Here is a 144,179-nt window from a genome sequence, read left to right on the forward strand (position 1 = left end):
TGCAAGTAAACTGTATTTCCACCATTATCCAAGATGAGACAGTGGGCAAACCAGTCTGAATTATAGAGCAGAACTTCTCCCAAGTAAGTATGTAGGAAATTATGACTTTCCCATCTCTAATCTCACTTAATCCTCTAGGTAAGTAGGCAGCAAACCCTCATATAAACCGCTCTGGCTCAGAGAAGTTTAGTAACATAATCAGCATCACTCAGGCACAGAAAGCTGTGCCTCAGTTCTCTGTGAGCTTTAAAACCAAGACCCCTACTAACTATAAGTGGATTATCTTCTCTAGTGATTGCGGGATTGGGAAATATGCCCAAATTAGTTACGGTTTGGGAAGTCTACTTCTTTATGACTAAGGCGTGTCTCAGCCCATAAAGCCAGTGGGTGCTGACTACTCACAGACTAGCACCCATCAGCTACCACAGGAGGCTGTGCTCCCCTCTGGGGAGTATGGAGCACAGTATGGAGAGCCATCAGACACCTATCTCAAGTGTTCAAGCTGAGATGTTAGGCCAGTTCTAAATTGGGAAGTTGGTAGCTCCCTAGCCTAGAACAAAGCTTCCTGCCCATTCCCCCACTGTCATGTGCCAAACAAGGAGAACTGCAATTTTCTCAAGTTTTTTCTGATCATACGACTATTGTTCACTATAGTAAACTTAGAAGCTAAAGAAAAGCATTTTATAAAGGTCCTCTGCTACTTAGAAATAATAATCTTATTTTTGTGCCTTAATTTTAAATTGGAATATTATGTATACAGTTGACCCTTAAGTAACACAGGTTTGGACTACACAGGTCTACTCATACACAGATTTTTTAAGATAAATCTGATACAGTACTATAAATGTATTTTCTCTTCCTAAGGATTGTGTCACATTTTTTTCTCCAGCGTACATCATTGTAAGAATACGGTGTATAACACATATAATGTACAAAATGTTTACTATGTTGTTGGTAAGACTTCCAGTCAACAGGCTGTAGTACTGAAGTATTTGGAGAGTCACAAATTCTATGGGGGATTTTTGACTCTGCAGGGGGTTGGCTAGAGTCCTAGCCCCCTCATTGTTGAAAGGTCAGCCGCAGTTTGTGACCTATTTTTTTCTCCATTTAATGTTTTGTTTTTTTTTTTCCCTGAAAACATTTACAACAGCTGTAGAATACTTTCATATGAACCACAGATTAACCATTCCCTCCAATTTTCCTCTATTAAATACTAGAAAGGACTATGTGAACCAGTATGTTTTCATCATTATGGAAAAGGGATATGGCAGCCCTTTTAAGGCTGTTTATACTTATTTACAAGTTGCCTTTTAGAAAGAAAAATTGTACAAATTCTAACCAGTACTATTTCCTCGTGGCACTCTTGCCAGAATTAAATTTATGAATTTGATAAAAGAACATTTTATAACATTGTTTAACTGTGAAGTTGAACACTTTTTCATGTTTATTAACCACTTTTAAGCCATTGAAAGATTATGAGTGGAGTAATCTTTCAAAATGCGTATCTGCCCATATCAAACACCTCCTGCTTGAAAGATTTCAAGTTTTTCTTTACAAAATGTATTGCCCTAAGAAGTCTCCACCAGTCTTCACTCTAGCCAATTTAGGCTTGGGGTTGCCACGCTTTGAGGCCACACACCATTTGCACCTCTTTCCTCTGCCAGCTCTTTTCTCCTTGCTTAGTTCTTATCTTTAGCTCTTAAGTGCCATTTCTCCCAGGGATTCTCACTGATCACTGTTAAGTCCAATTACCCTATCACAGATCCTTGGATCACCTTACAGTCCTGTCATTCCTTACCAGTTATATAAATAGATAGATGTTATTTCCACATTATGTAGCTCTGTGAGTAGAAACAGTATTGTCTTGCTTACTCTTCCCTAGTGTGTAACACACAAGGTGGGCACTCTGTTGAATGATGCTGTGTTATCAGAAGATTGGTCTTTAGTGTCTACAATGAACTGGCGCATATAGAATCTAAGTCATAGTTGGGACTATTAAAAGAGGTCAAATGGCAACACTCTGGGAACTAAAGGAGTTGGATTTCACTGCAAAGGAATTCCAGTTTGATATAGAGAAAACAGCAATTGTTTTGAGAGAATGGAGATGGGATGCGAATGGAAAATGCATGAAAGATGGCTTCAATATTAAAACCTTAATATCTCCAGGACAGGAAATATGAAGTACTGTTAAAAAGGCAATGAAGAGGTGCGCCTGGGCGGCTCAGTCAGTTAAGGGTCCAACATTGGCTCAGGTCATGACCTTGCAGTTCGTGGTTTCGAGACCTGTGTCGGGTCTGAACTGTTAGCTCAGAGCCTGGAGCCTTTTTTGGCTTCTGTGTCTCCCTCTCTCTCTGCACCTTCCTTGCTCTCTTTCTCAAAAATAAATTTAAAAACTTAAATTTTTTTTAAGTAACGGTACGTACAATATGTAATAGAATACTATATAGCCGTTAAACATCATGCTGTAGAATTTTTATTAAAATGTAAACTTCTAAATACATCATTAAGTGAAAAGGGTAAGTTACAACATAGTTCTGGGCAGTTTGATTGGCATTGTTACCTTTAAGTGGCAGGATTACAGGTGATTTTTCTCATTTTTCCGTTTCTTCTACAAGTTTTTTTAAATAAAGCTTTTCTAATTTCCTACGATTTTGTAATTAGGAAAAAATGCTATTAAAATATATGCTGATAGCTAACTCTAAGCTTGCTTTACAACTTGGACATTAATTTATGATGCTAGTTATGTGTACAAATCTGAGAAATACTTCAACATGTCTTTGGAAACAGTTATAATGAGGCAAAAGTCAGCATTTCCCAGGAATCATAACAATAAAATGTTAAAGACACTTCTTTGTTTATCAAAAGAATTTATTAGAAAATATCACATACTACATTTCTGTTTTAAGAGTATTGTTTCAGTAGACAGAACTCCATCCTTGTACTACAAACAAGGTCTCATGGACCATGGGGCAACCACTGTGCTTCTGAAGCTGTATCTTTTGGATGGAACATTCAAACAGTACACACTGTGGCCATTTAATGGAAGATAATGGAGAAAATGTGGTAACCAGGAAAAAAAGAAATCACAAAACTTTTGGAATGTTAAAATAGTAAGTAACTACTTTTAGTCAAAATTCTAGGCATCACTATAGCCTAAAACATTGGTCAATGTGACTAGTAAGTTAATGGGACCAAGGTTTTAAAGGTCAAGTTAATACTGAATCTTAATAAATAACGAGAAATTTATAATTCCACAAAATGTTTTTGATTCAGTTTGTGCACATGCAAAATTAATGTAGATTTCTGAGAAAAGCAAGAATGGGGAATGTTAAAGCGTTTTTTTTTTTTTTTTTAACATAAAGCATGCACTTTCTAATACATTCTTAAGTATTTCTAAGTTTTAAAAGTTTGAATTCTAATCCAGTAACATTCTTCATTAGCATTTTAAATGCAGTCTAACCAAGTACCCCAAGCAGATATGGAATACACACTTGTTATTTTCAAGACAGGTGGAAATAATTCATGGCACTGCAACCAAAGATGTGAGACTTGACCATCATACCACCTAGTTTTTCTTCAAAACTTTTAAATGGTATAAAGCAAATTTTAAAATATAACTGTATTCCCAAACATCACTGAAAGAAAATGTAGTTAAAGTATGCACTGTGTGATTAATCATCTTAGGCAATTTGCTACAAAATTTTCAGTGTGAACCCAGCTTTAACTGAAAACAGATTGAAAATTCACACAATTGTTTCTAGAGTTCAAAACAAACAAATGAGGAGGTGTGTGTTGATATTTAAAACAGTCTTAATATTTTATTAGAAGAAATATACTTCTAAACTTCTTTCCCCTTCATATCTAAACACAAACTTTAATTAAAAATATATATATAAATCAGTAGAATACCATATTACAAATGCCCAGAAATGCAGAATAAAGATCAAGACTGCTTGGAAATATTTCTAACACTTTTTGGAATTACACTCTTAATCTAGTAAAGATTATGAACTAGCACAATCATTATTGGGGCCAACAGTTCAAAATATTTGCCTTATCAAAGCTAGCACCAAGAAAGTATTATGCACATAAACTTGAGAAACAGATCATCTTTACTTCAGAAAAGCACAGTCCTACAGAGTACTGCTCTCTCTAGTTTAGCTAATACAAGGGTCATTCTGTCTCACTGATGCATATATCTTTCTGAGCCATTAACATCTTATCTGAATAGCTTTTGTTATTTGGTATCTATTGAAAATTATTACTGGAATGAAAGACAGTTTATCATGGATAACCCATTTTTTTCTTCTAAGATGCCAATTAAAATAGTGGCTCTATAACCTTCTGAACTTACCTTTTGTAAAAATTAACATATTCTAGTATTTAAAAAAAGACAATCAAATCCCTAGTCCCTGAAAGCCTAACCAAGACTCCATTAAGTCCTCTCCCTTTCCAAAACCCAGGTTTTAATGTCTAGAATTTTGCAACATGGTTAATGGCCACCATATGGTCACCTAATTAACACTTTACTCACTGTAAAGCATTTGGATACTTCTCAAGTGTAAAAAGAAATTCATTAGTGATTAGATAGATGAGCCAATGAAAGCCACTGAAGTGCGTCTCATAATTCTACCTTCATCCCAAGGAAGGCAGGGTCACCACTCAACTGCAATTCTCCAGTTGGCACAGATAATTTATCATTTCTCTGACAGGTAGAAGATATCATGGAAGTACATAATTTTTATAAAGTCAACACTTTTTCCAAACTGTTCTTCTAAATTCCACAAAGAGTTTTAGACTTCCAAAATTGTAAATCTAGCAAATCAAACTGCTTCATTTCAATTGGTGGGGAAAAAAGGCACAAAAGAAAAACAAGCAGCATAACCTTTATTTGGTGATACAGTAACAGTGTTCCAAAGTTTTGAACACTGAATTTTACTCAGGTGATAATCTGTTTTCTATCTAAGCAATTTATTCAGACGTGTGTTTTAAAAATACACATTAGGAACCCTGCAACTGGTATATTCTGTTATTAGAAATATTCTTCATGGTAATACATTATTTAACTTTCTATAAAGGGAAAAATCATAAAGATCATTCATAGTTTATTTTTAGCCTGACAGAATAAATGTATTATATATATCTTTTCCAAAACCAGTGCACTTAGAAGACTCTAATTTATGCACTCCATTGTTCAAATCAAAAAGCTGTACATCTTCCAGTATCCACACTATAAGAGTCCTAGTAAAAATGCACACTCCTTTAACCCCTTTACTTTCCCTTGAATTGCTTTCATTTTCGGGAGGAGGAAAGGATAAAGAAGTTGCAGTGCAGAACTATATTTATTTAGAACAAAACTTTATATTCTACATTAAAAAAAATAATTTTATCAAAACCAAATTTCAATCACAGTTATGTATGATTTTCAGTTAAAGGTACAAGTTGAAATTGCACTTTGCAGATATCTTGATAGTGTCCTTTACAGTGCTCCCCATTTCAACCTATGTTTTTTTCGGTGGACACAGGTTCTTCCAGGGTTTTCTTTTGGCTTCCCTTCCGTGAATATTTGTATTTGTCTACATAGGCTTTAACCAGATTTGCCACCTTAGTAGAATTTACTTCTCCACTTTTACTATGACAAACCTACGAAAAAAGGAAGGGGAATATTTTTCTCATACTTTATAAGGATTAAAGCAAAATGGAAAGATTTGTGAAAACCAACCCCAAAGAGATAATCAGACATTTTTATATGTTCCATATTTCATATGATCTTACTCAAAAGGCAGAAAAGCAGACCAGAATTAGAAGCTAGTGGTTATTATTTTAATTAGACATAAGCATTCCTTTATTAAAATAGAGATGACTCAAAACAATTACATATATAATTCTGCTAAAGCTAGAACTTACTTTATCTACTGCTTTCCGTACAATCTCTTTATATTCTTCCTTGGTGATATCTTTATTTTGGTAAAATGGCTTAATGGCCAATTTTACCTCCTGTGCTGCTTTTTCTTGGATTTGTAATTTCTGGTAAGAGGAAAAAGTATAATTATTATTTGCCCACATACTTTAAAAAATTTTCTTTTAAAATATGAAATTAAAAACACCTCACTTTTATATTATTTCAAGGAAATCTTCACATAATAATGTCATGAATACAAAAGTTATTAACACACAGACCAAACATTTCTAAAAATAATTATGAAATATTACCAGTAACTCACTGGACATCAACATATCTAGACAGGACTCTTCAAATAGCATTGGAATTCAAGACTATCAACAGTAAATTCCCTTTACCAATTATACAATATATAATTTATTTTTTCATCTTTAGCATATACAGAATTATGTAGGTTGCTCTCAACCTTGAACTTGCCTTGTCTGTCTTCGAGCTATCTGCGCTGGCTTCCACTGTAACACTTACTTTGCTTTCTGTCAATTTTACAGCAGCATTAGAGGCTTTGCTGTGACTTGATGATGAAGTATTACCAGAACTTGGTCCCTGAACTGTTCCCAAATTTCCTGGGGCTGCGGTCGGAGCAGGCAAGACTGGTGTACTCATGTTATTACTTACATGAGAAGCACTAGGAACGCCCTGTTTTAAAGAGTTATCATTAGTTAATGAATTACTGTATTCTTTTAGCCATATATTAGAAATAACAAAAAAAATTCAAAGTGAGTCAAAATTCGTATTTCAGGTCATGTATATCTAAAGGACTCTGAAGAAAAATAAGTAACATCTCAAACAGAGACCTATGTAAATATGTCAAGTGACTTTTAAATTACACATGTGACTTGTGATGTTCTGACAGCAACACTAAAAGCAACAAGAAGGAAAAGAATAGCACTTAAAAAATAGTTATCTTTTCCAAAAGGCTCTTTCTGAAAATTAACTAAAGTGTGTGCCCCCACTTTAAAGACGGAAGAAAAGGAGACAGTGAAGTCAAATAGATTGCAGAGAGCTGACAACAGAAAAATGTATAAGGTCCCAAATTCTAGAACCCTATCCCCCTTATCTTCCAATTATACACTATCAGGATTCTAGAATTTGTGAAATGCAGGCACAGAACTATAAGGAACACAGTGTTTACAAAGTATTATTCAAATTTCTATATGCCTCAGAGGCACTTCTTTTTTTTGAACACGGTAAACTCATGAACATGAAATACTTAGACAGTAATGGATAATGAACAGCTTTCTCTGGCGTTTGTCCCAAGAAGACAATAAAAGCATCACCACAAGTTCCCACCCCCTAAAAAGTCCAATAAATTAAGAATTATTTTAAAACACCCATCATTTGATTCTCAAAATTTTGTCTTAACCTGAAAAAACAAACCTGTTTGGACATAAACAACAGCATATATGTAGCTTTGGTTCAATAATATGCATCCAATTCATTTTATTTGAAGAGTGGGAGGTTTGAGGAAGGACAGTGAAGAGGGGCTATGAAAGTTTACTGTAAACCTAATCAAATAATTGTTTGGGGATGCCAGGAAACCCTCTTTTGAACATCTGTTGCTAACAGTTAAATTCTTATAGCGACTATGTTGATTACACTTTAGATGCTAAAAACATACCTGCAATTGCTTTCCATCTGGCTGTGAAGCAATGTAGCTGACTTGCTGGGACGGTGGGGGAGGGGGTGGTGGCGGTGGCAGTCCCTGAGATACACTTGTAGGAGCAGCTACCTGCATGAGAGGCACACCTGTGTGCAGATGCAAGGGTAGCGGAGGATGAATGTTAAATGGATTGCGCTGGATGTTCATCAAAGGAGCGTGAACACCCACTGGATATGGGAAGATATTCATAGGCGGCTGCTGTGCAGTCATTTGTTGCTGCATTACATTCATTTGTGGTTGCATCATATTTATAGGTAGCTGGGAACCATCTCCATGTTGGTTTGTTTGGTCTTTTAGGTTAGAATCTATCAAAAGAAAAAAGGCTTATAATAAAAAATCATGTTAAAATTTCTTTAGAGAAGCAAAGAACCACTGGTTACAGTAAGAGTCAACAGCAATTAACAGACTCAGAACACCAATCTCCAATCATTTAGTCTAATCCTATCTTTCTAAATAACGTGGACTGGTTAAAAAAAGCATTCAACTAAAATTATTATTAAGAGCAGGTTCATGTTGGTTCAACATTACCAAAGAATCACTACCTCAAGAAACTTACTAAAGAAGTAATCATATAAAATCTAATCAGGTGGGGCACCTGGGTGGCTCAGTTGGTTGAGTGTCTAACTTCGCCCCAGGTCATGATTTCACAGCTCGTCAGTTGGAGCCCTGCGTCAGGCTCTGTGCTGACAGCTCAGAGCCTGGAGCCTGCTTCAGATTCTGTGTCTCCCTCTCTCTCTAACCCACTCACATTCTGTCTCGGTCTCTCTCAAAAATAAACATTTAAAAAATTTTTTTAATCTAATCAGGTTGCTAAATTACAAGAGTAACTTTTTATCTTTTTTTTTTTTTAATCTTTAACAAAGCTTTTTTCTTGCAATGTTCTTAATAAGAAAAGCCAAGGAAAGATAAATTATTAGAAGACTAACTTATTTATATGAGAACAATGATCAAAAAAATGCAAGTGTGCACATCTGAGATAAAAGAAATAAAAGTTGGGACACCTGGGGGGCCCAGTCAGTTAAGCATCTGACTGTTGGTTTCAACTCAAGTCGTGATCTCATGGTTCATGGGACTGAGCCCTGTGTTGGGCTCTGCACTCACAACACAGAGCCCGCTTGGGACTGTCTCTCTCCCTCTATCTCTGTTCGCTTGGGATTGTCGCTCTCTCTCTCTCTCTCTCTCTGCCCCTCTCCCCACTTGCTCACCCTCTCTCTCAAAATAAACAAACATTAAAAAAAATTTTTTTTAAGATATCAAAGTTAAATCTTACACAAGATCCTCCCAAATTCTTCTAAGGGAAATAATAAAGATTAGAGCAAAAATAAATGATATAGAAATCAAAAAACATCAGGGGCGCCTGGGTGGCGCAGTCGGTTAAGCGTCCGACTTCAGCCAGGTCACGATCTCGCGGTCTGTGAGTTCGAGCCCCAAGTCAGGCTCTGGGCTGATGGCTCAGAGCCTGGAGCCTGTTTCCGATTCTGTGTCTCCCTCACTCTCTGCCCCTCCCCCCGTTCATGCTTTGTCTCTCTCTGTCCCAAAAATAAATAAACGTTGAAATCAAAAAACATCAGAACAGATCAATGAAACTAGGAGTTGGTTCCTTGAAAGAATTAACAACATTGATAACCTCTACCCAGATTTATCAAAAAGAAAAGAGAAAGGACTGAAATAAATAAAATCACGAATGAAAGAGAAGAGATCACAACCAACACTCCAGAAATACAAACAATTATAAGAGAATATTATGAGCAATTATAAGCCAACAAACTGGGCAATCTGGAAGAAATGGATAAATTCCTAGAAACTAAACTACCAAAATTGAAACAAGAAGAAACAGAAGATTTGAACAGACCAATAACCAGCAAAGAAATGGAAACAGTAATCAAAAATCTAATAAGAGTATGAGGCCAGATGGCTTCCCAGGGGAATTCTACCAAACATTTAAAGAAGAGTTAATACTTATTTTTCTGAAACTGTTCCAAAAAAAAGAAATTGAAAGAAACTTCCAAATTCATTCTATGAGGCTAGCATTACTTTGATTTCAAATCCAAAGACCTCACTAAAAAGGAGAATTACAGTCCAATATCCCTGATGAACATGGATGCAAAATATCAACAAGATACTAGCAAACTGAATCCAAACAGCATATTTAAAGAATTATTCACCACGATCAAGTGGGATTTATTACTGGGCTGCAGGGCTTGGTTCAAAATCAATCAAATGATATACCACATTAATAAAGGGTAAGAACCATATGATCTTCTCAATAGATGCAGAAAAACCATTTGACAAAATACAGCATCCATTCTTGATAAAACCCTCAAAGTAGTAGGGATAGAAGGAACATACCTAAGAACATAAAAGCCATATATGAAAGAACCACAGCTAATATCATCCTAAATGGGGAAAAATAGAGCTTTTCCCCTAAGGTCAGGAACATGACAGAGATGTCCATTCTCACCACTACTGTTCAACATAGTACCGGAGGTCCTAGCCACAGCAATCAGACAACAAAAAGAAATAAACGGCATCTATACTGGCAAGGAAGAAGTCAAACTTTCACTATTTGCAGGAGACATGATACTCTATGTAGGACACCCAAGAGACTCCACCAAATAATTACCAGAACCAATACACGAATTCAGCAAAGTCATAGGATATCAAATCAATGTACAGAAATCTGCTGCATTTCTACACACCAATAATGAAGCAGCAGAAAGAGAAATCAAGGAATTGATCCCATTTACAATTGCACCAAAAACCGTAAGATATATATGAATAAACTTAACCTAAGACGTAAAACATCTGTACTCTGAAAACTATATAACACTTATGAAAGAAACTGGAAAAGAGACAAAATGGAAAAACATTCCATGCTCATGGATTGGAAGAATAAATATTGTTAAAATATCGATGCTACCAAAAAAAACACTACACATTCAATACAATCCCTATCAAAACAAAGCATTTCTCACAGAGCTAGAACAAACAATTCTAAAATTTGTATGGAACCAGAAAAAGACCCCAGTAGCCAAAGCAATCTTGAAAAAAAGCAAAGCAAAGCAGGAGGCATCACAATTCCAGACTTTAAGCTGTATTACAAAGCTGCAATCATCACTGGCACAAAAACAGACACAAAGATCAATGAAACAGAACAGAAAACCTAGAAATGGATTCGTAACTATATGGTCAACAAATCTTAGACAAAACAGGAAAGAACATCTAATGGAAAAAAGATGGTCTCTTCAACAAACGGTGTTAGGTAAACTAGACAGCAACATACAAAAGAATGAAACTGGACCATATTCTTACACTATATATAAAAATAAATTCAAAATAGATGAAAGACCTAAATGTGAGACGGGAAACCATCAAAATCCTACAGGAGAACACAGGTAGCAACCTCTTTGACCACAGCTGGAGCAACTTCTTGCTAGACATGTCGTCAGAGGCTAGGGAAACAAAAACAAAACTGAACTCCTGGGACTTCATCAAGATAAAAGTCTCCTGCACCATGAAGGAAACAATAAAAAAAACTAATGGGAGAAGATATTTGCAAATGACATATCGGATAAAGGGCTAGTATCCAAAATCTATAACGAACTCATCAAACTCAACACCCAAAAAATAAATAATCCAGTGAAGAAATGGGCAGAGGACATGAACAGACTTTACTCCAAAGAAGACATCCAGATGGTCAACAGACACATGAAAAGATAGATGCTCAATATCATTCATCATCAGGGAAATACAAATCAAAACCACAACGAGATATAACCTCACTCACATCTGTCAGAATGGCTAACATGAACAACTCAGGCAACAACAGATGTTGGCGAGGATGCGGAGAAAAGGGGAATCCTTTTGAACTGTTGGTGGGAATGCAAACTGGTACAGCCACTCTGGAAAACAGTATGAAGGTTCCTCAAAAAGTTAAAAATACAACTATCCTATGACCACAACTGCACTACTAGGTATTTAGGAAACAAATGCTCATTTGAAGGGGCACATGTACCCCAATATTTATAACAGTGCTATCAACAATAGCCAAATCATGGAAAGAGCCCAAAGTCCATCTACTGATGAATGGATAAAGAAGGAATAGAATTTAATGATTCATCACTTATATACAATATCTAGTGCTCATCATAAGTGCCCTCATTAATTTAACCCAGCACCCATTTAGCCCATCCCTCCACCCAACACCCCTCCAGCAACCCTCAGTTTGATCACTGAATAATATTCATGGAAAACTCAATGAAATATTACTCAGTGATCAAAAAGAATGAAATCTTGCCATTTTGCAACAACATGGATGGAACTGGAGAGTATTATGTGAAGCGAAATCAGAAAAAGATATATATCATATGATTTCACTTATACGTGGAATTTAAGAAAGAAAACATGAACACAGGGAAAGGAAAGGTAAAATAAGATAAAAACAGAAAGGGAGGCTTTGGGGCACCTGAGTGGCTCAGTCGGTTAAGCGTCCAACCGGCTCAGGTCATGATCTCATGGTTCGCGAGTTCAAGCCCCGTGTCTGGCTCTGGGCTGACAGCTCAGAGCCTGGAGCCCGCTTCAGATTCTATGTCTCCCTCTGTCTGCCCCTCTGCTGCTTGCACTCTGCCTCTTGCATTGTCTCAAAAATAAATAAACATTAAAAAAAAAAAAAAAAAAAAACAGAAAGGGAGGCAAACCACAAGAGACTCATTATTTTTTTTAATGTTCATTTCTAAGAAAGAGAGAGGCAGAGCATGAGCGGGGCAGGCAGGGGTGGGGGGGCACAGAGAGAGAAGGAGACACAGAATCCAGAGTAGGCTCCAGGCTCTGAATTGTCAGCACAGAGCCTGATGTGGGGCTCGAATTCATGAGCTGTGAGATCACGACCTGAGCCAACATCAGACGTTTAACCAACTGAGCCACCCAGATGCCCCCATAAGAGACTCTTAAATAAAGAGAACAAACTGAGGGTTGCTAGAGGGGTGTTGGGTGGGGGTATAGGCTAAATGGGTGATGGGTATTAAAGAGGGCACTTGTGATGAGCACTGGATATTGTATGTAAGTGATGAATCACTAAGTTCTATTCCTGAAAACCAATACTATATGTTAACTAACTTGAACTTAAATTTTAAAAAATCCCAAGTTCTTCTATTGTAGCCAACTGTACTTAAACTAGTTAAGCCTTTGACAAGATTGGAGGGAGGGGCAGTAAAAAAGGCAATAAATACTGACATATATGTATATATTTATATAATGCAAAGTGACTTGTTAAATGGGATTTAACATTATAAAACTGTAAGTACAGATCATTACAATTCATATATATGAAGTTTTAAATTTATAATCCCTTTCCTCAAATAAAAGTGTTACTAAATAAACACAGTATGTTACCTTGTTCAGTTGCTTCTTCTTCTTGTCTCATCCATCCAGACTGTGGACCTGAAGAATTCCTCCCTCGTCTTGAGTAATAGTTTTGTACATCTGCTGGTAGAGTCTTTCTCACAGCCCAACTAGATGCAGATGTCCACCCAGATCTATCTGCCGGTGTATCAAATGAGAACTCTTGCTCATTTTTCCGTTTATAGGGTTGCTGTTCCACAAACTTGAAAGACTCATTCCCTGAACTATTTGAATTCCCTGAGAGGGGTTTTCGGTTTTGCCACCGATTTTCATTCTGATCTGTATAGGCAAAACCACCTCTGTAAGTGCCTCTGCCACGGTTACCTCTACCACGGTTAGACATCCAACCTGAACCAAAGTTTTTATTCCAAGAATTCCCTGAATTTTCATTTCTGTTTTCTTCCCAGTGAGAATCTTTTAACTTTTCTGGATTTCTGGTCCTTGGATCAGGCCCAGAATTTATTTTTTCTGTTACCCAACTGGGACAGTCATTTCTATGTTTGTCAGCAGAATTTGGATCCTCAGCATCTGGACTGATGTCATTTTTTTCTTTTCTTGTATTTTCATTCTGTTTCTCTGGATCATTCTTTCTGTACCGATCATTTCCTCGTGGACATCTCCAACCATCATTTGCCCATCTTTCCTTCCACCGAGGAGAGTAAGTGTCTCTGTCATTTCTACTGAATGATGAACTCTTAATTTTTGTTCTAGATCTTGATGGTGACCTCGAACGAGATCTGGACCTAGACCATCTCCTGGTTCTTCTTTCTCGATCTCGATCTCTCCGTGACCCATCTCTATCACTTTCTCTTTCTCTGCTCCGAGACCTGGATTTTTCTCTTGGGGAGGAATCTTTCACTCTTGACTGAGATCTTCTGTTTTCTCTCGAAGTGTCTCTTTTGGGGGAGAGTGATGCAGATCTTTTGCCTTCCTTTGTGCTATCTCTTTTTGGAGATCGAGACTGAGATCGTCGCCTTTCTTTTGCGATATCCTGCTTTGGGGACTGAGAACGAGATTTTCTACGTCCTCTTGCAGATTCTTTCTTGGGAGATGGTGATCGAGACTTCCTGCTTTCTTTTCCAGTTTCTCTTTTGGGAGATGGAGACTGAGACCGCTTCTTTTCTCGTGCAGTGTCTCTGTTGGGAGACCAAGTTGTAGATGGGGAGTGAAATCTAGATCTTCGGGTACGAGGTTTTTTGGCTTTCTCCATCACATCTACTGGGCTTTCAGATGGCTGAGATACAGTTTCAACCTTTCCATTTGCAGGATCAGAAGATGGCATATTATTTTGAGAACTGTGCTCCACAGAATTTTCATTCAATTGTGTGGTATCAGCATTTACAGGAGGTTCAATTTCAGATTCATTCTGGTCACTGCAAAATGAATCACATTCCATAGGTATCATTTCATTGTTGTCCTCATTAAAATGCTTCTGAATTTGTTCAATGTGTGTGTTAGGCAATTCTGTAGATCTGGAATGTTCAACAGGAGATTCAGTCTTTTCTTCTAAAGATTTATCTAGTTTGGTGTTATTTTTTAATAAATTATTTTCAGAGTCTTGAATACTATTCAAACTTTCTTTCTCTGAAGTATCACATGTTGCAATTATTTCTACATCTTCAGTTTCAACATGCTCAAGCAACTGAGCCTCTGAGCCCTCTATGGATTTTTTGCTCACTGTTTGCATAATTCTTCCCTCAGAAGATTCTAATTTGGGGCCATCTACAAGCTGTTCTGTTTTTACTGTTAAATCTTTATGATCAACAATTTCTACTATAGGACTTTCCATAACTTTTTCTTCATTAACCACTGACTCTGAATTCTCTGGTAACTCATCTAAGCTTGGTACAGGTTGGAATACTTCAACTTCAGATCCTGAACATGTAGGAAGATAATTTGAAGGATGATCTGTACATCTGTCTGCTTTTACCTCTGATTCTGAAGGTCCAGATGTTTGGTCTTGATTTTCCAATGGATCACCTCCTTTTCCAGAAATATTTTTAGGAGTCTCACTTTCTAAACATAAAACATTAGCCTCTACACTTGTATTTTCGACTTTTTGAATATCCTCTTCCTCTCCAACTAGTACAGAAGGATCTTCGGTATGAGACTCAGAATATGAAGATTCCACTGCTTCCTCTGTATCATGGTTCTCAGTATGTTCCTCACTTTCTTCTACCTGTTCATTGCAACTTCTCAAGCCATTAGCAGACTCATTTTCGACACTTGCTGGCACAGTACAACTGTTACTACTTTCTGCATCTGATTGGTGCTCTTTCTCTAACACAGGTGGTGTGTCAGATTCTGCTGTTTCTTCATCTACTGAATCACTGGAAGATGATTTTTCAGGGGGAGGTATAGAGCTCCGAAGTTTCTTTTTCAATAAAGGTTGTTTTCTTCCTCTTCTTACAGACTTCCGTTTTGGAGCCTGTCTTGTTTGCTTTTCTGACATGGCTGAAGAGGACACACTTACAGATGGATTGTTGTTATCTGGGGCATCACACCCAGAATTATTTGATACTGGGGATTTCTGGGACTGACTGACTGTTTCAGCTCTTGTATTACGTGTAGATCTCCTTGTAGGAGTTGTTGCTGCAGGTTTTCGTCTTGATCCTCTGGTGTTTGATGTACCAGAAGTTTGCTTCTTCTCTTCTCCTTCTTGAGTATGTGCTAATGCATATCCCTTGCAAGAGGTACCTAATGATATATATTTTTTTAAAGTAAAAAGTTTGTTTCAATAAATGATAATAGTCTGGCTTTAGCTTATGTTAGCATAAAATACATGTCTATAATAGAGTGAAACAAAATATACTTATGAATCAAATTATGAATAAGCACATAGCTACTAACATCTAAGTAACAGCAGGTATTTATCTGGTTCTTTTAATGCTATGGAAATGAGTTATCACAAGATTTGAATTCATGTGGGCAATTTAAAGGGGTAAAAAAAAAAAAGAAAATATGTTTGGTCTGACAACTACCATCTTGGTATTACGTAGGCAAACGTAAGAGGAAACAAGAGTCATCCACAAATATATAAAGACTGAAACTATTTGTTCATAATTAATAGGAGATGTAACTTCTAAAGATCTACATTTTGGACACTGAAGCCCTGAACAGAAAGGAGACTTCTAACCAGTTCCTCAAAGTATTGAAGATGTAATTTCTTAAAGAAAAAAAAAAAAAATTTCTAACTGGAACAATTTAAAAGTCAATGCCTGTCCAAATATTTACAGAAATCCATAGAACTTACTATCTACATTTTATTTTTATAGGTTTTCTAAGTCATTAACACTTTTTAGGATATCGAAAAAAGCTAATAATTTTTTAATAACTAGAGAAACATTTCACAAACTTTACCAAAATTTTCTAAAGATATGGTACTTGTTGGAAAAATAGTTCTTGGCAACACAGAAGAGATGAGAGGAAGCACTTGTGTTTCAATATTCCAGGGTCTAAAACCAATTCTGAAAATTCAAAACAAAACAAAGACATTTTTGTTTAAATGTTTTAAAAAAATTATACCAACTATTTAAAATTATTCATTTTTCCAAATGAGGTTAGCAACTTTAAAATACAGTGTACTTAAATGATTTTTTGCCAAAATAAGTAAAAATATAAATTCAAGGTTACTCATTGTTCAAAGATGGCTGCCAACTGGCTACAAAGAAAAACCTTTTAAAAGCATGTTTTTCTGATAAATTAATGGCAAGAGGGTTGAACGGTAACTTCATATATAATACATGTTTTTCTTTTAAGTAATTGAATGTAATATTTTGTCAAAAAATGTTTTAGCTTTTATTCTTCTCCATTCTAAAAAAAATCAACTTGGATAATAAAATGTATAAATAAATAAAATGCACAGATTTTAAGTAACAGTTTGATGACCTGTGACTAATATATATATGTGTATATATATATATATATATATATATATATATATATAATGTATCTGTGTAAGCACCACCACCACCCCAAACCAAGAAACGGAACATTTCCACCAACCAGAAAGTACCTTCATGCCCCTTGCACCGCCCCCCTTCCCTTTCTGGACAACCAAAGAGATAATTTAGCCAAGTTAATCAAATCAAGGTTTTAAAGAAATTAGCAAGGTTAAAGAGAAATCAGTCCATGAATAAATAACAAAACTTAGAAACAGAACGGTATCACTTGAATTTGAAGCATATCATACAGACATGGTTATCATATTTTTGTTAGATTTGTTTTATAGCATGTATCAAAAAGTAAAAACATCAAAATAAATAATTTTTTTTAGAAAAGAACTGATTTCTATTGCTTTATTATATTGTAAAGTTTCTCAACCTAAGCTCCTAGTGTTCTTATGGACCTAAGTTTCTGCATCAAAATCCAATCCACTCTCAGCTTTTTTCTGATTCTTATTTGTTCAGTTCAGGTCTCCTAACAAAAAACTACTTTATCCAGTATAAGGTGAGATTATGGACTAGGTGGAGAAAAGCTTCAAAAACACTGTGCAACTTGTACACACACAAAAATATATAACTCTGAGATTTTATATTATATATATCTGGACTTCCTATTTTTACTTCTATTGATGCTCCACCATCATCTAGATGGTGAAGGTCCTATGCAGAACTATACTGCAGTTTATATAAGGTAAAGTTATAACGTTACAGGAATAAATATAAAAACTCAGGCAAGGACCTTAATCTTTACATGGGAACTTGAAGTATATATATAATACACCTAGCAATGTGACAGTAGCTTCAGGACTTAAACTAAGAAAGGTCTGCATTATAGAAAGTCATGAATGCCAGGCCAAAGTATAAAGAGTTGATCAAATAGTTATTGAGAAGACTCTTATAGAGATGTAAAGGTCATGACAAAAGCAGTGCATCAGCTAACAGCACAAAGGTAAGATTGGAATGGGGGAAACAGAAGGATGACAGATCTGAATACTATTATTAATAATGAATCTTATCATTTTGGTGCTCTCTCTTTTAAATGATTCAAATATCTTAATACTTATTAAACAGATAAATAGGGGTACTTTTTAAGGATTTCTTTAAATAGCAATCTTCTTTAGGTATTTGAAACACCACGTTTAATTTGCACAAAACTTTCTTAGAAACACAACTATTGATTAAGATACCTCTGTGCTTAAGTATTTTAATGGTATCCTGTGCTCATGTTAACATGCGAACACTTTGGTAAACAATTTTTTTTTTACCTTCCAATCCCAGGTGATGTATCAGGAAACCATGACAATTCCAATTCCTGTCTCTTCTGCCTAATCAATGTATTCATTTCATTGACCTCTATAAATTCTGTACTGAAAGATAAATTTTAGACCTTCATCAGAACTCCAAAAATTTAAGTTCGGCATAACAAGTGGGTTATATCATGAACAGGAAAAATTTTTGTACCTAACATTATAAACCACATTTAAAAGAAGTACCTTTTTCTAAACACCTTCAAAATGAATTCATTCCTGTAAATGTTTTACATTACAAATCAAAATTATATTGATTTGATTCATAAAAATAATGCTTGAATTTATATCTTAGGTGACAGGATATTTTTAAAAAGTCAATTTAGAATAATATCCATGTTACTGAGAGAAAAAAGCAACACTATTTTCTATGAACCATGAACCAACCATGAACCAAAGCTGTAGCAAGCAATCCCAGTAGAAACTGTATCTGCAACAATTTCCCAACAGAAACTAAGTGTAAGACAAAAGGAAAAAATAGAGGAAGGTATAGTTACTATAATCAAAATGGATATAGTTCAGCTTTTTAAAAGGCTACTCAGATGTTACTGTTTTCTTTGGTACCTTGAGCCAAGCTCTAAAATTAAATCATACAATCTTAAACCTGTCTTCTTCATTTAACCAAAGCTAAGTGATTTTAAAACCCCAACTTAATCTTCAGATTCCACAAACATCTACTTAGTATCCATATGCCAGTCACTACAGATTCAAAGACGACTGGATCTACTCTAAAAGGGTTCTTCTTGATTAAATTTAGCAAGTAGCTTTACTTATCTATCAAATAAAAAGCCTGTGTAGAACAACTCATTATTAATGAAAACAAAACCCACTAGATCATAGGCAGTCATCACATAATACAGAAGGTCACGAAATAATAGGTGATCTCCTTCCTTGAACTAATTTATTTTCCAGGAGAAACAAAAACAAAATACAAGGTGAGCCTTTATGTTTATTGAGCCAAAACTTAAATTTTTACTGAAAGTTAATTATAATAATTAAACATCAAGTATAAAAGCATCCATTAAAAGTAATAAATACTAACCAGTAAGTTCTACAGGTAAAAGAAGATTCTCCAATGTGATTACTAGAAGAAAACATATTGGAGAAAAAATTTCTGAAGCACTGACTTGTACATTGATTTGATCTTCGGGGCTAGAAAAGTAAAAAGAAGTTAGTGAAACAGCAAACAAAAAACCTCCATAATTGGTAATAGTTATAATTTAAACATTTTGATATACCTGAGTTACAGAGTTAAGGATTAAACAACCATAAGGTGTTATTATATAAGAAAAAGATTTTTCTTTGTTTGAACAAGCCTTATTAATTTTGTTTAATGTTTATTTTATTTTTGAGAGAGAGAGAGAGAGAGAGAGAGAGAGAGAGAGAGAGAGGCAGAGAATCCCAAGCAGGCTCTGTGCTGACGTAGGGCTGGAACCCATGAACCATGAGATCATGACCTGAGCTGAAGTCAGACGCTTAAATAGACTGAGCCACCAGGTGCCCCTACTTTTACAAACCTTATTTATCTTTATTGTTGCATTTTTCTTTCCTTCCATTTCACTGTGTGTAGGGTTTCCTGTACAAAGACATAAAAAGACTCCGTTACCTTGTCTTAATTTTTATTTCAAAAGGTTGTAAACCAGTACTGATACTGGCATATACTGGCATACTGACAAGAGAAAATTAAAATATGTAGAAAAGTTAAATTTAAAATAATAGTATTTGCATTTATATAATTTTTCCAAATGCTAATTTTATCTTGTTAAGCTGCAGGTACAAAGAAAAAGCCACAACACAAAACAACTGGTGTGAAGCATGCTCAGAGCATCAGTATGAAAATTCTAGTCAACATTTTCTGGCAGCCTATGCAAACTTAAACCATCTTGTTACAAAAAAAAAAAAAAAATGCACATACACACACAAGATGTGAAATTATTTAATATCAGTAACACACTTAATATGTTCTTTCCAGCTATAACCTAAAAATCAGGCAGTTAACTGACCTCAAGTAGGAGCTGACCAGAGAACTGGGATCATCAGCCCTTGTCAACCATAAATTATGATTTAGCTCCTGGCACCAACATCAAGTACTCTCCTTCTTCCTCAAACTTTATAATTAAAATTAAGAAGTGCAGAAGTGTTGATAAAATAGCCCTCTGTTATAGCAATGTTTATGGCTACACTGCTTATGATTTGGGTATTTCTGGTTTTACCTGTCACATCTGCAAATTTATTTCAATGGATACAAATTTCCACACTAAGAAAAATAAAGGACAATTTCTGCTAACCACAAAAATTGTGTTAACATCTTTATAGATTACGGCTCCTAGTTGTTCTTCATGAAGCCTATATTAGTAGTCATCTTTACCTATCAATACACTTGTTGTCTGCAATAAACCGCTACTGATACTATGGTCATTGCTCTCACCTCAGAACTCTAGAAAAAGTGTACAGTGAAACGACAATAGGTCTTTTCAATCTTCTGCCTTGCTTGCCTCACAAAGGGCCTAGTGACTTTGTTAAAAATAAATCATTCTAGTGAGGAGGCCTGTTTCCTGCTCATGTAAAGACCATATGTATTTGGGGCGTCTTCTGTCAGTCCAGTTGGTAATAGGCTACTTTCTACTTAATAGCATACTAATTTCCATTTAAGTTACTACACAACAGCTGTTTGGTTTCCTGCTATTTTTGCATCCTTCACACATTTCCCACCCAGAAGTGTTCTAACAAATGTAATTTCAACAATGGGGAAAGAGGGGTGCTGGCTGAGTTCCAGGAGCTTATTTTCTTATTCTTCAATGCATATTTAAAGGATGATAATGGTTTTTTTTAATTGCATAAAGAAGCCAGGAATAAAAAAGTGTGATAGGTACCCAGCCACATTCTTAGAAGTAACTATTTCCTTCAGCCAGACATAGTTTTGCTGTGTTGTAGCTATACAGCGTCTTTTACACCCTAATGGGTAGGTAAGGTTTTGTTTTCATTCAGGTTTCATTCATTTACTACTTACTGAGTATATTGCATTTACATAGCATTCCTTCACTTGCAAACCTATCTCAGGAAGCCATTAGGAATTCTACAGGAAGAACTGTTTGTTTTCTGCCAATGTTAAATATGAGTATCTAGTCCAAATGGTATTTCACCTATTTCTGGGTAATTTTCAGGTAATTACTGAGCAACTCCAATAATAATCTCAAAAACATTCAATACTGGTGGATTTATCTAAATTGTGGTCTCCTAGAGACCATTTCACAAATCCACCCTACTAATCTACCTTTGGACAGCAATGATAGGTCTTTTCATTTATTTATTTATTTTTGAGAGAGAGAGAGAGGGAGAGAGAGAGAGAGCGCGCGCGCGCACACACAAGCAGGGGAGAGGCAGAGAGAGAGAGACAGAATTCGAAGCAAGCTCCAGGCTCTGAGCTGTCAGCATAGAGCCCGACGCGGGGCTTGAACCCATGGGCCACAAGATCATGACCTGAGCCGAAGGTGGACGCTCAACCGAGTCACCCAGACACCCCTTTTCATTTCACCCTCCAAGCACCCCTTTTCATTTTTTATCAATCAAGTAATACATGTATATAAGAAGTCAAACAGCACTTCTAGGCTTAAAGAGAAATTCCCATCCCCTAAAAGCACTCATCAAATCCCTTCAGTGTTTTTTCTAATATTTGCCTCTTTATTTCTAAATAACATGCTTATACTACTCTACCTTGATTTTTTTTGGTTTCAGGTATTTTCTATTTTTTTTTATTTTTTTACCATAGCAGATAAAGGCTTTATTCTTCTACCACTTCCCTACCCACGTCCTTAGGTGCTTCCACCCACTGTTCCTTTTAATATATCAACATTTGATATAAGCAGTACTACATTATTGTAACTATATAAACATTATTCACAGCTGAACCATGAACTTAATTATTTTTCTTTTACAACATCTTGCTTTTCCTAAGGTTAATAACTACTTTTTTTTCTCTATATTACCTATCACTGATTTAACTAACACTACAAGTATACATTTCCTCTTAATACAAACACATTAATGCATCTACCTAGTCTGTTTCCCACTCTCTTGGAAATACTATTCCTTTTTCCTGCTCCAGTCTGAACTGGTAACTCTCTAAAAGTTGTTTAACAGATCATTCTCAACTATCTTCTATCATTCTAATAATCCCATTTATCTTTGTGCTGGGTCGGACTCATTTTCTGAATCTCACGTTGTTCATTTATTTTCTCATTTAGTGGAGCATGCACCCCCTCCAGTAGAAATCTGAGAAAGGGTGTATGAGAATCAATTTTTGAGCTCTTACATGTTTGAGAATGTATTTATTCTACCCTAACGCTTGACTGTCAGTTTAACAAGGTTTAGAATGTCCTTGGTTAGTAATTATTTTCCCCCAAATTTTCAAGGCATTGCTCTAGTGCTCCATCCGTTGTTGACAACATTCTTTTATACATGGTCTGTTCTCTCTCCAGAACCTCTTAGGAAATTGTGATCTGTAGTGTTCTGGAATTTTATGAAACATGTCAGTTCTTTCCTAATTTACCAGGTGTTAGGTTAAGTCTTTATCTGGATACTCACACCCTACTATTCTGAGAAGTTTCCTTTGTAGTAACTTTTCTTGATAACTTTCTGCCTTTTGGACTTTTTCCTTTTTGAAATTTTATTATTCAGTACTGAACCTCACAGACTAATATGTTGTCTGGTTAACTTTTCATCCCACTTTCTGAGATTTCTCAGCTTATCATCTATCCCTGAATTTTTAAAATTTATACTATATTTTTCATTTCCAAAAGTATTCTTTCTTTAGTCTTTCCTGTTTCAATGAGGAAGTATCCCTTCTCTTATCTCTGAGCATATTAATTTTTAAGTTGTTCCCTATTTCCCAACACTTGGTTTGTTCTATCAGGTTCCTTTTATCTCTGTTTTGACCTCTGTTATATTGGAGGTTTCCCTCAAATACCTGGTGATCCTTAATTTGTGGGACACTAAAATACTGATTGAAAATGGTGAGCATCGGTGGTCAGAGCCTTTCAACTAATGGGTTTCACTGTAGGATGATCAAGCAAAGATCTGGCTTTTTCATTTGTAGACTCCCAAATATCAATATTTCAAGTCTTTTCTCTTAGGCAAGACAATAACCCAGAAGATGTCTCCTATCTCCCACTTTGGAAATACACAAGACTGCTAGTGCTTTGGGAAAAGACCATGGGTAGAGAACTAGAGGCCTTAACATTTGCCTTAATTTCCCTCTCTTTAGGGTTATTTCCTCTATCCTCATTTGTGCCAGAGTTTAATCTGGTTTAATCATTCCTTCTAGAGAGTAAGCCTCCAGTCTTTGCCTGGGTGTAGACTCCTCCCCCTACCCTGTTCAACCAAGAATCTGCAGGATAAAGTCCTTTAAAACATTTTTACCAATTCTGTTTTTTGACACCACCCATATCTCTGCCTTCAAAGATAATGGAGACCTTCAGATTCAAGACAGTCTAAGGATCTGTGGTATGTGAACTGATTTCTTCTAAACTCCACTCTCCCCATGAAAAGTTTAGATTTCAGCTTTCTGCTAAGACTATTTTAAGTGAACTCCACGCACAACGTGGGGCTTGAACTCACAACTCAAGAGTTGCACACTCTACTAACTAGGCCAGCTAGGAGCCCCATCTGCTAAGACAATTTACCATTCACCTCACACAATCACTTTCAAGACTTGTGAACATCTTTTATCTGCTGTCTCTTCTCTCCAGTTCTTTGTCTTGTGGCTTTAAATTTTTCATTCCTTTGTTCTCAATTTGGTAGGGTTTTGGGAAGGATTAGATAATTAAACAGGTGTTATGCTTATCAATCTGGTATGCTTAGTTGGAAGCTTGTCTTGTTTGAATTCAGCATATCCTAAAACATGTTTCATGAAATACTAATCCCAAAAGATGTTTCATGAAAACATCTTTTTCTACAATAGAAACTAGTATAAAAAAGGTTCTTAGCTTAGAGCCCAGTACTTGGCAGGGACCCAATTACAATTTGATTAATTGATTCCAAAGTTAATAAAGCCATAATTAAATGGATTTAGCATATACTTAAAGGAGTACTCCATTAAGAAATGCCTGAAAAGGGTATACTTTTTATAAACTACATCAATTATAAAATATTAGCCCAAACCAAATATTAATGTTCATTCTAAGAACAAAGTAGATGAAAGAGTTCAAAATTAAAAAAATATGACAACTCAGTTATCTAGCATTAGTGAAGAATGAAAAGTGACATTTCCTTAACAAATCTGCCAAAAGGTAGGTTAGCTGACCTTCCTCAGTATCTTCAGTGAGGCAACACTATCTTCCTTAAATGAAGAAACTAAATTAAACAGTTTACATAATTTTCCTAGAGTCACAGATGATTTAATGGAAAAACCAGTACAAAACCCAAGAGGCCCAACTTCCAATAAAATTCTCTACGAGGCCTGCTAGACTTTTACTAATGTTATACTAATAATTTATAATCTAGATAAAAAAATTTCATAGCCTCTTATGCTCTATTCATTAGTTTGAGTAGTATATAAGATAAAGATAAATAACTTCAGGCATAAATTCACATTCCTGCTTCTAAAATTAAGCAGTCCCAGGTAAGGGGACAAGGTTTTCTCAAGTTTTTTTATAAAAAGAAATTTAAAGTACCCTTAAGACACAATGGCTCCTGTTCAGTGTAACTGGGTAAACAAATAAAGACGTATTTAATTTGTATAACTTGCCATTAACTCTACCTTCACATTAACTTAATCTCTTAGTCCTGTAAAACATTTCCTCATAATTAACTGTGTATCAGTACTTCTGTAGTACCTACTCATAAACTACAATGAAGATTTCTGACTATCCTAAATCAAACAAATAATTCAGGCATCTTAAGTAGGCACAGCACTAGGTTAGAGGCCTTGGACAGTGTTAGATCTTCTGGCAGAAATAGTCTTCTCCCTAAAAATAGGTCCAGGCAGAAGATATATGCTACAGGAAATTACAATAGTCTTAAAATTAAGATTACTATAGTGAAAGCATGCCACATTATAGCGAGAAAATCTATAACATCATTTAATCTTCCTCAGCAGTAAATTTTATATCAGTTCCTAGAGTTACTGAGCAAAGACTATCCATAAAAAAAGGATGCTAATATATAGCAATGACAGAAAAACAAAGTTTTGATATCTAAGGTTTTTAACAAAAGAAAAAAGCTATCTGACCATGGAAGTCCTTGTAGTGCAATTCACGTTAATAGTAAATTCAGAGGCAGGAAATGTGAGGATCTATAAACCTGAGAGGTCATGTTAATTCCAATCAGAGAAAGTAACAACATCCAAACTTCATAAATGTATAAAAAAAATGAGTTGATTATCATTTAAGAACAATGAATTCATTACTTCTATCTATAAATAAAAATTCACTGTACCCTAACCTGCAAAATAAATGCTCACCACTTGTTTACAAACAGCTCAGTAAATTGTTCTTCTGAACAGCCTCAGTACTGAGGAGGAGTCACAAAGCACTACCATACCATTTTTCTCAGGCCCTATTGCAAAGCTTTCCTGTATGAGAGAACGATGTACTACACAAGAACAAAAGACAGTAACATTTAACTGCTCCTGTAAATAAATATGTAAGAGGTGCTTTGTTTCCAAACAAAGTTTCAAATTAGAAGTGTAGCTAGAGGCCAAACCACAACTTCTGGAAACTGTGAACTACTCACTATCACAGACCTCCCAGCAACTGTAAGGCTGCTACTTACAGTTTCTGGCCGGCAAGGTATTTTATCTCATCTCCCCTAAGGACTTCTGCACTAATGACTGGGGTAAGACCATGTGCACGCTGCTAACCACCAACTAATTAGAAGACACTCTTCTCTTCCTTTTCTAACACAAACACACATACACATGCGTATACACATGTACTCAATCACAATCTCTTCCCTCCCTCCAAGCAGAGCATAAAAAGGTACAGAGAACAGCAAAAACCACTCCAGGAAGAAAACAGTTTACATAGGACTGACACAATGTACAGAGCTCAGTGGCTTCTAGGGATGACTATTTTCCAAACCAAAAGTAAGAACTTTAACACAAATAGTAAAGTAAGAAACAAAAAAAGGTAGGAAATACAAATAAAAAAAAAAAGTCACTTACTGTGTGTTATCTTCAAATCATAAAGTTTTGCACATAATAGATCTTCTTTTATAACTTTTTTCCTGCAAACATCAATAAAGAGGTGAAATAACTAAAAGAAAATTGTCACTCTGCTCATTTATTTACTATTCACCGTCAACCAAAATGAAATTATGCATGAGGTTTTAAATTCTAGCAAAGAAAGCATGACTAGCGGCCACTCCCACTCCTATGACTTACAATGGAGGTTCATTACCAAGAAACAAAAAACCATCGCAATCTCTTCCCCTGGAACTAATATAAGTATCGGGAAAGGGGGAGGGGGGGGTGCCAGGGTTTTTTACTGCCTTAGAAGGGAGAGGCAACAATGAATGGATATCTAAGTGCTGTAAAGACTAGGTTACATGCAGGAAATATAAGACTGAATGAGATGCTAAAAACATCCACAGAGTCCAAAATGAATGTACTATATTCAACAGTTGATAGACTTTCCACCTTGGGAGGAATCATGAAGGGGATGACTTGGTGGATAAAAGCAAATTATTATTTCTGTATACCATCCCACTACCACAAATCCCTAAGAAAAAGCAGTCAAACATACGGACTACCTCAGCTGTGTTAGACCCACGATATGACTCTGTTACAGGATGTACAGTGATCACCACTATACTCTCAGGTAGGGTGATTCAGAGAAAGCACAAAAATGCATGTCCGTAACAGTCATAGCTAGTGATAATGTATCAAGAATGAAGCTGCAGAAGTTCTTCAGTGTGCCTGAGGAAAGTGTACTACTATCTTCTATTTAAAAATAAATGCAAAACTCAAAAACTGACTCATACAGTTAAAAGAAAATCTTAATAAAATTTCTGTAATGCAGTTACTAACTTGGATTTATGGTTGGGCTCTCGGAATGGGTGTCCCATAAATCCCTTAAAATCATATACAAACGTTAAGTTTTATGACATGTTTTTCTGGTAGAAGGTGTCTATAGCCTTCTTTAGATTCTCAAAGAAGTCCATAACTTCCAAAAAGAGCTGAAGAGTTGCAGGATTATAAATTGTGGCATGATTTAATAAACCTTAAGAATTACTGTCAACTGTTTTAGTAACTAAATAAATATACTCTGTTAAGAAATTAATATTCTGATTAAATGTACTAATGAATCAGATTTAGTTAGGTATTTTACAATATATATTTCTTAAGAATACAATTTTGGACAGCTCTGAATATATGTCAGATCAAAATGGGCTTAAATTTTAAATGTATTAGAATATAAGTATTAATAATAAATTAATTTCCAGTATACTATTAACTCAATTTACTTCAAAAAATATGTTAAATACCTATTAAACTCAAGTACTAATAAGCACTATATTTCTAGGCAATTATGTTTTAAAAACAGTACTTAAAGAAATAAATCCAAACATGTTAAAACATTTTTTAAAACACAAATGGTTGTTATGGGAGGCACCAAGTGCCTGCTATACTTGCTACAATACAAAGAAGTAAAATCAAAAAGATAATAAGCAGCTTCAATTGTAACTGTCTCATGAAGAATATGTGCTATATTATTAGTTACTTCCTACTTTTTGTCCATAAATACTAGAGCAGTGCTACTCAAAATGTGCGGTCAGTGCAACAGTGCTTATTCATTCCTGGTTTGTCATATACAAAAAATGAGTAAGCTTTAATTTACACTGCTATAACATTTTTATTTCACAAAAATATCTGAACAGATTACAGAAAAAAACTAAAACAAAACAATTCATCAAAGATACAATTCAAATTCTACTCTCAAGATTTCAACTAGTCTTTTTCAAAATTACCAAGTATGTGCTTTAAAAGAATTAAATACATTTAAACTCCACATTGTTAAAAAAAAAAAAGTAAAGCACTTTTTTTTTCTTAATTTTATTTTTTTAGAGAGAGAGAAAGTGCAAGTGGGGGAGAGGGACAGAGGGAGAGGGAGAGAGAGAGATCTCAAGGAGGCTCCATACTCAGCACGGAGCCCGACGAGGGGCTCAATCCCATGATCCTGGGATCATGAGCCAAAATCAAGAGTGGGACGCTCAACCAAATGAGCCACCCAGGCGCCCCAGCACTTTTCTTATTAGCTATCTTATGGTTCTACACATTTGGACTCCACTTCTACAGTTCATCACTAACCTCATACAGCTTTTAGAATTTTCACGATAGAAGAGCGGTTTCTTAAAAGAGCTTTCATTTTTCTTGTCTTTTGTTTCTCTCAACTGTCTTTTTACTTGAACCTAGAAGAAAAGCAAAATCATGTATTTAGAGTTGATAATCCAGCATCACAAATGATCACATACCAATTCTCCTTTGAAAGGATAAAAAAATTAAAGAAACAAAAATTGTCTGAATGAAAAGGTAGCCCAAACACACATGCTTATTCATTCACAAACATGCTAAACCATAAGGCTAGTAGTAAGTGTGCTAAGCTCTGGGGAAACAAAATAGTGAGAGGCATGTAAACAGATAAAGTGCTCATGAGCGCAGATCTATTTATACATGTAGGACTAAGAAATTAACTCTATTTGAGGATAACAGAGAAGACTTAAATGAGTAGGTAATTTATGAGTTGGTCTTAACAAGTAGGAATTTATCTAACGAAAAAATATTCTGAATGGAAGAACAGTGAGAAGCCAATACAGACAGGGAAGAAAATATCAGCAGGATATAAAGTTGATGTAATATATTAGGACCACACTGTAAAGACCCTCAAATAAGAAACAATTCCATGGGAACCAGGAAATAAATGGAGTTATTAAAGCAAGTGAATAAGATGATCAAACTTGATTTTTAGGATAAGGTTTGCCAGTGATGTGGAGAATGAACCAGTTAAAGAGAGACAATAAAGGCCAGGAAACCAGAAGAAAGTTCTTATAATTGTGTAGATCTATACTGTCTGAGACAATAGTTGTTAGCCACATGTGGCTACTGAGCCCTGAAATGTGGCTTGTTTGAATTGAAATTGTACCTTAAGTGTAAAATATACACTGGATTTCAAAGACATAGAACAACAACAAAAATAGGTAAAATGTCTCAATAATAATCCTTTGAAAATACTATATGTACTCCTACTACATATGTTAAATAAAATATATCATAAAATTATTTTTTACCTGTTATCTTTTTACTCTTTTAAATTAAAGTGGCTACTAAAAATTTTACAGAGTGGCTTGTAGTATATTTCTATTGGCAGAACCAGTATGGATGACAGCATAAGAGCCTACAAAGAAGTAACAAAAGAGGAATGAAGAAGAAACAAATTTAAGATAGTACGCAGGAGGACTAGGCAAAGATGATGGAGAGAGAAAAAAATGGAAAACTCCCAGATGAATTCTGGATTCTAAATAGGGATGACCACAAGTAGTTAAAAACATAAATCTGGTTCTAAGGAAAGAGGTCTCGGCTAGTGATAGAATTTTAGAAGCCATACAAACATAGGTAAGAGTTTAAAGCTACTGGAGTACTCAAGAAGACTTAAAAAGTATCCCTAGAAAATTGAAAGGCATTTAAAATTTAAGAAATTATTTCTAAAAAGGCAGAGACAGGAAAGAAGATTGTGAAAGGGCAGATAAGTAAAACAAGCAAGCATACATACAAACATTCATAAAAGGATATCCTATAATAGACCAAAGAAAATAAAGGGCAGTCAAGAGCACCACATGCAGAAAACAAAAAATTATTCTGAACCTTAGTGAGGATAGCTTTAGGAAAATAAAACAATAGGGGTGAATGTTCAATGGGAGTTGAAAAGCAATTGTGAAGAGGGAACCAAGTACAGATATCTCCTTCAAGTTTAGTTGGAAAGGGATAAAGATAATAAAGTGAAGATTCAGAAGTAAAGGTCAAAGGAAAATATTTAAGAGTATGTAGGTAATATCATGCCATAAGAAATATTTTTTAAGTCTAACCAAATTAGGCTAACACTACACCAAACTTTTAATTTAAGTAAAATATAAACCACATTAAATAAAACATAAATTTCTATTCCGAGCAACAAAACAGTATTTCACATGAAGCAACAAAACAAAATTTTATAGGAAAATATCTTTGGAAGTTAGTTCATGACAATACATATTCAGCAACATAATATACATAGTCTGGAAAAATAGAGAATCTGTCTTTCAGAGAAGCCATGCTTAAATTTGATCATAATATTACACATTTATACAATGTTGTATCTTTTCTCTAAGACATACTAATTTATATAAATTAATTTAATAGAATTAAATAGAATTACAACAAGCAAAATCATTTTTTACATATGTTGTTTTATTTGAATTGCAGTCTCATTTGTTCCTTATGTCAATGAGACACATCTGGTAAGAATATATCAAAACAAATTATAAATATCTACACTGAGGTATTTATATGCTTAAATAGCTGTATGTTGCTTCCAAGCTATTATGGACTTATAGTGCTATTTGAGAACAGTTTTTTCCCCCATCAACAACATCACATTTATATATAGTAAGAATTCTTCTTCTTCTTCTTTTTTTTTTTTTTTTAAATAAACTGTACCCACAATGTGGGGCCTGAACTCACAACCCAGAGATGGAGTCGCATGCTGTACTGACTGAACCAGCCAGATACTCCCAAGAATTCTTAATTCTTAAAGTAATTTCAGCTATACACCATTCCTGACTTGTTAGTGATACCTCAAGAAATCTTTTTCTCATACAGTTTACTCACTCTCCTTTTCTTTTCACCTTTTACTCACTGACTCAGGAATATGTTCCTATTTCTTTTTACTTCTTTTATTTATAAGCCAAAAATAAATCTAAATACAAATCATAATCATGGTTCATAATCATAAATAACATCAACAAGGTATGTATATGTGAATTTCATGAAAGTGATTAGGATTAAGCATTACAATAAAATTGTACTTCATAAAAGAATAAAGTCATCTGCCCATGCCAACCTGGAAACTATGAGAAGTCTCTCAGGATTCCTACAAACCCCCTTATCCTTCTCTAATCACTCACTTTCCTTCAAGCAGCAGCATTTAAAAGCAAAGACACCATTTTATTTTTAGTTTTATTGGCTTACTCTTCCAAACACTGTGATGTTTTTCATGAAAAACAATTTGTGGGTATTTTGAATTTAAGTTTTTGTGTGCTTGGTTTTTGAATCTAATATTCCATTTCAAACCCCTTTTCAATGAAAAAAGTATTCAAAGCACAATCCAATTAATCAGTAAATATTTCTGACATACAAAAGTCCTTAAATATCTTGCAATTAACACTAAATGTGAAACTTCTTTTAAACCATCTAAAATTGTGGAAAATCATAAGGTGACCACCATGGATTTGACCTCTTTAAGGAGGACAAAGAAAAAAAAGGTTCACAATTTTTGTCCTTGTAGTAAAGCCTAGGCTTTACATGCTGAAGAGAAATAATAATCACAGATTAAACCTAAAGTTGAACAATTCATAAATATACTCAAACTGAAAATCTATTAAAGCAAAATCATCTCAACTAAGTTTATACGGTTCATGCTGCAAAGTAAAATATAAGCTTTACCTTAACACAACCTTCCAATGCACTCAATTTAAACACTGCTTGAAATGGTTTTCGATCAACAGGACATGAAGCCAGTATCTGAAAAATGATTAACAAATTATAACTTTATAAACATTTCTTAGATCAACATTAAACTATAACACATTAAGCTTTCCACTAGAATAAAGGAAATAGAAAAATAATTTTTTCTTCTTTCAAAGATGAAGATAAAATACTTTCCACTTGTATCATGTCACAGAGTAATAAATACCTTAAACTTGTACAATTCATTCAAATGTTTACTGTGCTCCTACCCTACACTAGGTTAAGCGCAATACAAAGACCAACAAGAGAGATAAAATCTGTTATCAAGATAATACCTACAAAGACCTGCTTGCCCAGTTGAGAACTACTGGCAATTTGAAAGGAGAACTAGACTGAAATCAACAGCTCTAAGATCTAAAGAAAATACTTGGGCAATTCTAAGTCAGAGGTAGAAGGAATGCCTTGGGCAGGTCCCTTACAGATTTTAATTTTTTATGACTTAATTAATTTCTCTCCAAATCAATTATTTTGAATAGACAGTTGCACCAGCAAGTCATTCCTTATACTATCCTTTAGGAGATATCCAATGCATATATACATATACGGTGTACCTTCTTAATATACAGCTAAACTGAATTTTGTTTTTCTCTTAATTATGTACCTTACATTGGTTTATATTACTATTTCTGAGTGGCCCCATTCTTAATAGCACGATATGCTGTAACAGTTTCAATTTACATTTCCTTTTTTATAAGTAAGATTGAGCGTATTTTCCTATTTTTAAGGGCTTTTCAAAATTCCTTTTCTTTAAATTGTTTATTCACGCCCTTTGCCTAACCTTGTTATTAGGTTGCTGGTCTTTTTCAAATAGAAATGTAGGCATTCTTTATAGATTAAGGAAAACTGTCTTTTGATCACTCTGATTCTAAATGAACTTTATTTTGATAAAAATACTATTTTCCTGTACTTTCAAAATTAATGTGTATCAACTATTAAGTGTTTCTCTGTTAATACTATTTAAATATTTGTATAGGTTTATATTATTTAAATAATTTAAGGGCCATCTGGCTGGCTCAGTCAGTAGAACATGCAACTTTTGATCTCAGGCTCATAAGTTTGAGCCCCACGTTGGGTGTAAAGATTACCTTAAATATAAAAAAAAAAAATCTTATTTAAATAATTTAAAACGGAGTATATTGTCCACTAGGGCAGGAGGGAAGATTCTCTACGATATGAAAATACCAAAAGGTGACATTAATACACATGATTACAAAAGTAAAACAGGATTTTAACAATGTAATTAGCAATACTCTAAAAGACCACAAGATAGTAATGGAATTTTGACAAATTATCTTATGTTCCCTAGTGAAAAATGTTGTGATTTTTGCCTTTCTGGACCTTGGAACATATCAAGATATGCTTATACAAGTTCAGATAGATCAGACAAATGTTGCCTCTAGTCATAGAATACATTTTCACAAAGTCTGTGAATCACTTTGAGAGCAGCCAAAATATAAATTGAGTTACTTTACTACTGTGCTAAAAAGTAATTTTTATTTTCCTGTTAAGTAAGTAGGCCTTGAAAAAATGCTTTACCACATCTGAATTAGGAAATGTGACCTTACTAAATTAAATCGGTTCAGACTGGTAGAAGCCAGCTCAGCTTAGTTCCAAGTACCATGGATTTAGGATGCTATTACTTTCCCTACAGAAAACAACCATAAGAAGCTTTGCAGCAAGTAGTGACATAAAGCTGTCCATATCTTTTTTAAAACTGCACTGCAAATAGCAATTCTAGTTCAAAGAATTTGACAATGTGAATGTTTACATTAGCATTTACTGTATGAAATTTCTTAAACTAGAATTTGTATTAATATATTTATAATTAAAAAGAATATTTAAAAGTAAAACCTTTCACATACTTCTTATAAATAACCAAAGTTTCAGAGTATACTTATTTCTATTTCAAAGGTAAATTTAGATAAACATTCATAAAAAGATAAAACAATGCTTCCTTCATGTTTTTTTGCTTCCTTCAATGTTTAAAAAAAAAAAATTATTAAGAAAGATGTACAGAAGCTCTGGATTTCTGTCTACTTTCAAATCTTGCCCTAATGTATAACCTTAAGCAAGTTACACAGACTCTATGTATCTCGGTTACCTCATTTGTGAAAATGGGGATAACAGAACTTATCTCTGAAATTCTTAAGGGAATCAACGGAATTAGTTTAGAAGTGTATGGCATACATTAAGCATTGGGTAGTCTTCTAAATACCAACTAACTTCACTGAACAACAACAACAAAAGATTGGTTTATTAACAAAAATGATAATCTGATGTATTATTATACATGCATGTGAGAGACAGGAGTTCTTAATGATTTTCTGTTGGGTTTGCAAAGTTCATGGCATACATGGAAATTAAAATGTTTCATTTTACTATATCTATTTCAATTTGTAACACTAAGATCTAAAGAAAGCCACTGTGTTCAAGAAATTTACTCTATATCAGATGCACCCAATCGTTCAAAAACTCTGAAATTGCATAACCTTATTTTCTTATTAAATTTTCTCGGATGACATCAGTAAGTGGCACTCTTGCCTTTAGTGTTCAAACTAACAGTTTCAACCTGAGCCATTCCATTTTGATCTGTTTCAAATAATGGGGTTCTGAGTAAGATTTTGTTTTTGTTCTTTTTTCCTTAAGCATAACTGCCACAGATCTGTTTCAGATTTCATCTGAAGAAAGGGTTCTACTGCTATTACAAAATGAAAGAAAACAGAAAAAAGTAGTTGGAAAACCACTGATATATATTACCACAATCTGTATATACTTAAAGTTTCTAAATCTAGTTGCTACTAGAAAATAAGTAAGTAGGTTTTCTTTGGCTCAGGCTCGGCCATCAGAAAAAATGCTGAAAACCAAGTTATCCTCCTCAGTTAAGGAAAGCACATGTCAGAAAACAAGCTACCTATAGTAGACAAAGTACATTTGCAATGGCTGTTGAGAAATGATGGTATACCTTTCGGACCTTAGAAGAGTTTAACAAAACATTTCAGAGGGGAAACAGAAAAGAAATTCAGTTATCCTCAAGTCTTCATTGAATACTTCAATAAAGACTAAAGAAGAATGAAAAAGAAATCAAAACATATTTTTAAAAATTAAGAGGATCTTTAATTTTTTTGTTAATGTATACTATAATAAAAGTACAAGGCTACCTTAACATGGCAAAGTTCAAAGACACCATCATTGGCAGGTATTAATAAAATTACACATTAATTTTTGTATATTTTTGTTAATTTTTGTAAATAAAATTTACAAACAGGTTTTTGAAAATGGTTTATACTGTCTTACTTTTAAGGCAGTCCCAAGGGTATTTCACGCTTACAATCCAGCAGATATCCATTCAGAAAATGTCAGATATTTTACTTAGTTTTCATAGTTTGTTAGTAACATAACTAATTTTGTTTTTAAGTTGTAGGTTTTTAAAAATACACATTTAAACTAAAGTAGAAAATTTTGAATATACTTAATTGTGCTTAAAAAATGTGATTTTAGTTTTGAAGAAAATTATCCCAAATTTTGTTTTCCTTATATACAACCAAAATAAAAGCCCCATGATTGTTCGCCATTTTTATTCCTTATATACAATAAAAATTAGTCTTCAATTAATCACCTATTTAAACCAATATGACTCTCATTTCAATACTTTGTAAGTATCTAATTTAGTTTCATAAAGTAATTCAATCACCATTCAATTTTGTGATACAGCTACAAAACTAATAGAATATGATCACTGCTTTACACCGTAATGTGTATTAAAAAACAGAGCATACATTTTATTGTGAATGCTCTCTACTAAGGCTGTATCAGTTAAGTAGGCAATTTTGCTAGGAAAAAAAATCTTCCTAATGATTTCAGTAAAACATACCCTAGTATTCTGAAGCGTTGTAAATTCCCAGCTCAGACAAACCCATATTTAAATGTAAGAACAGGAAACCTTCCTTATTTGGAATTCAGGATTCTTGATTTCTAATATTTCTTGCTTCCTGTTGCTGCTCTATCCTCAATCACAAAGGCTGCCTACAGATAGCCCCTCCTAGAGAGAGAGAAGCAAGTGTTAAAGATAAGTGCTTAAAGACTAAATCTCAGTACCTATGCTTATTAAGTAGGTTTGTCTGTTCATGGGAATCTCTAGAAAATCTATCTTTCCTTCTAACAAATAGAGCATGTTATATAAAACTACAGTTCAAAAGCAAATAAAGATGATTTACGAATGCATAACAATAGAGGCTTATTTTAAATCTGTTTACAAGAACTTATTTTTCTTGTTGATGGTGCCAATATACCTAGCCTGGACCTCCAAAGAAAGTGCTCACCTGTAGTCAGACTACATGTTCCCTATCACAATTAGCCACTTCTTTCAATACATCCTTGTCAATCCATAATTAGTAAAACTGTAGGTTTTTTTTTTAACAACTCTCAGGAATGTATTCCTAAAGGACAAATGACTGTCAGTGACAAAATTAACACCAAGAAAGCATTTTATCTAACTACTCAAAAGGAACCCCTTCATAAGACACAACAGTTGGGTAAGAATAACTTTTAATTCTTCTTTTTACATGTAATAGTTAATACTTTATTTCTAGAAAAATAAAACAGAAAATTCCATAAACTACCCGTATAAATCATTTTCAAATTCTAACATTTAAAGCTAGACTATACAAAAATACACATTAATTTACCCAACTGGTAAAAACAGTATTAAATGAAAATGTATTACATTTATGCTTTAGATAATGAGTGTTCACTTTGGATAATGAGTGTTCACATTAAAAAATGTGTTCAAATGTAAAAAATAGTCTTTGCTTTATCAAAGGTTTTTACCAAAGGATTAATCCACAAGGTGAAAAACATAGGGGATTTGGAATAATTAGTCACAAATCCAAGTTCTGGAGGGCTCAGCACTTTAAGTATGAAGGTAGACAGTCCTGAATCACCAATTGCACGAGTTGTAATAATTGAGTGAAATAATGTATTTGACAATGCTTTACAAATTTGAAAAGATAAGGACTAAGAGTATTCTTCCACAGATGTTTAAATTCTTGTTCACAGAGAACTACATAACATAGGTTTAGGAATAGAGAAAAATTAAAATTCCAGGAGAAACTGAAGAAATCCAGACAATTAAAGCTTTGCTGATTATGTTATTTAAAAGTATTCTAATTACCACAATGTGTAAATTTCTCCTCACTGCATAAAAGAACATCTGTATATAAAACACATCAGTAGTCAGGATATAAGTCAACTAACTGTTCATATTCTGATTTTTTGGTATGTATTATTAATTCAAAAACATATTCCTCACCCGACTGCATTGAATACTGTCGTCTGACTTCTTCAAGAACTGTACTCATCGCAGTAAGACTCTCTTCATTTCTAGCCTCACAAAAGAAAACCTACCTTTGCCAGTTGTCCAATTTTGGTTTCATTAACCTTACTTTCTCAAACTGAAGCTGTCAGCATTTGATATGAAATGCAGGACTGGGATAAATAAGTTGAACAAGGATAATTTGCTTATAGCAGGAAAGTTAATCACATTAAAAAAATATTTACAAGATAAGGAAAATATTTTATATTACTTTACAGATTAAAAAAAAAAAAACCCAGTGGGTAATCAGAACCTCCTAATCACATATATCGTGTGTCCCTTTGAACAGGCTAATAATAACTCTTAAATACTTCAAACATGAAATGCTTCCAAGGCCTTAAACTTTAACTGTTTTAGGGCCAAAAATTTTAACTTCTCGGCAATCCACCAAATAATAAATCCTATTTTCTCAACCAGTGGTGTGTGTGGAAAAGGTATCTTACTGTCTATAGAAAATCACAGTTATGATCAGCTGTCACTACTACAGTCGTGTGTAGACTTCTTCTCTAGCCTTCACCTTTCTAATTACCTACTTTAAAATGTACAAACTCAGAGGATCAGGGTTAAACTTATGCAAAGTAAAAACTGTCAATATGCTTAGACTGTACTGGTATAACAGAGGTAAGATATATACATAATAAGTAAAATATAGGTAGATAATTTAGATGAAATAACTTTTTGAGTGGCTGCTTAACTTTAATGTATTGCTCTATACATATTTTATCACTTCAAAGGTCTTGTTTAGTTTCAGATTTATCAGCTCTAATACTAATGCTTTAAACTAATAAAAATTTCAACTTCCCTCAAGTGTCAATTACTGTTTAGTTCAATATTCTATTTCTACATCATTATCATTATTATTTTACAAACCAATAGAGTTCCTTGAAATTAAACATGGTCATAGTGGACATGCTTAATTTCAACTTATTCTAGTGTCCCCAAGGGCAGGAAACTACGTTATGGGCCATGAAGGCCACCACAGGTTCCATTATCCTCAATCTTTCTGCCCTGAGTAAGGTGAATTATGTAAAATACCTACAGACTAAGCTCAGTTACTTGATCACTTTAAAGTCCTTACGTGGCTTTTGTATTAAATAACCACAGGGCCAAAATTTTAGAGCATGAAAAGATTAAAGCTACATTTGACTTTGGATATAGGTATTTTAGGAGCATGAAAAATTTCAGGAGGGTGTCTGAAATAAATACACTACACTACCTTCAGTTAATTACAGAGGAGAATTTCTTCAATGCCTAAAATATTAAGGTGAAAGTAAATAAATGAGTCCCTCTTTTTGGTTCTTGATATCCATTCTGAATCATATCTCAATGAACCTGAAGTACAAATTTCAGCTAGCTCAGCTCAATTTCTAAAAGACACATAAGCTAGGAAGATGATTCTCAATACGTTTTGTACCGTTTTCTTATTATGTAGATTTTTAACTATAAAACTCACTTTGATTTCTACCTTTTTACTAAAAAGGAACATTGGTAAAATTTTAAACAACGGATCAATTTTTTAAATTATTTTCATTTCTGGCTATCCCTTGAAGTATTTAGCAAAAAATTAGAGTTCAGAATCCTTGCCTTGAATATCAAATAAACACTGACATGGTAATTTAATGAAAGAGTATTTTAAAAAGCCTTTGTATAGGGCCTGGCTGGTTACAAGAATCTGAATACAGATATACATATCCTAATCATGAAGTCCAAAGTAAACTGCATGCATCTCCTTAAAAGCAGAAGGCAGCTAAGGAAAACGAGAGGCGAGAGCTTAACAAATAATGGCCATGAAAAAAACAAAACAAAACACCAGTGAATCTGAGAACTGATTCTATTTGTCAAAGTACATATATACTTCAAAACACATCCAATTTTTATCATACCAGTAAAAGATTCAAACAGAAAATTTAATTCAAAGCCTAAGTGATTTTGTTAACCAATATTCATTTATTATTTATAATGAATAATTTATTGGATTGTGCTCTTGTTACTGCTCAATTTAATGATGGCTGCTATCCCAATTAGGGACAATGAAATAATTCAGAACATTCTCTGGTTATTCTCTGCTCCAAGGTAAATCACTTTTGTTTAAACAATAGCACAATTACCCTGCCGCCTCTCCCTACTTTTTTTTTTTAAGTTTATTTATTTTGAGAGAGAGCATTTGAACAGGCCAGGGGCAGAGAGAGAGAGAGAGACAGAGAATTCAAGCAGGCTCCTCGCTGTCAACACAGAGCCTGACTCAGGGCTTCAACCCAGGAACCTCAAGATTATGACCTGAGCTGAAACCAAGAGTCGGATATGCCTACCTGACTGAACCACCCAGGCACTCCTCCCCCTACTTTCTTCTAAAAGCAAATTGGCTTTGGGGCACCTGAGTGGCTCAGTCGGTTAAGCAACCAACTCTTGATTTCAGCTCAGGTCATGATCTCATGGTGCTGGTTTCGAGCCCCACATTGGGCTCCACGCTGAGCCTGGAGCCTGCTTTGGATTCTCTCTCCCTCTCTCTCTGCCCCTCCCCCATGCACATGCTCTTTCTCTCAAAATAATAAACTTTTAAAAAAGTAAAATAAAAGCAATTTCCAGGAGCCTGGGTGGTTCAGTCTGATGAGCGTCTGACTTTGGCTCAGGTCATGATCTCACTGTTTGTGAGTTCAAGCCCTGTGTCAGGCTCTGTGCAGACAGCTCAGAGCCTGGAGCCTGCTTTGGATTCTATGTCTCCCTCTCTCTCTGCCCCTTCCCCACTCATACTTTGTCTCTCACAAATAAACAAACTTTAAATTAATTAATTAATTAATTAATTAAATGCAATTTGGCTTCAGCAAAATGTTTCTATCCAAAGCAGTAACACAAAAAAAAGAAAATATTACATGTAAGAAAAGTGTTGATTGCAACACTACATGTTATCAAGTATTTTCAACTTAAAAACATTCAACAAGAGTTAAAAACATAGATAAGTTTAGGACTGTCTAGTGGAGTTGAATATATGTACAGTCCACAACCTACTAGTAGTTCCACTTCTAGATATATACCCTGAAGAAAACTGGAGCGTTTACACCATGATAAACACCATGACTGTTAAAGATGCATGTAGAGTATAAGGATAAAGAATCAGGTCTATTTGATACATTCTAATTTCACAGAGAAAAGCACATACTCAGACTATGCTGCTGAACCTTACAATTATGTGATCACTAAATACAATCTTATAAAAGCACTGAATTGGGGCACCTGGGTGGCGCAGTCGGTTAAGCGTCCGACTTCAGCCAGGTCACGATCTCGCCGTCCGTGAGTTCGAGCCCCGCGTCAGGCTCTGGGCTGATGGCTCAGAGCCTGGAGCCTGTTTCTGATTCTGTGTCTCCCTCTCTCTCTGCCCCTCCCCCGTTCATGCTCTGTCTCTCTCTGTCCCAAAAATAAATACACGTTGAAAAAAAAAAAATTAAAAAAAAAAAAAAATAATAAAAGCACTGAATTGAAACCTTCTACCCATCTCATAATGTTGCTTCTCTACTGGAAGCAAAATGTCTAGTTTTAAAATATTTAATCACAAAGCAAACCAAGGTACATTAAATCTTTAATTTGGTGGCAGAGAAAAATATGCATTCCTATTTCATTAGTCAATGCCCCTTACAAATACATGGAGATTTATAATTATATTAAATAATTAAATTAAACTCAATCTATTTTTCCCAAAATACATTTGTACCTCTCCTTAGTCCCTTCTTGCCAAGAACAGTTTAGGCTTTAACCTAATTAGAGCTGTTGCCAAGTATACTATGAATTCAACTGGTATAACAAATCTTTTTTCCTCCTTCCAGAACTAGGTCACAGAGTCAGTATACAGTTACCTTCTCCTTTCTACACTATTAATGAAAATGTAAGTAAAACACAGAACTCTGAAAACCCCAACTATGTAATAAGCAATTAATTCCAATGTGCTTATAGGGACATCAAACAATTTGAATGCAACTACTGCTAAAAATATTTTTGAGATTCATCTCATTTTTACACACTGAAAAACTACGAACTCAAAAATATAGCATGATTCCTATGACAATAAATTTTTACTTCACAATTCATAACAATGGGGTTTAAAATGCATCTTCAAGGTACCAGTACCATAATCTACTTGGCCTGAACTAAGTCAACATAATACACTGTAAGCCTAAAATGTATTGTTTCTTAATCACTTACTATCTATGAAGAATCTCAGTAATGTCTCTAACTCAGACGCTGAAATTAGTTCACAATATATTAAAAATGGTATCAGAAAATACCGTTCTAAATTCACCTCTGCCTCTTTAAGCTATGAAATCTTGGTCAAGTTCTAGGAACACAAAATTCAAGTTCCTCATCTGTGAAATCTAAGGACACTACTTCATCTGCTCTTATTCCACAAAGCTGATGTAAGAAGAAATCAAATAATCTATTTGAAAATTCTCTCAAAGGGGCACCTAGATAACTCAGTTGGTTAAGCGTCCAACTCTTGGTTTCGGTTCAGGTCATGATCTCACAATTCGTGAGTTCGAGAGCTGCATCAGGCTTTGCACTAAGAGCACAAAGCCTGCTTGGGATTCTCTCTCCCTCTCTTCCCTCCACCCTTTCTCTAACTAAATTAAATAAACAACAACAAAATTCTCTGAAAAATATAAAGCATAAAACAGATAGAAGGTAATATTAGTAATAAGCAGTATTATCCCAAGAGTTGGGTCAAGTACACCATGTATGAATTACTGCATTTCTACCAAAGAAAAAAAATTTAATCTATTATTCCCATAAGATTTTTTTAAAGATATGCACTTAAAATCTAATTATAAAGAACAAAAAATATGTGTAAAAAAAAATGAAGAAAATATACTAACAGAATTTGAATAATACAAGGAAATTTGTCCACAGTAAGGGGAAAATACGTTACTGTGAAATAATTTATAAAAGGCATTACCAACTCTAGGTGGAATGATACCATGTTAGGGAACTAAAATACAGTAATATTTAATTTACTGCCATACTCACCTCTGCCCATTTAAGAATACAGGTCATGCAAAAGACATGATTACAGCTTTCTGGAAAACCAACTTCTTTCTCTAATAGGCAATTAAGACATATAGGACATCTGTCAGCTTCACTGTACAACAGACCAGTGGTAGCAGTATTATCTTTGTTTTCTTCACCTATAAAGTAAAGCAGTCACATATGCTTTCAAGTTCTCCAGACCAAATGACATACGTTTGTGGCAGTAACCAGAACTAGATATTCTAAGGGGCCCTCTTACTACAAAGTAATTAGATAAACATACTCCTTGAGCATAATACCTTCAACATTTACTTATTTATGCTTTTTTAATAGGGGAGTAAAAAGAATTTTTCATTAATTTTAAAATAAGTAATAGTAACATGGTTCAAAAACTTTAAAGTAAAAAAATGTTACAGTGACAAATCTCCCATTCAAATCTACTCCATCCGTCTAGTCCCACTGAATGCAACAAGTAACAACTATTAAATGCTTCCGTGTTCTTCCAAAGACCTTTTTTTTTTAATGTATAGACAAGCAACTCTTAAAACATGCCCTTTTAAAGCTCTACTCCATCCATCCAGTCCCACTGAATGCAACAAGTAACAACTATTAAGTTCTTCCGTGTTCTTCCAAAGACCTTTTTCTTTTTTAATGCATAGACAAGCAACTCTTAAAACATGCCCTTTTAAAGCTCCTTCTTCATACAAATGCTAGACCACTGTACACACTAGTCTGCATTTTTCTGTTTTAACCTATTATTGATGGACATTCTCTTTGTTTTCCACCTTTGGCTATTACAAACAATGCTGTGATGAAAAACTGTCATTTCACATTTTTAACAGCATATCTACAAGATAAATTTCTAAAAAATAAATTGCTACATCAACATGTATGTACATTTGTAATTTGAATAGATACTGTCAAATTACATCCCTTACAGTTTGTACTAATCTAAATGCCCACCAGCAATTAAACCTACAAGAGTATCCATTGTTGGCTCAAAACTAAAGGAAACTCCAAGGTTCAACATAAAATGAAACAAAAATAAAGAAATGGTCAGCTGAAATGCAAACACTGTACACAAAGCATATGGAAAAATGGGGATTATCCTGGGAGCAAGTGTCCATATTAGTGTTCATATCTACAGACTAACCCTTACAACCAACCCAGATAGGGGAACTGATCCTAAGAAACTTTTTTTTTTAATTTTTTTTTTTTAATGCTTATTTATTTCTGAGACAGAGAGAGACAGAGCATGAGTGGGGGAGGGGCAGAGAGAGAGAGGGAGACACAGAATCCAAAGCAGGCTCCAGGCTCTAAGCTGTCAGCACAGAGCCCTAGCGGGGCTCGAACTCACAAACCGTGAGATCGTGACCTGAGCCAAAGCCGGACGCTCAACCGACGAGCCACCCAGGTGCCCCAAGAAACTTTAATATTAAGTTAAGATCCCCAACGGGACTAAAGTAAAACATGGCTTCAGAGAAAAGCAAATACAAATCCTCTGAAGAAAAACATTCCTTATTAGGCCCTCAGAATTCTAGAGATAAAATTTATCAAATGTGAGTTCATAATCAAACAATACCAAACCTAACAAAATAAGTTGCCTTGAGTAAGAATCAGCAGAAATAAGAATTTACTTAGATTTATTTTTTATATTAATATTTTATATATTATACTTATTAACTATAAATGTACTTAGATACCCATTGGCTTCAAATATAAGAATTTTCAAATACCACACAGAATAATTAAACACCATGTTAGACCCAGAAGGAAAGAATATTTGTGAACTGGAAGAAATTTGAGAAAAGTAAGAGACATAAAAGGAGAAAGGAGAGTGTGAAATGAGGTCAGAACAAAGTCTAACACACTAATTGAAGCCCAGAAGACAATAAAGAATATGCATAGTTAAAGCAGTAATGGCTGAGAAAGGAGAAAGTAAACAAAAAAGATCTAACAGATAAAGGACATATAGGTATGCTACAAGAAAAATAAAAATAATCCATGCCAGAAAAAAATGTAGCAAATCAGTACAACATCAAAGATAAAAAGATCTAAGAAGAAAAGGGTTGTGGGAGGGAGGATGGGCTAAATGGGTAAGGTGCACTAAGGAATCTACTCTTGAAATCATTGTTCACTATATGCTAACTAATTTGGATGTAAATTTAAAAAAATAAATAATAAAATTAAAAAAAAAAGATATAAGAAGTAAAATGTGGGGTCCACAGGTGCATCCAACTCTTGATTTCAGCTCAGGTCATAATCTCACAGTTCATGAGACTGAGCCCCAAGTGCGCCTGCTTGGGATTCTCTCCAGCTTTCTTGCCCCTCCCCTGGGCACATGTGCATGCTCAGTCTCAAAATAAATAAACTTTAAAAAGTCAAATGGGGGAATGGACAGATCATCTATAAGGGACTGACAATTAGGCTGAAAAGAGATTTCTCTTTTCTTTTTTTTTTATCAAGAAGGAAAAAATAGTTTATTACTTTGGCAGGCAAAGGAGGCAGTCTAAGACTTCAAAAAACCTTCAAGGCTGCCCTGAGGAAGAGACTGGGGGGTTTTATAGGGAAATACAGGATCTAGCCAGCTTTAAAAGGAATTGTGTGCTGCCAGCTTCTTTCCTCATGTCTTTAGGGTTCCTGTGGTGTCTAAACGAGGTGTCTGTCCAATCAGATGGGAGCCTTCAAATTTGGGGCAATGACTGGGTAGAAGCCAGTGGCAAAGGCAGTGAAAGGATTCAGCTGAGGGCAGAACAAAGGAGATAGAAGTTTACTGAATACACCCCCAAGGGAGCAGCAGACAGGACAGCAGAGGAGAAGCTGTCTGCCTGAAAAGAGATTTCTTGATAGCAAGAAAAGAAAACCAGGAAATGGTTAAACAATATCTTCAAAGTGCTAAGAGAAACAAATCAATCCAGAATTATATATCTATCTTTGAACAGTTTTGAAGAAAATAAAATAAATACAAAAAGTTTAAAGTTTACCACCAACATACTTTCACTAAAAGAACTTAAAAGTCCTTCTCAGGAAGAAAAAAAGACATGGAAGAAGAAATTCCCCCAAACACTATCTATATTAAAATATCAACTAATTTGTGGTGCTTGAAAAAATCAATAATGGATGACTATAACCTATAAATCAAGAGTAGAAAGATCAGAGTTAAAGTGTTCTAATTCTTCTCCTATTAACAGTTAATATTCAAATATTAATTTTAGAAGCAGAGGAAAAGATCAAAACCAACAAAGAAGATTTCAACATCAAAAACCAAAAAAGGTATATAGTAAGACCAGTAGGGTATAAAAATTTAAGAGGAAAAAGAGCTGAAACAAACCAAAAACCTTGGCCAATCAAAAATAAGACATGGGAAGAGGAGTAAAAAATGTGTGCACTTCTTATTCAGGGAGATTATTTCAGAATTTAAGAACGATAAAAATAAGTGAAAACAAAAAACTCCTTGTATATTTTGAAATGCATACAAATGAACAGGTTAGAACACTAAGTTTTACTTTCCACACACAAGCTTTATAAAAAATAAAAGGTTACCTTCCATGTCTTCATACTCCTGATCTCCCACATTTAGGGTATATACAGTTTTCTTCTTCATTTCTCCTTGAAAAAGGGTATCCTATAGGATGAATTAAAATAGAGAATTTTTATGTTTGCCTTCTCCCAATATCAATGAAAAACAGAAACAAAAACCCAGAACTGCAAGAAATTACTTTACACATAAAAGAATACAGTACAAGCCAAGACAGTAAATTTTATGGATAATCCAGTACTCTTTTATATTCTTTGCCATCAAGCACAGTCTTTCAAGTAAAAACCTTATACAAGTATTAAGCAACAAAGACTAAATGATAAATTTTGTGGTACAGGCATAAATATAATTGGAGCTTAGGGAAAAGAGATCGATTTGAACTGGAGTTTTCATTGAAGGTAATAGGTTATGTGTGTTGAGGAGCTTAAGGCATTTAAGGTACAACATAGTATAAAGGAATAAAATAGCATTTAACTAGGCCAATCTGACAAGAACAAGAAAAGTAAGTGCATAAAAGTATGAGAGAGAGACTGTATGTGTACTAAGGAGCAATATATGCCAAGAAGTTCATCTGAAAGACTACAGTAATGGGTAAGTAAAGCGATAAGCAGAACAATGTAAATCAAGTAGGGACAGATGATCTCCAATGACTGAAAAGTTTAGATCCAGTCTTAATAGATTCCTCTGAAGAAGACTGAAAATGAGAAAAGTGATGTAAATAAATAAATATTTTATAAGAATGATCTGCCAGCAAAGCACAGAAATGGATTAGAGCAGGGAGAGATTAGAACCAGAGAGATTTGCATAGCTAGAGTAACTGGCTGTGAAGTGAATGGAAAAGAAAAGAATTAGCAAACTGAAGAATCTGAGATATGGTGACTAAATAAATACAGGGAAGGAGTCAAAGATTATGCTGGCCTAGAGACTAAAAAAATGGTGATTACAAGAGGCAAAATGAGAAACATGGGGAAGGAAATTAATTTGTTAGTCAAGGGGAACAAGTTTATGAGGTTAAACTATTTTTTAAGTCAACTCAGAATTTTTTCTTGAATCGATGCAAGACACATGATTATTACAATGAGCTGTTCAAATACATTTTGGAATATCTAAGCACAAGAAATCCCCAATTTCACCAGTTATGATTCTCCCATATTTATATGAAGTAATTTTTGTATTACGTATGTATTGCCCAGGAAAATTCTCTTCTAGGCTAAATAAGCAGAAAAGCAAAGACCCATACTTTGGTTCAAAAACCAACTATAAAGCAGAAGATAAGAACATAGAAGAATGATTTAGAGGTTTTAGTAGAATGAAAAAGCCAGAATCGGTGAGGATTAGAATTACTTTAAAAAGTTAATTTAGGGGCACCTGGGTGGCTCAGTCGGTTGAGCGTCTGACCTCGGCTCAGGTCATGATCTCACTGCTCGTGAGTTCAAGCCCCTCGTTGGGTTCTGTGCTGACAGCTTGGAGTCTGGGAGCCTGCTTCGGATTCTGTGTCTCCCTCTCTCTCTGCCCCTAACCCACTCGCATTCTGTCTCTCTCAAAAATGAACAAACATTAAAAAAAAAATTAAAAGTTAATTTAGTAACAGTCTGCCTTAATAAAGGCAGAAAGTCAAAAACAAGAGAAAACTTGCCCCTCAGCGTACATTTGCAACGTTTGTTTTAGTTCTGATGCTGTTGTTTAGAAACAACAAAATGATGAATGTCCAGGAAAGAGGACTAAACTGGTTAACAGCCTTGGAAACTATGTCATACACAAAAAACGTAAAGTAGTAGAATGGTCAGCCTGGAAGAACAGAAAACTTAAGGAGAAGGTCAGCAGTTACCTTCAAATGGAATGGGCTATTCTGAAGCGAGGTAGAAAGACGTCCAAAGACTTTCTTGTGGGCTTTTTTTTTTTTTAATTCAAAGATTTACTGAGTGCCATAGGTATACTCTAGTCAGTGTTCTAAGTATAGCACTGAACAAGACAGACAGAAATTCCTGCCTTTACATTCAAGTAGGAGAGAAACAATAAACAAACTAAAATATCTAGTATGCTGAGATGCTGGGGAAAATAAAATAATACAATTATAAAATAAATATACACTTAGTGTGGTTAATAAGTGAGAGAGTGGAGAAGCTGTTATTTCATACAAAGTATTTAGGGAAAACTTTTCTGATAATGTGACATTTTAACTGGCAATCTGAAAGAAGCAAGAAAGAAAATTATGTGAATACCCAGAGGACCTGCATTCTAGGCAGAAAAGAATAGCAAATATGAAAGTCTAAAGGCAGGAGGAGGGGGACAGGTCTGATATGTTCAAGGAAAAACAAGGAGACAAGTGTAGTTAGAACAGAATGAAAAAGGGGGAAAGTAGCAGATGAGGACAGAGAGGTAATAAGATCATGCAACACCTTAAAGGCTGAGGTTAACACATTGGCTTCTTCTGAGTGACATGGGCCAGTAGCAGGTTTTAAGCAGAGGTGGTGGCCAAGGAAAAAGCAAGGAGACTAGTCATCTAGGGAGGGACAGTGGCCTATATCAGAATAGTAGCAATGGTGATGACAAGTGATCAAATTCCAGCTATTTTCAAAATACAGCCATCAGAATTTTAGACAGACTGAATGCGAGTATGTGTTAGAGAGTGAGACTATAGGATAATTCTAAAGTATTCTGACCTGAGCAACCACAACAGTGGAATTGACAGAAGATTACTTTAAAAATATTCAGATAGTCATAGGTTACTCTACTTGATATTCATTCAGAATCACTTCATCAATTCATTATCACTTGACAACTTGTTACAAAAGCAGGATACCTCAGGCACCACTCCAGACCTAGTGAATAAGAATCTGCATTTTATCAAGATTTACACCTGATTCATTATCTATGTTAAAGCCTGAGAAACATTGTTCTAGACAAAGTCCCAACTTAACTGATTTTACAGGCATACTGAGCTCCTGGTATGATCTATATTTGAGTATAATCTTTATTTGAGGAAATTCATACCATACCATCTCCCCTGGCATACTTAAATATCTAAGAATAAAAAATATTCAAGTTGAGAGTTAATTAAATGTGATAAAATGTCAATTTGAAAATTAAAACAATATTTTAAAGTTCTAGTCAGTTCTCAAAAGATGCAATATACCATTCCTTTATGTAGCTAAATAATTTATGTCCTATTGGATAGTCTAATCTATGCTGTTTTCACATTTCCATCCTTAATAATATTAAGCTTGTATTTTTAAATATATAAATTATAATTAAAATTTTACAGTAAATACTGTCTTCTCTATTTTAACTCATGCAAAGAAGTACATAAGCAACAGTTTATCAGTTACAGACTGCCCTTCCTCAAGTCAGAAATCTGCTTTAAAAACTGTGTTCCAGGGGCGCCTGGGTGGCGCAGTCGGTTAAGCGTCCGACTTCAGCCAGGTCACGATCTCGCCGTCCGTGAGTTCGAGCCCCACGTCAGGCTCTGGGCTGATGGCTCAGGGCCTGGAGCCTGTTTCCGATTCTGTGTCTCCCTCTCTCTCTGCCCCTCCCCCATTCATGCTCTGTCTCTCTCTGTCCCAAAAATAAATAAACGTTGAAAAAAAAAAAAATTTAAAAAACTGTGTTCCAAATTCTTACAAGTTATGTGCTTCTTCTTTAATACATTATGAAATAACTACTGTCATAACTTAAAATAATTATGCCACATTACCAGTTTATTCATTCAAAATGATAAGGGTTTTAGAATTTCACTAGATAAAAGTCAACAAGTTTTAGTTCAACAACTTATAAACTTTTAACTTGTTCATGTTTATTTGTTCTATCTGCCTAGATTCCAGTTTTTAATCTAAGAATCCATAGTTTTTAACACCTATTTTGCTTTAAATTTCCAGTAAAGTGAGCATAGGAATACAATACAGACTCATGGTCCTAAGCCAGTAAAATCTGTGGTCAATAAAAAAACCTAAGAGATAAGCTGTAGGTCGGGAAGACTATCCCTCCTTGTGGTTACCCAAAAAGTTAGATATAACTCAATTTCATGATAATAACTATTTATGACTCTTAATCATGTCACATTCTACCTAGACTACTTACGAGTTTGGCTAAGTCTGGTAAATTAATTATCTATAAATTAAACCAAATTTTCTCTTAATTTTGGTTTATCTCAAATAAATTTCAAAGAATGGTTGTTCATTCTTGGCTTTAAGTTAATTCTGTTTACTTTTCAGAGGACTTTAATTTACAAATTTCAATCTTTAATGTCTCTTCCAGGTTCCACCTTTCCAAGATCCGTAACATAATCTTTTTAAAAAAATTTTTTTAATGTTTATTTATTTTTGAAGGAGAGAGAGACAGAATGCGAGTGGAGGAGGGGCATAGAGACAGGGAGACAGAATCTGAAGCAGGCTCCAGGCTCTGAGCTGTCAGTGGACAGCTCAACCAGGCTCAAACTCACGAGAACCGTGAGATCATGACCTGAGCCGAAGTCAGACACCCAACCTACTGAGCCACCCCGGTGTCCCCCTAACATAATGATCTTAATTATATCTTCCAGGTTACCCTTTTTATTTCATTATATATTGCTTCTGTATGTATTAGAAATACTACTCCAAATATGTTCATAAAAAGTTTAGGAAGAATGACTTAATTTAAAAAATTTATCATAAAAGCCATCAACTCTTAGACATGGAATAAAAAAAAAAAAGCACTGATAGAAATAAGTTTTCAGGAACTCAAAACTCATTCTCCCACACAAACTTTGGAATACATGGAAGTGAGAATCCCAGGCCAGCCATTACAGTGCATTTAAGTTAACAGCAGTGCAGAAGAGAGTTCAGTTCTCTAGAACAGGACTGCCCAATGGGGAATTGTTCAATCAAGCACTTGAAATGAGTCTAGTACAGCTGAGGAATTAAAATTTTCATTTTATTTAGGTTTTAATTAATTTAAGTTTAAGTAATCCAATGTGGTTACTGGCTACTGTGCTGTACAGCACAGCCCTAGGATATAACTACCATCCTCTATAATAGAAAATTGTTTCAAGTTACAGGTGAGATGCTAACAGTGTATTTTCTATTGTAGTAGTCACTGAAGCACCTCAGTTTCAAGGAATCAGGTAAGGGACCAGAGGTTCCTGGTAATAGAAACCAAACATTTTAGCCGTGGCTAGCTTCATTTAAAATTCCTATCCTTCCCTTCTCCTCCTCCTCTTTCTCTTCCAAAACCTGTTTCCTTCCATCTACTACAAAACAGAATTTCTTCCCTCTCCAGTTCAACTTCAAACCTCGCTCTTCTTGCTTCCTCCCTACTGTCCTTCAAGCAAGTCCATGGTATCTAAAGATATCAACATCCTAGTTAAGACTTAGACCTAGATTCAAATCCCAGCTCCACTGCCATGCAATAAATGGCTATTATTATTATCATCATTATTATTGGTGCTAGTAAGAACAGAAAAATAGGGAAGAGTAATAAAAATGTCAATTGCCCATTTCTTTGTTTTCCCTAGACAGAAGTGAAAGACAAAGGCAAACACAAGACTGAAAAAATACAAAATAACATTTCTGAGTAACAACTAAATTGATCCAGTCTACTAATATTCTGTCAAAAGAGTACAATCAGGGGCAGGGGATGGCTCAGTCAGTTGAGCATCTAACTCTAGATTTCTGCTCAGGTCATGATCCTAGGGTCATGGGATCAAAACCCACATCGGGAGATTCTCTGTCTCCCTTGCCCCTTTCCCATTTGCACGCTCTCTAAAAATTAAAAAAAAAGGAAAAAAAAAAAGGCGGGGTGCCTAGGTGGCTCAGTTGGTTAAGCGTCCGATTTTGGCTCAGGTCATGATCTTGCAGTTCCTGAGTTCAAGCCCCAGGTCAGACTCTGTGCTGAGAGCTCAAAGCATGCAGCCTGCTTCAGATTCTATCTCCCTCTCTCTCTGCCCCTCCCCCACTTACGCTCTCTCTCAAAAATAAATAAACATTAAAAAAAGTTTTATTAAAAAAAAGTACAATCAGATCCTTTGGGTACAAATAAAGAAGGCATATGAAAGGCTATGAGGCATATGAAAGGCTATAACTCTATTTCCCACCCCACTTCCAAACCCAATCCTGCCATTATGAAGGGCATGGATATGATAAATGGGAGCCAGGTCTGAATGAAAGGGATATTGGGAAAAAGTAAGAGCTGCCTTGTGTTGGGTATACTTATGCCAAGGACATCTTCATGAAGATGCTAAATATAAATACTACGCTGATTCACATGGCTAAGGTATTCAGAGAATCCAGTGACTCCCAGAACCTCTCTCAGATACTCTATTTTTCTTTCTCCTTTATTTCCAATCCTCTATCCAAGATAAACCAGTCCCCAAATTCAATCCTCTGTCCAAAAAATTCAATTAAAAAAGAGTGGGTATTTAGTAAGGTACTCTGAGTGGTATATTACAGTGATTAATGACTTGGGCACTGGTGTCAGGCAAACTTGTGCTCATGACATTGTCTGGCAGTAATAAGCATTTAAATGTGAACCATTACTATTAAATGCAGGATCTTCCATCCCATTTCCAGTCTTAAATAAAGGCATTAAGTGCCTTCCAATCATCTACTCAAAAATTTGATCTTCCCTTTGATAATGTTATTTTCAGCTGAAGAAACCACAGGAAGGCTATTTTTTATTGATGTCTAGGGAGGGATAGTATCCATTATGGTGGTAGACCAGTGGTCAAAAAACTGGTTGAGTATTTCCGTAAATAAAGTTTTGTTAAAGCATAGCCATGCTCATTCCTTTATATATTGACCAAGGCTGCTTTTGCACTACAATGGCAGAGATGAATAGTTACGACAGAAACCATACACTCTGCAAAGCCTAAGGTAACTACGTTTTGGCCCTTCCCATAGAAAGTTTACAGATGTGGCTCAGTCCCTCATTGCAGAGAACTCTTCAAGCTTTCTTAAGCATAGGCATCTATCTATCTACATTCATATTCAACCCGTACTCTCGCACAACAGTTACTTATTACACATCTGAGTCAATGGTTCTGCAATGTTGTCCTTGAGTTCCTTTTAAAACTCCCCTGAAGGCTCTGTGATTTTGTTGATTTATCTACATTAATTTTATCATTCTGGCTTAAACTATCACAGATATTTGCTCTAGTGCCTCCAACTAATTCACTTCAGAGTAGGGTTAAGGCAATGAACTCCTTCAGCTTAATAATTATTTCCTTTCCAGTCTCTCTGCTACATAATCAACTCAGTCCTGCACTGTCACTGTTGATTTTTAAGTCCCTTACAAAATGTTCCCAAAGTTTTGTTTTTTCTACCCGATTTCTACTGTATAATTTTATTAGACTTTGTAAGTACCCTTCTTTGCTTCTAATGGGCTATTCTGACATGTTTTTGTTTAAAATATCCCTAACCTACATGATGGTTGCTGGAGGTTTAACACCAGTACTGTTCAGTATAGAGACAGGAATGTCCCTTCAAGTACAGGTTTTACAAAGAAACCTGTCTAGGTTCAAATTTCAACTAGTCTGCCACTTACTAGCTGAGTGACCTTAACATCTTTAAGCCTGTTTCCTCATCTATCAAATGGAGATAACAGTAGTAACCAGTCATTATGAGGACTAAATTACATAATCACATAATCCTTTTAAAGTGCCTAGCAGCAAGACTAACAAAAAAGAACTCAACAAATAGCACAGAGGCACAAACACAAGAACATGAACACCACCCTACCCCAAAAATCTTAGGTATACAGTAAGATATAAGATTGGTAAACCTATATGCTCTAAGAACAGATTTTCATTGTTAAAAAAAACTTCTGTATTTCAAATATCCACATATAGAACGAATGTGAAGAGTAAAAAGTTCACAAAATTTAAATTGTCAAATAGCTTTTCAAACAGATCTTATACAAGGATAAATACGTTCTATATTCTATACTGATAGTATTTATCAAAATTCCTATTTATCTAGAAGTAAAAAGGTTGAAGCAAGACAAAGTTTAGGACTCTAAAAAAATAATCCTAGGATTTTTGTATCATATTTCCTATTTTATATAATTACAGGAGATAAAACACTACTAAGCAGTTTTAATATAGCAACTCCAGCAAACCATGTATATAAAAATACAAGTATATTTTTATATATATATATACAAATATTCACAAGCTCTCTTACCTTTATAATTCTTCAGGTCAAGCAGTTATGCAATCAGTTTTCCATCAAATGATTCTGCGGAGGGAATTATGAAAATCAGTCCTATTTTACTTCACTTTCACCCAGCTGTTCCCATATTTATCTTGGGTTTAGAATAAAAGAGAACAACAAAATATAAAGAATGATTTATTCCAGAGGGCCCTGAATGTGATAATTTATTTAGAATGCATGACACAGTTAAGCCTATGTCTTCACATATGAAGATACAAACAGGTAATGGAGGCAAAAATAATAATAACATTTTGTTTAGTGAGAGAAGCACAAGAAGTCACATTTCAGCATACAGGAAAAAAATCAATTGAAAACAATGTAACGGAGAATTAGAAAAAATCTACCCCAACTAATAGACTGGTCATATCACCTATGAAGACAATTTAGGAAAACATACAGAAATTTAACAACTACTAGAATTTAAATTACTTCCTCAACTCCAGATCTTAAGTACACTTAACTAGTAATCACTTTTTTCCCCTCTTTTTTCAAATAGGCCTACACCAGACTCCCCACTTTCCTACAGCTTGTCTTTAACTTATTTTTTCATTCAATAAATATTTAGTCAGTGCCCCTATTTTCTAGGTACCATTAGGTCTTCCATACTGACACACCTGACAAAAACAAAAACAGAAACCAACAGTTACAATGCAGTACCCAGGTGCTGTAATGGGGGTAAGCACAAGATTTAACAGGAGCACATAATGAACACCAAATCCTTGCAACATATGTGCATTTGTAAAAAAGGCTTCCCAACTGAGACCAAAAGATTTAAAAGTATATTTTTCTAACCCTCTGACCATTCTGTACCACTGTGGCATTTCCACCCTTAAAGGACTCAGAACTGGAATTACCAATTTTAACATGACAGAATTTTAATTTTCAAAACAAAGAAAGGATACACAGGTAAGTTGAAGTTCTCACGATGTTAGACTTCCTATACAGAAATGACCATCAGGCAAACATAAAAGACACCACTGTGCCTGAACCCACATCATGAAGGCTTATCCTCCAAAAAAGTTTTTCAGATTAATGGTTGGGACATACATACTGATAGAAGTATCTTTTTCTTCAAATTTTATAAAATAATACATTTCAATGCAATTATCCGAGTATATGAATTATCTAACTGAACATCATAAATTTAAAAAAATAACAGGTCTTTAATAAACAAAATGTTCATTCCTTTAACACACCAATTTCTCTTTATTCGTGATCACAACAGTTATGTATTTTTTCAACATCACGTTTTTTTCAGTTAAAAATAAAATTTTTGACCAGAAAGTACAATAAAGAACCAACAAATTATGATATCTAAATTTACAAAAACAGCAACAAAATTAATTTTCATTTCTACCAATAGCTTCAATTTCACCTGAACTTTATAACTATCAAGAGTAAAACTGAAATGGATACGAAATGCAAGACTTTGAATCAATTTTAGTTTTAGTGGGTTCATTTACATGCTGTTATGGTCTGAATGTTTGCATCCCCTAAAATTCATATTCATATTCATATGCTGAAATCTTAACTGCTAAAGGTGATGATGTTAGTAAGTGGGGACTTTCAAAAGTGCTTAAGTCATAAAAAGTAGAACCCTCATGAATGAGATTAGGGCCTGTATTATAAATGAGGCTAAGAGAGATCCGAAGCCCCGTCTGCCACATGAGGATGCAAGGGTTAAGTCTGTGACATGGAAGAGGGCCCTCACCCAACCCTCCTGCCACCAGAACTATGAGAAATAAATTTCTATTGCTTATAAGCTACCCAGTTTGTGATATTTTATTACAGCAGCCTGAACAGATAAGCCACGAGCTCTGCTTTAAGTTACTACTACTGCACATTGGTCCCTAGAAATACTTTCTGGGTCAGTTTTTGAGAAGATTATTAGTGACTTGGTTGCTTGTCAGCAGCTGATCAACAACAGGAATTTCTAGGAACCTCATATTCAATTCCTTGGTTCTAGGCCTCTATCCAGAAAAAAGCTTGTTTTCCAAGCACTATTCACTGATGAACAAATAATCTCGTATCTTGTTGCTTAGCAAGTAAACTGAAAATAAAAAGGATGAAGTCATCTACACTTACCAGTCTTATAACAAAATCAGCTTCACATAGCAATCTAGGAAGTGAAGATACGCTTCAGAATGTCTCTAAAATTCTTGTGCAGTGTCTGCAACATGTGAGAGCCAAAAGAGTCAACTAATACGAGGTATGCCACCTCATACTAAGCTTTACAGTGACCTATAACTTAATTATTGAAACAAAGCATTTTTAAAAGGTTACAATGAATAAAGAATAAAACATCTCCAAAGTGAAAGGCAAGCCGGAAATCCTCAGGCAGAAAATACAGATTAAACTGAAAACAGGAAAACAGTTTTTCAAATGTTAAATAATTATGGAAAATTAGAGTTCATGAACGCTATGCTCTAAAAGAGAAATTAAATTTCCTATTTCCTTTTACATTTAATGTAACACATCTCCTCAACAGAGGTTACACTGTTACACACAAGATCACACATATACTAAAAAAAATAATAAATAAATAAAAAAACGTAACTGACAAACCATATTTAACCGAAATAAGGAGATTCAAGTAGCCATTACATTCCAAAATTGATAAGTAAACTGAGAAGTTCTGGTTCTGAGTAAAATGGAGTAAGCACATTCCACCTTGTTAATCTCACTGACTGAAACTATAAAAACCCAGACAGAATAAATGGAGCAGCTAATTGAAATTTAGAAAGTAAATAATAGCAGGTAGACTGGGGAAGAGCCCAGAATCTGATATATTATCAAACTGGTAGTGGGCTTTTAATTTTTCCCATCCAGTTTTGCCCCAGCCTGGGCTTAACGGAGCCTCAAACCCAGAAAGTGGCTGTTGGTAACAATGGAGAAAGCAAAAGCTCTAGGAAAAAGCCCTCTATTTCTATCCAAAGAGTAGAAAAGGAGTCCCCTAACTGCTTAGAAAGAGTAAGGGAAAAATCTCTTCTTTCTTCTGTTCTTCACTCCCCACAACCCAATTCCCAAGCAATCTTACGGTGACAGCTGCAACAGTGGCAACAGCAGAGCCAGCAGGAGCCTAAAACTCTTAAGGAAAGGGACCATCTTCACTGACTGAAGAAACTGGAATAATTTCAGTTTTTCTCCTGTCTTCTGGCACTTGGCTCCAGATACAACTGTAGAAAATACGCACCACAGTGGAACAAATGAAATGAAGATTGGGGTTTCTAGCCAGAGGATAGAAAAGGGATGGGGGGGAGGTCCCAGGGACCTAGAAAATACCATGGACATAACAGAGAGGAAAGCACTTAGCAAGTTATAAGTTGTTTATGAACTCCTAGCTCACCCCTAAGCTGCACACCTATGGATTTAACCCTAAGTAGCATACTGGAGGCTCTGAAGACTAAAATACAGGATAAACCCCCATGCAGGTCAGATTGGCTACTGGGTAGTACACATATGGGAAAAATCCAAATAGTACTGCAAAGCTTTTGAAAACAAAACAGATTAAAACTGCAACCTAAAGAAAGCTGGTTGGAGCTTGTGGCCTAAAATCCAACTGAATCAACTACCTGTCCAAACAAAAATCTCAGCATTCTCCATATCATTTAAATAAGACACTAAGACGGGGCGCCTGGGTGGCGCAGTCGGTTAGGCGTCCGACTTCAGCCAGGTCACGATCTCGCGGTCCGTGAGTTCGGCCCCGCGTCGGGCTCTGGGCTGATGGCTCAGAGCCTGGAGCCTGTTTCCGATTCTGTGTCTCCCTCTCTCTCTGCCCCTCCCCCGTTCATGCTCTGTCTCTCTCTGTCCCAAAAATAAATAAAACGTTGAAAAAAAAAATTAAAAAAAAAATAATAATAAATAAATATAAATAAGACACTAAGATTCATATCATAATGTTCAAAATCTCCAAAACACAACCCAAAATTACTTGGCAGAAAGAACAGAAAAATCTCAAAACTCCTGTGGGAAAAAAGAATCAACAGAAACAACACTAAGATAACACAAATATTAGAGCACTGGATGAATTATCTGACAAAGACTTGAAAGCAGGTATAAAAATGCTCAAGAGCAAATATTCTTGAAACAAATTGAAAACTGGAAAGTCACAGCAAAAAAAAAAAGAAGAATACTTAAAGAACCATCAAATGGAAATTTTAGAACTGAAAAATGCAATAACTAAAATAGAAAATATACTGGACTCAATAGCAGAAAGTCAGTGAACTTGAAGACAGATCAAAAGAAGGTACCCAATGTGAACAACAGAAAAAATATTGAAAAAAATATCAGTGCTTCAGGGACCTGTGGGAGAACACTAAAACCCTAACATTCACATCAAGAGTCTGAGCAGAGGAAAATGAGTGCAGTACAAAAAAAGGAAGACGAAGAGAAATAATGGCCAGAAACTCCCAAATTTGGTGAAAGATATATAAACCTCTAAATTCAAGAGTCTCACAAACTCCAAACAGGATAATGATCATGCCTAGACATATCACAGTCAAACTGCTAAAAGTTACAAAGAAAAAAATCTTGCAAGCAGACTGAAAAAACAAGGAATTAATTATGAGGGGAAGGTGGGTTAATGATTTGAATAACTAGTGACATCTCATCATAAACTACATTTATCCAGGGCCAGTTGGCTGACTCAGTTGGAAGAGTATGTGACTCTTCATCTCGAGGTTTTAAGTTGGAGCCCAACATCAAGTGTAGAGATTACTTAAAAATAAAATCTTAGGGGCGCCTGGGTGGCACAGTCGGTTAAGCGTCCGACTTCAGCCAGGTCACGATCTCGCAGTCCGTGAGTTCGAGCCCCGCGTCGGGCTCTGGGCTGATGGCTCAGAGCCTGGAGCCTGTTTCCGATTCTGTGTCTCCCTCTCTCTCTGCCCCTCCCCCGTTCATGCTCTGTCTCTCTCTGTCCCAAAAATAAAATAAACGTTGAAAAAAAAATTTAATTAAAAATAAATAAATAATAAAATCTTAAAAAAAAGAAAAAGAAAAGAAACTACATAGACCAGAGGAAGTGGAACAATATTCTTGAAGTGCTTAAAATAGAAAAGAGCTGTAAACCTAGAATCCTCAATCTAGTGAAATCATCCTTAAATACAACATGAGAAATGACAAAAGAGCAACAGAAGTGATAAATATCTGGATAAATATAACTAACTATCCTCCTCTTGAATTCTTTAAAATGTTTAGCAATTAAAAGCAAACATCACAACACTTTCTAATAGAATTTCCAATGCATGTAAATGTAGCACAAGACAATTACAACATACAGAGAAAAGGGTAAAGGACCTACAGGGTGATAAGATTTCTGTATTTCACCTGAAATGATAAAATACTGATTCTAAGGAAACTGTGAACAATAAATGGACATATTACAATCCTCAGAGTAATCATTAAAAAAGTGATACATAGGCAAAAACACAATTAAGATGGAATACTAAAAAATGTTCAAATAATCCAAAGAAAGAGGTTACAGAAGAAAAGAGGGAACCAAAAAAATAAAATGGTAGAATTAAATCCAAATATATCAATAGTTAAAATACATGAGATGCAGCGAAAGCATGACTGCATCAAAGGTCAGAAAAGGTCTCAAATCAATGACCTAAATTTCTATGTTAAAAAACTAAACTAAAATTAAATAAAAATGTATACAAAGCAGGCAGAAGGATGGAAATAGAGTAGAAATCAATGAAATTGAAAACAGAAAAACAGAAAAATCAATGAAACCCAAACCCCATTCTTTAGGGGAAAAAAATCAATGAAATTTAAACCTCTGGCGAAACTAAGCAGAATACCACTGAATAGCCCTAGTACTGTTTAAAGAAATTAAATCTAGTCCTCCCAAAACAGGAAATCCCTAGGCCCAGATAATTTCCCTGGTGAATTTTACTAAACATTTAAAGAAGTAATACCAGTTCAACACAATCTCCTCCGGAAAATGGAAGATAAATACTTCCCAACTACCCTGATACCAAAACCAAAGATAGTATAAGAAAGAACTGATAAACTAGATACAATCTAAATAAACGAACTATGGTGCATTCAGCCATACAATGGAATACTACTCAACCAAAATAAAAACAAAAACAAAAACAGAAAAAAGGAATGGACCAGAGCTTCACTCAACAACTTGAATGAATCTTAAAGACAATATACTGAAAGAAGCCAGTCCCAAAAGGTCACATACTACACAGTTGCATTATTATATGATATTCGCAAAAGGTAAAAACTGTAATGATAAAGAATTGTTATCAGTGGTCACCTGATAACAATTTGAGAAAGGTTTGAGAAAGGTTTAACTACAAAGATAGCATGAGGGAGCTTTTTGGAGGTAATGGAACCATCCTAAATCCTGACTCTGATGGTAGTAATACAAATACATGTATTAAAAGTCACAGAACTACACACCTAAAAAAGGTCAATTTTAACATATGTTAGTAAAATTTAAAATGTTTTAAAAGTAAAGACTAACATGAAAAAACAATTTTGGGCTAGAACATAAATTGTTAACATTTTTAACAAAGGTATGGCTTCACTGACACCTTCATAGTCTGTCTTTCCAATGGTTCTATACTATCACCAACACAGAAGCCACTCACGGTTATATCACCACTGATGAGCTTGAGAGGAGGTATTTGAATTTTCTATTTCTAGTTCCTACATTTCTGTAACACTAAAAGATCGTGTATTCTATAGCCCATGGAGACAGAGAGATTAAAAGCAACAGGCACAATTTTACAACCCCACTAAATTCTTTTTTTTCCAGTATTTTTTTTTTATGTTTATTTTTGAGAGAGAGAGAGCAAGCAGGGGAGGGGTAGAGAGAGAGGGACAGAGGATCTGAAGCAGGCTCTGTGCTGACAGCAGAGCCCAATGCAAGGCTTGAACTCATGAACCACAAGATCATGACCTGAGCCGAAGTCAAAGGCTTAACCAACGGAGCCACCCTGGCGCCCCACAACCCCACTAAATTCTAGGGCAGTGTTGTAGACATAGATCAGTTCCAATACCCTACTAATGGTATGGAGCTGACCAGTTTTTCATTGTTTGGGGTAAGAAAGGCACTACAGTTCACTCCCCAGTTGGGTTACACTCTTATGTGACAGGTGTCCACTCTATGAGAATACATCTATGATGCAATACTTTATTTCTTTTGAGAGACAGAGCATGCATACATATGGGAGGTAGGGGCAGAGGGACAGGGAGAGAGAGCATCTTAAGCAGGCTCCAAACACAGCACAGAGCCTGACACGGGGCTCACTCTCACAACCATTAAATCATGCCCTGAGCTGAAATCAAGAGTCAGACACTTAACTGACTGAGCCACCCAGGCACCCCACAATACTTTATTTTAAAAAGAAAAACAAGGGGCACCTGGGTGGCTCAGTCGGTTAAGTGTCCGACTTTGGCTCAGGTCATGATCTCACAGTTTGTGGGTTCGAGCCCCGCGTCGGGCTCTGTGCTGACAGCTCAGAGCCTGGAGCCTGCTTCAGATTCTGTGTCTCTCCATCTCTTGGCCCCTCACCTGCTCATGCTCTATGTCTCTCTGTCTCTCAATAATAAATGTTAAAAAAAATTAAAAAAAAAAAAACAAAAAACAAGTGCTTTCTATGTGCATGGATACATTACCATAAAGAGTTTGATAAATCATATGAAAGGCTTCCACTATTTCTTCAAATGAGAAACATTATAGGGCAGTATCCTCTTATGTCGTCCAATAATTTCAATATATATTCATGCAATTCTGTCACGGTTCTTAAGATCAAGTCCCACATTGGGCCCTGTGCTGAGAGTGTGGAGCCTGCTTGGGATTCTCTCTTCCTCTCCCATGCCCCTCCCCTGCTTGTGCATGCACATGCTCTCTCTCAAAATAAATAAATAAACTTTAAAAAAAACCTACTCAATATTTATGCAATTTTTCTTTAATAACTCCACCGCTGCTTAAGGTATGGTGGAGGGAACAGAAAGGGGAGCTGACTGCAATCTTCACTTGTCTTCAAGATTCTCCTCTCCATTTTTGCATCCCCATCTACTAAAACACAATAATATAACTAATTCAAGTGATAGAGGCAAACTTAAAGCTCTTACATTTTTGGTTTCTTTTTATCAGTAATTCCTCAATGCCTATTATAGATCCTTGAGAAGAGGAACAAGTGTGGAAAAGCAGAGTTTACATTCAGAAGATTAAGTATTATGCCTATTAAGGACAAAAAAAAAGAAGAAGAGATTCATTTCACAATCAAACTTCCCAAGAGAACTATCCCAGGAGGAGCCCTTGGGATCAACACCATACCCTCTCACAAGCAGAACAGCCAAGAGAAGAAAGGCATCCTGGATGGAAGTACAGGAAGCAGAGGAAGAACTGGTATCTTTTTATCTTTTTTTCTAATCCAAAACAGAAACACTGTCAATTATATTTTTAACTTAATCTTTGTCCTATGTTAGAAAGACTCCCGACCTGAAACAGCAATCTTGGTCAACCCACATCCCAAAAACATATATAGCACAGGAAACACCTGCAAATAAAGAAACAAATCCTAAGAATTAAAGAAGAGGAATTAATGACAATAAGTGACTGCATACGAATGCCTGTTGCAGAAGAATGGAAATGGGATTTCATCTATGACAACAGGGAAAAAGGGACAATGTTCAAAACACTGCTTCTGAAATACTCCTCTGTTCTGTTTGAACAAAATTTTACCAACCTTACTTACATTATAGCTTCAACTCCAGAAATTAGTCTCTAATTTGTACAGATGCTAAATGTCTTGAGGAACTCTTTGGTTCCTCAAGAATTGTCACTCTCTAATACTTTCTAAATTGGTACAAATTGCTATAGTGAAACAAGTATTGAAAAAAAAAGCAATTGTTTGTGTAGTAAGCAAGACATTCACTCTCTCTTTACTCCAGCTCTGCCTATTATCTGAACTTCTTAAACTTGTTAGGTAGTTATCTCAGATAAATACCATTTCATGTTACATAGGTATATAATCAATGTATTCTCAAATGAGTATTTCACACATAACAAGGCATTACACAATCCTACTTCTATAAAACATTACTATTCTAATCTGGAAATACATGACTTACAATGAAAACTTACTTTAAAAATTAAAAAAGAAACAACATTCTTTTACATTCACATCAGGCGTGGCCAAATATTAGGATTCTTTCCTAATGTAATTTTATTATAAATGCTTCAAATGCCCCAGGAGCTGGACTTCTGGGTATGTTTTCCATACTATTTCTAGCTATTACATTCTGACATTTCCTAAGTTATCTCATTTAGCCTTTACAATATTTTGCAAAGACATCTCCATCTTATATACAATGAAATTCAGTAACTTGTCTAAGGTCACAAAGTCAGTTGTAAGTAGCAGGATTGGAATTCACTAAACCTTTGTCGGAAAAGAAAACAGATCTTAATCCAAGTCACTAGATATTAAAAGTATTAACACTTCAGTAATAAATGGAAGACAGAGGTTCTCAGGAGAGAAACAGTAGCTATAAAAAATAGAGAAACAGGGGCGCCTGGGTGGCTCAGTCGGTTAAGCCTCCAACTTCAGCTCAGGTCATGATCTCTGTGCTGACGGCTCAGAGACTGGAGCCTGCTTTGGATTCTGATTCCATCTCCCTCTGCCCCTCTCCTGCTCAAGCTCTGTCTCTCTCTCAAACATAAATAAACATTAAAAAAAATTAAACTTAAAAAAATACAGAAACAAATGGAAATTTTAGAAATGAAAAATACAGTATCTGAAATAAGATTTCAACAACAGACTGGAAATATAAAGGAATGAGTCAGTAAATGTGAGAAAGAAATGATCTAATCTGAAGAAGAGAGAAGTGAAAGACTGAAAGAAAATGAAGAGTCTCGGGGTCCTCTGGACAACATTCAAAGTTCTATTTTTGCCATTTGAGTTCTAGAAAAATAAGAGAAAGAAACCGGTACATAAACAAGTTTTTGCAGAAATAATTTCCAAAACCTTCCCAAATTTCAAAATTCACAAATTTTAGGACATACCGAATAGGATTAATTCAAAAGAAAGATAAACATGCTCAGACAAATCATAATCAACTGCAAAAAAGTAAAGGTAAAAGAAAAAAATATATTTAAAATAGAGAAACAGCATACAGAGGAAATTGATGATTCAAATTACTGCAAACTTCTCATCAGAAACAATGGGATCCAAGAAGCCAGACATGTTTAGTGCTAAAGAATTGTCAACCCAGAATTCTATAACTAATAAAGAAATCTATCAGAAATGAAAGTGGAAAGTTTTCAGTTAAGAAAAAAAAAAAAAAATGCAAGGCTATTTTAAAACATATACTAAAGGAAATTCTTCAAGCTGAGGAGAAATGAGAGAAACTTGAAATTTCATTAACAAAGAACAAGAAAATAGTCAACAGCTAAAATAAGAGACTACTTTTCTCCTCTTTAGTTCTTTAAAAAAATATATGATTACTGAAAGCAAAAATTACATTACTGTCTGGTGGATTTTCATTCCATATACATGTAATCATACAAAAACTTTAACATAAAGGTCACTGGGGAAGTTGTCCGGCTTCTACATTCATTTTAAGTGGTAAAAATATTAACTCCACATAGATTGTGAATGTCTCAGTATACATATTATCATCCCTAGAGCAGCACTGTTCAACAGAAATACAATGTGAGCCACATATGTAATTTTAAATTTTCTAGTAGCCATATTTTAAAAGTTAAAATATCAATCTAGTATATTTTATTAACCCAATATGTTTAAATATTAACATCCAACATGTAACCAGTAAAAAAAAACTGATTAAATGAGACACTGTGTATTCTTTTTGTGGTAATAAGTCTTTGAAATCTGGTGTGTATTTTACATTTACAGCCTATGTCTCCATTCAAACTGGCCACATTTCTAGTTGTCAAGAGTAGGCCTAAAGCAACCACTAAAACATAATTTAAAGAGATACAGTCAGAAGGTCAATAGATGAATTTAAAGTAGAATATTAAATATATTCACATAATTGAAAAAGGGGCAGGAAATGGGGAACAAAATAGTATATAGTAATAATTACATGTAAATAACCTAAACACATTAAATAAAAGATCATCAGATTGGATTTTACAAAAACACTGAATTACATACTGTCTACTAGAAACTCAATTTTTTTTTTTTAATTTTCTATTTGAGTATAGTTGACACACAATGTTACATTAGTTTCAGGTGTACAACAGTGATTCAACTTCTCTACATGTTATGCTATGCTCACCCCAAGTATAGTTACTATCTGTCACCATACAATGCTATTAGAATATTACTACGTTCTCTATGCTGTGCCTCTTATTCCTGTGATTTACTCATTCCATGACTGAAAGCCCGTATCTCCCACTCCCCTTTATCCATTTTACCTATCCTCCCACAATCCCCTTCCCTCTGGCAACCATCAGTTTGTTCTCTATATTTATAGGCCTGATTCTGCTTTTTAAGAAACTCACTTTAAATACAAAGACATAGGTCAAAATGAAAGAATGGAAAAAGATATACCATAGCAGTAGTCAAAGAAAGTTGGAGTGACTATACTAATATAAAATATATTTTAAATTTCTCTTAAGGGCTTGATTGGCTTTGTTTCTCCTTCCTTCAATTTTAGTTTCATCTACTTCTGTAGCACTTTTGAAAAAATAAAGCTATTTTCTGTTTCATGCATCTCCCTCATATTACTCATGTTGACGTCTAAGTAACTGCACATGTACAACAGTTCCTAAAGAAATATGGCCTTAATGCATTAAAGCTGTCCTATCTGAAGGCTCTTCTATGATAAGATTTTCAGGTGAATGATAGCTTACAAATTTTGTAAGGTATTAATATTTATTCCCATTAGAACAATAATTTAAAGAAACAATTTTCTTGATAGGTGATCTAAACATACAAAATAGTGTTACAAGTATATTTACCTTAACAGATCATTTATCATTTGTAAGCTGTTTCACTGATCCCAGAGAATTTTCAAGGCAGTGTTGCTGTGGCTGCTCTCTTTACTATTTATATTTGTTTTTGCTTACTTCAAGCTGCTGAACTACTACTTTGGCCAGGGTATTGAGCCTGGCATTGGAATACAAAGACAGATAAAGATACTATACCCCTTCCTGCTGCAAAAAGTAGAGCTGGAGAAATAGGATACAAAAGATGAACAACAGAATAGCATATGCTAAGTGCCAAATGTGAGCTACAGGCATTTTTCAGGACTCATTTAGTTAGAAAGAACTCATTTAGGACAGCAATAGGAGATAAGGGTAAAGAATAATTATGGGCCAGAATGTAAATGGACTTAAAAGTTTAAGTCCAAGGCAGGGCTTAAATTTTGTTTTGTAAAAAGCGAAAATCACTAAGGAAAAGTACACCTCTATCCCATTTATCTATTTTGACATGTTTAAAATGGGGGTTTTGAAAATAATGCAGCAGCAGGAAGTGGAAGAAGAAAGAAATGTATGGAAAAGTACTTAGGAAAAAAATGGAAGAATACTGGGGAGCAATAAAGTAGGCCTGATTAGGAATAAGCCCCTCAAGGGCAAAGGCCATGTTTCATTCCCAGACCTAAGAGACACATAGATACCAACAAACCTGGATCACAAGATTATCAGTAGGGAAAATGCTCATCCAGCAATAAACTGTGACATGTCTTTGCACATTTAATACTCAAATACCAAACCTCAGTACATTTTAAAAATTAAAACCACCTGATATATCTTTGCACATTTAACCCTCAAAATACCATACTACATTTAAAATTTTTAAACACCACCAACATTGAACGTTAGTAACACTGCATTAAAAAGGTTTGAAAATCACTAAGTGGAGTTAACTTAAGGGTATAAAACAACAGAGATGGAGATAGCTACTATTACCACTAGACTTAGGCAAATGTTACTTAAAAACTAAAATAGGTGAGGACACTATTAAGTCACCAATAAAAGGTGACAATCAGTATATGGGACAACTAGAATGCAAAGCTAGGTCGAATGGACTATTTATTTTATGTTTATATTTATTCTGATGTCTATTTATTTTTGAAAAAGAGACAGAGCATGAGTGGGGGAGGGGCAGAGAGAGAGGAAGACATAGAATCTGAAGCAGGCTCCAGGCTCTGAGCCATCAGCCCAGAGCCCGACGCGGGGCTTGAACTCACGGACCATGAGACCATGATCTGAGCCAAAGTTTGACACTTAGCTGTGACACCCAGGCGCCCCTCCAAAGAACTATTTTCACTTTACTGTCAAAATTACGTTAAGAAGACTCCCCTAAAAGTACATCTGAGAACTCTCGGATAAAAGGGAAAATAAGGAGGAAGGTTAGTCTTATCGCTAACAGAGATGTGAGAGTCTCAAGAGGGTTTAAATTTTAAAGTGAGAACATATCTGATCATAATTTTCATTAAAAGTTTTGGTGTGATAATCTTTTATAGAAACAATAAGTACAATCTTTAAGAAACATATCTGTATGTTGGTTTTCTCCCTGGAGGTGTTGGAGTCCACATTAATGAGCAAGGTGTCCATATGTAGGATGGTGAGGGAGCCCAGAGTGAGGTACTAGATAGAAGTCAAGCAGAATGGTGACATCCTCAGCATGAATTATCTGAGGAGCCTAAAGTGAGGAATGCATCTTGGCACAAGAAATCAGAGCCTAAGAAAAGTGAAAATGATATTCACAGGAGAGAAAGCAGCAGTGGCAACAGAAGTTTGGCTACATTTTGGTGACTGATCCCAAGGATATTGGGAATCAGGTTTCTCCTTGTAAGAGAAGAGAGTTATAAATTTGGAAAGGGAGAAAACGAGAACAAACGCTAGAAAACAAACACGTTTTGAAATTGGAAAAATTGGTACCAGCTCATGGTTTTCTATATATAGACACAGAAATATATACATCACCCAAATCTAGGTTTTCTAAATACCTTTCACTGAAAGAAACCACTCCTTGGAGAAACAGCTGATTCTAAGGCTACAGCAGGGAAAGTATGTACAAGGTGGACCTGGGACATTTTCTTGCATCAAACGGTAAGGAAGTGCTCAAAGCAAGTCAAAACACAGAAACTAGCTGGAAGGGGCTTTCAGTGGCCAAACTGGGACATTTTGAGAATAAATAGCAAATGTGATAAAGATTTATAAAGTTTCAAAATACTTCTCCACAAAATACTTATTAATTACTAAGGGGGGGGGAGCTTTAGTGAAGAAGCTTGGGAGAATTCATCTAATTCAAGTGATCAAAGTGTACATCATCAGCGATGGCACAAACTGAAATCATATGCCATAGGATAGGATGCAAGGAGAACACACAACATCATTACTGAGACACTCCTGCCAAAAAACACAATTTGAATCCAACCATGAGGAAATATCAGGCAAATCTAAATCGAGGGACATCTAACAACAAAACTAACCTGTAATCTCTTGAAGTGTCAAGGTCATGAAAATCAAGAAAAATCTGAGGGACTGTTCTAAGTTGAAGGAGTATAAAATTTAAGACATTACAATTAAATGCAATACAGAATTCTGAACTGGATCCTCCTGTTTACAAATGAAATTACTGTGGAAACTGACAAAACCTGAGCAAGGTCTGAGAGTTAGATTGTAGTAATATAGTGATGTTAATCTCCTTATTTTGATATATTTTATGTAAAATAAAGTCTTTATCTTTGGGGTGATGAGAAGGCATCTGCAGCTTACTCTCAAATGGCTAAAGGTTTTAAAAAACTTCTTTGTATTGTACTTGGGACTTAAGCAGGATGGGTGTCTGCAATTTATTCTCAAATGGTTCAGAGGAAGAAAGTTCTTTGTATTCTACTTGGAACTTTTCTGAAAGTTTGAAATTGTTTTAAAAAAAGAAAAAGAGGGGCGCCTGGGTGGCTTGGTCGGTTAAGCCTCCGACTTCGGCTCAGGTCATGATCTCACGGTCCGTGAGTTTGAGCCCCGCGTCGGGCTCTGTGCTGACAGCTCAGAGCCTGGGGCCTGTTTCAGATTCTGTGTCTCCCTCTCTCTCTCTGCCCCTCCCCCCATTCATGCTCTGTGTCTCTCTCTGTCTCAAAAATAAATAAAAACGTTAAAAAAATTAAAAAAAAAAAAAAAAGAAAAAGATTATCTACAATATTCATTTATAGTACCTAAAACTAGCATATAAGTAAAATGGTACTCCCTCCAAATGAAGAATATGTGTTTGCACCTCTTCTTATTGTAAGTAAAGACTGCTTTATTATTTATGGCATTCTCAATGACCCACTATATATACCCACTGTCGAATACAGTAACCACTATTTTGTTCCTCGGTCCCACTGGCCATATTTCAAATGCTCAACAGCCACATTAGCTACTGTATTGGCAGCAGACACACAGTATTTCTATCATCACAGAAAAGTCTACTACTAGACAGCACTGACCTAGAGTTTGAGAGGCCAACTAATATAATGAGTAACTAAAGGCCCAAGAGTCAGATGGAGTGGAGTATTTCTTAGCAAGTCATTAAACTTCTCTAGAGCTTCAGACTCCTTTCTGTAAAATGGATTAATACACCCAACACTTCAAGGCTACTGAAAAGATCAAACGAAAATTTATGTAAAATGTCTAAAACAGAGTGACTGGCACATAGCAAATATTTGAGAAACATTAGGTATCTTCTGTAATGTGGGCAAATAATTTCTTAACCTTTGATATCAGTACTTTTACATCTAGTTAAGCAATCACAGGAGCATCAGTTTGAAAATAAGAAGCTTACTATCTGGCTTATTAAAAAGGCCAATGAGCTTCATATTGTTAAATTCAATGAAAAATCTTAAGCTCTTACATTACTCAACTCTCATCAACACTTGACCCTACTGATTACTCTCCCCTTGAAATACTCTCTTCCTTTGGTTTCTACAATACCACACTCAACTCATACTTCTTTGACCTTCACAGTATTCTTTGGGAGCTTACATTCCTTCCTCAAACTTTTTATATCAGGGGCCACTGTGATTCCATTCTAGTTATATTCCCTCCCTTAGACAATTAATTCCACCTATAGTTTCAACTACTTATATAAATGACTTCAATTTTTTATTTCCAGCTGATACCTCTCTTCTGAAATTTAGAACCATATTATCTAACTGCCTATAAAAATTTCCATCTGAAAGTTCCAGAGGTTCCTTAAATACAGTATGTCAGAATCAAAAGAACCTTGGTCCTTATGTGGTATCACCTTCCACCCAGCTGTTTACCTCTGAAATTTCTATCTCCCTCACTTTGGATCCATCAACAGAGGCCTGGTGACTACAAATTTCATTCACTTTTGCCCACCTCCAAATCAAGCTATGCTCATCTCTTCTGGACACTACTGTAAGAGTCTTAACTAATTTTCCCACATCCACTCTTGCTGCTTCTCCTCCCTTTCAAAGCCCATCACCATAATCACAATTCTGCTCTCTGTAACTACCAAAAATAAGTATAATTTGGCTTCTAAAAGACAGCATTTTAAACAGTAAGATAGTTATACCACTTTACCCTTAGCTAAGTATTCTTAGTTCCTTCTATACCCTGATAAATCAGTTCCAAGGTCACATTCTGTCATCCTCTACTTTAAAAATATGTCCCCTGATCCGAACGTAAATCATGGATAAAAGTAACTTAGCAGTTTATGCAAAAGACTGCATAAAGTTTCAAACCACAATTACTATTTTTATTCCTTTAATGTCTCCAGCTGAAGGCAGGTTAATCTATTAAATATTTACTAAGCACCTACTATGTGCCAGGCATTGTTCAGGTGTTTGGGGACAAAACAATGACCCAAAGTGACAAATCCCCTATTCTCACAGAACTTGCATTAAAGCGAAGAAGAAATACAATAAATTTAAGATAATAAATTATAAGTATATTAGAAATTGATAAATGCTATGTAGAAAATCTGGCTTAAAAAGTGGTAGGAAACATGGGAAGGTCTGCTGTCTTACAGAGTAGTCAGAGAAAACTCTCAGTAGCATAGTGGAAGGTGACTGGACAAAGTGAGGTAATCAAATCAGAGAGGAAGAGGAGACACGAAACACTCAGAGCCTGGTAGACCATAAGTACTATGCATTTTACTATGACTGAGAAGGGAAGCCATTTGAAAAGAGAAGTGACATGATTTGACAAGTTTCATAAGGATCACTCTGGCTGTTGAGTATTAAACATCATAGGTAAACAGAAGTCATAGTGAGACTTTTGGAAACTATTTTGCAAGTGAGAGATGATGGTGTTGTTTTTATATTTGTAAAACTTTATGTACCTAAGTACTAGAAAGAACAAAGTCACAACTTTAAAAAAAGACAACAATGATAACACAAAGATGAATCTTGGGAACACCAAGATTTTAACTCTGAGCTCTACTCAGTACTAATACCAGTTAGTACAATTCAGATGCAAGATAAGGTGCAAAGCTATTCACTTATTCTTTCGGACAGAGATCATAATTAACAATTTAAGCTTTGAGCCTCTTTATTTCACTGCGCTAGGTAAGTCAAGATCCAATCTACATCACTAAAACACCAGGATAGATGGTGGCAGAGCTTCCTAATGGGAAGTTCCAATGAAAATTATTCTAAGGTTGACTCTTTTTATTACCTCTACATATGCCAGTCTCTTTAGTTAGGTTTTACAACCATCTCTCACTGGTGTACCTAAAAAGTTCAGTAATAAGTCAATGAGTAGTATAATACTGTACTCTCCTCCTACTAAAACATGCTACTAGTGGTGAATCAACAACATCATGTAACTGCACTGTTTCATCCTATCTCTAGTTAATAGCACAGCTTTTCAGGAAAAATGCCTAGCCACACTGCCTCGTGCCCAAAAAATAATGCGGAAGCTGAGTGACCCCTGAAAAATTTCGATTTTAACTCATGGACTCCAATAACAGCACATAAAGATGTATCCCAAAAATCACCCTTAAGATTTTCTCCATGACACGTTTCAGGCAGCATATTTACAAACAATTTTCTATTCTTTTCTACAGTTTTATACCCTCATGACATACTGAACAATGTTTTTGCAGTGTGAGTACACAAGGAGTAAGCAAACGACCAAATCTTAGCCCACCAAAAATCTTAAAATGTACTCAAATTCTCCGGTAAAAAGGTCACCATCTGAAGTAAAACTGAATGATTATAAACGTATTTGCAAGCACTGAAAAATATTACAATGAAAAAGCGGCAGCTACAATAAGAATTACAAATTTAAAAACCCATATTGCATAAACACAATACGAAGTAGATTCAGATTATCCTTAAGAGAATAAAACAAAAAAAAAATCCAAAGACAATTTCAAAATTTCATCTGCCCAATAAAACATCAAAAAAATAAAAGTCCCACAAGCTTTTTACTGCAGCTCTTAACCAATAGCAAAGAGGTGAGATGATTAAGTTAACTGCCAAAGATATAGGAAGGAGAAAGCAATGGTCTCGAAAGAGACTTGATTCTTATCAAAATTTTAATACAATTACCAATAAAATTCAAAAACAGCAATTATTTAAGAATGTTTTGCTTTCAATATTCTGCTGAGGTAAGTAGTCTTATGCTTGAGTTAACTTTTAAAATGAAAATTACATCTATTAATATGCTTTTTCCGTAATTCAATGAAAATTCACAAATTGGGAAAATTTAACATCAGCATCTACCAGCCAAACAAAAACTTTTAGATCAGTTTTGCTTAAATATTTCAGTTCACTGTTGGTATGATAAAAGATGTTAATTAAAACGTAATCCAGTATTAATGATAATCACTCAACTCGTAGACGCTGACAGAAATACGCTACAGAAATACGCTGGGGGTATTTTACAATTCACAACATTTGAATCTCTGAGTGTTTTCATCAACTACTTAAACCAGGGGTTTACTTTTAAAACAATTTTTCAAAATGCATATGGGTGCGAAGACAGCCAGCAATCTGTAAGAAACGTCTTTGATGGTTCAAAATTCCTAGGTGAGACGAGGAGCGACTCATTAAGCTAAGTTTAGATCCGGCCCTTTTGTGGTCAGCCCAGGAAAAGGGTTTAAAAATTGTGGGGGCGGGGGAGGGGGAGAACAGTTCGAAATTCAGGACGTGGGGTAAACGCCGATGCCTAGCAGCACCGGCTCTTCCCTATTCGCGCACTGAGAGGTCACGACGTAGTAAAGTTTGGTTTCACAAGCGGGCTTGGACACTATTGACAAAAGCAAAGTCTTCCAAGTAAAGCGAACTTGGGGGTCGGAGAGCGCCCGGAAGCCCAGCCAGACACGTTTCCACTGCAGGGAGGGGGTGCCTGTGTGGCGACTCGGTCGTGGAACCTCTAGCCTCAACACCCACCCCCCACCGGACCCCGCACCCGGCAGGGGACAAGCTTCGCCGGCTGAAGCGGCGGGGAGGCGGGTAGGCCACAAGGAGGAAATGGGACAGAGTGTCGACTGTGAGGCGGCGGCGGCCGAAGCGGGGCCTCCCTCGCGGGGTAGCGAGAAGGAAGGGGGGCCCTCCCCGCCGCAGCTTCCCCTGCCTCGAGAGGCAGCTCCAACTTTCCTCCAAGCGCAGAACGCCGCCTGGGCCGCGCGCGATTCCGAAACTTTGTCTGCCCTCCTGTCGCCCCGGGCCCGCTCCTCCGCTCTGCGCCGGCCCGTAACAGCCCCCACTTCGCCCGGACAGCCGCCTGAGCCCATCCGCCCCCAGGGTCGGCCCGTGTTTACCTCAGGCCGAGGTCGAGGCGCTAGCTCCGGCGGCGGCGGCGGCCCCACTGCAGGTCCCTAGGTCCCCGTCACGACGCCAAGTTCCCCAACATGGACTCCTTCGTCCGCTTTGAGTTGTTCCGGGGGCCGCTGGAGCGCCGGCTCTACCGGCCGGGTCGGGAGGTGGCGGCGGAGCAAGGAGCGGACCCGGGCTGCGCTGCTCCGCGCGACTTGCGCCACCGCTGCTCCCCCTCCCCCCGCCTTGTCTGGCCTCCTCCCTCCCCTCCCCGCGCGTGCCCTCCCCCTTTCTCCCCCTTCGCTCCGCTCCGCTCAGCCGCGCCGCCACATGTCGGCGCGCTACGGTGACGACGGCGGCAGCAGCACCCGCAGCAGCCCTCTCCCTACTCGCTTGTTGGGCCCTGCGCGTACCGCTGCAGCGCTCAACCGGACCACTGGGGGGCGCTGGCAAACCACCCTTAGCGACGAGGAACGTGGCGGGCGGAGTGACGTCACGCGGCCTGTGAGCGGGAGGGAGGACGGCAGCGAGTGGCGCGGGCTTCTGGGAAACGTCTTCCGCAGGCTGTCATCCTCCCACTCGGCGGACTCTGCGCAGGCGCAGTGTGTAAGGCGCTCGAGTTGGCGCTGCTTTGGCGGCGCAGTCGGCTAAGACGCCGTGGACAATGAAGGAAGCCCTTGGGGACCTGGACGTGAGATGGTTTGCGTGGCTTTTGCTACCCTATCTTTATGGTAATCTGATATTGAAGAATGCTATTATGTTGTTTGGCGGTGGATTGAGTTTTCACCCAGCACCGTTGCCCACCTGAAATACATCCTACAGGGAGGTTGAAGTGTCCCTAATTTGTAAACCCAACTCTTTTTTCGTCCTGGCGGGCATTTAAAAAATGCCTAGGGGAAAGGTTCTCCCTGTGGCTCATCGAGCCTAGGATATCCCCTTATCTTAATTCCCACAACGAAAAATTAAAAACTTGATTGTGATTAGAGGACCTCCACTTTGTGGTCAGACAATGACGTGATCATTCAATAATTTGTCGGGACCTGCGACGTGGAACATGTGTGCCTTGTTTATTTCCCGTCGGGTCGTTAGATCTCAGGTTTTACCTCAGAAACACCTTTACACTTTTTCAAAGCCACTGACTTCAACCTCGTAGTTTGGCGTACAGTTTCTGCATGCCCCTGACTGCTCTTCCCGCGCCGGCATCCACCCCTCTTCTTCCAGGTGGCCCTTCCAGTCCGGGGCCCCCGCCGTCGTCCAGCTAACAGCTCCCGCGGGAGGCGGCCAACATGGTTTACCCCAGGTCCCAGTCACATCCAGCCTTGCGGCTCGCATCTGTCCCTGCTGCCAGCCCCCTTCCCTTTCTGTGCGCAGTGCGCTTCCCTAACCACGCCAAGCCTTGCCCAGAATGACAATCCTCCCCGCTTTCTCGATGCCCCGCCGGCTGGCCACTTCGTCGCCCTCGCCCAAACCAGGCCGGTTGCCGTGTCCTCCCCACCCCCCAGCTCCCCGTACTGTGAGGTCGCTTCTATGGCACCGTCATCCTATGCATCGTGTTCGGTCTGCTCCGTGTCTGCCCCACACTGCCAATGTCTTACCACTTTCACAACAACAACTCCTGGCACAGTGCCTGTCACTCGGTAAGAACTTGGTAAATATTGCTGGAGGAATATATGAATAGCAGCCTTGTGTCTGTTTCAAAGTCTTTGGAGTTTTACAATGATACAAGGTTTGGGGATTTTGATGGGCTTCGCTGTTTGAAAAATTTGAGGGAACCATGATCTAGAGGAGTTAAAATGGTTTTTTCTGATGGTAGAACAAAATTTTTATCAAACGCCTTTCCCTGTCACTATTCTACAAGCACTGTAATGAGCCATCCAACAGAATTAGGGTGTAGCTTTGTCACGTACACATGCACATCTTCAACCGAGAGAATGCGACCCCCCCAGGAGTGTAACTTCAGATGGAGACTAATGGGGCAACATTCTTCTGTAGGTATTTTATGAAAATATATTTATTTGTTAAGAAAGTGTTCATCCTTAAGTTTAATTAAAGGTTAAATGATAATATCTGCCAATAGAAAACTATTAAAAAAAAACAATAGCACTATACCATTTCAGCAAAACTAAGCAATATGAATTGGGGTTTTTTTCCCCTCCTGGGGCCATTTCCTCTTTATCATTTTATTTTCATCATGATAAGTGTACTCAATCCCTACCCACCTCCCCTCTGGTAACAATCAGTGCTCTATATTTAAGAGTCTGTTTCTTGGTTTGTCTCTTTCTCTATGTTCTTTTGTTTTGTGTCTTAAATTCTACATTTGAATGATATCAAATGGTCTCTGTCTTTCTCTGACTTATTTCATTCTTTTTTATGGTTGAATAATATTCCATCGTACATATATATACCACACTTTCTTTATCCACTCATCCATCAGTGGACACTTAGGCTACTTCCATAGTTTGGCAATGGTAATGATGCTGCAGTAAACATAGGGGTGCATTTATCCCTTTAAATTAGTGTTTTTGTATTTTGGGGGTAAATACCCAGTAGTGCAATTCCTGGATCGTAAGGTAGTTCCATTTTTAATTTTTTGAGTAAGCACCATACTGAACAACATGAATCTTTTGATCTATTTATTCTCTAGCAGATAATTAATTTCCACTTTTTTACAGTTGGTTTCAGGTATTATGTAAGCATGTTTTAAGAGAAAAATGCTCTTAATGCTAATGCACGAGTGGTTTCTACTTTCATGTGCAAACGGAAAAGAGGGTGGTTGTTTGTAATAGGCCATCTCTTGCCTCCCCAGGGAGAAGACTATGTGTATTTCTGTACATGCAGCATCCTCCTAATTATGTTTGCATGTGACAATTTGTTACTCTCTCTGTGGTTCCAATACTTTTTATTTACGATATAATAAAGAGATATGGAGTTTTAAATAAATGATAAACTGTAAAATGCAAGAGTAAAGATTGATATACCAACCATCACTGTCAACATTTAAAATTTGATTATAACCATAAATTACAGAAATGATACGCATCATAAAACAACCTTCAACTGAATGCCCAAATGGCTTGTTGTATTTTACCTGGCACTTAAAATATCAAACATGTCCCACAGCAACAGAAACCCATACTGGCATCTTTAAAAATAAAGGGTAATCAGTGTATTGATTTTGACAGAGCATTACCAGAGATAACTGCTATAATTAATTTTACTACTATAAGTTGAATGCAAAATAAAATTGAAATTAAGAAGTAGAATCACTGTGTAAAGACACTGAGTTAAGATGGAAACATGACTCCAATATGGACTCTCACTTGATACCTTTGCAGTTTTGAACAAATTGCCTAAGTTTTTTGGTCCTCAATTTTCATATCTATTACAGTGGAAATTTTTATTTTAATGATCTCTGTGGCATTTTTATAACAGGAGTGTTTGAATTCCAAGGGTGTACAGTTTAAGATTCTTATAAGGAAAAAAAATACATATATATATATATATATATATACATATATATATATATATATATACACACACACACACACACACACACAGTATCTTTGTAGGGAATGAAAAATACATGCTATGGGGAAAAGTTAGTTTACAGGAATTTAAAAAAAAAAAAAAAAAAAAAGGCCAAATGGTTTATCACTGTTTTCACAACTGTGAAGAATTTTAATCAAAATGATACTGATTACTCATTTTCTATGTGGAATTAAATTTATTTCAGCACTAATCAATTGGATGTCTACTATGTCAGAGGTGCTGTGAGGTGGTTATAGAATGAATGGCCAGTGTCTCAGAGATGGTTTAGTGGGTACAGATAAGACAAGTACAAAAACAAACTAAGAAACAATATAAGTGTCTTAAAAAGAATAAAAACAAAAGGGCTGGGTGGGAAAGGGAGTGTCAAATGAGGGAGAGAATACAAAAAGGACCAAGGACAATTTCATAGAAGACCAAATCTGAGCAAAAACATAGGTATTATTCCATATTGAAAAGTCCAGTTTCTCTCAGGTTGGTCTCCCATTCCCCACAGCACCTCTTACCATTTTTTGCAACTCCCCTCAAGTCTCAACCTCATAGTCACTGCCGCGGAGCCCCTCAACCCTGAGCCCAACAAAAGATCTCACCATAGCCTTTAACTTCCTCACCTTCTTTCCCTATCCCTACAAAATCTGTCTCTAACTGTCCATATTCACGCACACTTGTTTTCCTCCACCACAGAGGAAGTGCTAGGTGTTGCTTAATGCTTAGCCTTCTACTTGTGCTGTAGATCTGTTTTTCCCAGACTCTGGGATTTATAGACCATTAACATTTCTAACAGTTTAGGAACTGACACAGACAGGGCTGCTAACTTTTTAATGTTGATGAATAACAATATACATTTTCAAAGTCCTCCCATTTCTTATCACCTGGATTTCCTTTTTAAAACATGCACTTTCAACACTAAAGAACTAAGTTTTTATTAACTGTGCTGTTTATTTGCATTTCCCCGTGGAACAGTGAAGCTGTCACAGTCTTGGTACTCTTGGGATTCTGCTCTGAAATGGATCCTCTCCATCCCCTCAGGGCCCACCCTATGGGTTACTCTGTCTTCAATATTTTCAATCTCTTCTTTACCGGAGATTAACTTCTCTTTCTTCTCTCTAAATCTAAAAATGGTTTATATCTAAGACTACTTCCTCATTTCACTTTCTACTCATTTAAAAGGTAATAAGCATTCATTTTAACAATTCAGACAACACAGAAGTATAACAGTATATTCAGAAGCAAATAAAGAAAAGGATAGTTTTCCTCTCCCCATCCCAATCCTAGATAAAATGAGTGTTAAAAGATTAATGATTTGGGGCACCTGGATGACTCTTAGTTTTGGCTCAGATCATGATCTCATGGTTCACTTCATGGGATCAAGCCCCACATGGGGCTCTGCTCTGACACCATGGAGCCTGCTTGGGATTCTTTCTCTCCCTCTCTCTGCCCTAGCCCCGCATTTTCTCTCACAAAATAAATAAACTTAAAAATATTGTTTCTCTCCATACTTTTCCCAATGGTTATAGAAACACATATAAATAGAAGTTTTGATTTTTATAAAAAATGAATCAACATTTTTCTGCACCTTTTTCTTACTGAAGAGTTTATCATGGACACTCTGATCTACCTCATTCTTTTAACTAGCTGCACAATAAACAATGTGCCATAATTTTTTAAGCTTTTCCTTTATTAGTAGATAATGTAGATTTGTCCAGATTTTGTACCATTATAAACAATGCTAGAATGAGTATCCTTATATGTGTATCTCTTTTAAACTGTGCAGTTTCTTTCTACAGAATCAAATCCTTAAAGTGAGATTGTTGAGACAAAAGATATGTGCACATTTTGATAGATACTGCCTGTAGAGGTTATATATGCATTTTGTTTGCTTGTTTTGACACCCAGTATCCATCTCCCCTTTTTCTGGTAACAGCACCTCATTATCTTTAGATGAATTAGTCTTCCTCTATTAATCTGTGGATTTACAAATGGCATGGACTCCTCCATTGGCTTCTCTATTTGGTCAATAAGAGTATAATATCACACTTTATAGGTATAATATTCTATATTTGAGGGATGGGCACATGACTCCATTGAGGCCAATAAGAATTAGATTAGGGACTTTTCTTCTCTGCTATATTGTTGCTATAAGGATATAAGCTCTATTTGTGAAGAGAGACCTGTACTGAAAATGATTTTCACTCAGAGGAAGACAGAACTAAGACATGGAAAGAAACTAGATTATAATGATAACATTCAAGTAGATTCCATCTAGCTATGTCTAGATTTTCAGTTATGTGACTCTGTAAATAACTTTTGCGGGGGGTGAGTTGGGTTTTCTGTTACTTGGGACCAAAGATGTCTCGAGTGAGACACTGCCAGATTACCTCTAGAATTACTGCAGTTCACGTGCCAATCAAAAGGTAAAAGAATGTCTATTTATCCATCTCTTGCCAGGACTGAAGCATGAATCTTAAACTTTTGTCAATGTAATGTGCATTAAATGCTATCTTACTGTTACTTCAATTAGTGTTTCCCTGAGTACTGATAGGGCTGAACTTTTTTTTCATGTATTTTTGGGTTGTGTGTATAGCCTTTGTATGTTTTCATACTATTTGTCTTCATCTTTTTCTGGTCTTTTTATAGGATTTTTTTTGTCAGAGCTCTTAACCCTTGGTGTTCCATATATGTAGGTACTATTTTTTATCATAATCATCTTTTGACTTTGTTCATGGTGGCTTTTGTCATAAGAAAGTCATAATTTTTATACTGTCAAACTTGTCCATTCACTCTTAAACCCACAACAATTAGACTTATGTCACCACCACTCCATTGAAACTGCTCCTCAAAAAAGTCACCAGTGACCTCATACTCACAAGGTGCAATAAACAAACTAGTCCTTAGCAAGCAGTTGTTATCTTGTATTGACTGCCTAGTGTGTACCGGGCTCTGTGCTAGGCATAGGTGGTATAAATAAGATACTGTTCTTGCCCTTAAAGACTTGACAATTTAGTGCAACAGTCAAGCAAATGAAATATTTCAATATGTAATTGATGCTGATGTTGAGTTTGTGTTATGGGCTGAATTGTGTCCCCCAGAGTTCATGTATTTAAATCCTAATCCCTAGCACTTCAGAATGTAATTGTATTTGGAGACAAGGTCTTTAAAGAGGTGATTAAGTTAAAATAAGGTCCTTAGGGTAGGCCCCAATCCAATATGACTGGTTGCTTATAACAAGAGGAGATTAGGACATAGAGATGTATGCATGCAGAGGGAAAACCATGCAAAGGCAGGAGAAGATGGTCATCTAAGCTAAGGAGAAAGGCCAACGTCTTAATCTCAGACTTCTAGCCTCTAGAACTGTGAGAAAATAGACTTCTCTGCTTTAAGCACTCTGTGCTGTGGTACTTTGTTATGGCAGCCATAGCAAATGAATATATCTGTCTCCACAACATCCCTTCCATCCCTCCCCATCTGTGTGGTTGTAGAAGGCAAAGATTAAAACATACCAACAATTCCAGGAGTGAACTGATTATTTTAAAGCACTCAAGGTAATCCCATACCTCTTGCCAGTAAGTGGCTTAAGAAACCCAGCCTTTGACCAATTTGTGTCTCTGAACCTTGAATTGCTAGTGACTCTAAGAAAGATTTTTCCTTATTCTTTAAATAAAGCTACTAAAAGCCTGTTCTCTTTCCATTTGGAATGTGAGGGCTGAGAATATAAACCCTGGAATTACTGCAGCTACTGTCAATGTGAACAAAGCTAGCTCTAGAATAATGCTGATTTTGTGGAAGGCAGAGCAGAGAAATGGAGCAAAACTGGGTCCTTGACATCATTAATCCACTGAATCAAATCAATCCTGATACCTGTGCAGTTATGTGAACCAATAAAGCCCCTTTTTATTTAATAAATTTTGATTTTTTACAAAAGGTCTTAACAGTTATAAGGTACATAGGGAAGGGGAACTTCTCACAGGTCACATTCCCTAGGAAATACACTTTGAGATGAAGGCTCAGGGACAGAAATTTCATTGGGGAGTGCTCTTGGGATCCACCTGTGGAAAGAGTAAAGGAAGTAAGATTGAACAGAGGAAGAAGTTGTGTTGTGATGCAATCCAGCAAAGACCTCAGCCTTTCTACAGAGAGCTCTGAGGACTTTATGCTTACCTCAGTGACCAGTCATTTTGTCTGAGCCCAGAAAAGTAATCTTCTTGAGCTTACTTGAACTTGAAGTAAATTCTGAAGTAGGATTCAGTTGAAATCTATCATCCTCCAATACTTCTAGCAGCTGGTGGAATGATTTCAGTCCTGGATGGGGAGATCTCTGCAGTGTACCATGATATCCATGACCATCAACCCCTTTATATATATAATACATTCTAGGAGAATCTCTTCCAAAGTTCTATCAGATCTCTTTTCCTAGAGAAATTTATTAGAAAAAGCATTGGTGGGATTAATTACAGCCCTTAAAGCTGTTCTTGGGGCCATAATTGAGGCTGATCATCTCCTTTCTCTGCCACCCATTCTAGATTCCCCTCACCCTCTGCTTGTCAAGGTAGCTTATTTAGTGCAATGACCTAGACCCTCTTCCCTCAGAGGACTTAGCCATTGATCACCAAGTCCTTCTCAAGTTGTGGCTGTTGCACTTATCCATGTACTACCTAAGTTGGTCAAGTGGAAACCAAGATACCCAAATGGATTACCTGAGTATGAAATGTATTCTTTCCTGTCTCTATTGCATAACAGCTGCCCTACCGAAGATCAGGTTCAATTATACTCTCCTGCTGGTTTCTTGGAATGAAGATCCTAAAGTGACCAGGAGTAGCTGGGGTTTAATGGGACTTTTCCTGAGGTTGCCAAAACCTCTAACCACTGTGGAAAGAAGGTTAAAAGTCCCGCAAATGAATCTCTGGTAATCAGTGTACAGAAATATTCCTACTTGCATGCTACAGCTACTGCACCCATGTATTCACCATATTGGGAACCCTGTACCGTATAATGAATATCAATTTAGAGTTTACCATGAGTCCTGGAGGATGATGTCCCTCCTCACAAGGTATCCTTTGCAAGCTAGCACCTCAGCTGAATCTTCCACGGGTCATTCCAGTGCTCTATGAGTCTAGCAGTTTGTCTAGATGGTATAGTTTATGAAAAGATCAGTGGATCCCATATACGCACTGCTATACCAATGCTCTGGTCATTGGACCAAACACTTTAAATTCTCAGTAGTACTAGCTAAGACACTTCAGCAATAGGTCTAACTTGGAATATGTTTATATTCCAGTCAAGATAGATTGATACTACTTCCAGGGTGGAACAAGTCCAGTGTAGACAACTTGCCACCAAGTACCTGGTAGGTCTTCTAAAGGGATGGTGCCATATTGTGGGCCAAGTATTGATTGGTCTTTGTTGCTGGAAAGTCAGATATTTGACAGTGACAGTAGATAGATAAGCCTTGGTAAGTGGGAGCCCATGCTATTGGGCCCATGTATAATCTCCATTCCTGTCTCCATTCTTATTGTGTGCCTGTTGTACCAATACTGGTGTAACTAATGGCAGAGACTCAGTGATGTTATCTGGACAAGTTATTGTTTCTTGTTGTTGTTTAGTCCCTCTTCTGTAATGGATGCTCTCTGTTGGACATTAACATGTGAAACAAAAATCTTCACATCTCATATCCACTTTTATAGATTCATCCGTACGCCTCTTTCCCAGACCCCTTTATCTCTTGTCTTTCTCTCCACAGACTCTGACCAAGCAGACAAGCCTTTTGCCAGCACCCATAACTTTCTACTCAGAGTAAACTATCAGATGCACAAGTCAAAACTCTGCCCACTTAAAGGTATTCTCCTCTCTGCTGTTTTCAGGGCCACTCCTAAGTGGCTGCCTGTGGTACTTGGACATTGGGACGGCCACATTTAGGTCCCCTACATCCTAGGGTACCAATGGAAGAAAGGAAGGCCAAGCCAAGCATGAGAAATAATCTTTATTGGACCCAAACCAGGAGTTCATAGGTCTTGAGGACCTCTTTGTATTTGTTAGTTGTGTTCTCTACATTTTTCTTGGCCTGTTTCTCCTGCCTCATGAACTACCACTTTTTTCTATAATGAGTCTTGGCCTTCTCCTTTCTCTTCTCCTCTAGGGTGGCTATCATGGCCTGTACTTCCAGGAGAACTTGCAAGCCAGGTGCCTCAGGTAGGCAAACTTCTGAGTGGGCTTCAGATGCACAACCTTAGGGCAGTAAAAACCACCATCCACTTTTTCTTATGAGGTAGGGGTGATGGGACCAGGAGTGGGATCCTGTTAAATACCCTGGGGCAGTCCAGGGTGGCTGGACCTTACTTGGCCTTGAGCAGCAAAATGCCTTGTACCGTTCTTTCAACAGATGTAGCTAGGGGACTGGAAGAGGTAGGGCCCACAGGACGAGTTGGTGTTCATGCATTTGTGGAAAAAGACCAAGTATTGCAACTTGTTTCTGCAGAAATTGCCAGAAATATGGATGCCTTCACAGTGCATGACCACCAACCTCCTGCCTGGAAGTCTTAGCCATCAGGCTCACTTGACAACACAGGAGATGGCCTTGGCTATCCATGTACCACGAGTAGCCCCAACACCATCTTTGGCAGCTGCCTGGGAAAGGCCAGTAACTATTCAATGAAAGATAGTTAAGACTCCAGGGGTGCCTGGGTGGCTCAATCAGTTGAGCATCCAACTCCTGATCTCAGTTCATGATCTCATGGTTTCTGGGTTCAAGCCCCACGCTGGGCTCTGTGGTGAGTGGAGCCTGCTTGGGATTCTCTTTCTCTCCCTCTCTCTCTGCCCCTCTGGTCGTGTGTGCTCACTCTTTCTCTGTCTCTCTCTCTCCTTCTCAAAATAAATAAAAGATAAACTTAAAAAAAAAAAAGGCATTTAATTCTCCATTGCAGACAATAGGACCTCACTCCAGAAACCTAGGAATCTATGTTGTGATTCTCCCATTGGGACTTGCCATAAACTTTTAAATTTATGTATAGACAAGAAAGTTCAAATATGCAAACACATAAAGAGAAAAGCAAAAACCCTTATAAATCTCATCATTAGAGACAATTCTTATCATCAACATCCTAGTGAGCATCTTTTTAGATCTTTTTCTATTTATTTACATAAATAAAACTACCTATGTAATTACTGTTGTGCAATCTGCTTTTGATTCAACTATGTCAGCAAATCTAGATATACATCCTTCCATTGTTTGAATATATCATAAATTGCTTAACTAGCTTGTTGTAGATAATGAGTTCTTAACTGGATGGTACTGCCCTCTAGAGTATGTTTCGTGTATAGAGTATTTACGTATTGAAATACATATTTTGTTACTAATCGCTTTCCTTTTATTTCTCTCTAATATTACAGTTAGTATATTTCGTTGTAGGTATCTATGACTTTCATTTTAGGACTATAAATGAAGTGTTAACAAAAATATTTATTATAAAAAGGGGACTGAGTTGGCTAGGGCTAAGAAGCATTGTTTATAGATAGGCATAGAGTATTTCCAATTTTCAATGTTACAAAGCATGCTCTAATGAACATCTATATGCCTTCATCCTTTGGAGTAGGTTTGCTACATTAAAGGGTACGTATGTTTAAAATTTTGACACATCGCACTAATTTACCATACACCAACAGGCGATGAGAATGCCAGTTCCCTCATATACTACCCACCAACAGCAGTGTAATCCTGATGTCTGTAGAGGTTGCTCTTTTCATAAGGGCTATATAAAATTTTCTTAAAATTCATATTTTAAGGGCACCTGGGTGGCTCAGTTCGTTGAGCATCCATCTCTTGATTTCAACTCAGGTCATGATCTCACAGTTTGTGGGTTTGAGCTCCACATCAGCTTTGAGCCGACTCAGAATGCTTAGAATTCTGTCTCTCCTCTCTCTGCCCCTCCCCAGCTCACTGGTGTGTGCGCTTTCAACCACTTTCTCCCTCAAAATAAATAAATAAACTTAATTTAAAAAAAAAACTCATATTTTATGGGGCCCCTGGGTGGCTCAGTCAGTTAAGCATCCAACTTCAGCTCAGATCATGATCTTGCAGTTTGTGAGTTAGAGCCCCACGTGGGGCTCTGTGCTGTCAGCTTGGAGCCTGGAGCCCACTTCAGATTCTGTGTCTCTCTCTCTGCCCCTTTCCTGCTCGTTCTCTGTCTCTGTCTCTCTCAAAAATAAATAAACATTAAAAAAAATTTTTTAACTCCTGTTTTACACTCTAGGATAAATCTAGAGTCTTCCTCATGATTCTGAAAGTTGTAGGAACTTACTTTATTCCTAGTCACTTCTGGTTTTAATTTCTCACTTAACTAATTTCTCTTTCTCTTCTGTATTTGTTTGCTTGCTTGTTTGTTTGTTAGTAACAGCTATATTGGGATATACGCCACACAACATACATTTCACCCATTTAAAGTATACAATACAATATTTTTTGGAATATTCACAGAGTTATGCAAGCATCCCCACAATCAATGTTTTAAGCACATTGTTTTCATCACCCTCTTCCCCCAAATCCTATACCCACTAGCAGTCACTTCTCAGCTCTCCAGCCCTGCAGGCCCAATCCTTTAGACCTAGGCAACGCATGTAACACTACTTCTTCTTTTGTTCTTTTAAATTTTATTTTGTGGAATAATATTCTGTCATATGGATATGGCACATTTTATTTATCTGTTCATCAGTTGATGGGTATTTTGGTTGTATCCACTTTTTGGCTATTATGAATGATGCTGTTATGAATATTCATGTACAAGTTTTTATGTGAACATATGTTTTTACTCCTCTTGGGTAGATACTTATAAGTGGAATTGCTGGGTCCATATGGTAACTCTGTTTAACCATTTGAAGAACTGCCAAACTCTTTTCCAAAGAAGCTGTACCATTTTATATTCCCATCAGCAGTGTATGAGGATTCCAATTTCTCCACACACTCAACAATACTTGTAACTCTGTGCTTTTGATTACAGCTGTTCTATCGACTGTGAATTTGTATCTCATTGTGATTTTAATTTGCCTTTCTTTGATAGCTAATGATGTTAAACATCTTTTCATGTATTAATTTGTCTGTATATCTTTGGAGAAGTGTCCATTCAAATCATTTGCCTATTTTTAATTGGGCTATTTTTCTATTATTGAGTTGTGAGCTCTTTATATATTCTAGACACAAGTCCTTTATATTTTATCATATATTTGCTTTGTAAATATTTTTCCCACTCTATGAATTATCTTCACTTTCTTTTTTTATTACTTATTTGTTTTGAGAGGTGTGAAGGGGCAGAGAGGAAGGGAAAAAGAGAATCCTGAGCAGGCTCTGCACTGTAAGCATGGAGCCCGATGCAGGGTTCCATTCCATGAACCATGCAGTCATGACCTAAGCTGAGATCAAGAGCTGGACACTTAACTGACTGAGCCACCCAGGCATCCCTTATCTTTTATTTCTTGATGGTGTTCTTTGAAGAACAATTTTTTTTTTAATTTTGATGATGTCCAATTTATCTATTTTTTTCTTTTGTTGCTTGTGCTTTGGTGTCATATCTAATAAACCATTGACTAATCCAATATCACCAAGATATATACTTATGTTTTCCTGTAAGAGTTTAATCATTTTAGCTCATACATTTAGGGCTTTGATCCATTAATTTTTGCATGTATATGCATAAATTTTATGTATATGCACCTTCAATCTTATGCATGTGGATATCCAGTTGTCCCAATACCATTTACTGAAAAGACTTCCTTTCTTCATTAAATTGTCATGGCTTCCGTGTTGAAAACCAATTGACCATAAATGTGCAGGTTTATTTCTGAACTCCTCAATTCTATTCCATTGATCTTTATGTCTGTCCTTATGCCAGTTGATCTTTTGTCTTGATTGCAAATAGCTTTGTAGTAAGCTTTGAGGTTGGAAAGTATAGGTCCTTCCACTGTGTTCTTTTTCAAGATTCTTTCGGTTATTCTGGTTCTCTTGAATTTTCTTAAGAATTTTAGGATCAGTCTGTCAATTTCTGCAAAAAAGGCAGTTGGGATTTTGATAGTGATCAGGATAAATCTATAGATCAGTTTGGGGACTATTGCCATTTTAACAGTATTAAGTTTTCCAGACCAGCACATGAGATGCCTTTCCATTTATTTAGATCTTTAATTTTTTTCAACAATGTTTTTATACTTTACAGAGTATAGGTTTTGCCTTTTTTTTTTTTTTTTGGTTAAATTTATTACTATTATTTTTTTGGATGCTATTGCAAATGGAATTGTTCTCTTTCATTTTCGGTTTGTTCATTACAGGTATATAGAAATACAATTGATTTTTGTGTATTGATCATGTATCCTGAAATTTTGCTGAAAACATGTATTAGTTCTAATAGTTTCTTAGTGGATTCCTTAGGATTTTCTGCATACAAGATCATGTCATCTGTGAATAGAAATAGTTGTACTTCTTCCTTTCCAATTTGATGCCTTGTATTTCCTTTTCTTGCCTAATTGCCCTTGCTAGAATCTTCATGACACTCTTGAATAAAAGTGGTATGAGCTTACATCCTTGTCCTTGATCTTAGGGGGAAAGCATTCATTGTTTCATCATTAAGTATGATGTTAACTGTGGGTTTTCATAGAAGTTTTTTACATTGCTGAAGTTCCTTCTCTGTTTAGTTTGTTGACTACTTTTATCATGAAAGGGTGTTGGATTTTGTCAAATACTCTTTTTGAATTTATTGAGACAATCATGCCATTTTCTCCTTTATTCTAATGTTATGGTATATGAATTGAATTTTTGGATATTAGCCACCTTGCATTTCTAGGATAAATCCACGTGATCAGGGTGTACAGTCCTTTTTTTGTGTTGCTGGATTCGGTTTCCTAGTTTGCCTCTGTATTTTGCAGTTTATTCTTTATCAGTGTTCAGGTATTAGCCCAAATATAGGGCACAGCTGTTTCTCATTAATTTTTCTCCAAATATCACTGTAGTGATCATTTCTCATTTATTCTGGTACCTAGAATCTGAATTCTGTGAGTCTTGATAGGGATCAGGAATTAGAACAATTCACTTTTGCAATCTCCTTTGTTGCTATGGCAGAGGCATATGATCAATTGGAAACACTTAGTTTGTATATAATTTGGGATCTAATGACACTAATAGGTTAAATTCTCTCACTGTTGCTCTCTCTCTTTCTCTGCACACTGTTAAGTGTTTCCCTATCAGAACCAGGTTTGGATATGATTTGGGTCTTTTTACCAGCTGCTTACTCCCAAGCCTAGTTCTCAAGCCCTCCTAGTGCTTTGATGAGCTGCCCAATATCCTTGTATTAAATCCCTTTATTATTAATTCAACCAGAGTCCATTCTTACTAACATTAACTAGTAGATATAGGCAAGGCATTACTGTTACTTGACTTGTACTACTAATTTAGGAGATTATGATAGTTATTGCATCAAAGAACCATACAGGAAATAATTTAAAATTGAATATTTGACTTCTCGTTTTTAAAAAAGAACCTTGGCCATTTCTCCTAACACAAGCTCTAGCTTTCCGCAAGTGCTTTATTCCATTCTCTTTATTTTTAATTCTTCCTACCACATCCCAAAATTCCTGTTCATTTTTTAAGTAGAGACTTTATCTAATTCTGCTTTCTCCTGCCAATCCCAGATAAGTTATCAAGATCTTTTTGTAAATAAAAACAGCTTTTTTCTTAAGACAAACCAGTCACATAATTTTTTTCATTCCATCACATTGGATATTCCATGTTTTATTGTAACAAATGATGAGTAACAAAGGATATTACACTTGTAAAAACTTGCATTCATTGGATTATTCCATTTTTTTATTTAAAAAACTCTTTTTAATGTTTATATTTGAGAGAGACAGACAGACAGACAGACAGAGTGCAAGTAGGGGAGGGCAGAGAGAGGGAGACACAGACTCCAAAGCAGGCTCCAGGTTCTGAGCTGTCAGCACAAAGCCCAATGCAGGGCTCAGACTCACAAACCGTTGAGATCATGACCTGAGCTAAAGTCGGACGCCTAACTGACTGAGCCACCCAGGCGCCCAGGGGTATTCCATTTTTTAAAATTATTTGGAGACTAACATTTCCTTTGGAAATTGCCTGTGATTTTACTCCTTTCCCTATCAGAATATTTGTCTTTTTCTTGTTATTTTGTGAATTTTTTTAAAGTTTATTTCTTTATTTTGAGTGAGACAGAGAGCACATGTGTGTATGCATGCACTTGCATGGCAGAGGCTCAGAGAGAGAGAGAGAGAGACAATCCCAAGCAGACTCCACACTCAGTGCAGAGCCCAGTGTGGGGCTGGAACCCATGAACCGTGAGATCATGACCTAAACCGAAATCAAGAGTCAGACACTTAATCAAATGAGCCACCCAGGCATCCCTATAAATACTTTTAAGCTCTATATACAGGGAATATTAGTACATGATCATATTTGTTGCAAATACTTTCACCTGGTTGTTATTTGTCATCATCATTGTTTATGATGAAGTTTTGTTTGTTTCACCAAGTGGAAATTTTGGTTTTATTTTTTAGGAAATAAAACCTCCTGGCTTTTATTTTATGGCTTCTGGATTTCGTGTCATGCTTAGAAAAGCTTCTCCCACTCACTGCCTCTGGCCCCAAGATCATATTTGTTTACCTATCTTTTCTTCTCTACCTGTACTTCATTAAAAATTAAGAAACTGAAGCCCAGATTGATAAAATGACTTGCTCATGATCATGCAACTAATTAAAGTTAGGAATAGTCTGCAGAGAAGATGGCAGTTCTTTTCAAAGCAGTCCTAAAGAGTGGTACTTTATCTAATTAAATAAAAATTTTTTAATATTAAGTGAGATTGTCACCCTTTAAAAATTTTGGCAATTTTCTGGAAGCTTGTTTAGGAAATAAAAAAAAAAATACGCTCTCAAACACTGGTAACCCAAAAGACACAGTGGGTTTTATTAGACAATTATATACTCACTCTTGAGAAATTCCTTTATTAAAACATAAGAAAGAAAACATATGGGAAAATTTGCATCAGTTTAATAAACCAGCCACTCCTCTGAAGTCTCATTTCCCTAGAACTGTCCTATAATAGAGCCAATCAAAGACAGATTATTTTTTTTTTAAAGGCTATATTCTTTCTTAAAATGGTATTTGGCATATAAAAATTATTTACACACTAATTTTCAGCTGACAGCAATACTTTTTTTTTTTTAAGTTTATTTATTTGGAGACAGCAAGAGAGCACATGAGAGTGGGGGAGGGGCGGAGAGAGAGGGAGAGAGAGAGAGAAAATCCCAAGCAGGCTCTGTGCTATCAGCAAGGAATCCCATGCAGGACCTGATCCCATGAACTGTGAGATCATGACCGGAGCCAAAACTAAGAGTTGAATGCCTACCCAAATGAGCCACCCAAACACCCCTCTTATTTTTTTTTTTTTTTAATTTTTTTTTTCAACGTTTATTTATTTTCGGGACAGAGAGAGACAGAGCATGAACGGGGGAGGGGCAGAGAGAGAGGGAGACACAGAATCAGAAACAGGCTCCAGGCTCTGAGCCATCAGCCCAGAGCCCGACGCGGGGCTCGAACTCACGGACCGCGAGATCGTGACCTGGCTGAAGTCGGACGCTTAACCGACTGCGCCACCCAGGCGCCCCGTCTTATTTTTAACAAGTGTATTTGCACACCTCTCAAGGCGACAGAATGCTAACATTCAATAGATCCACTGATTTCTGCTTTATATCATAGATTTATTTTTAAAATAACATAGCAAGTCTCTGAGATGAAGTCATTCTCAGAAGGATCTATTAATATATAGGCAAGCAATAATTGGTTATTTTCCAAATTAAACATTTTCCTAGGTGAATTTGGTTTCAAAATAATTTAGTCTTTATGCTTTCTATAACAATAAAACCCTTTGTTAACTTTTTTTTTTTTTTTTTTTTTTTTTTTTGAGTAAGAGAGAGAGAGAGAGAAAGCAAGGGAGCAGGGGAGGGGCATAGAGAGACAGAGAGGTTCTCAAGCAGGCTCCATGCTTAGAGTGGAGCCACCTTAGGGCTTGATCTCACAACCCTGAGATCATGACCTGAGTCAAGACCAAGAGTCAGACACTGAACTGACTGAGCCACCCAAATGCCTCTAACAATAAAAAATTTTAAATACAGTCTTTACTTTGATTAAGTTTTAACTTCCAAGAAACATCTTCAGAACCTGCCTTATTGGAATATACCTTCTAACAATTATGATGAATAGTCAACAACAGTAAAGTAACTTTGGAATGCAGAGCAGGAATGATGGACGATCACCATCTCACTTAAATATTTTTTCATGTATGCATGTTTTCTTTCAATATTTCTTTGTATAGTATACATTGCATATAGTTCAAATTTAAGTGTTAATAATTTTTTGTTACTAGTATGTGATAAAACTTTTCTTATTGACATTTGATTGACATGAATTAAATCACCACAGTATTCCTATGAGGATGTCTCCCAATTTAATTAACTATGTTTCTTTCCAACTACTAGAATATTTCAATTATGTCTTTGTTGTTTCTATTACACATACTTTAAAAAGGATTCAAAACTATATAAAAACAATACAAAGATAATTGAAATATAAATAAAGAAAGCTTTATACAAGGATTAATACATAAATATGCTAAAAACCCGTGTTATTTAATTAAGTATCTCTAAATTTCATTCCAGTATATACTTTCAAACAGCCATGTCTATCATAAGTCAACCTAAGTAAAAAAGTGTGAGCCTACAGGTACTTAAGTGTGAATCTACAAACTTTTGGGAGTGAATATTTTTTTACAGAAATATTTACTGCCAGCTGCTTTGAAAAAGGAAGTTTCTTTGTTTTGTTCAATATTGTCTTGGTCAGATTTTGTATTTCAGTAATGCTAGCCTCATAAAATGAATTGAAAAGTGTTCCCTTATTCTCTAATTTTTGAAAGTTTTGTATAATGTTAGTATTATTTCTTCCTTAAATATTTCATAATATTCACCAGTGAACCCATATGAGCCTGACATTTTCTTTGAACCAAGTTTTTATTTTATATATCTTTTTTGCAATAAAGCTTTAATTATGGTTCTTTATTTTTTGTATATAATTTATTGTCAAATTGGTTTCCATACAACACCCAGTGCTCATCCCAATAGGTACCCTCCTGAATGCCCATCACCCACTTTCCCCTCTCCCCCACCCTCCGTCAACCCTCAGTTTGTTCTCAGTATTTAAGAGTCTCTTATGGTTTGCCTCCTTCCCTCTCTGTAACTTTTTTTTTTCCTGCTTCCCCTCCTCCATGGTCTTTGTTAAGTTTCTCAGGATCCACATATGAGTGAAAACATATGGTATCTGTCTTTCTCTGCCTGACTTATTTCACTTAGCATAATAATCTCCAGTTCCATCCACGTTGCTACAAATGGCCATATTTCATTCTTTCTCATTGCCAAGTAGTATTCCATCGTATATATAAACCACATCTTCTTTATCCATTCGTCAGTTGATGGACATTTAGGCTTTTTCCATAATTTGGCTATTGTTGAAAGTGCTGCTATAAACATTGGGGTACAAGTGCCCCTATGCATCAGCACTCCTGATGCACTCAGTTAAGTGTCCAACTCTTGATATCGGCTCAGGTCGTGATTTTGCAATCATGGGATTGAGCCCCGCATCAGGTTCTGCACTGAGTGGAGCCTGCTTGAGATTCTTTCTCTCCCTCTCTCTCTGCCTCTCCCCTGCTCTGCACTCTCTCTCTCTCTCTTAAAATAAATAAACTGAAAAAAAAAAAGATAATTTCTTTTCGTCTTGTGTCAAATTTGGTAAGTTGGATTTCTTAAGGAAGTTGTCCATTTTGTCTAAGTTTTGAAATTGTTGGCATAAAATTATTAAAAATGTTCCCCTTCCTTTTTTTTAGAATTTTACTTTTATTTTTTTATTTAAATTTTAGTTAACATGCAATTCAATCTTGTTTCAGGAGTAGAATTCAGTGATTCATCATCTACGTAAAACACCCAGTGCTCATCGCAAGAGCCCTCCTTAGTACCCATCACCCATCTAGCCTATCTCCCACCCACCTCCCTCCATCAACCCACAGTTTGTTCTCTATCATTAAGAGTCTCTTGTGGTTTGTTTCCCTCTCTTCTCTTCCCACCCCCCACTTTCTCATATGTTCATCTGTTTCTTTTTTTCTTAAATTCTGCATATGAGTTAAATCATATGGTATTTGTCTTTCTCTTATTTTCCTTCTGATATCTGTAAAGTTTGTGGTGAGGACCCCTTCTTTCATGCCTGATATTGGTAATTTGTGCTGTCTTTCTATCTTGATCAGTGCAACTAAGACTTAAGTGATTTAACTGATCTTTTCAAAGAAAAGAATTGCCCCTATGACTTTTCTCAGTTATTTTCTATTTTACTGATTTCTGCTTATTATTAGTTCCTTCTTTCTACTCAAGGTTTGATTTGCTCTTAAAAAAAAACTTTTGGGGCGCCTGGGTGGCTCATTCGGTTAAGCGTCCGACTTCGGCTCAGGTCACGATCTCACAGTTCGTGGGTTCAAGCCCCACATCGGGCTCTGTGCTGACAGCTCAGAGCCTGGAGCCTGTTTCAGATTCTGTGTCTCCCTCTCTCTGACCCTCCCCCGTTCATGCTCTGTCTTTCTCTGTCTCAAAAATAAATAAACGTTAAAAAAAAAAAAAACTTTTGAAGAGGGATCCTTAAGTCATTGACTTTAACTTCTCTGATATAAACATTTTAAAGCTATAAACTTTACACTGAACACTGCTTTAACTGCATCCCACAAATTCTGATATATTGTGCTTTCAGTTTTGCCAAATTCTAAATATTTTCTGATTTTTTTTGTCATTTCCCCTTCATCCATGTATTTATAAGGGTGTTATTTAATTTCCAAATATTTGGAAGTTTCTTCGATAACATACATATCTTACTCTTACTGATTCCCAGTTTCACTGTTCTCCAAGAGCATAATTTCTCTGATGTCAATCATACAGCATTTACTGAGACATTGTCTATAGCCAAGTGTATTTCTCTATCTTGATAAAAAAGTACCATGTGTATGTTAAAAGAACATCTATTCTGCAGTTGTTGAGTATAGTGTTCTGTATTAGGTCAGATAGATGATCGTGTGTTCAGCTCGTCCATGTTCTTACTGATATTTTACCTATTTGTTCCATAAATTGGTAAGAAAGAGATATTAATATCTCCAAATGTATTTATGGTATTATCTTTCTCTTTAATTCTGTCAATTTTGCTTCATGAATTTGAAGCTCAGTTATTGAATTATGATTGTTATGTCTTCCTATGAATTGGCCCTTTTTGTCAGTTTGAAATGCCCCCTTATGTCTCTGGAAATACCATTTGAAGCTATTTAACGTACTAATTTGGCCACTCTATCTTTCTTGTACTTATAATTTCGTGTGGTTTTTTTCCTATTTACTTTCAACTCATCTGTTATTTATATTTAAAGTGTCTTGTAGAGAGCGTATGGTTGGGTCTCCCTTTATAAAAATCAATTCTGATAATCTTTGTCTTTAATTGGATTGTTTAGTCAATTAACATATAATACAATTATCAATATGATTGGATTTAGTTCCAATTTTATTATTTTGTTTACTGATTGTCCACCCTATTTGGTTCCTCACTTCCTCCTTTTTGACTTCTTTTGGATTATTTAATTATTTTTTTAAATTTCACTTCATTTTATCTTGTATTTTTAAAATTTTTACCTAGGCTTTATTTTATCTAGTCTTTTTAATTACATTTTTGCATTTTTTTTTAGTAGTTGCTCTAGGGATTACAATATATACCTTTAGTTTTTCACAGTCTACCTTGAATTAATATTATATCACTTCACAGGGTCACCTGGGTGGCTCAGTCAGTTAAGTGTCTGACTTCGGCTCAGGTCATGATCTCACGGGTTCGTGAGCTCCAGCCCCGCGTCGGGCTCTGTGCTGACTGCTCAGAGCCTGGAGCCTCCTTCAGATTCTGTGTCTCCTCCTCTCTCTGCCCCTCCCCTGCTCATGTTCTGTCTCTCTCTCTGTGTTTCAATAATAAATAAACTTTAAATAAATAAAAATATTATATCACTTCACATAAAATGTAAAAACTTTGCAATTGTATTGGTCCATCTTTTTGCTCCCTTATTGTCCTCTTGGCTATAATTGCCATGCGTTATATTTACATATATTAAAAATTTCATAAGAAAAAATTATAATTTTTGCTTTGAATTATCCTATGTATTTTAAAGAAATTAAGAGGAAAATAGCCTTTTATATTTATCCAGATATTTAGCATTTCTAATTATCTTCATTCTTTTCTGAAGATCTAAGACTCTCTGGTGCCATTTTTCTTCAGTGTAAAAAACTTCCTTCAGCATTTCTCACAGTGAAAATCTGATGGAGATAAATTTTCTGAGTTATTTTTTTATCCACATTTTTATTTTTCCTCCATTTTGAAGGGTATTTTCACTGGATAAAGAATTCAGTTTGATGAGTTTTTTATTGTTAGCACTTTATGTTGTTCCAATGTCTTTTGGCTTCCATTGTTTCTGATGAGAAGTCAACCATTAACCATATCATCTGTATGTTACATATCATTTTTCTCTTGCTGCTTTCAAGATTCTCTTTATCTTTTGTTTTCATCAGTTTAACTATAGTATGCCTAGTCATTATTTTCCTCATATTTATTATCCTTGGGAACTGGGGGGTTTCTTGTATCTGTATTTTTTATTATTTCAACAAATTGAGCACATTTTCAGACATTATTTTTTTTAACTTTTTTTTTTTTTTTTCTGCTTCATCCTCTGTATTTTCCTTCTGTATATAACTTCAGTTTCTTAAATTTTGGACCTTTGGTATTGTCACACAGGTTCATGAATATCTGTTTATTTTCTTTCAATCATTCTTTCTCTGTTTTTCAGATTGGAGCATTTCTATTGATTTATTTTCCGGCTTACTGATTCTTTCCCTCTTTATCACCATTCTGCTGTGAAGACCATCCAATGAAGCATTTTTTTGCTTCAGTTATTGTTTTTTTTGTGTATCGGAGTTTCCATTTGGTTCTTTTTCATAATTTTTATTTCTTTTCTGAGACTTTCCATTTTTAGTTTATTATCATGAACTTTTCTTTACCTCATTAGGCATAGTTATAATAGCTTGATTAAGTGCTTGTCTGCTGGCTTCAGTCTGCTGGTACCAACATCTGAGTCATCTTTAAATTAGCCTCCATTCATTAGCTTTTCTTTGGTGAATACATCACAGTTTCCTGATCCTTTATATGTCATATAATTTTGCATTGTATCTTGAATATTTTGAATTTAATGTTGTGGAGATTTTGTTTCCTGTCATAGTCATCCAAAGAGTGCTGATCTTTTTGTTTAAGTGTGCAATTTATTCAGTTGGATTAAGACAGCAAACTCTTTGGTGACAGGTCAAATTGCAGTTTAGTTCCTATATCTAAGTTATTTGCAGTGTATTCAGAGTTTGTGGGTCAGCTAGAAACTCGGTTTTATTTTAGAAACAGAATTTAGAGGTCTGTCTTTGGTTCTGTCTTTTTTAAGGTTCCACTCTCACCTTAATGATACAGGTTGCCCTGAACTCTGTATTTTGGGTCTTCAGGCCAGAAAGGCTACAGGTTATTGGACCCTGCACTGTGCCACAACTTTGGCCTGACCTCAGGCTAAACCATCTTCCACCCAAAAATGTAAAATGCCTTGTGCCATTCTCTTCTAATTTTGCAATTTTCCTCCCCAAACTTCCTGTTGTTTTTTACTTACTCTTTAGAATCTTCAAGTTACTGTATTTTGTCCAAAGTTTATGTTATCTGTAGAAGAGTTAATGTTTTAGGAGCTAACTCAGTCATCTAAAAAATTCTCTATTCAGCTTTTTCTTTTGAAATATATTTAAAATTTTTTCTCAAATGCCCTCTTCAGACTGCAAAAGAACATGGACATATGCAAAGAAAAAATTACTCCCCTTTTCCTCTCCTAGTCAGTTCCCACCTGCCTGGAAGTATCTATTATTAACAATATAGTCTATCTCCCTCCTTACCAGCTCTCCAGACTCACACGCAGTTATATTAAAATGTAAAGGATTTTCCTTTTTAAAAAATTGAATCGAGCTATACCTAATACTATGTAGCTTTCTTAGTGTGTCTTAGATTTCTAGGTTAGCATAGACACATCTAATACATTTTTAATAACTCCAGAAGTCTACATTTTTGACTGTCCATAGAGAACATTGGTAGATATCTTGAAGATAGAAATAACATTTCCCATCAGTTCTTGCAAGCTCAGACTCCAACCCGAGTCTGGATTAGCAGGAAGGAAGAAACAGCAACCTCAATATGGTTCTAGAATCCCTCTAGGTTAAAGAAGACTAGGGTTTCTTTCTACAGAGGATTAGAGTCACTACAGTGGAAATTATATAGTGTCTTCCTAATGCAAAAAAGAATTTTCTGAGAGTATTATAAATAATCAGCAAAACATAGAAGAGAATTTTACGTTATTAAACCACTGATTGTGGTACCTGGGTGGCTCAGTTAAACATCAGACTCTCAATTTCTGCTCAGGTTCATGATCTCACAGTTTGTGAGACTGAGCCCCACCTGCTTGGGATTCTCTCTCTCTCTCTCTCTCTCTCTCTCTCTCTCTCTCTCTTGTGCATGCACGGGTGCACACACATGCTCTCTCAAAATAAACATTTAAAAAACTGATGAAGCGCTTTTTATGACAACACTCTAAAGTTTTATGTAACTGATTTCTTAAGATGGTGGGGTCATTAGAGTCAAGTGAAAGTAGTTCCATGATGAAATAGGAAATAATATGTTTTTAATTAAATAATTAATTAAATAATTTGTTTTTAATTAAAGCCAAATGATTTCATGGTCATTTGTGGAATTTTTGGCTATGAATTATAAGTTTATCTTATCTGATGCCTATCTAATCATGTTGTCCCTTGAAGTGCTCAAGGAATAAATTTTCCTAAATCTAACATCAATTGAGATCTTTATAACACATTTAGGTTTTTTTTTCCTTTTGATCATATAAAACTAGCTCTTTTCCGGAGATATGAGACTTTTTCCTGAGAGAACTTTGTATCAGGTTGTTTAAACACAATGCCAGAACATTCATTCTGGGTATTATATTCTGAATATGAATATGCTTTGACTATTATAAATAATGATACAATGAGTATAGGGGTGCAGATATCTCTCCAAAATGGTAAATTCATTTCCTTCAGATATACACTCAAGAGAGGAATTGAAGAATCATGAGGTAGTTCTATTTTTAATATTTTGAGGAACTTCCATACTGTTCTCCATAGTGGCTGAAACTTAATTTTGATTGCGTAAAAAAACTCAACCCTTTTATTCCTTCTCTGTTTATATTTCTTATGTTGCAATATACCTCTTTTTGTATTGTGTATTCATTAACAATGTATGGTAGCTATATGTATTTTTTGTTTTGTTTTTATTTTCTTTAATTTTTCATGTTTGTTTATTTATTTTTAATATGAAATTTATTGTCAAATTTGTTCCCATATAACACCCAGTGCTCATCCCAATAGGTGCCCCCCTCAATGCCCATCACCCACTTTCCCCTCCCTTCCACCCCCCTCAACCCTCAGTTTATTCTCAGGTTTTAAGAGTCTCTTATGGTTTGCCTCCCTCCCTCTCTAACTTTTTTTTCTCCTTCCCCTCCCCCATGGTCTTCTGTTAAGTTTCTCAGGATCCACATAAGAGTGAAACCATATGGTGTCTGTCTTTCTCTGTATGACTTATTTCGCTTAGCATAACACTATCCAGTTCCATCCACATTACTACAAAAAGCCATATTTCATTTTTTCACATTGCCAGGTAGTATTCCATTGTATATATAAACCACAACTTCTTTATCTATTCATCAGTTGATGGACATTTAGGCTCTTTCCATAATTTGGCTATTGTTGAAAGTGCTACTATAAACATTGGGGTACAAGTGCCCCTATGCATCAGCACTCCTGTATCCCTTGGGTAAATTCCTAGCAGTACTATTGCTGGGTCATACAATAGATCTATTTTTAATTTTTTGAGGAACCTCCACACTGTTTTTCCAGAGCGGCTGGACCAGTGTGCATTCCCACCAACAGTGCAAGAGGGTTCCCATTTCTCTACATCCTCTCCAGCATCTATAGGCTCCTGATTTGTTCATTTTAGCCACTCTGACTGGCGTGAGGGGGTATCTGAGTGTGGTTTTGACTTGTATTTCCCTGATGAGGAGTGACGTTGAGCATCTTTTCATGTACCTGTTGGCCATCTCTTACTTGACACATCAAAGGCAAGGGAATTAAAAGCAAAATTTAACTATCAGGACCTCATGAAGATAAAAAGCTTCTGCACTGCAAAGGAAACAATCAACAAAACTAAAAGGCAACCGACGGAATGGGAAAAGATATTTGCAAATGACATATCGGACAAAAGGCTAGTATCCAAAAATCTATAAAGAACTCACCAAGCTCCACACCCAAAAAACAAATAATCCAGTGAAGAAATGGGCAGAAGACATGAATAGACACTTCTCTAAAGAAGCTATATGTATTTTTAATTTTTTGTTGCTTAAGCTTTATACTAGAGTTAAGTGGTTAACACGCTACCATATTATAGTATTAAAGTACTCTGAATTTGATTATATGTTTACCTTTACCCATGTGTTGTATGTTTTCATGGTACTAATTCAATGTTTTTTTTCATTTCAGCTTGAAAAACTTCTTTTGACATTTCTTGTAAAGCAGTTCTAGTGGGATAATCTGCCTCATGTTTATGAGCTTCATGAACATGGATGCCCAAATCTCTCCCCTGATTTGGAAACTTCTCAGCCATTGTTTCTTTAACATAATTTTAAATAACTTTTCTGCCCCCTTCTCTTCCCTGGACTCCAATAATTCACAGATTGTGTCTTTCAGTGTTATCCCACAGATCACTTAGGGTGTCTTCATTCTTGTTCTTTTTTATTTATTTTTTTTTTTTTTTAAATTTTTTTTTTCAACGTTTATTTATTTTTGGGACAGAGAGAGAGCATGAACGGGGGAGGGGCAGAGAGAGAGGGAGACACAGAATCGGAAACAGGCTCCAGGCTCTGAGCCATCAGCCCAGAGCCCGACGCGGGGCTCGAACTCACGGACCGCGAGATCGTGACCTGGCTGAAGTCGGACGCTTAACCGACTGCGCCACCCAGGCGCCCCTCTTGTTCTTTTTTAAAAATGCATTTATTTAAATTCGAGTTGGTTAACATACAATGTAGTATTGGTTTCAGGAGTAAACTCATTGATTCATTACTTACACATGACATGCAATCCTCATTCCAACAAGTGCCCTCCTTAATGCCCATCACCCATCTAGCCCATCTCCCCCACCACCTCCCCTCTAGCAACCCTCAGTTTGTTCTGTGTATTTAAGAGTCTCTTATAGTTTGCTTCCCTCTCTGCTTTTATTTTTGCTTCCCTTCCCCTGTGTTCATCTATTGTGTTTCTTAAATTCCACATGAGTGAAATCATATATTTGTCTTTCTCTGACTGACTTATTTTGCTTAGCATAATACCCTTGTTCTATCCACGTTGTTGCAAATGGCAAGATTTCATTCTTTTTCATCACCGAGTAATATTCCATTGTGTGTGTGTGTGTGTGTGTGTGTGTGTGTGTGTGTGTGTACACATATACGTACATATGTACACATATACATATACATATCACATCTTAATCTATTCATCATTTGATAGATATTTGGGCTCTTTTCATAATTTGACTACTGTTGATGGTGCTGCTATAAACATTTTGGGGGGGAGGCATGTGCCCCTTTGAATCAGCTCTTTTGTATCCTTTCAATAAATACCTACTAGTGCAATTATTGGGTCTTAGGGTAGTTCTATTTTTGATTTTTTGAGGAACCTCCATACTGTTTTCCAGAGTGGCTACACCAGTTTGCATTCCCAGCAACAGTACAAAATGGTTCCCCTTTCTCTAAATCCTTACCAACATCTGTTGTTTACTGAGTTAATTTAGCCATTCTCACAGGTGTGAGGTGGTATCTCACTGTGGTTTTGATTTGTATTTCCGTGATGATGAGCGATGTTGAGCATCTTTTCCTGTGTCTGCTAGCCATCTGGATGTCTTCTTTGGAAAAATGTCTATTAATGTCTTCTGCCCATTTCTTCACTGGATTATTTGTTTTTTGGGTGTTGTTAAGTTCTTTATATATTTTGGATACTAATCCTTTATCCAATATGTCATTTGCAAATATCTTCTCCCATTCTGTCAGTAGCCTTTTAGTTTTGTGGATTGTTTCCTTTGCTGTGCAGAAGCTTTTTATCCTGATGATGGCTCATTTTTGCTTTTATTCCCCTTGCCTCCGGAGACATGTTTAGTAAAGTAGTTGCTGCGGTTGAGGTCAAAGGGGTTGCTGCCTGTGTTTTTCTGTAGGATTCTGATGGTTTCCTGTCTCACATTTAGGTTGTATTCATTTTTTAATTTGTGTATGGTGTAAGAAAGTGGTCCAGTTTCATTCTTCTGCATGTCACAGTTCAATTTTCCTAGTACCATTAGCTGAAGAGAATTTGTCTATTGGATACTGTTTCCTGCTTTGTCGAAGATTAGTTGGCCATACATTTGTGGTCTGGGGTCTCTATTCTGTTCCATTGGTCTATGTGTCTGTTTTTGTACCTGTACCATACTGTACTGATGATTACAGCTTTGTAATACAGCTTAAAGTCCGGAATTGTGATGCCTCCAGCTTTGGTTTTCAACATACTTTGGCTATTCGAGGTCTTTCCTACTTCCATACAAATATTAAGATTATTTGTTCTAGCTCTGTGAAGAATTCTGGTATTATTTTGATAGGGATTGCACTGAATGTGTAGATTACTTTGGGTAGTATTGACATTTTAACAATATTTGTTCTTCCAATCCATGAGGATGGATGTTTTTTACATTTCTTTGTGTCTTTAGTTTCTTTCATAAGTTTTCTATAGTTTTCAGTGTGTAGATCTTTTACCTCCTTGGTTAGGTTTATTGCTAGCTATCTGATGGTTTTTGGTGCAATGGTAAATGGGATCGATTTCTTGATTTCTCTTTCTGCCGCTTCATTATTGGAGCATAGAAATGCAACCAATTTCTGTATGCAGATTTTATATCCAGCAATTTTGCTGAATTCACATACTAGTTCTAGCAGTTTTCTGGTGGAGTCTTTTAGTTTTTCTAGGTAGTGTATCATGTCATCTGCAAAGACTGAAAGTTTGACTTCTTCTTTACCAATTTGTATGACTTTTATTTCTTTGTGTTGTCTGGCTTCTGAGGCTAGGACTTCCAGTACCATGTTGAACAACAGTGGTGAGAGTAGACATCACTGCCATGGTCCTGACTTTATGGAGAAGGCTGTCAGTTTTTCCCCATTGAAGACAATGTTAGCTGTGGGTCTTTCATATATGGCTTTTATGATATTGAGGTATGTTCCTTCTACCCCTACTTTCTTAAGGTTTTTTATCAAGAGAGGTTGCTGTATTTTGTCAAATGCTTTTTCTGCATATATTGTAAAGATCATATGGTTTTTAACCTTTCTTTTATTAATGTGGTATATCACATTGATTGATTTATGAATATTGAACCAGCCCTGCAGCCCAGGAATAAATTCCACTTGATCATGTTGAATAATTCTTTTAATGTACTGTTAGATTCAGTTTGCTAGTATCTTGTTGAGAAATTTTACATCCATGTTCATCAGGGATATTGGCCTGTAATTCTCGTTTTTACTAAGATCTTTGTCTGGTTTTGGAATCAAGGTAATACTGGCTTCATAGAATGAGTTTGGAAGCTTTCCTTCCATTTCAATTTTTCAAAATAGTTTGAGAAGAATAGATATTAGCTCTTCTTTAAATGTCTGGTAGAATTCCCCTGTGAATCTGTCTGGCCCAGGACTCTTATTTGTTGGGAGATTTTTGATAACTGATCCAATTTATTTTCTATTTAGGGGCCCGTTCAAATTTTCTATGTTTTCCTGTTTGAGTTTTGGTAGTGTGTGAGTATTTAGGACTTTGTCCATTTCTTCCAGATTGTCCAGTTTTTTGGCATATAATTCTTCATAGTATTCTCTTATAATTGTTTATATTTCTGTGGTGTTGGTTGTGATCTCCTCTTTCATTCATGATTTTATCTCTTTGGGTCCTTTCTCATTTCTTTTTGAGAAGACTGGCTAAGGGTTTATCAATTTTGTTTATTCTTTCAAAAACCAGCTTTTAGTTTCATTGATCTGTTCTGTTTCTTGTTTGTTTGCTTATATATCATTTATTTCTGCTCTAATTTTAATTATTTCCCTTCTGCTGGATTTGGGCTTTATTTGCTGCTGCTTTTCTATTCTGTAGCTCCTTTAGGTGTAAGGTTAGGTTGTGTATTTGGGACCTTTCTTGCTTCTTGAGATAGGCCTGAATTGCAATGTACTTTCCTCTTAAGACTGCTTTTGCTGAATTCCAAAGGTTTTAGACTGTCATGTTTTCATTTTCATTTGCTTCCATGTATTTTTTAAATTTCTTCTTTAATTTATTCATTAACCCATTTATTCTTTCGTAGGATGTTCTTTAACCTCTATGTAGTTTTGGTCTATCCAAATTTTTTCTTGTGGTTGATTTTAAGTTTAATAACTTTGTGATCTGAAAATATGCATGGTATGGTCTCAGTCTTTTTGTACCAGTTGAGGGTTGACTCATGACCTTGTATGCAATCTATTCTGGAGAATGTTCCATGTGCACTCAAGAATGTGTATTCTGCTTCTTTAGGATGAAATGTTCTGAATATATCTGTTAAGTACGTCTGGTCCAGTGTGTCATTCAAAGCCATTGTTTCCTTCTTGATTTCCTGCTTAGTCGTCCTGTCCATTGTTGTAAGTGGGGTATTAAAGTCTCCTACTATAATGGGGTATTATTATCAATGAGTTGTTTATGTTTGTGATTAATTGATTTATATTTTTGGGTTTGATCAAGTTGGGGGCATAAATATTTACAATTGTTAGATATTCTTAATGGATAGAACCTTAATTATGGTATAACGCCCTTCTTCATCTCTTTGTGTTGTCTTTGTTTAAAATCTAGTTTGTCTGATGTAAGTATGGCTACTTGGACTTTGTTTTGACCTGTCTTAGCATAATAGATGGTTCTGTATCCCTTCACTTTCAATCTGCAGGTGTCTTTAGGTCTAAAATGAGTTTCTTGTGGGGCGCCAGGATTGCTCAGTCAGTTAAGTGTCTGACTTCAGCTCTGATCTTGCAGTTCATGGATTTGAGCCCCACATCAGGCTCTGTGCTGACAGCTTGGAGCCTGGAGCTGCTTCAGATTCTGTGTCTCCCTCTCTCTCTCTCTCTCTGCCCCTCTCTCACTCACACTCTGTCTCTGTCTCTCTCTCTCAAAAATAAACATTAAAAAAAATAATTAAAAAAAATAAAATGAGTCTCTTGTAGGCAGCATATAGATGGATCTTGTTTTTTGTTTTTGTTTTTTTAATCCATTCTGCTACCCTGTGCCTTTTGACTGGAGTATTTAGTCCATTTACATTCAGGTTATTGAAAGTTGTGAATTTAGTGCCATTGTATTATCTGTAGATTTGGTATTTCTGGTGATGTTCTCTGTTCCTTTGTAGTCTTTGCTTCTTTCCACTCAGAAAATTCCCTTTAAAATTTCTTGCGGGGCTGGTTTAGTTGTCATGAACTTTAGTTTTTGTTTGTCTGGGAAAGTATCTCTCCTTCTATTCTGAATGGCAGCCTTGCTGGATAAAGGATTCTTGGCTGCATATTTTTCCTATTTAGCACATTAAATATTTCCTGCCACTCCCTTCTGTCCTGCCAAGTTTCAGTGGAAAGGTCTGCTACTAACCTTATGTGTCTACCCTTGTAGGTTAAAGACCTTTTGTCCCTAGCTGCTTTCAGAATTCTCTCTTTATCTTTCTATTTTGCCAGTTTCACTATGGTATGTCATGGTGTTGACCTGTTTTGTTGATTTTGAAGGGATTTCTCTCTGCCTCTTGGACTTAGATGCCTGTTTCATTCCCAGATTAGGGAATATAGTTTGTTCAAATAAACCTTCTGCCCCCTTTTCTCACTCTTCTTCTAAGACTCCTATGATATGGATATTGTTTTGTTTCATGAAATCACTTAGTTCTCTAAGTGTCCCCTTGTGCTCTAGTAATTTTCTTTCCCTCTTTTTTTCAGCTTCATTATTTTCCATAATTTTATCTTCTATTTCACCTATTCTCTCCTCTACTTCTTCAATTCTCGCTGTCACTGTGTCTAGCTTATTTTGCATCTCAGTTATAACATGTTTAATTCATAGTGACTAGTTCTTAGGTCTTTAATCTTTGCAGGAAGGATTTCTCTGGTGTCTTCTATGTTTTTTTCAAGCATAGCCAGTAGTCTTATGATTGTTGTTCTAAATTCTTGTTCTATATACTTGTTTATATCTTTTTTGAGTCAGTCCCTGGCTGTAATTTCTTCTTGACCTTTCCTTTGGGGAGAATTCCTGAGTCTTGTCCTTTTGGCTAAGTTTCTGTCTTTTATGTATTTTGAAAGCTTGTTATGTTTCCTGCACCTGAGAGTACATCTATATTAAAAAAGGGTCACACACTGTCCAGGGCCCGGGTACTTCAAGAAGTGTTTCTGGTGTATGTTGTGTGCACTATGCTGTTGCATTTAGGCTGCTCTTTCCCACTAGTCAGTCCTCTGCAGAGCTCCTCCTTGCTTACAGTGGTGGAGTGTTTGGGCCTTTAACTAGGTCTGCTTTGATTTGTTTGTTAAAGTAACCCTGGAAAAAAGGAAAAGGTGGGGGAAGCCTGATCTCATAAAAAGAGAGAAAGGGAACAGAAGAAAACCAAACAGAATCATATAGCTATAAGGCTGATATCAAGGAAAAGAAAGGAGAAAAAAAGGAAAAAAAAAAAAAAAAGAAAAGATAGAAGGAAAAAGTAAAGAATAAAAAAGCCTGATTCAAAAAAAGAAAAGAAAAATAAGATAAAATGAAATGACAAAAAAAAATCTGAGCCTGATTCCACAAGAAAAAAAAAAAAAAAAGAAGGAGGAGGAAAAAAAGGGGGGGAAAAAAAGGAGTTTCTGTTGGTGCCTGGGGGGTGGTGGCTATGCTGGTCTGGAAAAGAGGCCAGCTATGTAGGCTCAGAGTCAGTCTTGCCCCAGTAAATAAGCAGTTGCCAGGCATGAAGGGGCAGGTTTGCTGTAAGTGGTGGATCCCACGTCCACTGGGGGCTGCTGTGCTTCCCTCTGAAGTCCCACCATTTTGGTGTTGGGGGAAAAAATGGCATCATCTCAATCTCTCATCCCTGCACCAGGAATCTCAACCCTAGCTCCTCAGGCAGCCTTCACAGAATAGTGAGGGCCATTAGCTCACCCTGTGCCACAACTATCCTGAGCCCTTTCCTTGATGCATGGCTGGGATTCAAAACCCAAGGTCTTAAAGGACCCAGCACTTGATGCATGGCTGGGGTTTAAAACCCAGTCTTAAGGCACCCGACACAATGCAGATCCATTCCCCTGCCCCAGAGTAGAGCCTCTCCACCCTTTTGATGAAGGGCCTTTGGCCGGCACCTATAGGGTCTTTTGTCCTTGAGAAGGCAATAAACCCTATTCCAAAAGTGTTCCAGGAAAGGGATTGTTCTCTCCCAGGGCACCCAGAAGATCGCTACACCAAGCTATGCACTCCCTCCTTCTCCCAAGGAGTACACTCCATAGCTCCACTCTGGGGAAACTCATGCACTTCCAAAACCTCAGAGTTTCACTTCAGAAGCTGTTTGCAAAAACTGAGAAACTCAGTACTTCTTGCTCCCCAGTTTGTAGTCCAGAGAGCTTTTCCTCTTGTGCTAACTTGATTCTGCACTATCTCAACCCCTTCCTCCTTCTCTCCCTTTTGTCTCGCCACAGAAGGGGTTCCCTCCCCTCCACAGGTCCACCACTTTCCCTCACCCAAGACATCCACCAAGCTATCTCCCTCCAACTGTGGAGATCCTTCTGTCGCTCCGCAGATCGATTTCCCAGGTATTCCAAGTAATCTGCCTCAATACAGCTGTGTTTGAGGGATGTGGCAAGCCCAGGATCCCCCTACTTCTCCGCCACCTTAACTCTCAGAAATCCATTCTTTTTCATTTTCTTTATTTATTTTCCTCTGACTGGATAATATAAAGGTTATGTCTTCTGATTCATAGATTTTTTTCTTGTTTTATTCATTCTGATGTGATGTAATCTATTGCATTTTTTATTTCATCCATTATATTCATCAGCTCCAGAATTTTTGTTCTTTTTAATTATTTATATCTCTTTGCTTAACTTCTCATTTTATTCATATATTTTCCCAATTTCATGTGTTCTCTTTGTTTTCTTGAAGCTAATTGAGATTTCTTAAAACAGCCATTTTGAATTGTTTATTGGGTAAAACACAAATTTCTGTGTCTTTATGGTTGGTGACTAGAGGATTTTTGTGATCATTTGATAGTGTCATGTTTCCTTGATTTTCATGTCCCCCAATGTCTTGCATTGTTGTCTTCACACACTTCCTTCAGTCTTTACTGGGTGACTTTGAGAGACAAATCCCTTCCATCAGCCTTGCTACAGATTCTGAGACTTTCTCAGACCTTTTATGGATATGCCTGCTCAACTTCCTTTTCCTTTTCATCTTGTGGCAGAATTCTTAAGCCTCTTTGCCTACTGCAACACCCCAGGCCAGGCACCAGTAGCCTACCCTTTGCTTTCCCAAGGGCAGTACTAAAGCTCAAATTTGTGGTCTCTCTTTGACTCACTGTTACAGTCTGGCTTTCTGTTTATACTCATTAGCTTACTCTCATTGTCATTGAGAATGCACATAGGCAGCCAGCCACAGAGTGGGGTATGTGGATGAGGCAGGTTGAGTGCTGGGGATACCTGTGTGCAGTTGGAGGTGATCTTCAGATAAGGTGTCCCCAGTGACTTATGAGAAGGCTTCTTGATGGAGTTCATGCTGCTGCTAGTAGGATCCATGTCCATTTAATGCCCTCGGAGAATCCTATCTGCTGCCCTTCCAACCACTTCCCATCTGCCAGTTGTGAAGCTCAAGACTCAGTACTACTTTGGGTGGGGGGAGAGAGAAATGAACCTCCTTGACTCCATCACACACAACTGAGAAAGCAGATACTCACTCATACTCACTTTCCCCTGCAGGAGAAATCACATGCTGATTAGCTCTCTTGACACTGAGCTGTGTTACCTCATAAGACGGGTGACGTGAATAAAGTCAGACTTTTTCTTACCCTCTCCAACGTGTCCAAAATTATATCTTTTTGTTCCAGCAGTGTGCTGCAACTTTTCTGCTGGACTTCTGAACTTTCACAAAGGCTCTGCAGGTGATTGTCTAAGACAGCATTCTTCACGGGCTTCCAGACCACAACCAAGAGGGATTGGAGCTGGTTTATGGTTTATGGACCATCACAGGGTCAATAGCCAAGACCAAGGTCAGTACGGCTACTACCAAATGTATGGGGTGGACAGTACTCCTCCCAGGTCCTTTGGTGTGTGGTGCTGGATCCCGCGGATGGAACTTTTTTTCCTGTGGATGGATACCAAATTTTGGGGATGCTTACAAGTGAGCCATATCTTACCTGGCCATTTTGTTAATGTCATTCCCCACTGTCTTCTTGCTTGCATGGTTTCTGAGAAGTTGGATGTGATTCTCATCTTTGTTCCTTTATAGGTAAGGTGTTATTTAACTGTGGCTTCTTTCAGCATTTTATCTATATCTTTGATTTTCTACAGGTTTTTTCTATGCCTAGGTTTAGTCTTTTTTGTAATTTTTTTGCGTTTTTCCTGCTTAGTGTTCTCTGAGCCTCCTCAATCTATTGTTTATGTTCTCTGAGCCTCCTGAATTTATTGTTTGGTGTCTGATATTAATTGGGGGGAGATTCTGTCATTATTGCTTCACAAATTTTTTCTCTTCCTTTTTCTTTATTCTCCCATTCTCTCTCCCTCTTTCTTTTTTCATTCTTTCTTTTTTTCTCCTTTCTTCCTTCTGATATCCCCATTACATGTATGTTACACCTTTGGTAGTTGTCTAGGACAAAACAATCCTTGGTTTTACTTTACTCTCACACTACTACCACACTTTACTTCTGAAACCATATATGTGGGCTTTGCCCCCGCTAACCAAGCAATTTTCAGCAACACCATCTGGGTGTCCTATAATTCAATTCAATTTTGACACTATCTGGAGTTAGTGCAAACCCTACAGGTTAAGAGCTTGGTCCTAGAAGACTGCCCTTCCCACTTTAGATGTCATTTGCAAGTCCCAGCTTGTCACCTTTTCTTCTGACCAACCAGCTATAAATGAGATTTCTGTGACCCCTCCCTCCTTGGGTTCAATTTTTGGTAGAACAGCTCATTGAACACAGGGAAACAGTTACTTCTGTGTTTGTTATATAATAAAGGATATGAAAAAGGATATAGATGAACAGCCACATGAAGAAATACCTTGGGTGAGGTCCTGAAGAGTCCTGAGTGCAGGAATTTCTGTTCCCGTGGAGTTGAATGTATCACCTTCCTGGCACAGGGATGTATTCACCAACCTGGAAGCTCTCTGACCTCTGTACTTTGGGAGTTTTTATGGAGGCCTCATCATGTAGGTATGATCAGTCAGTAACTCAGTCTCTAGTATCTCACCCCTTCCTGACAGGAGATTTCTGGTTCATTTCTGCTGAACAACTCCCATCCTGAAGCTATCCAGGAGCCCACCAAGAGTCACCTTATTAGAACAGAAGACACTCCTGTCACCCAGGAATTCCAGGAGATTTAGGAGCTTTGTGTCACTGACTGGGGTCAGAGACCAAAGACCAAATAGCAGAAGAAAAGATAATCCTAATACATTACCACTTAGGAGATAACAAAGTGTTTTATGATCTCTGTACCAGAACTAGAAGAAGAGACCAATATACATATATTTTCTCTTATGTCACAGTAATTGTCCCACACTTCTTGGACAGCCTGTTCTGTTGGGTTTTTTTTGTCAGTGTTGTTGTTCTCTTTTCCTTTCATTTTTTGAAAGTTTCTATTGTGATATCTTCAAGCTTGGCTATCCTTTTCTCAGCTGTGTCTTCATTTCTATTACAATATTTTTGACTTCTAGTATTTCTTTTGTTTCTTAGAACTGTCATCTCTTTGCTTACATGGCCCATTATGTGTTCGTGCATGTGTCTATGCAGTAGAGCCCTTAGCATGCTAATTGTAGTTGTTGTTTTAAATTCCTGGTGAGATTACTCTGTTATCCTTGTCATATCCGAGTTCTGGCTCTGATGCTTTCTTTGTCTCTTCAAACTGTGTTCATTGCCTTTCAGTATGCTTTGTGATTTTTTTATAGCCATTCATAATATATTAATATATTCTATAGACTGAATATTTTCATTCTCCCCAAATTCAAAATTTTCCCCAAAGTGTTGAAACCTAATCCCCAATGGGATGATATTTGGCAGTAGGGCTTTTTGGTAGGTGATTATTTCATGAGGGTGGAGCCCTTACAAATGGACTCATAAAAGAAACCCCAGGGGCACCTGGGTGGCTCAGTTGGTTAAGCATCCATCCAACCCTTGATTTTGGTCAGGTCATAATTTCACAATTCATGAGGCCGAGCCCCACATGGGGCTCTATGCTGTCAGCCGCCAGCTGTCATCACGGAGCCTGCCTAGGATTCTCTCTCTCCCTCTCTCTCTCTCTGCTCCTCCCCTGCTCCAGTACGCGCGCTCTCTCTCTCTCTCTCTTGCTCTCTCTCTCTCTCCCTCTCTCTCTCAAAATAAATTAAAGAAACTAAAAATAAAAAAGAGACCCCAAAGAGCTGCCTTGCCCTTCTGCCATTTGAGGACCTAGCCAGAAGATGACTTCTGTGAACCAGGAAGTAGGCACCTACAGGATACCTTGATCTTGAACTTTTTAGCCTTCACAATTGTAAGAACTAAATTTTTGTGGTTTCTAACCCACTCAGTTTATAAGCTACTATAACAAAAATTTGGTGGTCCCAATGGACTGAGACATACTGGGTGAAAGTGACTACTTTAAGTAGGCCTTTGAGAATATGATAGTAAATTGTAGGGGGTGGGGAGAAGTGTTCTATAGTCCTATGATTGATCTCAATCTTTTTTTTCTTTTTTAAAATATTTATTTTTAGGTAATCTCTATACTTAACGTGGGGCTGGAACTTACAGCCCTGAGATCAAGAGCTGCATGCTTTACTGTTTGAGCCAGCCAGGCACCCTGATTAATCTCAATCTTTTAGTAAAGATTGCCCTCTGGACTGTGGGCTTCACAAGTGCTTCTCAGTGCCCCCATTTCCTGCTTAGGTGGGAAGAGTGGACTGGTGTTAGGTATTTCCTTCCCTCCAGGTCAGTTAGTATCTGATGAAACTCCCAATAGCTCATGCTCTGCTGAAACAGTTTCTCTTGAGGATAGGCCTTGTTAAGAACAGAATGCTCTGGCATATTTAAAAATGTTTACTTTCCCTTCCCCCTGCTGTAAGCATGAGGGTATTTTTCTCTGATATTCACTATAAGAATTGGGTAGAGCTCCAGGAGTTCTCACCAAAGTATGGAAGCCCTTCTATAAGTGGGTCTTCCTGAAGTTCTTAACTATCAAAATTGTCCACACTGAGTTTCCATAAATTCATCAGTCATAAGAATAGTTTTTGGTTTTTCAATCTGTTCAGCTTTTACTTGTTGTCAGGATTGAGTGGTGACTTCTATGCTCCTTATATGTTGGACTAGAAACCAGAAGTACCATGATGTCATTTTAATGATGAAGAAAACTGAAGGAGTGGGGTGCCTGGGTGGCGCAGTCGGTTAAGCGTCCGACTTCAGCCAGGTCACGATCTCGCGGTCCGTGAGTTCGAGCCCCGCGTCGGGCTCTGGGCTGATGGCTCAGAGCCTGGAGCCTGTTTCCGATTCTGTGTCTCCCTCTCTCTGACCCTCCCCCGTTCATGCTCTGTCTCTCTCTGTCTCAAAAATAAATAAACGTTAAAAAAAAAAAAAAGAATAAAACTGAAGGAGTAATGAAGAATTGTTGAATAAAATGTAAGGTAGTTTAAAATTCAAGAAAATATTATTCCTCTGTACATTTCAATTCAAATATCATCAATATTCAATCCAAATATAGTATTCATCTGTATATTTAATAAGAAAAAACAATTTGTGGGGCGCCTGGGTGGCTCAGTTGGTTGGGCATCCAACTTCAGCTCGGGTCATGATCTCGCCATTCATGAGTTCGAGCCCCACGTCAGACTCTGTGCTGACAGCTAGCTCAGAGCCTAGAAGCTGTCTTCAGATTCTGTGTCTCCCTCTCTCTCTGTCCCTCCCCTGCTAATGCTGTTTCTCTCTCTCTCTCCCCCTCTCTCTCTCAAAAATAAATAAAACATTTTAAAAAAAGGAAAAGAAAAAACAATTTATTAATGCTTCTCTCTAATTAAGCATAATAGATTCTCAGCTTGAGATTTGACTATATTTTCTGTTGGTCGAATAAGGATTCTTAGTACAGTTCAATAATTATTACTCAATCTATCTTGGGTCTAGCCCCTTGAATACATTTCTGAGTCCCAGGGAGACAAAACTAAATGGCTTTAAGAAAAAGTGAAAAGTGTTGTTTCATTAAAATTTTTAACCCGCTGGGTCCCAAATGTCTTTGGTACTGTACTCATAGAGTAAGTTAGAAATCTGAGGGAGCGATCTGCCCACCCTTGCTATGGACAACAATGCAGTTTGGGCACCTTGAGAACTAAGTGTGGTATTTGTCTTTGGAAAACTGCTGTGCCTGGCAAAGCTGCAGGAAGGACTACAAAATGCGGAGGAACAACATATGATGGTGTTAAGTTCCCACCAGTGCTCAACAAAGCAGCAGTAGTCATCAGCAAAGAATTGTTTTGCTACATGAAACAGTAGGAGAGGTTTTTTGTAGCACAGTAGAACAAATATGGGAGTTTAGGACAAGTGAGATATCCTAGGATTACTTAGGGGATACTTTGGAAGGAATCAGAGAAGTTATATCATCATTAGTAAGTAACTAGGAAGTTAAACTTGTGCCTTAATAAAACCGCGACATAATTTGTGATGCAAGTGAAATTTGGCTATGTTATATTAATATCCATTCAATGTCTTGACACGTAAGCCCTTTCTACTCTTTTTACCATTAGTGAGAAGAAGCAGATTTTTATCATAGGTTTAAGATTGTTATCAATGAGTGTATGAAGCAAATAAGTAAAAGAACCTCTGCTTAAATGTCGTCACTCAACTGCTAAGAGGATAAAGTTAAACTCATGTTGCCTTACATATAATGTCAAAGGGGTAAAGCAAGCCAATATTGCTTATCCATAAGTCACAATATGCCATTTTCAAAATGAACTTTTATATTTTTATAATGCATATTAGAATGCATTTTATAATGCATGTTAAAGAAAAGACACATTCTAACTTTTTAAAACAAAATTGATGACTCACTCCACTAACAAATACATTTTATAAGAAATGCAATCTTAATTTAGACACCACCAACATCAACATTGTTCCTTTCAAATTAAAACACACAAAGGAAATTGTAATAGCATCCAATAGAAAAAGTTATCTCATTATAAAACCTATAACAAAGAGCTCCTATATTTTGGAGGAACAACGAAATGAGATGTTAGATAATTGACCATATAATGCTATTTTGCCATATTGTCTCCTGAGGAAGATACTGAATAGATGGTTTTCTTTAAGTAGAGACCAAGCTATTTCAAGTGGAATCCCCACTGATTATTTTAATATCATATTGTTTTAGTTCTAACATTTAACATTTCCTGAAGATTCTGAAACAGTTACTAAAGAGAAGACACTAAAATTTATATGACTCAAGGGAAGAAATGAGCATTATGTTTCTTTCTAAATGGTGATAAAAATAAAATTTCCTGAGCTTTCTTGCTTGTTTGAAAATCCATCATTCTGAGTACTTGGACTAATTTGGAATCAGGAACATTAATTCTGTGGCAGCCTTGAATTGTCCCTTAAGCTTAAGAACATTTTACAGTCCTTTAGAAGAAACTTCTGTCACATTGGCTCTTTTTCTCAGATTTACTCAAGTTTTACAGAAACATCAGGAATAAGTATAGGGCACTTGTTGACCTTAGCAACAAATTCACTTTAAAATTTCTTCACTTGAAAAACTAGTATGGATTATGACAGACCATCTCTTATGTGCTTTTTGTCACAGACATTACTTTTACATAAAAATCCCAAGGCTCTTAGTTATTCTATTTTTAAAGGATAGACTTATTTGAAAGATTTTAGATGTTAATTCTAGCAAAATTAGATCTCTGTCATGATCAAGGTGTTATAAATGGTTTTGGTGATAGTGAGTAGATTCACTACTTCAGACATTGACCTAAATAAGTCTTTGAACTGATAATCATATATGCAACCTAGGGATCTAGGATCGTAGTGTTAATAACTGTACATTTTCCAGTGGTGTAGAGCAGTAATCCTCATAAATTTTCTGCCCTTCCTTATGCCTTTACAACAGATCTTCCTGTTGTTTTTTGTGATTGTATGGCAAGGGATCCTTGGAATGTGTCTATCCCTCTTTCTCAAACACATTTACCTAATATTATATACTTTAAAGTTTACCATGCCTGGCAGTTGTTCTGTTATGGTGTGTTTGAAAAAGATAATTAAGGTCACAGACACAGATCTGAACATATAGTAACCAACACAAAACTGAAAAAGAAGAATAAAATTGGAGAACTCATACCACCATACTTACTATAAAACTACACTAATCAAGCAGGATGGTATTGACAAGATAATAGACACATAACTCAATGAAACAGAATAGAGAACCCAGAAATAGAATTTCACAACTATAGTCAACTGATTATTGACAAAGGTACAAAGGTGATTTTATTCAATGGAGAAATAATAGTCTTTTCAACAAATACTGCTGGTACAATTGGACATCCACAAGCAAAAAAATTAATGTAGACACAGAATTTATACGCTTCACAAAAATTAATTCAAAGCATATCATAGATCTAAATATAAAATGCAAAACTGTAAAGCTTATAGAAGAAAACATATAAGAAAATATTCATGATTTTGAGCTTAGTGATAAGGTTTTATATACAACACCAAAAACATGATTCATAAAAGAACAAATGGATGTTAACCTCTATTAAAATTCAAAAATTTTACTCTGCAAAAGATCCTGTTAGAAGAATGAAAGGACAAATCACTGTCTGGTAGAAGATACTTGCAAATCACATATCAGATAAAGGACTTGTATCCAAAATATATACAAAAGAGCTCTTAAAACTCAACAATGAGAAAACAAACATTTAAAAATAGGTAAAAGAACCGTCAGCATTTTTCACAAAGCTAGAACAAACAATCCTAAAATTTGTATGGAATCACAAAAAACCCTGATGGCCAAAGCAATCCTGAAAAAGCAAAGCAAAGCTAGAGACATCATGATTCTGGACTTCAAGCTATATTAGAAAGCCGTAGTCATCAAGACAGTATGGTACTGGCACCAAAAAAAAAAAAAAAAGATACGTAGAACAATGGAACAGAATAGAAAGCCCAGAAATGGACCTACAACTATAAGGTCAACTAATCTTTGACAAAGCAGGAAAGAATATCTAATGGAAAAAAAGACAGTCCCTTCAATAAATGTTGTTGGGAAAAACAGACAGCAACATGCAGAAGAATGAAACTGGACCACTTTCTTATACCATACACAAAAATAAATTCAAAATGGATGAAAGACCTAAATGTGAGACAGAAAACCATAGAAGTCCTACAGGAGAAAACAAGAGAAACCTCTTTGACCTCGACTGCAGTAACTTCTTACTAGACACATTACTAGGAAAGGGAAACAAAAACAAAAATGAACTATTGGGACTTCATCAAGATAAAAAGCTTCTGTACAGCAAAGGAAACAATACACAAAACTAAAAGTCAGCCTACAGAATGGGAGAAGATATTTGCAGGTGACATATTGTATAAAGGGCTAGTATCCAAAATCTATAAAGAACTTGCCAAAAACTCAACACCCCAAAAAACAATCCAATTGAGAAATGGACAGAAGACACATTTACAAAGAAGACTTCCAGATGGCTAATAGACACATGGAAAGATGCTCAACATCACTCATCATCAGGGAAATGCAATTCAAAACCACATTGAGATACCACCTCACACCTATCAGGATGGCTAAAATTAACAACCCAAGAAACAACAAGTGTTGGTGAGGATGCACTCTTGGTGGGAATGCAAGCTGGTGCAGCCACTCTGTAAAACAGTATGGAGGTTCCTCAAAAAGTTAAAAATGGGACTACCATACATTCCAGCAATTGCACTACTAGGTATTTACCAAAAGGATGTAAAAATACAGATTTGAGGGATGTCTGGGTGGCTCAGTCAGTTAAGTGTCTGACTCTTGATTTTAGCGCAGATCATGGTCATGTGGTTTGTGGGATCAAGCCCCATGTGGAACTCCATGCTGACAGCATGGACCCTACTTGGGATTCTCTCTCCCTCTCCCTCTGCCCCTCCCCTACTCTCTCTCTCAAAATTAAATAAATGAACTTAAAATACAGATTTGAATGGGTACATACACCCCAATGTTTATAGAGGCATTGTCAACAATAGCCAAACTATGGAAAGGTCCTAAATGTCCATTGAGTAATGAATGGATAAAGAAAATATAGTTATATATGCACAATGGAATATTACTCATCCATCAAAAAGAATGAAATCTTACCATTTGCAATGACATGGATGGAGCTAGAGTATATTATGCTGAACAAAACAAGTCAGTCAGAGAAAGACAAACCACATGATTTCACTCATGTGAAATTTAAGAAACAAAGTAGAGAGAGAGGGAAATAAGCCATAAGAGACTCTTAATGATAGAGAACAAACTGGGGGTTGATGGAGGGAGCTGGGTGGGAGATGGGCTAAATGGGTGATGGGCTAAATGGTGTGATGAGCATTGGGTATTGTGTGTAAGTGATGAATCCCTGAATTCTACTCCTGAAACCAATATTGCACTGTAAATAGAATTTAAATAAAATTTTGAAAATAAAATAATAAAAATTAAAATGGGCAAAAGAGAGATATCAGTGAAATGGCATAGTAGAGAACTCTAGAAGTCCTTCTCTCCATAAACACAATGAGTAAGTGGGAAAAAACAAACACACACACAAAAACAGAAACAAAAACAAAAACCAACAAAAACAATAAACGTTTTTAAGGGATTCTAGAATCTAACAAAAGCTTGCAAGAAGCAGAGCAACCTTTAATAAAAAAGAAAAAAGAAAAGCTTACTTTTAGTGAGAAGATAAATAAGGTCATATGGGTAGGGCCTAATCTGGTAGAGATGCCAGAGATCTCTTTCAGTGCATGTATACACAGAGAACAGACCATTTGAAGACACAGTGAAAAGATTCTGTCTACAAATCCAAAGAGAGAGAGGCCTCACCAGAAACAAACCCTGCCTGATACTTTGATCTTAGACTTCCAGCCTTCAGAACTGTGAGAAAAATAAATTTCTGTTGCTTAAGCCATTCAGACTGTCGTATTTTGTTATGGTAGCCCTAGAAGTCTAAGATGACTGAGAATCCTATATCCAATCAAACTATTCTTCAAAGATGGATAAATTAAGACATTCACAGATAAACTCTGAGGGAGCTAACTGACCTGCTCTACAAGAAATGCTAAGGGATTCCTTCTTGCTCAAATGAAATGACATTAAAGAGTATTTCAGGGGTGCCTGGATGGCTGAGTCAGTTGAGAATCTGGCTCTTGATTTCAGCTCAGGTCATGGTCTTGTAGTTCATGAGATTGAACCCCGCATTGGGCTCCATGCTGTCAGCTTGGCATTCTCTCTCTCCCTCTCTCTCTGTCCCTCCACTGCTTGTGCGCTCTCTCTCTCTCTCGCAAAATAAATCAATAAAGATGAAAAAAACAGTACTTCAAGTCCATATGAAGAAATAAGGAACCTGGGTAAAGATAATTATGTAGATGAATATAAAGTAAGTATTAATGTATTTTTGGCTTGTAACTCCTCTTTTTTTAATATGATTTAAGAGACGTATAAAACAATAATTGTAAATATATATTAATAGGTACACAATACATAAAGAGCTAATTGTGACAATAACAGCATAAAGGTGATGGGGCTATGTAGAAGCTAAGTTTTTATATACTACTGAAATTCAGTTGTATTTTAAATTCTTATAAGTTAAATTGTTAATTGTGATCACCAGGTAACCATTAAGAATAGTTATCAATAATTACATGAAATGTTAATGGATTAAACTCCTCAATTAAAATACAGAGATAGTAGAATTAATTTTTTTTTTAATTTTTTTTTTCAACGTTTTATTTATTTTTGGGACAGACAGAGACAGAGCATGAATGGGGGAGGGGCAGAGAGAGAGAGGGAGACACAGAATCGGAAACAGGCTCCAGGCTCTGAGCCATCAGCCCAGAGCCTGATGCGGGGCTCGAACTCCCGGACCGCGAGATCGTGACCTGGCTGAAGTCGGACGCTTAACCGACTGCGCCACCCAGGCGCCCCTAGAATTAATTTTTAAAATGATCCAACTATATGCTGTCTATAAGAAACACACTTTAGATCTAAAAACACAAATGCATCATAAGTGAAAGGATGGAAAAGGTTGTGCTATACAAATTCTAACCAAGGGAGATATGGAGTGGCTATACTAATATCAGATCAGAAAGACTTTAAGCCAAAAATTGTTTCAAAATACAAAGAGGAGCATGATACATTGATAAAAGGGTGAAGACATCAAAAAGATGTAACAATTATATATGCACCTAACAACAGAGCCCCTAACTATATGAAGCAAAGCAGAATTGAAGACAGAAATAGACAGTTCAGTAATAGTAGTTGGAGACTTCAATGTATCATTTTCAATAATGGGTAAAACAATTAGATAATCAAGAAGTAAATAGAGGACTTTAACAACACTATAAGATAAGTAAACCTACCCAACAACAGAAGAATACTCTGCACTCTTACTAAATGCACATAGGACATTCTACAGGATAGATTATATGTTATGCCACAAAACAAGTCTCAATAAACTTAAAGTGATAGAAACCATTCAAAGTTTCTTCTCCAATCACAATGGAATCAAAGTAGATATCAATAACAGAAGGAAGTCCAGATAATTTACAGACAGATGGATATTAAACAACACGCCCTTGAAAAACCAAAGAAGGAGATATCACAAAGAGAAATGAGACAATATCTTGAAACAAATTAAAATGAAAACAGCAGTTACTAGCGGTTTGGGGGGGGGGCGGGAAATGAAGTGTTAGTCAAAAGGTAAAACTTACAGTTATAAGATGAATAAGTTCTGGGGATCTAATGTATAGCTTGGTGATTATAGCTAATATGTATTATATAATTGAAAATTGGCAAGAGGTAGATCCTTAATGTTCTGACTACAAAATAGAAATGGTTATTATGTGACATGATGGAGGTGTTAGCTAACTCTATGGTAATAATAATTTGGCAATATATATCAAATCAACACATTGTGCACCTTAAACTTATACAATGTTATAAATCAAATGTATCTCAAAAAAGCTGGTGGGGGGTGGGGGAAGAAAAATAAGCTTACCCAAATTTGTGGAATGCAGTAAAGGCAATGCTAAGAGGGAAATTTTTAGCTTTAACCAATTACATTAAGAAAAGAAGGAAGGTCTCAAATCAATAACCTACGCTTCCACCTTAAGGAGCTAGAATAAGAAGACTAAATTAAACCCAAAGCAAGAAGAAGGAAATAATAAAGATTAGAGTTTATGAAACTAAATATAGTTTTATCATATGATTCAGGAATTATGCTCCTAAGTATTTATCAAACTGATTTGAACAAATTATGTCCACACAAAAGCCCACATGCAAATGTTTAAAACCAGTTTATTCATAATTGCCAAAAACTGGGACAATTTAATATATTTTTCAATAAGTAAATGCATAAACAAACTATGGTACATCCACATAGTGGAATACTATTCGGTCATAAAAAGAATGTGCTAGCAACAATGCAAAACATGGGTGCATCGTAAATTCATGTTGTTAAGAAAAAGAAGTGTCTGAAAAGGCTGTACGTTGTATGATCCCATTTATGTTACATTTGGGAAAAGGCAAACCTATAGAAATGGTAAACAGATCAGTTCTGCCACAGGTGTTTGGAGCAGGGAGGGTTGAACAGGTGAGGCACAGGGGATTTTTTTATGGTGGAAAATATTCTGTAAACAATGCCAGTGGTGAATATATGACATTATATATTTGTTAAAACCTGTAGAACTACAGCACAGAGTGAACCTTAATGTAGTAAATTTTAAAATACCCACTTAGGAGGTTGGGCAATCTCAAGATGGAATGCACACTCTGAGAAAAGAAAATTGGAGTGAGGGGAGGTGCTCACGTTACCAACTTTGTAAAGAGTGGGAACTAAGGTTAAAGGCAAAAAGAACTGTATATAATAAGCACTGTACTCTAGTTGGTAAAGATGTTTCTCATAGAGGTATGACATCAGTATGAATTCATGTTTAGCTTAATGTAGATACAGATGGGTGCATAAAGAAATATTTATAAATATGTATGTAATATGGGTGAGTACACACATGTATTTCCTTTCTCTGTCAGCTAACAGGGCTTAGAAGCAATGACTCACTAGTAGCAATGAGCACACCCAACATCCAGATCTTGATTTCTAATACGACTCTTCAACAAAAGGAACCAGGGCTCCTTGGAGAAATGGCTGTTAGTAGAGCTGGTGCAAGGAATATATACAAGGTGATCCTGGCGTGTTTTGTAGTTCCAGAAAGTAAAGGAGCTCTCAAAGAAGTAAATACTGAGACAATGTGAGTGTGTCAAAAGGACACAAGAGCCAACTGAAAGAGTTCCCAATGGCCAAAGTTGGAACAATTTTAGCAACAAAATAAATAAGGTAATACTGGATTTTAACCCACAGTATAAAATAAATATCCATGATTGATATAAGAGAATGATTAAATAAAAAGTAAATGTGAGACAATATACAAATTTTCTGTGCAGAATCATTCCAAATTATTTATATAAATATTTTGCTGTTAAGGAGGTGGAATGTATCTCTCTACCCCTCAAGTGTTGGCTGTGCATAGTAATTTCCTCCCAGGGAATAAAGTATGAAAAGGAGGAAAAAAGAGCAACTTCACAGTATAGAAACCTGGCAAATACTACCTTAGCCAGGAGGTTAAGGTCAATACCAACAGTGATAAGTCATGTTGATAGTATGTACACTTGATATGATGTGATGAGAAAGGCACTTTACATCTGTAGTCTTTCTTTCCAAAATGCATTACACTCCAGTCCAATCATGAGAAAAACATCAGACATAACCCAACTGAGGAACATTCTACAAAATAATGACCAGGACACTTCAAAACTGAAGGTCATTAAACATGAGGAAAGTCTGAGAAACTGGCACTGTATAGAGGAGCATTAGGAAACATGAATGAATAAATGTAATATAATATCCTGGATGGGATCATGGAAATGGCATCAGGTAAAAATGAAGAAAATTAGGATAAAAGGTAGACTTCAGTTAAAAATTACATATCCATATTGGTTTATTCGTTGTATCAAATGTACCATATTAATGTAAAATGTTAACAAAAGGGGAAAATAGGAGGTATATGGAAAGTCATGTTCTATTTTTGCTACTGTTCTATAATATAACTCTTCTAAAATGAAAATATATAGAACTTCTCATGTAAGGATGCATTCATGGATGATATAAGTAGATAAGGTCTTCCAACTGGACGTATGCATTAATAGTGCTAGTAAGACTGTACCCACTGAGTCAGAAGAGACTGCAGTGATAGGGTGCTCTGGGCTGAGAGCCTTGCCCTCAACAGTCATAGTAGACTTTGTTGTTAATAACTCTTACTGAGCATAAACAAGATGTTCACATGACTTGTAGGTACAGCTGCTCAGATTTCCTTTGCTTCCTCTGCAGCCACATCTCATAGCATTCTTTTCTTGATTGTTACATCTAGCTACACTGGAATTTTTTAGTTCCTTATAGATGCAATACCCTCCCTCACCTCTATGTCATTTCCTTCTACCTGCAGTTCTTTCCAAGTCTGAAGCCCCACCTTTGCCCAATTAATTCTACCTCATCCTTCAGTTGAAATGCCATATTTTCAGGAAGGTCTTCCCTGCCATCCTTGACAATACACTGACTGTATTTCTCCATTTGTGACATGCATCCTACTTGTAATTGCTTGTTTCTTTTTAATTAAAGAATAATTGAGGCATACAACATAATGATTCAATATTTGTATATACCATGAAATCACTACAATAAGTCTAGTTCCTCCTGTTGTCATATAAATTTACATAATATGTAATACAATATTATTGACTATAGTCACCATTCTGTAATTACATCCTCATGACTTATCTTCTTTATTACTGGAAGCTTGTACCTCTTGACACTTTTCTCCCATTTATCTTACATCACAAAACACTTCCTTCTGACAACCACCAGTCTGTTTTCTGCATCTGTGAGTTTTGTTTTGTTTGTTCATTTCTTTTGTTTGTTTGTTTGTTTTAGTTTCCACATATAAGTGAAATAATACAATACTTGTCTTTCTCTGGCTGACTTATTTCACTTAGCATAGTGCCCTCAAGATCCATCCATTTGGTCCCAAATAGTAAGATTTCACTGTTATGGCTGAATAGCGTGTGTGTGTGTGTGTGTGTGATGGAATATTACTCAGCCATCAAAAGGAACGAAATCTTGCCATTTGCAATGACATGGATGGAGCTAGAGTATATTATGCTAAGCAAAATAAGTCAGAGAAAAACAAATACCACATGATTTCACTCATGTGGAATCTAAGAAACAAACAGGTGAACATATGGGAAGGGAAAAGAGAGAGAGAAACCATAAGAGACTCTTTTTAATGATAGAGAACAAACTGAGGGTTGATGGAGGAAGGTGGGTGGGGGGGGTGGGCTAAATGAGTGGTGAGTATTAAGGAGGGCACTTGTGTTCAGCACTGGGTATTATATGTAAGTGATGACTCACTAAATTCTACTCTACAATATTACACTACATGTTAACTAGCTAGAATTTAAATAAAAATTTGAAGAAAAAGAAAAGGATGTATTTAAATCCTCTGCCCATTTTTAATTAAATTGTTCATTTTCTTGTTATTGAGTTGCATGAATTCTCTCTCTATATACTGGATATTTACCCCTTATTGAACATATGATTTGCAATTATTTTCTCCCATTCAGTAGGTTGCCTATTTAGTTTGCTGATGGTTTCCTTCAGTTTTCAGAAGCTTTATAGTTTGATATATTCTCATTTATTTTTTGCTTTTGTTGACATTGCTTTTGGAGTCACATCCAAAAAAATATCACAAAGGAGGATGTCTAGGAGCTTACAAACTATGTTTTCTTCTAGGAACTTTATGGTTTCTGATCTTATATTCAAATCTTTATCCATTTTGAGTTAGTTCTTGCATATAGTGTAAGATAGCATCTCAGTTTTATTCTTTGGCATGTGACTGTCCAATTTTTCGAGTACCACTTATTGAAGAGACTGTCCTCTCCTCATTATATATTCTTTCTCTTTTATCACATATTAATTAGCCATATATGTGGTGGGCAGGAGGTTCTGTGCTTTCTATTGTGTTCCATTCATTGGTGTGTCTTATTTTTATATCAGTACCATACTGTTTTGATTATTTTAGCTTGGTAATATAGTTTGAAATCAGGGAGCATGATGCCTCCAGCTTTGTTTTTATTTCTCATGATTGCTTTGGCTTTTAAGGATCTTCTGTGGTTTCATACAAATCTTATGATTGTTTATTGTATTTCTGTGAAAAATGCTATTGGGATTTTAAAGGGATTGCACTGAATCCATACATTGCTTTTAGTAATATGGAATTTTTTGTAATGTTTATTAATTAACATTAGAGAGACAGAGTGCAAGTGGGGGAGGGGCAGAGAGAGAGGAAGATACAGAATCCTAAGCAGGCTCCAGGCTCTTACTTGTCAGCACAGAGCTCACTGTGGGACTTGAACCCATGAACTGCAAGACCATAAACTGAACTGAAGTCAGACATTTATTTAAAAAAATTTTTTTAATGTTTTTATTTATTTTTGAGACAGAGAGAGACAGACCATGAGCAGGGGAGGGGCAGAGAGAGAGAGGGAGACACAGAATCCAAAGCAGGCTCCAGGCTCTGAGCTGTCAGCACAGCCTGACACAGGGCTCAAACTCACGGATGGTGAGATCATGACCTGAGATGAAGTTGGATGCTCAACTGACTGAGCCACCCAGGCGCCCCTGAAGTCAGACATTTAAACAAATGAACCATCTAGGCGCCCCAGTAATATGGATTTTTTAACAATATTAATTCTTCCAATCCATAAGCATGGATTATCTTTCTATTTATCTGTCTTCTTTAGTTGCTTTCATCAATGTCTTGTAGTTTTTAGTGTACAAGTCTTTCACTTTCTTGGTTAAATTTATTCATAGTATTTTTTTCTTTTTGATGCAACTGCAGGTGTGATTGTTTTCTTAATTTCCCTGATAGTTCGTTGTTAGTGTATAAAAATGCAATCGATTTTTGCATACTGTCTTTGTGTTCTGCAACTTTATTGAATTTATTCATTCTAACAGGTTTTGGGTGCAGTCTTTAGGGTTTTCTAGATATAAAAAATGTGTTGTCCACAAATAGTGACAATTTTATTTTTTTCTTTCCAATGTTGATGACTTTTATTTCTTTTTCTTGCCAAATTGCTCTGGCTAAGACTCCTAATTCTGTGTTGAATAAAAGCTGTGAGAATAGTCCTCCTCCTCTTGTTCCTGATCTTAGAAGAAAAGCTTTTTAGCATTTCACCATTGAATATAATGTTAGCTGTAGACTTGTCACATATAGGCTTTGTTAGGTTGAGGTACATCTCCTTTATACCTGCTTTGTTGAGAGCAATGATTCAATATTTATATACACTGTGAAATGATCACAGTAAGTCTAGTTCCCCCTGTTGCCATTGAATTTATATAATATGCAACACAATATTATAGACTCTAGTCACCATGCTATACATTACATCTTCATGACTTATTTCTTTTTATGACAGGAAGTTTGTACCTCTTGTCCCCCTTCTCCCATTTCTCCCACCCCACAAAACTCTCCCCTTTATATATTCTGCTGCTTATATGTTGGGCACATAAATATTTTTAAATGTTATATCTTCTTGCTGGATTGACTCTTTATCATTATATAAGCCCATTTTGTCTTTTATTACAGTTTTTATTTTAAAGTCTGTTTTGTCTGACATAAGTATAGCTACCCCAGCTTTTAATTTACATTTGCATGAAACATCTTTTTCCATCCCTTTACTTTCAGTCTGTGTGTGCCCTTACACCTGACGTGTCTTGTAGAAAGTATATAGATGAGTTTTGTGGTTTTTATCTACTCAGCTACTCTGTCTTTTGCTTGGAGTGCTTAGCTGTTTACATATAAAGTAATTATAGATAGGTATGTGATTATTGCCATTTTGTTACTTGTTTTCTATCTGTTCTGTAGTACCTCTCTGCACCTTTTTTCTTCTCATGATCTCTTCCCTTTTGGTTTGATGCCTTTCTTTGGTGTTATATTTTTATTCCATTCTCAATCTTTTGTGTATCTACTATGGGATTTGCTTTGTGGTTACTATATGACTTACGTATATCAGCTATATATAAACCTGTTTATTTTAGATCAGTAGCAAGTTACATTTCAATGTATTCTAAAACTATATTTTTAACTCTCCCCCCACCACCACATTTTATGTTTTTGATGTCAAATTTTACATCTTTTTATTTTGTGTATCCTTTAATTGTTGTTATAGTTATTTTTACTGCTTTTGTCTTTTAACCTTCATGCTAGCTTTATAGTGATTAATCCACTAGCATTATTATATATTTACCTTTACCAATGAGATTTTTACTTTCACATGTTTTCTTGTTACTAACTAGTGTCCCTTCTTTTCAGCTTAAAGATATTCCTTTAACATTTCTTGCAAGGCCAGTTTAGTGGTGGTGAGCTCCTTTAGTTTTTGCTTGTCTAGAAAACTCTTTATTGCTCCTTCTATTCTGTAAGGTAATCTTGCTCAGTAGAGTATTTTTGGCTTGAAGAGTTTTTGCTTTTAGCACTCTGAATTTATTGTGCCATTTCTGGATCACAATATATTATGTCCTGTTTGGCCTAAAAAGTTTCTGCTGAAAACCTGCTAATAGTCTTATAGGGTTTTCCCTTTTATGTAAAAAAGTTATTTTTCTCTTGCTGCTTTTAAGGTTCTGTCTTTATTTTTAATCTCTTTTTTAAGATGAACATTTTATTCATTCATTATTATTATTTTTTAATTTTATTTTTTTTAATTTACATCCAAATTAGCATATACTGCAACAATGATTTCAGGAGTAGATTTCTTAATGCCCCTTAGCCATTTAGCCCATCCCCCCTCCCACACCCCCTCCAATAACCCTCTATTTGTTCATCATATTTATGAGTCTCTTATGTTTTGTCCCCCTCCCTGTTTTTATATTATTTTTGTTTCCCTTCCCTTATGTTCATCTGTTTTGTCTCTTAAAGTCATCATATGAGTGAAGTCATATGATTTTTGTCTTTCTCTAACTGACTGATTTCACTTAGCATAATACCCTCCAGTTCCATCCATGTAGTTACAAATGGCAAGATTTCATTCTTTTTGATTGCCAAGTAATACTCCATTGTATATATATATACACCACATTTTCTTTATCCATTCATCCATCAATGGACATTTGGGCTCTTTCCATACTTGGGCTATTGTTGATAGTGCTCCTATAAACATGGGGGTGCATGTGTCCCTTTGAAACAGCACACCTGTATCCCTTGGATAAATGCCTAGTAGTGGAATTGCTGGGGTGTAGGGTAGTTCTATTTTTAGTTTTTTGTGGAGCCTCCATACTGTTTTCCAGAATGGCTGCACCAGCTTGCATTATCACCAATAATGCAAAAGAGATCCTCTTTCTCGGCATCCTCTCCAATATCGGTTGTTGCCAGAGTTGTTCATGTTAGCCATTCTGACAGGTGTAAGGTGGTATCTCATTGTGGTTTTGATTTGTATTTCCCTGATGATGAGTGATGTTGAGCATTTTTTCATGTGTCAGTTGGCTATCTGGATGTCTTCTTTGGAGAAGTGTCTATTCATATCTTTTGCCCATTTCTTCACTGGATTATTTGTTTTTTGGGTGTTGAGTTTGATAAGTTCTTTATAGATTTTGGATACTAACCTTTTATCTGATATGTTGTTTGCAAATATCTTCTCCCATTCTGTCAGTTGCCTTTTAGTTTTGCTGATTGTTTCCTTCGCTGTGCAGAAGCTTTTTATTTTGATGAGGTCCCACTAGTTCATTTTTGCTTTTGTTTCCCTTGCCTCCAGAGATGTGTTGAGTAAGAAGTTGTTGCGGCCAAGACCAAAGAGGCTTTTGCCTGCTTTCTCCTCGAGGATTTTGATGGCTTCCTGTCTTACATTGAGGTCTTTCATCCATTTTGAGTTTATTTTTGTGTATGGTGTAAGAAAGTTCATTCTTCTGCACGTTGCTGTCCACTTTTCCCAGCACCACTTGCTGAGAGACTGTCTTTATTCCCTTGGATATTCTTTTCTGCTTTGTCAAAGATTAGTTGTCCATAGGTTAGTGGGTCCATTTCTGGGTTCTCTATTCTGTTCCATTGATCTGAGTGTCTGTTTTTGTGCCACTACCATACTGTCTTGATGATTACAACTTTGTAGTATAGCTTGAAGTCCAGGATTGTGATGTCTCCTGCTTTGGTTTTCTTTTTCAAGATTGCTTTGGCTATTAGGGGTCTTTTCTGGTTCCGTACAAATTTTAGGATTGTTTGTTCTAGCTCTGTGAAGAATGCTGGTGTTATTTTGATAGGAATTGCATTGAATATGTAGATTAATTTGGGTAGTATCTACATTTTAACAATATTTGTTCTTCCTATCCAGGAGTGTGGAATCTTTTTCCATTTTTTTGTGTCTTCTTCAATTTCTTTCATAAGCTTTCTATAGTTTTCAGTGTGTAGATTTTTCACCTCTTTGGTTAGATTTATTCCTAGGTATTTTATGGTTTTTGGTTCAATTGTAAATGGGATCGATTCCTTGATTTCTCTTTCTGTTGCTTCATTGTTGGTGTATAGGAATGCAACTGATTTGTGTGTGTTGATTTTATATCCTGCAACTTTGCTGAATTCATTAATCAGTTCTAGCAGTTTTTTGGTGGAATCTTGAGGGTTTTCCATATAGAGTATCATGTCATCTGCGAAGAGTGTAAGTTTTACCTCCTCCTGGCCGATTTGGATGCCTTTTATTTCTTTGTGTTGTCTGATTGCAGAGGCTAAGACTTCCAATACTATATTGAATAACAGTGGTGAGAGTAGACATCCCTGTCTTGTTCCTGACCTTAGAGGGAAAGCTCTCAGTTTTTCCCCATTGAGGATGATATTAGTGTTGGGTCGTTCATATATGGCTTTTATGATCTCGAGGTATGATCCTTCTATCCATACTTTCTTGAGGTTTTTTGTCAAGAATGGCTGCTGTATTTTGTCAAATGCTTTCTCTGCATCTATTGAGAGGATCATATGGTTATTGTCCTCTCTTTTATTGATGTGATGAATTACATTAATTTTAGTTTTTCAGATATTGAACCAGCCCTGCATTCCAGGTGTAAATCCCACTTGGTCGTGGTGAATAATTTTTTTAATGTATTGTTGGATCCAGTTGGCTAATATCTTGTAGAGGATTTTTGCATCCATGTTCATCAGGGATATTGGTCTATAGTTCTCCTTTTTATTGGTGTCTCTGTCTGATTTTGGAATCAAGGTAATGCTGGCTTCATAGAATGAGTTTGGAAGTTTTCCTTCCATTTCTATTTTTTGGAACAGCTTCAAGAGAATAGGTGTTAATTCTTCCTTAAATGTTTGGTAGAATTCCCCTAGAAAGCCACCTGGCTCTGGACTCTGTTTTTTTGGGAGATTTTTGATTAATAATTTGATTTCCTTACTGGTTATGGGTCTGTTCAAATTTTCTATTTCTTCCTGTTTCAGTTTTGGTAGTGTATATGTTTCTAGGAATTTGTCTATTTCTTACAGATTGGCCATTTTTTGGTATATAATTGCTCATAATACTCTCTTATTGTTGTTTTTATTTCTGCTGTGTTGGTTGTGATCTCTCCCCTTTCATTCTTGATTTTATTTTTATTAATTAATTAATTAATTATTTTAATTTATACCATGGGCTTTTGTGTTCTTTTCAAGAAAACAACAACAAAAAAAGCAATTTATAAAATTGTTTTTCAGATTATTACTTTACTCTTGTTAAAAGTCCCTTTCCTTTTTCTTTTTGATCAGACTGGCTAGTGGTTTATCAATTTTGTTAATTTTTTCAAAGAACCAGCTTCTGGTTTCATTGATCTGTTCTATTGTTTTTTTGGTTTTGATAGCATTAATTTCTTTTCTAATCTTTATTATTTCCTGTCTTCTTCTGCTTTTGAGTTTTATTTGCCATTCTTTTTCCAGCTCTTTAAGGCATAAGGTTAGGTTGTGTATCTGAGACCTTTCTTCCTTGTTTAGGAAGGCCTGGATTGCTATATACTTCTGCATCCCAGAGGTTTTGGGTTGTGGTATTATCATTTTCATTGGCTTCCATATACTTTTTAATTTCCTCTTTAACTTATTGGTTAGCCCATTCATTCTTTAGTAGGATGTTCTTCAGTCTCCAAGTATTTGTTACCTTTCCAAATTTTTTTTTCTTGTGGTTGATTTCGAGTTTAGTAGCATTGTGGTCTGAAAATACGCACAGTATGATCTCTATCTTTTTGTACTTGCTGAGGGCTGATTTGTGTCCCACTATGTGGTCTATACTGGAGAACGTTCCATGTGCACTGGAGAAGAATGTATATTCTGCTTCCTTAGGATGAAATGTTCTGAATATATCTGTTAAGTCCATCTGGCCCAGTGTGTCATTCAAAGCCATTGTTTCCTTGTTGATTTTTTGATTAGATGATCTGTCCATTGCTGTGAGTGGAGTGTTGAAGTCTCCTACTATTATGGTATTATTATCAATGAGTTTCTTTATGTTTGTGATTAATTGATTTATATATTTGGGTTCTTCCACATTTGGCGCATAAATGTTTACAATTGTTAGGTCTTCTTGGTGGATAGACCCCTTAATTATGATATAATGCCCTTCTGCATCTCTTGATACAGTCTTTATTTTAAAGTCTAGACTGTCTGATGTAAGTATGGCTACTCCGGCTTTCTTTTGTTGACAGTTAGCATGATAGATGGTTCTCCATCCCCTTACTTTCAATCTGAAGATGTCTTTAGATCTAAAGTGGGTCTCTTGTAAACGGCATATGGATGGATCTTGTTTTCTTATCCATTCTGTTACCCTGTGTCTTTTGATTGGAGCATTGAGTCCATTGATGTTTAAAGTGAGTACTGAAAGATATGAATTTATTGCTATTATGTTGCTTGTCGAGTTGGAGTTTCTGGTGGTGTTCTCTGGTCCTTTCTAATCTTTGTTGCTTTTGATATGTACTTATTTATTTATTTATTTATTTATTTATTTATTTATTTATGTTTTTATCTTTTCTCACCTCGGAGATTCCCCCTTAAAATTTCTTGCAGGGCTGGTTTAGTGGTCACAAACTCCTTTAATTTTAGTTTGTCTGGGAAACTTTTTATCTCTCCTTCTATTTTGAATGACAGCCTTGCTGGATAAAGAATTCTTGCCTGCATATTTTTCTGATTCAGCACATTGAAGATATCCTGCCAGTCCTTTCTGGCCTGCCAAGTTTCTGTGGATAGGTCTGCTGCAAACCTGATCTGGCTTGTAGGTTAAAGACTTTTTTCCCCTTGCTGCTTTCATGATTCTATCTTTGCCTGAGTATTTTGTGAATTTGACTATGATATGCCTTGTTGATGGTTGGTTTTTGTTGAATCTAATGGGGGATCCTCTGTGCTTCCTGGATTTTGATGTCTGTGTCTTTCCCCCAGTTAGTAAAGTTTTCCACTATGATTTGCTCACATAACCCTTCTACCCTTATTTCTCTCTCTTCCTCTTCTGGAACCCCTATGATTCTGATGTTGTTCCTTTTTAATGAGTCACTGATTTGTCTAATTCTTTTTTTTTTATTTATTTTTTTTTTTTTAATTTTTTTTTTCAACGTTTATTTATTTTTGGGACAGAGAGAGACAGAGCATGAACGGGGGAGGGGCAGAGAGAGAGGGAGACACAGAATCGGAAACAGGCTCCAGGCTCTGAGCCATCAGCCCAGAGCCCGACGCGGGGCTCGAACTCACAGACCGCGAGATCGTGACCTGGCTGAAGTCGGACGCTCAACCGACTGCGCCACCCAGGCGCCCCTGATTTGTCTAATTCTTAAATCATGCTCTTTTGCCTTAATCTCCCTCTATTTTTCTGCTTCATTATTGTCCATAAGTTTGTCCTCTATATCACTGATTCTCTGTTCTGACTCATCCATCCTTGCCCCCACGGCAATCTATCTGTGATTGAAGCTCAGTTATAGCATTTTTATTTCATCCTGACTAGTTTTTACTTCTTTTACCTCTGCAGAAAGGGATTCTAATCTATTTTTGACTCCAGCAAGGATTCTAAATTCTGGTTCAGACATCTTGCTTGTATCTGTGTTGGTTAAGTCCCTGGCTGTCGTTTCTTCCTGTTCTTTCTTTTGGGATGAATTCCTTCGTTTCATCATTTTGAAGGGGAAAAGGAATTAATGAGGTAGAAAAAATTAAAATTAAAAAAAACTTAAGCAAATATTGGGGTGCCTGGGTGGCGCAGTTGGTTAAGCAACTGACTTCAGCCCAGGTCATGATCTCACCATCCATGAGTTCGAACCCCACATTGGGGGCTGCTGACAGCTCAGAGCCTGGAGCCTGCTTTGGATTCTGTATCTCCCTCTCTCTCTGCTCCTCCCCTGCTTGTGCTCTATCTCTCTCTGTCTTTCAAAAATAAATAAATGTAAAAAAAATATTAAAATTAAAAAATTAAAAACACACACAAAAAAAATTGAATAAATGATGCTAGATCATAGGTGTGCTTTGGGTGTTGAAAGTGGCTTGAGGGGCGCCTGGGTGGCTCAGTCGGTTAAGCAGCCGACTTCGGCTCGGGTCATGATCTCGTGGTCCGTGAGTTCGAGCCCCGCGTCGGGCTCTGTGCTGACAGCTCAAAGCCTGGAGCCTGTTTCAGATTCTGTGTCTCCCTCTCTCTGACCCTCCCCTGTTCATGCTCTGTCTCTCTCTGTCTCAAAAATAAATAAACGTTAAAAAAAAATTAAAACAAAGAAAAAGAAAGTGGCTTGATAGAGAAAAAAGGGGGAAAAAAGGAAAAAAAAGGAAATCGTTTGCAAATTTGAAAAAATGAATACACTGAAGTAGACTAAGTTGAAATGATGGAAGTAAAATAGAATTTGAAAAAATTTACACAAAAGTAAAGAATATAGTAGAAAAAAATTAAAAATATTTTTAATAAAAATTAAAAATTAAAATGAATTTTTCTCTTTCTGTATTCAAGAAAAAGAAAAGAAAAGAAACGAAAAAGAGAAAAAAGAAAAAAGAAATCATTTGAAAATTTGAAAAAGTGAATACACTGAAGTAGACTAAAATAAAATGATGGAAGTAAAATAGAATTTGAAAAAATTTACACAAAAGTAAAAAATATAGTAAAAAAAATAAAGAAAAATATTTTTAATAAAAATTAAAAACAAACATGAATTTTTTCTCTTTCTGTTTTCAAGAAAAAGAAAAGAAATCAAAAAGAGGGGGAAAAAAGGAAAAAAGAAAGAAAGAAAATTGAATAGATGGACCTGCTAACAGACTGAAATATGAGTGAAATTACCTCGTTTTCCCCTAGAAGTTAGACTATGAAGCACTTTATAGTCCATAAACTAAGCAGGCGGTGAGACTTCTGTTCTTGAAGAGCAAGGTTGGCCTAGTTGGGCAGGGCTTAATGTAATGGCTCTATTCTGCACTAGATGGTGCTGCTAGCCTACCAGGGTGGATTGTTGTGGCGCTCATAGGTGCATAAGTGCATGCGCAGGAGTGGTGAAAATGGTGTCACCCAGCTACCCAGTCTCTAGTATTGGAACTCTGTTCTCCCCGATTAGCAATTGTGCACCCATCATTTGTCTTCACCTTTTGTCCATTCCCTACTTTTACACTATCCGTGACCAAGCCCCAGGTAGTACCTCTCTCCCGAGTTTTGTCTCAGATGCGGCTGTTTTCCCTGGCCCCTTACTTCTGAAGGACTGAGGCTTTGACCCGTTCTGCTCCTCTGCAGAGGGTCTCACTGAGCAATGGCCGAATGCCGGCCATACCCAGGAATGTTCGCAGGACCATGCTGCAGCCGATGCCCAGAGACTGCGGCCAGGTGCCAGCCGACCCCAGAAGAAGTCCGGGAGATAGTGTAGCAGCGGCCTTCAGGGATTATGGAAAATCACAACACACATCTGGCACCAGGCTTCACCCTTAATGACCTTGTTCCAGCACCAGTGAATGTGCCGTTTTCTGGGGTCTGCTGGGAACAGGTGGCCTCACAGTCTCTACCAAATGTCCTTCCAGCAGTGGAACCGCTTCTCCCTGTGTGGCCTGAGAACCTCCCACACCCCATTCTGCTCCTGGGGATTTGCCCTTCCCACCAGAGCACTGCCAGATATCTAGCTGTGGAGTTGTGGACTCTGCACTCCCCCTGTTTACAGTCTTAATGGAATTTAAATCCTCTCCTTTCTCCTTCCTCCCTTTTTAGTTCAGTTCCTGTGGCTATTTCCAATTTTCCACTTTCTCTCCAGCTATTTTTGGGGAGTGGTGCTTTTCCTGTATTCTCCACCCCCACACCTGTCTCTGTCCTCTCTCTGCCCACAAAAGCGGCTCCCTGCCCTCCACAGCTTCTCTCTCCCCAAGTTCACCTCTCCGTGCCGTGTACCTGCTGAATTCTATGGTTCAGGCTGTGCAGATTGTTGTGTTAATCCTAAAATCAGTTTTCTAGGTGTGCGGGATGGTTTAGTGTTGGTCTGGCTGTATTTCATGGACACGAGACACATAAAAAAATTCCATGTTGTTCCACCATCTTGGCTCCCTACTCTTTATTTTTAACTTTTAACATTTTAATTATTATGTGTTCTGAAGTGGATCTCTCTGGGTTCATCTTATTTTGAACTCTGGGCTTCCTGGATCTAGATGTCTATTTCCTTCCCCAGGTTAGGGAAGTTTTCAATAATTATTTCTTCAAATAAGCTTTTTGAGGTCCCCTATAATGTGACTATGTTCCTATGGATGTTTTCCCATAGCTGATTTAAGCTATCTTTACTTTTCAAAATTAATTTTTCTTTTTGCTGCTCTGTTTGAGTGGGTTCCATTACCTTGTCTTCCATGTCAATCATCCTTTCTTCTGCTTTGTCCAGCCTACTAGTGAACCCATTTATAGAGTATTTTTTAATTCAGTTATTGTGTTCCTCAGCTCTGTTACTTCTGTTTGGTACTTTCTTATATTTTATATAAGTGTTTATCCATTCTTCTCCTGAGATTGGTGAGTGTATTTATGACCATTACTTTGAATTTTTTTTTTAATTTTTTTTTCAACGTTTATTTATTTTTGGAACAGAGAGAGACAGAGCATGAACGGGGGAGGGGCAGAGAGAGAGGGAGACACAGAATCGGAAACAGGCTCCAGGCTCTGAGCCATCAGCCCAGAGCCCGACGCGGGGCTCGAACTCACGGACGGCGAGATCGTGACCTGGCTGAAGTCGGACGCTTAACTGACTGCGCCACCCAGGCGCCCCTACTTTGAATTTTTGATTAGGTAAATTATCTTTGTTTCATTAAGCTTTTGTTGTTGTTGTTGTTGTTTGTTGTTTTTTTGTTTGTTTTTTCTGGGGTTTTATCTTGTTCTTTAGTTTGGAACATATTCCTCTGTTCCCTCATTTGTTTGATTCTCTGTGTTTGTTTCTATGTATTAGGCAAAACAGGTATCTCTCCCAGTCTTGACAGAGTGGTCACAGGAAACTGGGGATGCATTTGTGTCTCTTGTCTGTGCAGTTCCCGGAGAGTTGTAGCCTGACAAGAACTCTGATTGTTTCAGTCCTGTGGGACCCAGAAATGCAAGTCCGCCTGGTGCCAGAGCCAGTCATTCAAAGGGTCCCTGTGTAGGCTGCATGCCCCTGTTGGTTTTGGTGGGGCTGTGGAAAAGTGCTGGGTTGGGGCAAACCTGTCTGCCACTTTTGGTGGGGCAGGGCCACAGTTTGGAGCATGGATACCAGGCCAGGTTATACCTGCTGGGTTTAACAGGGTAGGGTTGCTTGAGTCATTGACTAGGGCAGACCTATTTGCTAGGTTTAGTGGGGCAGGGCTGTCAGGGGTGGTGGTGCTGCTGGGCCAGGGCAAGGTAGAGATAGAGTGCAAAAATGGTGCCCACCATGCCTCTATCCCTGGACAGAGTTTCAACAGACCTCTGCCCCACCAGCAGACCCTTTACAAGTAGCCAATGAATCTTCTTTACGTATGGTCTAAGTGCTTTTCAAATTGCTACTTTTGCACTGGGCCCCAGGTGGAGTGAGTCTGTGCACAAGCCATTTAGGAGTAGAGTCTTTTTTTTTTTTTTTTTTTTTTTAAATATTTATTTATTTTTTTAATGTTTTTATTTATTTTTGAAGGAGAGAGAGACAGAGCATGAACTGGGGAGGAGGAGAGAGAGAGGGAGACATAGAATTTGAAGCAGGCCCCAGGCTCTGAGCTGCCAGCACAGAGCCCGATGCGGGGCTCAAACTCACGAGCTGTGAGATCATGACCTGAGCCAAAGTCGGACGCTCAACCGACTGAGCCACCCAGGCACCCCAATATTTATTTATTTTTGATAGAGAAGGAGAGAGGGACAGAACACGAGCAGAGGAGGGGCAGAGAGAGAGAACGACACAGAATCTGAAGCAGGCTCCAGGTTCTGAGCTGTCAGCACAGAGCCCAACATAGGGCTTGACGGGCGATCATGACCTGAGCCGAAGCCAGATGCTTAACCAACTGAGCCACCCAGGCAGCCCTAGGAGTGGAGTCTTAGTTTGCTCCATCCCTTTGGGTCTCCTGAATATAAGTCACAATGATTTTCAAAGCCAGATATTCTGGGGGCTCACTTCTCTGGTGTAGGTCCTAAGGATTGGGAGTGCCTGATGTGGGACTCAAATGCTTCTCTCTTCAGAGATATACTCCATATTTGTGAGATTTCTCCCACTTGTGGGCCACTGTGTTTGGGGTGGGGTTTTGGCAAGACCACATCTCTGCCTCTTCTATCCATCTCAATGTGGTCTTTTTGTCCTTTGTTGTAGAGTAGCTGTTCAGCTAGTTTTCAGTTCTTTTTCAAAAAGAATTGTCCTCTGTGTAGCTATGGATGTGGTGTGTCCTTAGGTGGAGGTGAGTTCAGGGTTTTCCTAGGTTACTATGTTGAACCACACTTTCCTATAATTGCTTCTTTAGTCAGACTTCCCTAGTAGATTGTAAGCTGCCTAAGGACGGCACTGCTGTATTCCAGTGCCTAGCATAGAGCCTGCAATATCAGAGGTGTTCGTTAAGTATTTGTTGTGTTGAAAACAATGAAGGAAGGTTTAGGACTAAACATGTTCAGTAGAGCAAGAACTCTGGAATGAGTAGATATAGAGAAGATTGAAAAGGCAGGCAGAAGAGAGATTGTAAAGGAATCTATGAAGGCTGACCATAGTTTGGACTTCATCCCATAGTCTTGAATGGTCTAAAGCTGAAGAATGATACAAGCTAACTGGTACTGAATTTCCTGAAATTTCACATGCTGAAAAGATTTCTTATTACCTTTATACTTACAAGACAATCCAGCTTCTTACATGCTTTCCATCTTCCACTCCCTGTCATTCAGATCCTTACACGCATTGCAGCACTATCATTTAGCATTGACTTTTGTTATGATGAAGTCTAAGGCCAATACAATTTTTTCCCTTTTCTATGACCTGCTTTTTTCTACCTGGATGCTCCCATCATTCTTTAGCCTTAAATTTTAGTCACTATGCCAAGAGATGAACTATTGTTACTTATCCTGAATCACATTTTTCTTGCTTTATAGATTTTCAGTTTTAAGACTTCCTTATTTTAGAAATACTTTGAATGTTTAAGAGTACAGATTGTTAAATAAGGCAGTTTTAAATCCTGGATCTACCACTAACTGTGTAACTTTAAGCAAATTATTTAACTTCTCTATGTTTCAACTACTTCATGTATAAAATGAGGAGAATAATAATAGCTAGTAGGATTGTTATGAAGGTTAACTGAGATAATTGTCAGAAGTTTTAGAACAGTGCCTGGCACATAAGGGCTCAAATAAAGAGTAGCTATTATAATTATCATTGTTATCATTAATGTTATTATTAGATTTTTAATTTTTTTCATTTTATCTTTCTGCTTCAGAGATGCAAATACTAGTTATTTTATATCTGCTGTGTCTACCATTCATAACATGTTCACAAGAACTATCCCAGTAGTTTGTTCTCTTTTAATTTCTCATACATACTATTCCCCAGAACTGTGTTTAACTTCTGTTTATTCTATTTCTAATGTGACTTTTTATCTCAATGACATTTTAATTTTTCTCTCATTTCTTTCCTAAGCTTTGCTGGCTCACTTTTTGTCTCCTTCTATTGCCTTATAAGCTCTTCTTTGAATTATTTTACTTCTTTTTTCAGCTCTTTTTAATGTAATGTTTGTAATTTCTTTGAAGCTCTTTCTTTAACTTTTAAAAATCTATTTCCCTGGAATTATTTTTTTTTAGTATTTGTTTATTTTTGAGAGACGGAGCATGAGAGGGGGAGGGGCAGAGAGAGGGAGACAGAATCTGAAGCAGCCTCCAGGCTCTGAGCTGTCAGCACAGAACCCAACGCAGGGCTCGAACTTGTGAACCCTGAGATCATGACCTGAGCCAAGGTCAGATGCTTAACCGACTGAGCCACCCAGGCGCCCCTTATTTTTGTTTTTTAGATATATGCCATGTATCTAAAAAATTGCAGAGGAGTCTGGATGCATAAAAGGATGAAGCTAAAGTTTACAGATGCCTTCCACAACTTCAAGTTCTTCCTTGTATTTCTTCTTGTCTCTCATTTCTTCCCTTGGCTTTCCTTCCTTTCTTTCATCCTTCTCTTTGTCTCTCTTCTCTCTGTCTCTTCCTCCTTCACTTCTTTCTGTCTGCCTTTCTGACTATTATTCATGTTTGCTGAATAAGGTAGGAAAGATGGTGGGAGCAGAGTAAGGTAAAATGCTGAGGCATGAGCCAGAGCAGACCTGCTGCCTCTCCTAGAAAGGATTGCTAGATGTAGTCAATTAAAATACAGGATGCCCAGTTAAATTTAAATTTCAGATAAACAATGAATAATTTCTTAGTATAAGAATATAGTGAATATTGCATACTATATTTTATCTGGCAAGCCTATTCCTAAGGGTTTTTTGTTTTTGTTTTTGTTTTTTGCCAGTACCTTCTCTCTAAATCCCTGGGGGTCCATTTAACCTGTTTCTGGCTTTCCAGAGATTGATGGGCCTTATAGCAAAGGCTCCTGGGATCTTCTTCCTTTATCCTACCTCATTTCAGTAAGGAATTTAAGTCAGATGGCTTGGACTTAGGTATTAGAAATAATATAATCTCTCCTGCTTCACTATCATTTGTTGTTGTAAAATTGAATCTCTACAGGATAGCACCCTCTGTCCTCACGGATGGCTGAGACCACTAGATTTTATTGTCTTGCTTATCAAGAATAACCAGCTATTCCTTTCAGCAGACCCTCCCCATTTGTAAATGGAGGCTCTGTGGCTCTGCTCTATAACTCAAGGGTGTGAATGGACCCTCTATCTCACTTGTCTAAGCTCCTTTCCTCCCCACTTCCCAGAAGTTACCAATAGCCATCTCTTATGCCTACGTGTCCACACCCTGAAGAAGAGGGGGTGGGGTGGGTGGGAGAAGTCACCTCTGCTCTCAGCAGGACAGACAACAGGAAGAGGCATATACAGACTCTAGAAGATGGTTTGTTTAGGTGAAGAGAATTCTAAAGTCTCACATACCTGGAGGGTGTTCTGGGGTTGGGAGGGTGAGTGGACACTAGGTGGCCATGGATGCTTGACCCTGTAGACTCCAGGCCTAGAAGGAACCTAAAGCTGACAGCAGATTTCTGCCTCAGGACATCACTGCCTTTCAGAACAACAATACTGCTTTTGGGAAATTTGCAGTTGCTTGAAGTTCTGGAAGGCATCTGTAAGCTTTAGCGTCATCCTTTTATGCATCCAGACCCCGTTGCAGTTGGCAACAGCATGTCTAGTCTCTTACCTTCTTACCTTCTCTCCAGCATCATGGCGGAACCATCTGCTTCTGGCAAAGGCAGCCTTTCCCATTAACAAGCACCTGTTCAGTGACATCACTTTAGCAGTTTTCCTCTCATGTGCTGATAATTTCCCCTCTCTACTATATCTTTTTCATGAGGGTACAAACATGCTATTATTTCTCCAATCTAAACACACACACACACACACACACACACACACACAACCAAACTAAACCAAAACAACCAAACAAACAACCCCCTGTGGATCCCATCTTTCTCTCTGGTTACTGTCCCATTTCTTTCCTTCTTTTCTCAGTGTACTCTGCAAAAAGAATACCTTGACTCTTGCCAGTTTCTCTCCTCTGATTTCCTCTTGACATCTCTCCAGTCAGACTTTTGTCTCACCATGCCAATGGAGCTACTCTTACCAGGGACATCAGTGGCCTCTATGTTGCTTAATTCAGTGGTTAATTTTAGGCCTCATATTTCTTACCAATCAGCAGGATTTGACATAGATGACACCTTTTTTTGAAACAATTTCTTGACTGTATCTCTAGCTCAGACATCTCCCTTGAACTCCAGACCCTATAAATCCAGATGTCTATTTGTCATTTTGTTTGGATGTATAATAAGCTCCACAAACTTCACATATCCAAATTTAGCCCCTAGTATTCCCCATGCCACCTTCTGCCCAAACCCATTCCTCCTGTGGTTTTCTCCATCTCAGCTAAAGGCACACCATACTTCTGTATACACAGAACTAAAGCCCAGGAGTCATCCTTATCTTTCCTCTTTCTCATATTTCCCACATCCAATCCATTAGCAACTTCTCCCAGGTCTCCCTTCAAAATAAATCTAGAAGGGCTCCAGCTATTCCAAGTGGCTCAGTAAGTTAAGGGTCTGACTCTTTATTTCAGCTCTGGGCATGATCTCACATTTTGTGAGATCAAGCCCCGAGTCAGGCTCTGCTCTGACAGTGTAGAGCCTACTTGGGATTCTCTTTCTCTCCCGTTCTCTCTGCCCCTCCCTCACCCATGCATGCTCTCGCTCTCTCCCTAAAAATAATAAACATTTTTTAAAAGGTTTACTTTTTTAAGAAAAGAGATAAATCTAGAATTCAACTATCCTCACCTTCTTCCCTGCTACCATCTTGGTTCAAACCACCATCATCTCACATAGGATTGTTATAATGACCTGGCCTCCCTGATTTTACTCTTGTTCCCCCTGTAGTGTAGTCTCAACACACCAGTCAGAGTGACTCTTAAACTAAAAGTCAAATTATGTCACTTCTTTGTTCAAAACCCTGCTGTGGCTCCCTATTTTTCTCAGAGTAAAAGCTAATGCCTTTACAGTGACCTAGAAAACTCTACATACCAACTCCCACTCTGATTTCCCTTCTGCCTTCATTTTACAGTACTCTTGTCCTCTCTTGCTAGGGTCCATCCACATGGCTTCTCTGCTTTTTCTTTATTATGGCAGGCATATGCCTTTTCAGGACCTTTACACTTGCCTGGAATGCTTTCGTTATGTATTCATGTATCTTTCCCAGATAGTTTGTGCTAGGAAAGCAAGAATAGTGCTTGATACTTTCCCTTTATTCTTTTGTTTGTTGTTTTCAGAATAATGACCTAGTACTCTAGCAGCCTCCAAAAATGTCAAATGAATTTTTTTTTTAAAGAAAAGGATTAAAATTAACTCATAATACATCCTGTGTGTTTCAACTTAAGGCAGTCATTAATGTTTCTGATGCTGAAGTTGTCTTATATTTGGCAACCTCTCAACAGGTATCTTAAGTTCTACTGACATGGCCCAGTAGTCTTCAATAGCTTTTTTGTATTCTTTATTTAAAATTTGAATTAAAACCTGCTGTAAAGTATGGGCTATGAAATCAGACATATCTGGGTTTAATTCCAGGTTTAACAGTTACAATATCTGTGAAACTCTGAGAAAGTTAACTTCTCTAGTTCATGTTCTTAACTTACAAAGTGAGAATAATAATACATATTCAGCAGGATCCTTTGACAAGTAAATGCGACGCAGTATATAAGCCACCTGGCATATAGTAGACACTTAATAAATTGTAGTGACTGTTATTAAAATGAGAGACAAAACCCTGTTATCATGCAAAAGTAACAAGTTGCCTCACCATTACCCTTTAGGTTTGGTTGTCAGAAAAGTGAAGCTAATAATAATTTACATTTATTGTGTAATTATTATATGCCAAACACAATGCTAAGCTTTATTACTTTACTTCAGTTATTCCTTTAAATAATCTTATAAAGACAGCCATTAATATATGTTATATATTTACATGTGCCATGCAAATATATAATGCATCATAGTATTTTCCTATTATGAGTCTGAGGCTCAGAGAGATTAACTCATTCAGATGAGCTAGGAAGTGACAGAATTCAGAATAAAACCCTCTGACCCCAAAGTATGAACACTTAACTCTATTTAGGTGTATTATATTATTCTAAAATGGTAGTCTGGCTAAAATGCTCTTGTGAGTACTCTCAAATTCCCACAGATTATCTTGGCACTTATGACTTACTTATCTGCTTTTCTCCAAAGAAAATACTTTTAAGCAATAGCCAAACTGGACCAATAGCCAACAGTAGCCAGAAACCAGAAGTTTTATTGACAGACTTTTGTGAGAAAGGAGAATGGATGGGAATCATTCAGTGCTGGGAGAGGCCAGGGCAGAAAGAACATCAAGAATAGTTTACTGTGTTTGCTCTGTTTTTTTTTTTTCCAACGTTTATTTATTTTTGGGACAGAGAGAGACAGAGCATGAACGGGGGAGGGGCAGAGAGAGAGGGAGACACAGAATCGGAAGCAGGCTCCAGGCTCTGAGCCATCAGCCCAGAGCCCGACGCGGGGCTCGAACTCACGGACCGCGAGATCGTGACCTGGCTGAAGTCGGACGCTTAACCGACTGCGCCACCCAGGCGCCCCAAGTGTTTGCTCTGTTTTTGTCTTTTATTCTTGTATCTTTCTGATTTTGATATTTCTCTCCTTCTTTCCCTGTTGTAGTGTGGTATTTCTGTAATCACATCTAAAGTGTTTATGTTTTGCTATTATGCTAAAATAAATGTCAGTCAGAGAAAGACGTATCATATTCACTCATATGTGGAATTTGAGAAACTCAACAGATGAACACATGGGAAGGGAAGGAAAAATAAGATAAAAACAGAGAGGGAGGCAAACCATAAGAGACTCTTAAATCCAGAGAACAAACTGAGGGTTGCTGGAGGGGAGGTAGGGGGGTGGGGTTAAATGGGTGATGGGCATTAAGGAGGACACTTCTTGAGATGAAAACTAGGTGTCATATGTAAGAGATGAATCACTGGGTTCTACTGCTGAAGCCAAGACTACACTGTATGTTAACTAACTTGAATTTAAATTAAAAAAAAAAAAAAAAGAATTGCCTCTCAAATGATTTTTAAGTCATTTGGACACTTTCACATCTGTATAGTTTTGGGTATTCTGAAAGTCTTAATCTGATCCTAATCACTGCTTCTAGTATGGCACTGGGCATGTTATGGGCATCACTGGCTTTTTGTGGCTAAAAATCTCAGATAGCCTTCTTATACACTTTTAAATATAAATTTTCATTTTGGAAAGTATTTTGAGAGAGTAAGTTGTGTAGTAGGAAGTTGATGAACTAAGAGTAATGTAAGAAATTCAAAGGTGGTGGGGCGCCTGAGTGGCTCAGTTGGCAAATAAATACCTGATTTAAGCTCAGGTCATGATCTCAAGGTTGGTGGGTTCAAGTCCCATGTTGGGCTCTGTGCTGACAGCTCAGAGCCTGGAGCCTGCTTTGGATTCTGAGTCTCCCTCTCTGTCTGCCCCTCCCCTACTCATGCTCTCTCTCTCTCTCTCTCTCTCTCTCAAAAATAAATAAACATTAAAAATTTTTTTAAAAAAAGAAGTTCAAAGGTGGTAAGAGAAAATTAAACATGTACAAAATTTTAGGGACTTACCCTCAAGTTTGTGCTATGTAACTATTTTACAACAATGAATGGCCATTTTAAAAAATCCCATCTATATCTATTTCAAAAATCTAATCTGCCATTAAACTGTTCTTGTAGAAAAAGTTCTCCACCCTAAAACTGAAATGTAAAACATAAAAATTAACTTCTTTCCACTGCAGTTCACTTCACCAAAGTCTTAAACTCAAAGTTTAAAATTGACCTTATAATTGCTAATACATTCACAAACTAAAGATGA

General features: G+C 36.6%; 1 protein-coding gene and 1 pseudogene across 3 annotated transcripts; both read right to left on the reverse strand.

The window, feature by feature from the left end:
• Window positions 1-2,457: 2,457 nt before the first annotated feature.
• SCAF11 (SR-related CTD associated factor 11) lies at window positions 2,458-74,057 on the reverse strand. Of its 3 annotated transcripts, none has more exons than XM_045466600.1 (16): window positions 73,865-74,057; window positions 54,126-54,179; window positions 45,978-46,059; window positions 42,435-42,592; window positions 31,967-32,044; window positions 28,580-28,680; window positions 26,435-26,496; window positions 19,791-19,849; window positions 19,316-19,425; window positions 18,232-18,333; window positions 16,383-16,489; window positions 13,014-15,719; window positions 7,581-7,927; window positions 6,380-6,598; window positions 5,908-6,027; window positions 2,458-5,643 (listed from the first exon to the last, which is right to left on the reverse strand). In XM_045466600.1, exons 3-16 carry the CDS (start codon window positions 46,036-46,038, stop codon window positions 5,497-5,499), a joined length of 4,377 nt encoding a protein of 1,458 aa, XP_045322556.1. In that variant the 5' UTR covers window positions 46,039-46,059; window positions 54,126-54,179; window positions 73,865-74,057; the 3' UTR covers window positions 2,458-5,496. The 3 variants fall into 3 exon arrangements, with proteins under 3 accessions (XP_045322556.1, XP_045322557.1, XP_045322558.1); XM_045466601.1 differs by having other exon boundaries at window positions 6,428-6,598; window positions 73,865-74,056; XM_045466602.1 differs by having other exon boundaries at window positions 42,435-42,505; window positions 73,865-73,973.
• Window positions 74,058-83,382: 9,325 nt separating this feature from the next.
• LOC123591816 lies at window positions 83,383-83,988 on the reverse strand (annotated as a pseudogene).
• Window positions 83,989-144,179: the final 60,191 nt, after the last annotated feature.

The sequence above is a fragment of the Leopardus geoffroyi genome, chromosome B4 (genome assembly GCF_018350155.1).
Source record: "Leopardus geoffroyi isolate Oge1 chromosome B4, O.geoffroyi_Oge1_pat1.0, whole genome shotgun sequence".
Taxonomy (NCBI): domain Eukaryota; kingdom Metazoa; phylum Chordata; class Mammalia; order Carnivora; family Felidae; genus Leopardus; species Leopardus geoffroyi.

Bases quoted from the DNA above. Each gene is read 5' to 3' on its own strand.
- SCAF11 (XM_045466600.1), bottom strand. From the start codon at position 46,038: ATGAAGAAGAAAACTGTATATACCCTAAATGTGGGAGATCAGGAGTAT. The intron at 26,497-28,579 runs GTTAGTGATGAA...TGATGTTTGCAG, and splicing joins AATTCTAAAAGCTGTATGAG to GAAAAAAGTTATAAAAGAAG. The intron at 7,928-13,013 runs GTAACATACTGT...TTCTTTTGATAG, and splicing joins AGAAGAAGCAACTGAACAAG to ATTCTAACCTAAAAGACCAA.